This window comes from Loxodonta africana, chromosome 10, assembly GCF_030014295.1.
Source record: "Loxodonta africana isolate mLoxAfr1 chromosome 10, mLoxAfr1.hap2, whole genome shotgun sequence".
NCBI lineage: Eukaryota > Metazoa > Chordata > Mammalia > Proboscidea > Elephantidae > Loxodonta > Loxodonta africana.
Window position 1 is genome coordinate 69,171,374 of NC_087351.1, and position 144,179 is coordinate 69,315,552.

Consider the following 144,179-nt stretch of genomic DNA (forward strand, 5'->3'; position numbering starts at 1 on the left):
GTAAAAAGGTAAGAAAAGCTTTAAGAAGAAAGTGCATTCTTTCCGCATATTCAACATACCAATCAGGAGTAAAATTTAATTACGTCAACTCTATCAACCCCTTACATGATTTCCTCAGGTCTAAACCTCCAAAATGAATCCAAATCATACTAGTCAAATCTATCCTACATCACAGCCAACCATCTAGGTAAACAGTGCCAACAATTCTTACTACTCCCCTGGGCATCCAAATCATCCCCCCACTCTTTGGATCCCATTCCCGAACCACAGAATTCCAGAGAATGCCTCAACATTTTCCTCCTAATCTCTCTTTACCTACTCCATTGTGACTAAGCAGGCTGAGAGTTTTGCCCCTAAATTCACTGGATTGAAGAGATGGAAGTACATGCTAAGAGACAAGGTCTGAGATTTCAAGTAGTTTACAACTTTTCATCAGTATAGGAGACAATGACCAAGTACATACCCAAGAGCGTCACTGCAGTGAGGATCCCTGAAAGTAGAACCTGAAGATCACAGCCTCTACTGCCAACGAGCCCAGGAGAGAATGCAGGTAGCCACAGCTTCTGATGTAGCTGACTTCTCGTTCAGTTGCTCTCAAACTTCAGTGAACATCAGAATCACCTGGAGGGCTTTTAAAACGCAAATTGCTGGGCCTCACCTGCAGAGTTTCTAATTCAAAAGGTCAGGGGCGGAGCTGATAATTTGCATTTCTAACAAGCTCCCTGGTGGTGTGATGCTGCTGGTTTAGGGATCACACTTTAAGAACCACTGTTTTAGAACAAAGGAGCCCTGGTGGTACAGTGGTTAAAGCAATTTTTTGCTGACTGAAAATTTGGCAGTTAGAAACCAACAGCTGATCCTTAGGAGTACGATGTGGTGGTCCGCTTCCGTAGAGATTTACAGCCTTGGAAACCCTATAGGGTCACTACGAGTCAGAATTGACAAGACGTAGTGGGTTTGGTTTGGGTCCGTCCTAGAACAAGGCTATGGCTTTTGGAGAAAGAGTTAAAAAAAAGTCTTGAATTGTATTTGCATGTCAAATTTCGTCATACAGTATTGATGAATAACCACAAGTCCTATCAATAAAGCTCTTGCTTAGAGGGTGTCTTTGGATTGATGTTTTGGAAGACTCACGTCCCCGGGGAGCGATGAAACAAGAAAGGGGTCTCTCAAGGGCTAAGAGATTAGTAGACCCACTAATCTAGGATGATGGCCTTGACAGGAAACTCTGGTTCTATATTCTCAAAGCCGTGGGGCCAGGGCTTTGAACCAGTTTGTTCCAGTTCAAAACTCTGCTGAGAATTTGCATTTCCACCCCAGATATACCGAATCAGAGTCTACAGTTTAACAAAGTCCCCAGGTGATTCTTGTGTATAATAAATTTTGAAACCACTGCTCTACTAGTGGGTCTCAGAATTTTCCCTAATCAGCAGCATTAGCATCACCTAGGAACTTTTGAGAACTGCAAATTCTCAGCAGGGGTTCAAACTGGAATGAACCTGTTCGAAGCCCTTTACAGGACTCACTCACAGATTAACACAAGTTGACCCAAGAGCCCTATCCAGGGTCAGGTCCACAAACCCAATACCCAAAACCCCACTGCTATCAAGTCGATTCCAACTCATAGCAACCCTATAGGACAGAGTAGAGCTACCCCATAGAGTTTCCAAGGAGTGCCTGGTGAATTTGAACTGTCAACCTCTTGGTTAGTAGCCACAGCACTTAACCACTATGCCAGCAGGGTTTCCACAAACCCAATAGTCCATACAAATACCTCTGACACTAGACTCTAGGGCATGCCACCCAATAGGTGGTGCTCCCAGATGCCGGCGATGGACAATGACAGTGACTGTTGAGCTGTGGCTTTGTATGGAGGAGAGGATGATCTCAGCACATCTGTCCTGAAGTGATCCACAAACCAAGAGCAGATGCTTTAAAAATATCCCAAAATAATCCAACCCTCTTTCATGCTATACTGAAGAGCTCTAAGGGTGGGCCTGTGGGACAGCCTGAAGAAAGGAAAAAACAATTCCTTAGTATGTTAGTGTTTACAAAGCAATTTTCATGCATATTCTCATTTGCTTCTCACAATTCTGTGAGTGTAACCTTTGATGGGGAGGGAAAGAAAATGGAATCCTTAGACAAAAGGAGGTAGAAAGAATTACCTGGAGGGTTTATAGGAGGATATGGGAAGGGAAGATTAGGAAAAGGAAGGTGGTGCTGAACACAAACTACTATCTGCCGCTGTGTAAGTATTATCATCATTCCCATTTTACAGATGAGGAAATGGAAATTCAGTAAGGCTTGCCCAAGGTCAGAGAGCTGAGATTCAAACCCAGGCTGTGTAAGCTCGATGCCTGATGCCACAGTGCCTCTCAGAGGCCAGGTCCAGAGGTACAGCCACACCAGCCCTGGCAAACGGTTCTAGACAACAAACCTTAATTAAAATTCTTCATGCCATGCAAAGTAACAGGCAAACGGGGCAAAGGGCAAGCTGTTTGGCCAGCAAACGATGGAGAAGCAAACAAAAACAAGGTGAAATAGGATTAAATGTCTTTTGAAAGACATTTACATATTGATTTCACAGTAATAGGTTAAGACTCATGTTCTGAGGGCACACTCTACGTTTCTTACATAAACTATCCCGAGGAATCCTAAAGCAGACACCTTGCTCTCTACTGTCGCTGCAGACATATTTGAAGATGCATTTTTGTTACAGTTTTTATTTTAGGGTTTCCAGGAAGAATCAGCACTACAAGAACTAGAGCTGCTTTGTTAAAAGTGGTCAATTTCCAAAACCCAGTGACAATGTGAGAAAGCTTGTTGAAACAGTGTTTAAATTTCTCTTCACGTAGACACACTTTTCTCATAAGCTCATTCTCCTCCTTGCTTCTTATACCTCTTACGTCCTGGGTCAGAGCCAGCCGTAGGCAAAACTGACAAATAGAGGTTTATTTTCAATACCACCTCCCTTTACATAATCTTCGCTCCCCCATCCTCCTACAAAACCCCCCAGGTACTTCTTCCTACCTCCCTGCGAGTAAGGATGCCGTTTTTTCTTCCTCCCAATCAAAATCTTCCCTCTAGAAAGGATATGGTCAAATTTTTCACATACTAAACCTAATGGTTCCCAACATTAAAATCACCTCGTATTTATATTAATGCCTGGGCTCCACCCTACATCAATCAGAATCTTTGATGGTGGAGCTCCATTTTAAGTATAAAACTCCTCCAAGTGATTCTAGTACGCAGCGAGGATTACAAAGCACTGCATATATATTAATGGGAAGGCTTATTATGTTACCCTTTCTGAAGATATTTGTATTTTATAGCATAGCAAAGCCTTAGTAGTGGGATTTTCAGGCCATGAGATTGATGTGGGGTACAGGGGGAGTTGGAAGGAGAGAAGACCCCTGTGTTGAAATTGCTCCTTGCAGTCACAGGGACAGATTACCCAATAAGCAAGGGCTTAATTGTGCTTAGTAACCTGTAATACACAATTTCATCAAAGATATGGTGAAACCCACATGAAGTTGTTCACTACAGATTAGTGAGTCAACACAATTTAGCCTATACATGCCTTTGCTTACCTTACATAGCTTGCATACCTATAGGGTCGTTATGAGTTGGGATTGACTCCTTGGCAATGGGTTTATACCTTGTTTACTGTAAACCCATGCATACTATGCTTATTGGTTAATCTGCCGTTGCTTGTAGAGGTAGGTATTGTATCATTTTCATCTCCATTAGTGAGCTTCATGGATCCCAGTAATTAGAAGGTCCTTTAGACACGCACGTTTGGCTTAGAATTCAGACACATCTCCCTCTGACTGGTATTCATGTTGGCTGCCCTTGGCTCCTTCAGTCATCTCTATTTTCTATCCAGGTGCTCAGATTATTTTCCTTCTCAGGACTAATTCAAACATCTATGACTTCTAGCTTTCCACCAAGGGGGGTAAGGGGGCCGTGATTTATCTTACAGGATAAATGCTGTAGAGGTGGCCTCAGCGTTTTCCTGTGAAAGAGATGGGTGAAATTTGGCTGTCTCTTGACCAGCCTCGGTGGTAAGGAAATATGGTAGGATCACCAAGAAGGTAGGGCCTGATTCTCAGTTTTGTGGGCTCTGAGCCACAATTTCATTATTACACCTGAAGGTCCTCATGAGTGGCTCATACTAATCTATCTCCCAAGAGTCATAATGCCCATACTCGTTATAGGCAGCAGTGGTGGCTCAGTGGTAGAATACCTCCGTGGGAAACCTGGGTTCAATTCACGGTGGATCCTGGGCTGTGTTTGTCGTACACTAGTCGGGGGCAGACTCACCAGCAGCCAACAACTCTTTTTATTGCGATCTTTGATTGACAAATGGACTATTGCTATTGGCCAACGTATGTCTTTGGGAGTTTTCTTACTGAAAAGAGAGCTAGAACAAAGTTACATACCAAAGAAGTGCCTCAACAAAATGCTTTCTGTGATCCAGACTGGAATTCTGGAAAACCAGAGATTCCTACATTTTAACCATACTCGCTACACATTTTTCTTGCCTTTGAAATACACTTTCTGAGAGTCAGACTTTGGGAGTGACAGAAGAAACAGTCCAAGAGAATAACATTGTCAGTTACTGCCGTCGAGACTCAGTCCCCCAATGCCTGATGCAGCCTCTTCAATTGATCAGTGGTCCTCAAATTTTCTGCACATTGGAATCACCTGGGGAACTTAAATATAAAAACTCCTGATGCCTAGGCCACAGCCCCGCATCCGTAGGCCCATGGCATCAGTATATTAAACCAAATCAAACTAAGCCCATTGCCATCGAGTCGATTCCGACTCATAGCTAGCTACCTTATAGGACAGGATAGAACTGCCCCATAGTGTTTCCAAGGAGCGGCTGGTGGTTTCGAACTGCTGAATTTTGGTTAGCAGCCAAATCCTTAACCACTGTACCTTCAGGGCCCCATCAGCATATTAGGAGTGCTAAAAAAAAAAAAAGAAAAAAAAGCCACAGAAACTTGCTGTCAGTGAACTCAGGTTTTTTTTGTTTTTTTAAACTCCCCAGTTGATTCCAATGAAATGCCAAGTTTGTGAACAACTGGACTAGATGGTATGTCTAATTGATTATCATACCCACATTAGATTTTCCCCAGGAAAAATATACTCTTACCCTTTTTTTGTCTACCACTCTAGTTTATAAAATTTCAGGGCAAGAAAAGTTTATTGAATATCTACTACATGCCAAATACTCAAGGGGTCTTTGCATACTTTATCTCATTGATTCTGGTCACGGGCTGCACATCAGAGTCCACGGGGTTGAACTTTTTGAAAATACATATGTCAACCAAAGACCCTGTCTCCTCACCCCAAGTTCTCCTGAATCAGAAACTCTGAGACTGGGAGCTTGGAATCTGAAGGCTATTACAACTTCCCACGTGAGCTGATTTAAAACTAGGCCTGAGAACTGCTGAGCCATGTAGATCACATGGCACTTGTGACATCTTTTGGCAATTATAATAACACTCTCAGAGCCAGATTATGGGATGGACGAACCAGACAAATATCTATGCCACCAATATATTATTGTTGTTAGTTGCTATCAAGTCATTTCCGCCTCATGGAGACTCCATATGTGCAGAGTAGAACTGCACCACAGGGCTTTTCAGACTGTGAGCTTTTGGAAGCAGATTGCCAGGCCTGTCTTCTGAGATACCTCTGGGGGGTCCAAACTGCCATCCTTTAGGCTAGTAGTCAAGCCCTTAATTGTCTGTGCCACCCAAGGACGCCTACCAATATATGAACTAAAACCAAAACCCATTGCCGTTGGTCAATTCTGACTCACAGTGGCCCTATAGGATGTAGTAGAACTGCCCCACAGGGTTTCCAAGGAATGGCTGGTGGAATTGAACTGCTGACCTTTTTTTGGTCAGCAGCTGAATCCTTAACCACTGTGCCACCAGGGCTCCACGAATATAATAAGAATGTAAAAATACCACAAAAATGTATTGTCGGTGCCTCCTAATGTAAAGGGCAAGATGTGACATGTTCCTGTTTCTATGGAGGTGGGTGGCACCTTTCAGAAGAAAGTAAAAGGGGGAAAAAAAGAGAGAGAGAAAATAGGAGAAAGGAAAGGAAGAGAAAAAAAAAAAAAAGCCCTTGTTGGTGCTGATGTCTCCCCACTAAACAAATGTTGAACAAGTATTTAAAGAATGTGGGCCTAACGGGGCACCAAACCAGCACCCTGTCTGTGGCACTTGAATATCTCCATCCAACTCAAATATCATAATGTGAGATTTTCACTGATATTTATTTCATTTGGTTATTTTCTAATAAAAATCAGTTGCTGCCTAGACGAATCTCACAGTGGCTCCATGTGTGTAGAACTGTGCTTCATAGGGTTTTCAATGGCTTGTTTTTTGGTACTGGATCACCAGGCCTTTCTTTCGAGGCACCTCTGAGTGGACTAGAACCTCCAACCTTTCAGTTCGCAGCCAACTGTGTTAACTTTTTGCACCACCCAGGGGCGCTTTATTTCCTGGTATACCGTATGATAAAATAACAAAACCAATAACAGCTGCCGTTTATTGAGTAATTATTATGCGTCCAGTGCTAACTGCTTGCTATAACTTCTCCCATATAGGGAAAGAACATCATTCATTCAGCAAGTACTAACTACTTGCTGTAGACAAAGGCAGTATTTGGTAGTGGTAAGTACAAGGCCTTTGGAATCAGACAGCATGAGTTTGAGTCTCAGCCCTGTGAGCTACTGGTTGTATGACTTTGGACAAGTAGGTTAACCCTTCTTAGCCTGTTTCTTCTTCAGTAAAATCAGGATAATAATAACCTCACCATAAAAGGTTGTTGTGAGGAGCAAATTAAAGCACTGAAGACAATGTCTGGTAACTATTCAGTAAGTGTAATAATTGGCAGAGGCTGTTTTTATTGCTACTATGCATTTTTTTTTTTATGCATACTAACTATGTGCTAGACATGGTGCTAGGTGCTGGATACCTTTATCTCATGAGCAAATTCATCCATCCATATGTTTATTCATCTATTTAGTAAGTCAGTCAATAAATCATTTTTTAATGTTGTGCTAGGCTGTGGGGATACAAAAATGCCAACAGGAACTCACAGGTAAGGGGTAGTCAAACAGTAAACAAACAATGGAAACCAGAGGTGATGAGGGATGTATTGGAGGTGGGTATGGTATGCCCTGGCAATGAGGAGAAAGAGCAGAGACCTTGCTAGAGCAGTAGGCAAAGGTTTCACTGCACAGGACACTTTGGAGTTGCATCTCGAAGGGTAAGCTGCGGCTAAATGGAGGGGAAAGAGCATTAAAGACCGAAGGAAAACCATGTTACAGGATAGGTTTCTGGAACGATGGCCATCACTGACTGGAGAGGAAGTCCTTGGCTTTTCCCCGAATTTGGTGGTCTAAGGGTTTGGGACTTCCTTTTTGAGCCTGTAGACTTCGATCCACCTATTTATTATATGCCTCAGAAAACCCTCGTTAAGATTTGATGTTACCTACATAATTCTTGCTAATAAAGAGAGCAAAGCTGCAGCCTGGTAGTGTTTTCATTTTCGCCATCACTAAATTATTTACTGGCAAGAAACAGCAAGTCCAAAGGCAAAAAAAACTTTGGCTTAATACCGGTGGGGCTTTGCTATGGGTATTCCAACATGATTTTCATACTATTTTTCTATCAGCTGGATTCATTTTATTAGTTTTTAAATATCAAATACATGGTTTGGCAGCAAAAACAAGCTTTGAAAATGTTAACAGAAAGAAGTATTATCAGCATTCATTTATTAAGTTAGAATATATTCTAAATACAAAGGAGCCTATCACTGGGGTTTTTATAGGAACAAAGCTGTGCTTATGCAGCTACGAAACGGTAAACATTTCAGAGACTTCGAGAACTTTCTGAACACTTCTGCTTGCTCCCAGCAATCAGGATGTCTCTTGGGCAGGATATTTCAGCCCTTTAATCTGGATCCTTGCAACAAACCAAGAAGAGGGGGAAAAAAAATAGATGGATATACACAACAGTGATTACCTCTGAAAGTTGGGATCAAGGGTTACATTTATTTTCTTTTTATACTTTCTGGATTTCCCAAATTTCCTGTAATAAACATGTTTTACTTAATTTTTTTTCAAAAAAATTACATTATTAAAAACATTATACTGAGAACATAGGGCAAACACTAAAGCACTTGGGCTTCATGTATACCTGGCAGTCACTTCTCATAAGCCCATTTTGCTTTGATTTAACGCAACTGTGACAGAGACATTGTGCTGGTGTTTGTTCTGGTTCTTCAGAGAAAATTCCTCTTTATAGTTACTCATGTAAAATTTGCCTGTTAATTTTCAACCCTGTGCATTTTCTTTCCTTAGTTGTATCTTGTTCTAGAGTTCATAATTTAATTAATTGTCTTTCAATAACGAGAGCTTTTAAATCAGATTTTTGTCACAGTGATAAAACAATACTAATGCAATGACTGGGAATTGATCTATTTCTTTCATAAGCTTCACTGGAAACCTTAGAACAGGAGCAGGAGATTTGGAGGTAGGTCACCAAAATTTCTCCAAAGTACTTATAACAAACCATACAAAGCCAGTAAAGATAACATTTTCATCATTTGTAAATACCAATAGCTAATATTATATTTTAATAATCAAATCAGGATTAATATAATGTTATAGACTTTTCTCAGGAAATTAAATTATGGGGGGCAGAAAGGGAGTCATCGTGGTTTTACCCAGCAAGAAACATTTTAATTGTAAATGTGCCTTTTACAGCCTTTAAATTTCATAAAGATGAGGAGGAGGGCGGGTCCTGTATACTTACTAATCTGTAAATAGAGGACCCGGCCAGGAGTCATTTCTGAAATGCAGCATCAAATGCACAGGCTTCTACTTAGTTTTAGTTGAATAAAAGCCCTACTAGATACGCAAATAACATCAAACTTGCCGGATTAAAGAGAGGCCCCTCATACTCTAAATCATGATTGTCAATCATCACCCAGGATTAAGGGATATATTTTAAAAACCTAAAAGCAAGCGCTTCCTTTTAACTTCTGCCTACTGCGCATTTTGGATTATCGCCCAGAAATAGTATTACTTGAAACAAGACTGCCTCCCTCCTACCATCTATGAGAAGTGCATTATCACCATCTGCTGTTGTCTGTTTGGAATAAAACTCAGCAAGGCACGCGGCTTAATGTTCAGAACCCTTCAGCGGACTGTGCTTGTGTTTAGAATGCAGCTTCTATTTAAATGCAGGTGATTTTCGGTTTAGTCAGTGTTTTCTCAACATTGCTATCCTTCCCACCAGAAAGAAGCAAATTAGCCTAAGAACTAAGACGACCACAACATATTCATATTGTAAAGCGGAAACTTCCTTTAAACCCTACAGTGGCCAGTGAAGCTTTACTTGTAAACTTTCTGGGTTTATTCATGTGAATAATTTTCCTATTTTGTGTTTTCTCATTAGCATCCATATTATTTTCACTACTACCAAAAACAAAAAACAAAAAACAAAACCCATTGCTGATGAGTCAACTCCGACTCATAGTGACCCTGCAGGATGGAGTAGAACTGCCCCAGGGGGTTTCTAAGGCTGTAAATACTTATAGAAGGGAACTGCCACATCTTTCTCCCACAGAGTGGCTGGTGGGTTCAAACCGCTGACCTTTCGGTTGGCAGCCAAGCACTTCAACTACTGCGCCACCAGAGCTCCTCTTTCACTATTAGAAAATGTTATTTTAAAAGGTGTGTGTTCTTAGTGAATACCCAAAAGATGTAATCATCAAAGGGCCTTGAAATATTTTACCTACTTTACATGAAATAGGACACTACTTTTTCAGAGTTGTAACAGACCTAACAACAGACAGATTGTGTGAATTCAAATGAATGGACGTTTGTATGTGTAAATAGTATTTCTCAAAGTACACACAAGAAGCTGATAACTGGTATCTTTAGTTAAGGGTGGGGGGGGACACTGAGAGTCTAGAGTGAGGAGATTTACTTGTCTATATTAGTTTGTGCTTTTTATTTTTAACATGAAAATGTGTTTTTAAAATTTTTTTGGTTATAACTAATAATCCATTTATTTAAAATTGTGAAAAAGAAAGAAAATATATACTCATTCTTTAAATGAAAAAAAAAATCACATTCCAGGGCTAATCTTATCAAGAAATAACCTTTTAATAAGATTATTAAAACAAAGTGTTAATTTATGAAAAGTTCAGCATTCTATTAAATTGCTAACAAAACACTAAATTACAACTCAACAGGTTGCTTCGTTGAATTCATTCATCTACTGGCAAAGACATTCCAAATTTGAACTTAATTAATATTCCTTCTCCTGGTTTCCATAGTTTCTTTTTAAACACGAGTACCAGGAGAAACCGGCAGTAACTTTACCCACATTCTCAATGATAACCCCCCTCTGGCTGTCAATATGTACGAAAAGGAAAAATTTTTCCATACCTAGAACAGCCACCATTTTCACATCTTTTGTTTAAAAATATGTCGGTAACACTTCCTTTTCCTTTCTCTTATTTTGTGTATACAAATTGCCAGTGACTTGTACAATGCTCAGTTGAAAAACAAATATTGAAGAGAAATGTTGCCATTCCCAGTCCCAAACAATAGCCCCCATTCTGCCTTCCCATAACTTCATAGCCGAAGTGGTCTAAGAAACTGCGGGCTGACAATTAGGTGGCCCTGGTAGAAATCCATATCATGGCTTGAAAGTTAGCTGGATGCGGAGGATTCTTTCTGTTCCTATCCTACTTTAACACCTGAATGAAGATCGCCTTGGTCACGGTAAACCAGGGTTTCCAACCACTCTGAAACCCTGCTGAGAATTTGCATTTCCACCCCAGGTAAACAGAATCAGAAGCTAAAAAAAAGTTTAACAAAATCCCCAGGTGATTCTTATGTATAATAAATTTTGAGACCCCCCCCCCCTTCTCCCCCAACAGCTCTACTAGTACTTCTCAGAATTGGTTCCTAACCAGCAGTATTAGCATCATCTGGACTCTTGTTAGAAATGCAAATTCTTAGCAGGGGTTCCAACCAGAACAAGCCGGTTCGAAGCTCTGCTGTAAACAAAGGAATGAATTGATAAGAAAATCATCTAGGAGTAAATGATATGAGGCTTTCCTAAAATGGTTCGTTTGGCCACTCCTAATTTACTGTATTAAATTCTCTCCAAGGCTAGGTATTTCTACTAGCCAAGAGTGGATTGAATAGCAGTCTCAGACCTAATCTTGTACTTTGTCCCATCTTGGATCCATGCTTGTCTTTGCCAGGCTGATTGTCTTCTGTGAGTCACAATGTCTCTAGAAGTATGCATACCAAACACTTCTGTATCTGCCTAGTTTTAGCCTTGAATATTTATTTGTCTTCCTGCCATGATGTTGCTATTTTCTAGAGCTTGCTGTTATTTTTCATCTCGCCTCTCCATCTCTATTCATTTGCACATTCCATACTGCTGGTGGAAAATATTTCTGCCAACTACATTTGTCTGCATGATTTACTTTAAGGTTTACAGCCTTCTTGATCTGGGATAAGCTCCCTTTCCTCTGGCGTGTACAAATAAGGCCTGGATCACACATCACATCAGCCCCTGTGGTCCCTACTTGTGCTGCTCTTTGCATTGATTCCTCATTGGCCATCGGTGACCAATGTACATATGTAGACCCCACCCAAGAGTCCATGAGGTCAATGACTTACCTGGTTAGTTCTTGTTAGGTTTGCTAATTACTACCGCTATACCAATTGGTAACCACACAGCAGTCTGTTCTCATGGCCAGCCTTGGCCTTATCTTGCTCACTGCTACTCTGACTTTGGGACTCACCAGTCCTTTCGTTTTCTTCCAAAAGGTGTTATTTATCCTATTCCAGTGGTTTGAGTGAGACGGATAAACTTCCAAGCAAAGGACAGCTAGGAAGACAACATGCCAGGGAACAAATGATCATTTTGTTTCGAGTTGTATGTTTTTCTGAAACCTTCTCACTTCTCCTATGATCACAAGTCAACGGACAAACTGCTGTTCTTTTACTATGAAGATGTGGCTTTCATTGAAACTATTGCCCTCCCAGAAATGTCCTTTTCACCCTTTATGTTTTTAGGATCTTTAGACACTTGCAGAGAATAACACTTTTACAAAAATAACCACCCAAGAACTCCTAACTGGGTATAATTAATCTCAAAATGGGCCCGTAATTAGTCAGATGCAAAAGGACAAATTTATATAAGACCATTATTATAAGATCTTGAGAAATAGTTTAAACTGAGAACACATTCTTTTGTGGTTACGGGGGCGGGGGGAGGGAGGGAGGGTGGGAGGGTTATTTACTGATTAGATAGTAGATAAGAACTACTTTAGGTGAAGGGAAGGACAACACTCAATACAGGGAAGGTCAGCTCAACTGGACTGGACCAAAAGCAAAGAAGTTTCCTGAATAAACTGAATGCTTCGAAGGTCAGCAGAGCAAGGGCAGGGGTTTAGGGACTATGGCTTCAGGGGACATCTAAGTCAATTGGCAAAATAAATTCTATTAAGGAAACATTCTGCATCCCACTTTGAAGTGTGGCGTCTGGGATCTTACATGCTAACAAGCGGCCATCTAAGATGCATCAACGAGTCTCAACCCACCTGGATCAAAGGAGAATGAAGAACACCAAGGTCACAAGGTAATTATGAGCCCAAGTGACAGAAAGGGCCACGTGAACCAGAGACTACATCATCCTGAGACCAGAAGAACTAGATGGTGCCCGGCTACAACCGACGACTGCCCTGACAGGGAGCACAACAGAGAACCCCTGAGGGAGCAGGAGATCAGTGGGATGCAGACCCCAAATTCTCATAGGAAGACCAGACTTAATGGTCTACAACTAGAAGAATCCCGGCGGTCATGATCCCCAAACCTTCTGTTGGCCCAGGATAGGAACCATTCCCAAAGACAACTCATAGACATGGATTGGACTGGACAATGGGTTGGAGAGAGATGCTGATGAGGAGTGAGGTACTTGTATCAGGTGGACACCTGAGACTATGTTGGCATCTGCTGTCTACAGGGGAGATGGGAGGGTAGAGGGGGTTAGAAACTGGCAAGATGGTCACGAAAGGAGAGACTGGAAGGAGGGAGCGGGGTGACTCATTGGGGGAGAGTAAGTGGGAGTATGTAGTAAGGTGTTTGTAAGTTTATATGTAAGAGACAGACTTGATTTGTAAACTTTCACTTAAAGCACAATAAAAATTATTAAAAAAAAAAAAATGGGCCCGTATGGTCTTTATTGTCCGTCTTTGAACCTGGACCAGCCTTTGGGGGTCTGTCAAGCCATTAAGCAAACCCTGGACCAGGCTTTGGGGCTAGCCTAGCCCAACATTTAGGTAAAATTCTCACCAGCTGGCCTATAAATCCTTACCACCGACCCTGAGTAACAAAGGAAAAGCTCACTCCCTGGACTCTGCACATCGGTTCTCTGCTCATGCTGTGAAGGGCCACATTAGTCAGTGTTGAACTTGCTGCAGATTTAAGCATGAAAAGTATGTATTTTTCCAGAGAAAGGACAACTTTGAGAAACTATGCTAATCGAAATCTATAACATGACCATTAACAGTGTTTAGCACTGAAAAAAAAAGGCGGGATTATTGGGATTTTTCATTTCTCTCTCTATATATTTTTAAATCTTCTGGTTTTATGAAATGACCTGCTTTTGGTGGTTGCCAGGCAATTTGAATTTCTGAAAGTGATAATCCATTGTGTTCTGTCTGAGAAGTTCCCTTTCTTTGGGGAAAATTAACGAGGATAGGCTCTCTTGTTCCATGAAATGAATTTAAGATCAGAAATCCAAGTCCAGTTGTTATAGTCTGAGCAACTGAGTTTGCAAGAATATGGCATGGTGGCTAGGAGGACAGGTGCTACTGTCTGACCGTCCATGTTCAATGCCTTTCCCTACCTGGGTGGGTTTGCATTGGGTTTCTCCATGCTTCAACTCTTTCATCCATAAAACATTGCTAATAATATTAGTATCTACCTCAGAGAGCTTTGTGTAGATTGCATGTCCCATCATTAAAACACCATCTGGCACAGAGTAAGTGTGCCATGAGTGTTAGCTATTATCCTTAGCAGCTCTGTTTAGACTGGGTGTGGTGCGGGCTGTATTGGGCTTTTGAAGCATTTGAGAAATGTTTTCCTTATGTGTGGATTTAGATAGGACTCTCAGTGTCCCTGTGTGGTGATATCAAAATGGACTAACTTGGGCTTTGAGAAATCCACTCTACTGTGACTAACTTTCTGGTCCCACTCTCAATCATTTTAAGGCAGGAAAATGAATGGGCCTTGGAATCAGGAGTGAGGGGGTGGGACAGAAAGAGTCTCTTTGAGTCTGGATTTGGAGCATGAAAGCTCTTGGAGAGTTTTGTTGATGGGTGTTAAATTGGCCTCGACAACGGGAAGGCTGATAGAAATGCCAAAGGGTCCCTGATATTGAATTCAAGACTCATGGACCTAAAAAAAAAGTCACTGCCAATGGTAGAGTAAATCACTCTTGGAGCTATACTTTGGGTTACCTATCACCCCACGGCAAGCATGCAGGAAAGCTTCATTAAACACTATGACCATAGCTATGAGAGGAATTCAAGGTGTTGGATTGAAGTTGTTAGGAATTTTAATATTTTAAAAAATTGATCTTTTGTAACCCAAGCCAATAAAGGAAGAGTATGCTACATTATATATTTCTGGTTGCACTACATTCTATATTTCTGTGATGTCTGGGGTGTTTATAGCATGTATGCATTACTTTGGAAATGAGAAAAGGAAAAAATGTTATATATACACCCGTGTTTTTATTCCATCTATACAGAGCTTTTTTTTTTTTATATACAGAGCCTAGTAATTACTTATCTCTTGAGGTCAGGTGATATTGATTCTTCAACAAACAGCACAAGCCAGGAGTTGTTTTATATCCAGAAAGTGCTGAAAAATATGGCTCTGGATTCTATGGTATTTTTACCACCACCACTAATGGCTATGAATAAAAAACTGAAGTACAGTGATTCTGTTTTAATTACTTAAAAAAAAATTTATTAAAATCAACCTTAAATTCAAAAAAAGTGCAGAAATTATAAATGTATTTCTTAATGAATTATTACAAAGTGAACATATTCACCTAACTGTTGACGGCACTGGTGTTTTTTTTTTTGGTGCTCAGATAAAAAAAGAACACCCCAAAACAACCTTCAGCATTGAATATCCCCTTTTATGGATTGTGTTTCAAATTATTTGCCAATTTTTTTTATTGGATTGTCTGGGTGTTTTTTTATTAATGATTTGTAGAAGTTTTTTTTATATATTTTGAATACCTTTTGTCAATTATAGATAACGAAAATATTTTTTCCTACTCTGTGTCTTGCCTTTCAGTCTCTTAATTTACTCTTACCAACAAAAGTCTCCAAGAACATTCACGCCCCCAAATTCAGCTTCCCAACCTCTTGGCCCCAGAGATTCAAAGAGGCCCTTTCTGCCCCCACCTTCTTACTCCTGATTCCAAAGTCCATTCATTTTCTGCCTTAGCATGATTGGGAATGGGAACATTTATTTCCTTCCAGATGAAACCCTGTCCAACTCACAGGGTGATTTGATTTTCACAGTCTAGAAGATAGAATTCCAGAGTTCTACAACTGCAGGATGGATTTCTCAAAGCTCAGGTTAGTCCGTAAATTGATCTAAGAAGTTACTGATTTTAACGTAGTCCAATTTAAGGTTAATTCTTTTTGTTGCCCGTAAAGGTATATTTACTTACAGGAGTCATAAAGATATTAGTCTACGTTGTCTTCTAGAAGCTTATTATTTTCTCTCACATCTAGGTCTATAATTTGCCTAGAATTTTTTTGTATATTGCATATGCAAATAATGAATCTTGAACCCTTATTTGATGAAATTTAATGAAAGAAACTTTCCCATTACTCTGCAGTATGCATTTTGTCATAAATCAGTCTCCATATACGTGTAGGCCTATGTTATTTCTGGACTTCTCTGTTCTATTGGTTTATTGATCTATCATTGTGTCAATGACACACTGTCTTAATTACTGTAACTTTGTAATAAATGTTGCTATCTAGTGGTAAAAATTCAACTTTATTTTTCTTCTTCAAGAATATCTTGGCTATTATTGGACCTTTGGAGCCCTGGTGGCAGAGTGGTTAAGATCTCAAGCTGCTACCCAAAACATAGGCAATTTGCATCCACCAGCTGTCCTTGGAAACCCTATGGGGCAGTTCTACTCTGTCCTATAGGGTTGCTTTGAGTTGGAATAAACTTGACAGCAATGAGTTTGGTTTTTTTGGTTTTATTGGACCATTGTATTTCCATGTGAATTTTAGGACTGGCTTGTCAATTTCCGCAACAAACTTGTTGAGCTTTTTATTAGAATTCTTTTGAATCTATAGATAACGTCTGGAGAATTGATTTATAATATTGAGCCTTTCAATCCATAAATATGGCCTTTCATTCCCTTTAATTTCTCTCAATAATGTTTTATAATCTATGCATGCATAAAGGTCTTGCATGTCTTTCACTAGCTTTACTCTTAGGTATTTGATGTTTTTGTAATTTGTATTTTTTTAATTCCATTTCTGAATTGTTTATTGCTAGTATAGAGAAACATAGTTAATTTTTTATATATTGATTGTTATATCTAACAACTTTCCTAAATTTACTTATTATTTACGATACTAATCTGTAGATTCTTTGGACTGTCTATGTACAGAATCACCTCATCTGCAAATAATGACAGTCTTATTTCTTCCTTTCTAATCCTTATGCCTTATATTTCTTTTTCTTGCTTTACTGCATTGAATAAGATCTTCAGTACAATGTTTAACAGAAGTGGTGATAACAAGCATCTTTGCCTCATTTCTGACCTCAGGGAGAAAGATTTTAATATTTCACCATTATTAGAATATTTGCTTTTTTTTCTTTTTTTTGACGGAAACTCTGTTAAAGACATTCCTTTTGGTTCCTAATATGCTAAGATTTTTTCTATTTCCTTACTTTTTTTACTTTTATTATCTCTGCTCTTTTATTACTTCCTTCTTTCCTTCACCTGGGCTAAATTTGATGCTTTATTTCTAATTTTTTGAAATGAATATTAAATAGTTGAGTTTTCACTTTCCTTTTTTTCTAGTATATGCATTTAAAGCTATAATTTTTCTCTGTGCACAGTGTTAGCTGAATCCAACAAGTTTTGATGAGTTGTTTTTTATTACCACCCAGTTCAAATATTTGTAATTTCCATTGCTGATTCTGTAAACTTCCATGTGCACTTGAAATGAATGTGTATCCTGTGGTTATTGTATGACTTTCATTTATTTCCCTAGAAAAATGAAAATATTAAAATATCCTATTATAAAGAAATATTTCTTTACTAATGAAAGCAAAATATTAAAATTAAAATATTTAATAAATGTATTACAGAATTTTAATGAAATTTATTAAGCTATTTTTCCTAGTTATTAAAAATATTCTATATTCTGTAAATGTTCTTTTGGACATTCCATTTAAGTCTATCTAACACATCTACGCACTAGAATGCTAGAAATATGTTTTTTAACTCTGTGCTTTAAAAAACAAAAACTCAATTACACATGTATTAAATAATGTATCTTAAAATTTCAAAGTCAATCCCCTATGTTCAAAGCCATAGAAGAATAGATTTTTTTTCTTCTGCCACAATTTCTCAAATCTCTGGAAAAATGCAGATCAAAAATAGAGCTAATTTTTTTTTTTTTTAACACATCCTTAATCAAGTTCTCCTGGAATTCTTCCACACTCATTGACTTTCCCTCTAAACCTACTTTTCCTAATGTAGATACATACTGTAAGTCATCTTTGATTCTTTTCTTCTGTCCTCCACATCCAATAAAGCAATAATAATAATAGATAAGTCTTACTGGTTTTATCTGTCAAATGCTTCCTGAATCTGTCTCCTCTTCATTCCTGTGCTAGCTGGCTAATTCAGGCCTTCACAATTCAGATTAATGCAGTAGCCTGGCTTCTGCTCTCTTCCCTCTTCTAATCCATGGCACATATTCCTAACAGTTATCTTTTTAAAAAACACAGATATGTTCATGTCATTTGCCTACTTAATTTTTAATTGTTCTCTGTTGTCTTGCTGATAAAGTCTAAACTAATTGGCACAGCATTTAAGACTCTTGATAAACTAACCCTAACCGAACCACTCCACTTTTACTTGCCTTTTTGGATGGACCACACATCCTGAGCTAAACTCACACAGTCATCATTCTATTCAGTGAATATACACAGTGACTCATGCCTCCATACCATTGTACATGTGTCACTTCTGCCCGACTTCATGAAATGCTCCTTGCCTTTTAAAGCACAGTTGAAATGTAACCTCCTTTGAGAAACCCTCTTAAAGGTGGTAGAACAAAGCATTGACTCTGGTGGCCTGAGAGCATAGGTTTGAATTGACTCACTTTCTAGAGGTATAACTCTGGTCAAGTTAACTTCTCTGTAGCTCAGTTCCCTCATCTGTAAAATCAGGAATAATTACAGTAGCTATTTGCCAGTTTTAAGTAAAATAACAAATGTAGTTAGAAAGGTGACTGAGACATAGTATTCAACAAAAGGTAATTTCAAAAATTTTAATTGTCTACCCCCCACCTCCTGGCAGCCTAAAATGTAATAAGAGCTCATTCTGGCTATCATAGTACCGGGTTTTACGCTACTGTTACAGTAATTACACACCCACCCACACACACACACAAACCAAACCCGTTGCTGTCGACTTGATTCTGACTCACAGTGAGCCTATAAGATGGAGTAGAGCTGTCCCAACCCAGATCCAGCCCACATATAGACTCTTTCTCACATGAAGCCTGTATTACGTGATGTGATGGTTAAGATTGTGTGTCAACTTGGCTGGGTCATGATTTTCAGTCTTTTTCGGCAGTTATATAATGTTGTGATCACTTCCCTGTTGAAATTTGATATGTGATCACCCCCATGATGCAGTCTGCTGAGTGGTACCAGCAAGGGCAGGGCCTGTGGCAGCTCACCATCCCCTCAGCCTTCATCTCTCCACCCTCTGCTGCCTACTTCCTTCCTGCTTGCCTTGCCAAGGTTTTTGGCTTGTCCTGGTTCCTGCAGCTGCCCCTTGTTCATCCGACCTCTGGTTCTTGGGACGTGAGCTAGCAGCTTACCTGCTGATCTTGGGTTTGCCAGCCCCTGCAACTACGTGAATTGGGAGAAGCCCTGTAGTCTTGCCTACCAATATTGCGTATCGTTGACCTTCACAGCCTGTGAACAAGAGCCCTCCTTTCAGGCATGCTGATCTTGGGTTCACCAGCCCCTGCCCACGTGAATCAGGAGAAGCCCTATCTAGATCCACGGACTTGGGATGTTTTAGCATCTACAACTGCATGAGCTGCTAAACCAAAAAAAAAACCAAACCCATTGCCATCGAGTTGATTCTACTCATAGCGACCCTATAGGTCAGAGTAGAACTGTCCCATAGAGTTTCCAAGGAGCACCTGGCAGATCTGAACTGCCAATCTTTTGGTTAGCAGCTGTAGCACTTAACCACTACGCCACCAGGGTTTCCAATACTTGATATAAATATGTTTTCAAGTGCTTTACTGGTTTTGCTTCTCGAGAAAACCCAGTCTAAAACACTTGACATGTGTTTTTATTTTTTGACCTACAAAATGACACTGGTATGATCATTTTTCCTTTAAATTTTGTTAGTAAAAATATCATATTTGCATTTAGTGCTTAATGGTCACATTTCCATTCACACATTAAGTTCTCTGATGTAATCTATCATTAAATAGCAATTACTCATAGTAGCAAGGATACATTACAGAAACACATATGGTATGCATTTCAAGTTCAATTCCTTCAAAATTGAAGTTCCATTTCCTTGGCATAAACACTTTACCCTCCTCAATCAGCCTTACTAATTAACTAAGTTAGTGTAGAGTAAAAGAAAACACACCAAAAAAAAAAAAAAAAAAAAAGGAGTAGTTATTTCTGAGTGATAAAACTATGAGTAATATTTTTTAGAATTGTTTCATCTTTACATGTTTTCTAATGACTGTTCTCACTCCCTCAAGTTGGTCCTAAAGCCAAAGCCACAGTGGCCAAGTTAGGTGAGATGGGCATCTTCCTGTGGGGGGAGGAGGGAGGCCCAGTATATGGGGTGTTGGAGCTCAAGTGGGGTGAGCAGGTGGTCATACAGTGGGGTGGGGAGAGTGGCAGCAGAAAGAAGAGACTGGTTTCAGAAAGGGGTATCGATCAAATAAGTAAATATATTAAGGAAAATGGGATCCAAGTTCCCTACTGTTGGAGAAAGGATTTACAAATATACAAAGGGAGAAAACTGGAATGGAACCTTTGGTATTAGGCTGGTGGTTCAAACCCACCAGAGGCTCCGAGGGAGAAAAGAACTGCTCCCATAAAGATTACAGCCTAGGAAACTCTATGGGGCAGTTCTTCTCTGCTCTACGGTCATAATGAGTCAGAACTGACTCAATGGCACACAGAACATATACCAAACCAAAACCCACTGTGGTCGAGTTGATTCCAACTCATAGCGACCCTATAGGACTCTGCAGGATAGAGTAGAACTGCTGCATGGGATTTCCATGGTTGTAGATCTTTACAGAAGCAGACTGCCACATCTTTCTTCTGCGGAGCAGCTGTGGGTTTGAATTGCCATTGTTTTGTTAGCAGCCTAGCACTTTAACCACTGCACCACCAGGGCTCCTTATTACACACACACACGTGTGTATACTTAAAATGTGTGTATTTTATGTGTGTATACACACACACACACACACATATACATAAATCCCCCAGCACTGCTCACTGAGAGTGGGAGCAGTGACATCCAATCATAATAAACACTTCTCATGACCAAATCTTGGTCTCTAACTATCAATTTCCACTCAAAGTTGGAGGAATGGCTGATTCTAGAGTTGGGCAAGCCAAGTACAAGATAAACATGGAAAATCCTATAGTGCCAGAAAGTAAGAAAGTACAATACAGAATAATGGAGACAAGTCAAAAGGTCACAGGAGCCACTTGAAAGGGCTCCTACTGGCTAACTCTGGGACAATTCCAGGTTCAAAATAAATAACAAATTATAGTCCATTGAATAGTAAGCCATAAATTCTTGCCAATATTTATAAAAAATTGAAGATCTGATTAGACACAGAATATATACACATAGCTTCAAATTGTCTCCCTACAAAATACATAATTACAAAGGGGAAAATGGTAACTTTCCTGTGGAGAGACTTGACAGGTAGTACCTTAAGCAAGTGATCAATATGAGTATCATCAGAAGTGGGACAAAGTGAAATGGTGCTCCCCCTGATAGGATGCCATGAGAATATAGAACAGTGTCTGTAATATTCCTGACAAAGAAGCACAACCTGAATCTAATCATGAGGAAACAGATAAATCCAAATTTAGGGACATTTTACAAAATAACTGGCTTATAATCTACAAAAGTGCCATGAAAGTGAAGGAAGGACTGAGAAACTATTCCAAAGTAAAAGCAACAGGCACTATAACTTAAGGCAACACAAAATTCTGAACTGGATTCTTATAAACATTATTGGGATAATTGGTGAGACTCGAATGGGGTCTGAGGATTACACGGTGGTAATATATCAATGTTAAGATCCTGATTTTGATGGTTGTATTACTGTTACATAGGAGAATGTCCTTCTTTGTAGGAAATACAAAAGTATTGGAGGGTGATAAGTCATCATGACAGCAACAACTTACTCTCAAAGGGGAAAACATTTATTTGTACAATATTTACAACCTTTAAGTTCGAGATGGTTTAAAATTTTTTCTTTAAAAAAGCAGAATGCAGAAAACCAATTAAGTTCATATGTTTTAACTCAAAGAGTTGATAGAGGAATTAGATGAGAGAAATCATGTTAAAAAGCATAATTTTAATTATGATGAACTTAGTGCAGCTCCTATAGCCACTGTGCATATATGCATTCTTCAGAACTTTTAGTTTGGTCATTAATTCTCCCACAAATTTTTCTCACACATCTTTTAGAATCTGATTTGAATACACACACATGCACTCTATTAATCAGGATACTGACATGTTCATAGGTAGGGTTTTCTTCAGCAGAAAGAAGCTATATGAATTCTATTTTTAATAAACCCCAAACCCACTGCCGTCGAGTCGATTCCGACTCATAGCGACCTATCAAACAAAAATGTAGATAATACTATAAAAATAACTTCTCCCCCTTGTGGCAAAAATTGAAAAACACATTCTATTGGAGAATAACACAGGAAAACCTTAGAGCCAGCACTCGATAGGACTGCCTTATTTTCCGGGGTATTGCAAGTTTTCCACCTTTGACAGGGTAGTCTTACCACTTTTTTATTGCTCGGCTTAGTGAAAAATATTTGAGTTTTTCTTCTCTGACAGGTCTCCTTCTGCCTTACACAGGTTCTGGCTTTTGCAGGTTTTACTGTAATACAGAAACACTTAGTATTATTCCTTATAAAGTATTTCCACATACTTTATTTACCCCCATGTTATTCTCTAAATAGCATATTAAAAAAAACCCTGTTGCCACTGAGTTGATTACGGCCCATAGGGATCCTATAGGACAGAGTAGAACTGCCGCATAAGGTTTCCAAGGAGTGCCTGGTGGATTCAAACTGCTGACCTTTTGGTTAGCAGCCATAGCTCTTAACCACTACACCACCAGGGTTTCCCAAATAGCATACAGCATTTACAAACAATATACTCCGATGTAATTTCAGTTTTCTTTAGGTCAACATTGTCCAAATTCTATTGGACAACATTCTTTATAGCAAAAAGCCACAGATTTAATAGAATTGCCACAACAAAGAGCCAGAGTTCAAAGGAAACCAAGTTACCAACAACATAAAGGTTAAAATGATAGGCAGCATCTGGAGCAAAGAAGAATGAAGAACACCAAAGACGTAGGGAAAATATTAGCCCAAGAGGCAGAAAGGGCCACATAAACCAGAGACTCCATCAGCCGGGGCCAGAAGAACTAGATGGTGTCTGGCTACCACCATTGACTGCCCTGACAGTGAACACAACAGAAGAGTCCCTGATGGAGCAGGAGAAAAGTGCGGTGCAGAACTCAAATTCACGTAAAAGGACCACACTTTACGGTCTGACTGAGACTAGAGGAACCCCAGAAGACATGGCTCCTGGACTCTCTGTTAATCCAGAAAACCATTCCCAAAGCCAAATCTTCAAAGATTAGACCGGACTATAAAACATAATACTCGCGAAAAGTGCGCTTCTTAGTTCAAGTGGGTACACAATACCAAATGGGCACCTCCTGTCTGGACGTGAGATGAGAAGTCAGAAAGGGATAGGAGCTGGTTGAATGTACACGGGAAACTAGGGGTGGAAAGGGGGAGTATGCTGTCACATTATAGGGATTACAACTAGGGTCATATAACAATATGTGTATAAATTTTTATATGAAAAATTAACGAGCTGTAAACTTTCACCTAAAACACAATAAAAAATAAAAAATCATAGGTAGGCAAAAAGGGATATCCTCAAAGGAACCTGCTTATTTAAGATTACAGGGCATTAGGAAGCTTTCCCATCCCTGAAAATTTAATCTAAAAAATTTGAAAGTCCACCATTGGAGATTAATTTCTTGGAGTTGGTTCTGTCCAATCTTCAGGCTTAGTTTATTGAGATACACTGGAAAGGGTGAGATATTTTCTTTCATTTAAGATTGCCAATGGTGAAGTAGCTCATCTGAGGTATAAATGAAACTTTACTCATTCCGCATTCCTACCCCATTCTGAACCCTCCATATTTTTTATATAGCCTCCTAGTAAGTCACCAGTTACTGATAATTCTACCTGACCTTCCACTAATTGTAAAGTAATTTAAGTGATTTTTGAAGGTAAATTCATTTGTTTCACACTTTTAAATGAAAAGTGGCTCAGTTGGATACTGTCTCTTAAACACAGTAATATAAATATTAGTATCTTGGCTAAAATGAATTATTGACAATTTTAATATATGTTGCACAATACATATTAATATAGAAAAAGACACATTAGCAGCAGCATAATGTTGAGCATGTTCTAATCCATTCTACCTGCTCAAATGTTAGTGCAAATAATTATATATTTGTAATGCATCACTGCTATCTAGCACAAATCTATGCCTTCTGAATGAAGGTCATTTCTCTGAGGTCATTTGCTGTATGAAGTATATATTTAAATTGGCCTTGTATGGTGGGAAACCCTGGTGATGTAGTGGTTAAGAGCTACGGCTTCTAACCAAAAGGTAGGCAGCTCAAATCCACCAGGCGCTCCTTGGAAACCCTATGGAGCAGTTACTATAGGGTTGCTATGAGTCAGAATCAACTCCACAGCAGGGGGTTTGGTTTGTTTTTTTGGTACAGTGTGGCAGACTGCAGCCTTCTAAACCACTTTGTCTCTCCCCTCAAAAGTAGATATTTGATCACAAGAACTGAAGTTTATTGGTACATCCCAAATAACAGTGATAAAGTATATATGGCCTAGTTTAAAACTATAAATCTTGTTAAGCCCGGGGTTATCAGACTAGCAGCTCCAAATCACCAATTAAAATTCTTATTCTCTATTTCTCTCCCATACACACTTGAGAGTTTTTTCTCCAATAAATGTGGAAAGACAAATGTTTGATCAGTGGTAGAAATAAAAGTTAATAGTTAAGGCAAGTTCTAAAAAATTTACCATGCAAATTTTAATTATATGAAAACGACTACTGGTGTTAATACCACTGAGTACATTTTGCCCTACATTTTCACCTCGGCATTAGCCATTTAAAAACTACCAATGCACTAAATTTTTAACAGAATTTGCAAACTTATGGCATTTAAAAGTCTGTTTCTGAAGGTACAAATACTGATTTCCTCATTTCTTCCAAGGTTGTTATTTACAATGACATGGTACAAAATACCTGGACTGTTTCTATTCTGAAATTGTGAAACAGTACTATGACTGTATAAAATAATACTCATTAAAAGAGAAATTTTTGATGGACAGATTTCTCTTTGGTTCAATTAATTAAACTGATTTGGTTCAATACTCAATTAAAATTTCACGACCACTTATAAAATCTTAAAACCAAATTTAAAAAGTATGACCACACACTGGAGAAATTAAAAAAAAAAAAAATCCATTTGTAAATCAGATACAGACCTGTAGACCAACTTCATAATCTAAACTGTACAATGAGAACCAAACATTGGATGAAAATTAGATCAAGGAAAACTAATGACTATCAAACTAAAAAAAAAGAACCTACTTAATGTCTCATAAGGATACTGTACAAATCATGAGTGAATCAGAAAGATTTAGGTTTCAAGTTGAGTTTCTTACTAGCTGTAGGCCTTGAGCATGTCTCCTCAACTTTTTATGCTCAGGTTTTTCATCTGTCAAGTGGAGATAACAGTATTCAACTCCTAAGGCTGTTTTAGAATCAAATGAGGTAATATATGCAGAGGGTTTGGTACAGTACCTGGGACTTATGTCAACAAATGTAGCTATATACCCACTCCTCACTGATTGACATGGTTAGGTTCCAAACACCAGGTTGTTATGTGAAAATTTGTTATGCGAAAATGGAGGATGACTACACCATTACATAATCTCCAAATTACATAATTATGTAACTGCCAAACCACTGACACATAACCTTAACCATAACAGCCAGCGTTACTCTCGCCTCACACCTCGGCATTCATTACTGCCAGATGTACATCATTAATGCACAAAATAGTTGGATAGTAGATTTTTTACTACTGTTCTAAATGCAAAATGTCAGATAACAAGATAAGTCAATGGAAGCCCTGGTGGTGCAGTGGTTAAGTGCTACAGCTGCTAACCAAAAGGTCGGGAATTTGAATCTGCCAGGCGCTCCTTGGAAACTCTATGGGGCAGTTCTACTCTGTTCTATAGGGTCGCTATGAGTCGGAATCGACTCGATGGCAACGGGGGTTTAGGTGTAATTATCTTTATTACACATTAAAAGAAAAAATATTTTTGACTTTTTACTTAATGTAGGATTATTTTAACAATATGGATTGGCCTATACTTCCAAAGTACACAATGTATTACAGGACAGATCTTCTCAAGAAGAGAAGTACAAGAACTAAATATAGTTGAATTGGATGAAAGCACACAATATGCTTTGTAAATCAAATTCTCCATTAAATATCAGGAGAATTCAGTATGCTTCTAGGAAATAGCTCATACTTTTGAGAAATCAGTGGGCAATGTGTGGGTAATATGCATAGTATTTTCACACTAAAAAAAAACTGAGTTTTTTGAGTCACCAACAAATTATCCACTGAACGAGCCTTGCTGGCTTTCACATAAAGTTCAAGTATTCCTAGGCACTACCTTATAAACAAGACCACCACAAGGAGTTTTGTGACATTTCAGAAACCAAAATTTCTTTTCCTGGATACTTGTAAATATTGAATATCATAGGTGAGAAAAAGCATTTTAAGGAGCAGTAAACTCTCCCCTTGGAATTGATCCACTGAATGATAATTATTTCAATGTGGGCCAGAAATTAAATATTTAAAAGTGAAAGGGGAAATAAAATGGTCTAAAATATATCATAAATTAACCTATTTTAAAAGCTCTTTTTAAAACCAGGATGAACCTAGGGACTTGCAACCATGGTGGTCCTCAAAAAGAAGCCAATAATTGTCTTACAATGGTCAGACAGCCACCTATCTGAAGATTCACTCAGCTATTATTTTATAATTCTTTGTGACAGCTACTCATCTATTCTGGTTGACTATCACGTTCAATTATCATAGTTTAAAGAAGCTGGATTTTCTTCTTAGGCCTGTGCCCTGTATTTCACTTTCTGTACACATAAAACATTCACTTTATTATATATGAACATAATGTACTCAAGTTTTGGGGGAAAAAATCCAGTGTTTTAGATAATGGTTTCAATGTTCAGCACATTATTAAATATTTCATGTTAGCTCACCTGGAACTGTGGAATATTGCAAAGATTCCTCCTATTTAAATGTTGGTTAACCAAAACCAAAACCTGTCGCCGTCAAGTCGATTCCGACTCATAGCGACCTTATAGGACAAAGCAGAACTGCCCCATAGAGTTTCCAAGGAGTGCCTGGCGGATTTGAACTGCTGACCTTTAGGTTAGCAGCTGTAGCACTTAACCACTATGTCACCAAATGTTGGTTAAAGTTACTAATACATGAAGTTCCATTGTCTCTACTTAAAATTTTACCATGCACATACTAAAACACAATTTACTTAGTGATCATCTTGAGTCATAAATTTTGGGCAAAATTTTGTGATGGCTATAAATATGAAAACTACTTTAAAAATCAGAAAACAAAGAATGCATATTACCTCACAGAATACATTTTTTTTTTCTTAGATAAAAACAGTCTGTTTAGGTTAAATTTCTAATCTTGCTTACATAGTCAAGAATTTTTCTTCTAAAAAAAGAAATAAGGACCATCTTATATTTAAATAAAAATAATTTGTAGAATTCAGTATGGATATCTTTAAATACAAAAATGGAGTAAAACAAAAAAAAAACAATTAGAGGGAATTTGTTTATTGAACAATAATGTTAACACTTCTAAGTATTCACTTAAGAATTTTCTTTGTCACTGCCCTGGTCAATAGACATAATGGAAAATATTGCACAGAACTCAAATATGAAAATAATAATAAAATATCTAAGCAACAGTATATGCTTTACATTTTAAAAATGAATCCAAACAAACAAAACAATTTGAAGCGCTTCTCTGATTTGGAAGTCTTAAAATGTTATTTCATGTTTTATTTGAAAATTTTTTTTTTTTTTACAAATTGACACTGTTCGTTACAAAGAGTTCAAATGGCCAGTAAAACTACTGCCTTAAAATTGTTGGCTTTAAGTAACAGAGGTATAATTTGAATTCACACCAGAGCTTTCTAAAATGGCAATAGTATACGTACGACTTTCTCTAGCTTCTAAAACCTGTTCTGGCTCTCCCTTAGGTAAAGAATAGAAAACTAGACAGCCTAGTTCTAAAGCTACCATGATTTCCTAGAATGTTTTGACAAAAGTTGGCATATTTCATTTCCCTTGCCTGCCTTGATAACACTGGGTTAAACAGAAAATGAGGAAAATTCATTAGATAGTAAGTTAAATGGTAGCTAGCTCTGGACCTGGAAGTTTGGTAAAGTTGACGACCATTTAGAAGCAGATTTTCAGAAGAAAAACGGTTTTCCAAAATTAGGCTCAAAAGCCTACATTCGAAAAAAAAAAGGTCAAGAATGAATTGAACATTAAAGTTTATGTGTTCCTAGAAGACTCTGAACGAGAACACAATGGAAGTTGAAACAATACATATAGTTTAGAATGCATTCTTGCACAACAAGTTTATGGAGTTTACAGAATCCCAGCCTATCTAAATTTCCACTTGATGTTCAAAATTTTATAGGTGATTTATTCTATCATGATATTAAGCCAATTCAATTAACTACATCCAATAGGAATCATTTCAAAAATGCCTTGAGAAAGACAATGACAGAAACCACAGATATAAATAGCAGCTAGTTTTGCAAAGCTCATTTCCAAACAAAATGTTATCAATTCTAAGTTCCTCTTAAAATAGAAGATTACCTGCATGTTTAGCCATGCCACCTTATTAAAATTTAGCATTAAGACAGAAGTCTTAAAGGACTGCACTGTGGCTAAACATTGTCAATACTTCTCAAAGCATTTAGACTATACCTCACCTTTTAACTTCGCCTGTAATATTAAAATTATGAATAAGTGTGGCCTTTTAATTCATGTCCTCTTCATCTTAAGTGAAATATAAAATAAGGTAGTTTTATTTCTTGTTAGAGTTGGCTTAAAATCTATTTACCAAATAAGAGACAGCAAATTTTGTAAGTTTTACCCAGAAAGCAGCTGTATGCTGATCTGCTCCTAATATCTACATAAAATATTTCATCGTTTTAGTTTAGTTTATAACATTTTCCTTGGGACAGTATTATTGTCACACCCCAGAAAAAATTCAATCAACCAACTACAGAAATTATGCGAAATTGTTAACCCTTTGAAAGAGGCAAAAAATTCTTTAGGAAACCCTAAAATAGATTAATAATTAACAGCACTGAAAAGGTCATTAAAAATTGATGAATAATAAGTGCAGTTTTGCTGTACTTCACCCATTATTAATGCAAAATGGGGTGGTGACATTTCCAAACAGAATATGTTAGAGAAGAAGAACTGAAACACCGGTAACATCTCGTTTACCTTCTGACACCAACATTTTCCAGGATGAAAACAGTGACATGTAGTTTCACAGAATTTGAAAGTTTTAAGTTCAAGAATGTGACAAAAATTGAACTTAAGGGGAAAAATGAAACATGGCTAGTGGTGTCCAAATCTCAAATAAAATCTCAAGAGTGAGTATGGCTGCTGTTTTCTTCCAGAGAGGCATTATTCCATAAAATGTTGGCTGCGTCACAAAGGATCTCCTGTGCTTTCTATCAGCTGAGGCCTGCCAAAGTACAACATGTTTCCCTTGCAAATTCAATCTCAGCTGAAATGTCGAGCAAGGCGGGCAGATCTATAGTCAGCACGAAGTTGTACGAAGGAGTGAAGGATGTTCTTGTCCAGATTAGCAAGTTGTTCTCCTGAGCAGACTTGCTTTAAATTATCTGGGGCAACTACCAGAAGGTTGCAAAGTGCATGCAGAGTATCAAAAAGCTGTAATACCAGTGGAATCTGAAATGAAAGAGGATGTAGAGAAAAATAACATTGGAACAAAATAATTTCCAGCTCTCTAATTAGTCCGTAGATTCTTTTCACTTATATTCTATCAGTCAGGATTTACTAATGTAGGAGTTCGGTAGATTAGAATTTTTTGCAGTTCCTGAAGCTTTAAAACTCAAAGATTTTAGAAGTTATATAAACATAAAAATCTTTTGCAAAGATTAACAGTGTATCAATTTTCTTCAATAATAACAATCAGTTATACTTTCATACACTAGGACTACTTATGAATGAATAATACAGCATTTTAAAAAAATAATTTAAAGATTAGGGAAAAATGATGAGAGAGAGAGTAGAAAGAACGTATAATTTCACTGATGTGTAACATACATGGCATTACCCATGGAAGACAACAAGGCCATTTAGGCTGCGGAACTGAAATATGGTCTTGTCTAAAATAAAGCACGAAGCAAAAATGTGTTAATACTGAAAATGTGACTGAAATAGCACTTTTTCAAGTACAAATGTGTTAAAGCCATCTCACTACAATGTCTAAAAGAGTTATATATATATATATATATATATATTTTTACTAATTATTATAAGTCAATACAGATTTTTAATGGTCTTACTTATGTTTCTGAGCCTATCTGCAAGCTTGATGTTTGTGTGTACGTACCTTGAAGTCTTTGGCACATTTCCTGTACTCAGCTACATCACAAATTGCTAACATGCCACCCATACAACTGTAAGAATATTGTTGAAGATGCTCATAAATAAGTCGATGAAAACGTACTCCAAGTTCCATCAAAACTGTATCCACATTCTTGCCATCCATGGAATTTTTAATCTTTTCCACTTGTTTTCTTACATAAGCACAGACTTTTACACAGGCCTGTAAAATTTTTTCTATACTTATTATATAGAAATATTTACCAGTCTAACTAAAGAGAAAATATACGTAGTTTCTCATTAATCTCTAGGTATTAAAAAAAGACCTTAAGAGCACAGTAGGATACAATGAAAATATTAACCAAGATATCAACAAAGCAGGTATTCTTACTAGCAAGTTGAATCATTTTGCTTACATTAGTATACTGAATCAAAACATTGTTTTCATCCTCTGGCTTAAAATCTGTTTTCTTTTGTTCTGCAGCCAAGATATGCTTCATCTGTCCAATCATACAATTCAATGTCCTAGAGAATTAAAAACACAATGTATTTAATCCATTTATTTTATATTTCATTTTTATTTACATTACTTATACTAAGGTAATTTAATATTATTTAATTTCCTATCATCCTAAAACATTTTTGCTATTGTTTTAGATTTTAGAAAAGTAAATTCAGGTCTTGATATCAAAGAGTTCTTAGCTTTATTATCTTCATGCTCAAAAAAGAGGGTAAAGATTCACTTGTCCAATACTTTATATTTAAGACAATATTAAGGATCTCAGAGACTTGTCACTTATTTTCTTAATACCTAAGAATCTTCAATGGCAAAATTATATAGAAAGAATGCTTAGGAAAGTGTGAAGACAGAGGGCTTCTTGAACAATGGCGGATGAGAGGAACATGAATCTCACTGACTAAGGAAATGCAGAAGGATAGACAAGTGGTACTGAAGACCCAGCTGAGAAATGAGGCATGGGTTGGTAATGGCACCAATATGTATGCGATATCCTCCAACAGCAATCAGGCATCCAGCTATGAGAAAAAAAGAAACTGCACTGATGCAGAGTTTAAGGTCTATAAGGCAGTTGTGGTTGAAGAAAATAGATTTTAAGGTACTTACGAGGGAGTAATACAAGACATGGGCCAAGTCATCTAAGTACAATAATGAAGAAAATAAAGCTAGGAAAAGGGTGGTAAATTGGCAGAAGATGAAGACACCAAGGTCTTGAGGGCCTGCTAAGGTCAGAAAATTGATATATGGAGAATCAAGGAACTGGACTAATAGGAGGTTGTTGGTATAAAGTGGGATTTCAGGTTCAAGGCTTTTATTACCAATCAAAACAAGGTCCAGTGGGTCATGGGAGTGGGTAGGTAAAGTGGAGATAATCAAAAAAATGAATGGATCACTTACATGGATGTGGAAATAAGCTAAGAATTAAGGCTAAAAGAAAGGTTGTGAGCCAGGTGCCCAAATCCTTATTAAATGTAGTGGGCTGACATGATTGATAGACAACAGCAATGAGAAAGGGAATATGATGGTGTAACTAGATTCAAAGGCAAAGGAGTTTTGGCCTAGTAGTAGATTAATACTGGTCTGAATGTATCAGCAGGGATGTAGGTGAACGCTGAGTGCACCTCATGGCCCATGCTACACAGATATGGGAGAATTAGAGGTTCACACTTAAGGGAGCTCCCGAGACCACTGTGCCTTCAATGTATTAACTACTGCAAAGATTTGCAGACTATACAGATGGAAAAAATTATACAATTTATAAAGAAGAAAACTAGGAAATAGATATTTCAAATATTTTTGAAAGCTTAATGTATCCAACCTTCCTGACTCCCCAAAAATGATTTTCAGGTATTCTGAGGAGAAGCAAAGAAGAAATGGACTTAAGTTTTTAATATGAAGGATTTAAATTAGGAAAACACATACTTCTTGGCAGTGATGATTATAATGTGTTACATGTTAATTTACAGAAAATGTATAAATATAATGTATTAAATGAAGTTCTGTATATGTATAATTTAATGTGGTTCTGACTAAAAACAAAGCCAAAGACCAATTTTTAGAATTCTTGTATGCATATAATTCTTCAGCAAACTAGTTTAAATAATTCATTCTATAATATCTGTATATTTTTCCAGTTTTATTCCCTTACGATTGCTTTAAGGTAGTTCTCAACCTTGGTGCTAAAACCAATTTGGGAAGTGAGTTGCAAGTAATTTGTTACTACCAATAAAGTAAGAATTATTTACTTCTTTTGTAAATTGGGTTGAATTCCAAGGTTATCCTTGTAATAGTACTGTCACTAACTTGCGTTCAAATATGCTTTCTTGAGTACAAGAGAAAGGAGTAGAAATACAGCAAATAAAAAAGAAATACCCAAACTTTAGTAGCATGGGCTCATCTTGTACAAATACTTAATTTCTTTAAACCTTCATTCCTGTAAAATGGAAGTAGAAATTCCTACCTAATGCATGAAATTATATAGGTAAAGGCTCTTGCACTGTGCCTGGCACACAGGAAATGCTCAATAAATGGTAGTTATTATCATCATCACTAAATATTAACTCAAGGGGTGTGCTACGCATTTGGCCACTGTCTCAGAGATAGAGACCCATGCTCTATGTTATAAAAAGGTAATTAACTACAATAAACATTATAAAAATCTGCTGTGTGTAGTTTGCACCACTTAACAGAAGTTACCCTTAGAGAATTAATATAAGTATTGAATTTAAAACATCTCATATATAAACCTGAAAATTCTACATTAAAATGAAATCCTTTACGTTACATGCCAATTTTTTTAAGGCAGTTGGCGTGTGTGTGAGTGAGTGAGTGACAGAGAGTGAGTATGTGTGTGTATATCTTGTGGGGGGTGTCAAAAAGGTTTTCAATTGAAATTGGTTTAAAAGTAAATCTACACAAACTTACTTCCAGAAATAATAAACTTGGGAATATAATAAAAATAACTTTCTAATAAGGAATGAAAGCAATATATAAATGTGAAATCAACTGTTACAGCAAAACTGTGGAATTAAGTTTTTTTTCTTTTAAAAATGGTTTTAATGGTATGATAGTATTTTTACAATTAAAAAAAAAAGAAGAGTCCAAAAGAAAACATAAAACAAGCAACTTACCTATCAATGCCAGTATCCAATTTCATCTCCATTTGTTCAATTATTTCTTTTTTCTTCTGAAGGCATTCTGATAACTTAGGAGAAGAGCTATTGAATATTTAAAAGGAAGAAACCACATTACTGAAAGTCTAATAATGTACAAAAGTTTTTCACATATATATTGTACTCTTATACATTTATAAACACATATACATAAATATGGAAACCCTGGTGGTGTAGTGGTTAAGAGCTATGTCTGCTAACCAAAAGACTGGCAGTTCGAATCCACCAGGCGCTCCTTGGAAACTCTACGGGGCAGTTCTACTCTGTCCTATAGGGTCACTATGAGTCAGAATCGACTCGAAGGCAATGGGTTTGGTTTTGGTTATACATAAATATACATTATCTCAATTTTTCCCAAATCCAAGAAACATATAAGTAGTAATTATTTAGAATTCATTATGCCCAATTCAGAGCCCTGATGGTGGAGTGGTTAAGTGTTTGACTGCTAACCAAAAGGTTGGCAGTTCAAATCCACCAGCTGCTCCTTGGAAATGTATGGGGCAGTTCTACTCTGTCCTATAGGGTCGCTATGAGTCAGAATCAACTCGGAGGCAATGGGGTTTTTTTTTTTTTTTATGCCCAATTCATTACAATAGTCACATTAGGAAAAATTAACCCATTTAAAAAGAAGTAAAAGGAACACTTAGACTTGCCATTATCATTTCTGGGGAGATACTCCTTAAGAATATAAACATTTGATTTTTAAATTTTGGATTCGGTTTCCTTTGCAACTAAATATCTGGTATAATGTTGTTGTTGGAGCCCTGGTGGCACAGTAGTTAAAAGCTCAGGCTGCTAACCAAAAGGCAGGCAGTTCAAATCCACCAGCCGCTCCTTACAAACCCTATGAGACAGTTCTACTCTGTCCTATAGGGTCACTATGAGTCAGAATCGACTCAATGGCAACGAGTTTGAGTTTCTGGGTTGTTGTTAGGTGCCGTTGAGTTGATTTCAACTTACAGCAACCCCTTGTCACAGAGTAGAACTGCCCTACATGATTTACTAGTCTGTAACCTTCACAAGAGCAGACTGCCAGGTCTTTCTCCCATGGAGCCATTAGATGGGTTCGAACTGCCAACCTTTTGGTTAGCAGCCGAGTGCTTAACTGTTGCGCCACCAGGGATCCTAAATATCTGGTATAATAGGAGAAAAGTCACAAGGTACCATCAGTTGAGAAAATACTAAATCACGCAGGTTAAAATTTGGAGGCTAACAGCCACAGTTGTGTTTAGTTTATCTAAATTACAAAAAAACATCTGACAATCTATTTGCCTTCTGAACACCACCTAAATGTCAAAAACACCCAAAATGTTAAGGGATTCACAACTCTAATAACTCTGCTATGTGGCACAACAGCTCTTTAAAAATTCTCAAAGATGCCTTTCAAAGCATACTATTTTGTAAAGCATGTTCTTATATGTGCTATCTTGTTCAATGCTCCCATGTTTTAATAGTTCTTTTTTTATATACATTAATGTGAAGATATAAATCAAAGCTTACTTACTCATAAAATCAGTCTTATCAATCTCATAAAATTTTTGTCTTTTTAACTGTAACAAATGGGTACAAGTGGATGGCAACCGTAGAATCTTCTGAAGGGTGTCAAATGCATTTGGTTTCACTGAACTAGGGTCTTCCGACCCATCAGATTTAGGTTTATGACAGAGTCAGCCTTTCCAAATACACCAAAACAAATACCACAGTAGGAAGAGGAAATAGGGAGGCAAGGAAGGAGGAAAGGAACGTTTACATTTTATTTCACATTTTCTTGTCCTGTTTGAAGTTTTTATGAGCATGTTTTACTTTTATAATTAGCAAAAGGCATCTAGCGTAAGTCTTATAATAAAAACCCACTGCTGTCAAGTCGATTCCAACTCATAGTGACTACAGGACAGAGCAGAACTGCACCACAGAGTTTCCAAGGAGCACCTGGTGGATGTGAACTGCCAAGCTCTTGGTTAGCAACTGTAGCTCTTAACCACTACACCACCAAGGTTTCCAAGTCTTATAATACTCACTGAAATATCAAGGAAAATCAGAGCTTTTGACTAACCTTATTAGTGGCATGAGGTGATCATTAAATTGCTTGTCAAAAAGATGAAAAATAGTATTGGCCTGTTGTACAACATCCAAAAAATAGAGATTTGCATTCTTAGAATCTGAAGAAGGAATTCCTAAAATTGGAAGATACACACACACACACAAATATATTAGAATCATACTGAAAAATTCATTGTGGCAACAGAAAAAAGGACACTTTATACATATTAACATGGATAAAAATAATGGTTGTTTCAATAAACCAGCAATTGTATGTTTGTGGAAAGAATAAAATTAAGCTTGTTAATATCTTAATAAAAATAGATCCAAAATTATTTTTATACCCAAATTTCCATTATCTACTCAGTCTTCATATTTTGTTGATACTGTATAAACCAAATAATAAAGACCAATGCACAGACCATCTTGGCCCCTACCTTCTCCTCTGCCTTTCCTACTCTCTGGTACCAGTGATTCACAGGAACCATGAATACACTTCCACCATTTTTCCTAAAACCAGACCTCGCTATCTCTGATAAAAGTTAAAGTAACTTTCTTATTTGTGTCCCTGGTTTGAGTCTTTTCATTCTTTACTCTATATACTGCCACCACAGTAATGTGCCCAAACGTAGCCTTAAATATTTCACTCACTGCGCTCTCCACTCTTTCCTCAAAAATCCTCAGTCTCCTCATCATCCACAAAATAGACTCTGGATTTTCAGCATGTAATTAAAGCATTCCACATTCTGACCTCAAGAGTCAGCTGAGCTCTCCAGATTTCAGTTTTTTCCTTTTTGTAAAAGAGTAATAAATAAACTCTAAGGTCCTTTTTAGCTCTAGATGTTTATGTTTCTAGCTAAAATTAAAAGGCATAACAGACTAGGAAAAATATTACCAGCAAAAGAGAAAATAAAAGTATAATAACTAAGAGTTTTTTTATAGGATGGTGATTTTTTTCAAAGTTTTAAAAATGAAAAACAAAGGTTTTTCTCCCACAAAAGACACAATCACCAATTTAAAGGCTGTAACACAAACTTAAAAGAGAGAAAAATAAAACCAACACATATGTAGAAAATACTAGTCTTTTCTATTAATGAAAGAAATGACAATCAAGGCAATATTGATACATGTTTTTAACCACTAAATTATTTACATTTTTAAAGAATATTTAATGGTATGCAGAAAAACTGGTACAGTTGTACATGCCAGTAACAGGGCAAATTGATTAAAAAAATACAAAAAGAACTTTAGGAAGTTTGTATGTATCAAATTTTTAAAAATCTTTATAACACACTTTAACCTGGTATTTTATCCAAAGGAAATAATTCAAAATAGGGAAAGCACTTGAAGCTTTTATTTACCAAAAACCTGAAAGGAACCAAAGTATCTAATAATGGGAAACGGTAAACACTAGAATATACGTGTAGGACAGAACTTTATGCAATCATTAGAAATTATGACAATGGGTAGTGACTAATTAGCTGCATGGAGAATGCTTATGAACATAAGGAACCTTTCCATTCTACAAAGAAATTTCTAAGTCCTTCCAATTTGAGAATATTGCTATTAAAATGATGATGCTAAGTTCCCATACTAGCTAAATAACAATTCCTTCATACCGCAGATTCAAATTGATGTTAGTTACTTTTTGTTCATTAGCTTCTTTAATCTTCATAACATCTTTGAGGTGAGCTTTATTATCCCAGTACATGTTATGGACCATTAAGTCATCTGCAAGTGGCCAAGTGTAAAATACAAGATGTCAAGGATCTGCTGCAATTAAGTAAAGAAAACCCATTGCTGTCGAGTTGATTCTGACTCACAATGACCCTACAAAACAGAGCAGAACTGCCCCATACGATTTCCAAGGAGGCCTGGTGGGTTCAAAATGCCGACCTTTTGGTTAGCAGTCATACCTCTTAACCACTACGTCACCATGGTTTCCAAGTAAAGAAAAAAAAAAAAAAAGCAGGATACAAATGCCTATGTACATCAAGAGAGTAGCTACAAAAAAGTTGGTTTAGAGTAAACCACAGTTGAGCCAAGTGAGTGAACCTCAGGTAATTTTGCTTCGATATTGAAGCCTTACGGAATGACGTTATACAGATTCAATAAAGATCTTCTGAGTACTATGTGCTTTCTAGGTGCTAAATTGTAACAGTGAGTAAGACTTACAGTTCCTACCCACTGCCTGGAATATTCTTTCTCCTTCACTTCATTGAGATCTCTGGTTCATATGTCCTCAGAGAGACATTACTTTCTCTGACCACCTTTCTAAAAAAGACTTCTGCCCCTGAACCCCCTGTCCTACCTCCTCACTACTATTTTCTATTCCCTTACCCAACTTTATTTTTTCTCACTGTACTTCCTATTTGTTTATTGTCTATTTCTTCACAACAATACAAGCTCCATGAGTGTAGGAGTAAGCACAAAATAAGTACATATTGAATGAAAGGCAGACATTAACTTGAAAAATTTTACACTGTGATAAGTGTAGGAAAAAAAGTTAATTTAATGATGAGATAATGAGTAACTGGGCTGGAAAAGGAGGGCTGCTTTAGCTAGGGTGATCAGCAAAGGCCTCTCTGAGAAGGTAACATCTGAGGAGAAGGCTGAAAAGTCAGCTAGGAGAGGAGTGGAGGTAAAAGGGCTTAAGGGATGGGAAAACATCAAGTGCAAAGGACCTGAGTGAGAAAAAAGAATGAAGGCCAGAGTAGCTGGGGCAGTAAGGGAAAGTACAATATGAAATGAGGATGAATACGTAAGAAGAGGCCAGATCACAGAGGGCCTTGTAAACCACGGCTTTGTAAAAAAGTTTGTTCTTGTTTTGACCCTAAGAGTATTGGGAAGTCACTCAAGGGTCTTAGACAAGGGAATGATAATTAAACTGGCTGTTGGGTGGAGTCAGTAATTTGTGGAGGCAAGAACGGACACATGGAGGCCAGTCAGGAGTGGAGAAAGATGAGAGCGTATAAACTAGGGTGGTATCAATGGAGACAGAGATGAACATACATTATGTTGGGAAATAGTTACTGACAGGATGTGGTGATAGACTGGCTATCAGAGTTGATGAAATGGAAGAATTAAGAACACTCGTGATCTTGAGACTTAAGCAACTGATAGATGGTATTATTTTTTGAGATAGGAAAGAATGGGAGAGGAACAGGTTTAGGTGGAAGAGAAAGTGTTTCATTGTGGATGTGCTAAATTTGAGACATGCGCTGAACATCCAGGTAGAGAGGTCAGTGGGCAATTGGATTAATAACACTGTTGTTACTAAGGGGAAAGATGATTGTTATCCTATTAATACTAGTAAACCCAAAAGACCGAAAGCAAAATAAATTTAATATGAATCTATTCCTTTCCAGGCTTATTTTTTAATATTTTCCTTTCTAAAGCTTATATTACTTAAATCCCCCAACCAGAATTGCTCTCACCTCCACTTCTCCTCCCTTGGCATTGTATAATTCAGCATCATAATATATTCTGCCATACAGTGTAGTGACTTATATAACCTACCAGGCCCTGCTGGATGTAAACAATATGAGGGAACTGTGTCTTCTGCATACCTTTCAGCACTTGGAAAATCCTTGTATTACAGTACCTCAGAAAGCATTATTCATTGTACTGATCTGAATACGAAATACAGAGATAACTATATAAAAAATAGTATGCGTGTAGTTTAACCAAGCAAGATTTTATCAGAGTATAACACAAATGTACTTACCAGCAAGTCCTGTTTCCAAAGCATAATCAATATGCTCAATACATAAAAATTCCACAAGAATGGTAAAAACTCTAAAGGCATTCCTTGGTAAATCAGAAGGATCAGAAAGCTTTAAAACAAAAAACAATACATCATTCCTCATGTTTACCTTCTAAAAAGTCCAACTCTTTTTTTTTTTTTTTTAGCAATTTTGTGTAAGACACAGACAGTATTTTAGGTATCAAAATGACAACTCACCTTCATGCACCCTCTGAAGGTAATGCTTATTATCTGTTGTAAAAAGCTGGGAGTTGATGAAGAAGTTTATAACCCACTTTAACTCTCTACTGATTATAAACTAATTTGGTCCTGGTCTTCTTAGTAACTACCCCAACGTTTACCCCTTATCAGTCTCTTTACCCCAACCATTACCTCCCTCCTTTGTTCATTGATGCTCAGCAAATGCCTGTACCTTCTTCACAAGCCATAAGGAATAAATTCAACTTCTCACCCTCTTCCTGTTTACATTCTTACATCCGTACATAATCGATAGAACAGGTACACAGAAAATTGGTTAAGGATATAGAAGATTTGAACAACACTACCAGTCAACTGGACCTACCTGACATTTATAGAGCACTCTACCCAAAAACATCAGAATGCACATTCTTTCCAAGTACACACAGAACAGTTACCAACATGGACCATAAAAACCAAAACCAAAACCAAACCCGCTGCTGTTGAGTTGATTCTGACTCATAGAGACCCTACAGGACAGAGCAGAATTGCCCCATAGGGTTTCCATGGAGCAGTTGGTGGATCTGAACTCCTGACTTCTGGTCGGCAGTGAGCTCTTAACCACTGCGCCACCAGGGTTGGCATAATCAAGGCTAAAAAAAACAAGTCACAGTAAACTTAAAAATCAGTTCTCATCATACAAAGTATGTTCTCTGGCAATAAAATCAATTTTGAAATCAATAACAAAGATATCTGAAATTTCCCCAAATATTTAGAAACTAAATTCACGCACTTCTAAATCACTCTTGGAGCCCTGGTGGTGCAGTGGTTAAATCATTCAGCTGTTGACCAAAAGGTCAGTGGTCTGAACCCACCAGCAGCTCCGTGGGATAAAGATGTGGCAGTCTGCTTCTGTAAAAATCACAGCCTTAGAAACCTTATGGGTCAGTTCTATTCTGTCTTATAGGGTGCAAAGGAGTCAAAATTGACTGCAGGGTAATGGGATTTTTTGGGAAATCATCCTTGGACCAAAAGAAAAAAGGAAAATTAAAAAGTATTTTGAATTGAATGAAATAAAACACTACATATCAAAATTTGTGGGATGTACCTCAACTAGTACTTACCCAAGCCCATTGCCATCGAGTCGATTCCGACTCATAGCGACCCTATGGGACAGGGTAGAACTGCCCCATAGAGTTTCCAAGGAGCGCCTGGCGGATTCAAACTGCTGCTTCTTTGGTTAGCAGCCGTAGCACTCAACCACTACGCCACCAGGGTTTCCAGCTAGTACTTAGAAGTAGTACTTAGAAGGAAATTTATAGGACTAAAAATCTGTATTAGTAAAAAAGGTCTCAAATTAATGACTTCGGCTTCCACCTTAAAAAGCTAAGATATAGGCAAATGAAACCCAAGTTAATAGAAGAAAGGAAAAAATAAAGACAAGAGTGGGAATTGATTAGATACAAAATAGAAAAATAACCAAGAAAAATCAATGAAAACCAAATGCTGGTTCTTTGGGAAGATCAGTAAAATTGATTAACCTCTAGGTGGATTAATCAAGAAAAAAAGAGACAAAAATTACTGGTATTAGAAGTGAAAGAGGTGACATCATGATAGATTCTATAGCTATTAAGAGGACATTAAGAAAATATTATAAACATCTTTATAAAAATAAATTCAACAACTTATACGAAATATACAAATCCTTTAAAAGACACAAACTACCAAAGTTCACTTAAAAAGAAGTAGACAATCTGAATAGCCCTATATCCATTTAAGAAATTGGATTTTTAGTTAAAAACCCTCACAAAGAAAACTGCAGGTTTAAATGACTTTACTGGTGAATTTTACCGAATGTTTAAGGAAGAAATAATGCTAACTCTACACAAACTCCTCTGGAAAATTGAAGAGAAGGAAATACTTCCCTACTCATTCTATGAAGCTAACATTATCCTGATAGCAAAGCTAGATGGAAGATATTACAAGGAAAAAAACCATAACACAATAGCTCATGAACATAGGTGTAAAAATTCTTAACAAAATTGTAGCAAACCTAATCTAAATAAGTAGGACAATACACAATGACAAAGCAGGGTTTACCAAAGGAATGAAAGGTTAACATTTGAAAATCAACATAATTCACCATAGTAACTGAATAAAAAGAAAGCATGTGACAAAATTCAACATCTAATACTTATAAAAATACTCAAAAAACTAGGAATAAAGATTTTTTTCAACTTGATAAAGAGCATCTACGAAAAACCTAAAGCTAGCATCAAACCCTATGGAGCACAGTTCTACTGACTCATATGGCAACACCATGAGTTGGAACTGTCTCTATGGCAACTAGTTTAGCACCATGATGAAAAACTGAATGCACTACCTGGAGGTGAGGAATAATGTAGGTGGTTTTCTCACACAACTTCCACTCAACATTGCAATGGAAGTTCTAGCCAGTGCAAGAAAGAAGAGAACAAATTACAGAATAAGTAAAACGGCTTTTATTGGCAGGCGGTATGACAGTCTATACAGAAGAGCCTATGGAATCTACAAAAAAGCTACTAGAACTAATAAATGAGTTTAGTTAGTTGCAGGGCACAAGAACTAATACGTGAGTTTAGTTAGTTGCAGAGTACAAAAAATCAATTTTATGTGTATATACTTTTTTTCCATTTGCTGTTGAGTCAACTCCAACTCATGGCGACCCTATGTGTGTCAGAGTAGAACTGTGCTCCACTGAGTTTTCAATGGCTGGTTTTACAGAAGTAGTTAGCCAGGCATTTCTTCGGAGATGCTTCTGGGTGGACTCGAACTGCCAATCTTTTGGTCAGCAGCTGAGTGAGTTAAACATTTGCACTAACAATGAACTGTCAGAAACAGAAATAGAAAAAAAAAAATGCCATTTACAACAGCATTATAAATATGAAATACTCAGGGACAAACCCTCTATGTTGAAAATTACAAAACATAGCTGAGAAAAATTAAAGAAGGCCTAAATAAACGGACAAATTATGTTCATAGACTAGAAGAACAGATATTTATAAGATGTCAGTTTTCTAGGTACTCCCTCTCTCCTTATCATCCAAGGTTATAGTCTAACATATTCCAAACTGAATTGGAAATAGAATGATTACACCAAAGTTCCTATATACTAAGCTCATACATTAGACACGGCATTTAGTGCTCTGGAAGTGACTGAGAGCAGCTAAGCAGTGAGTATGGGTAAAGAGGACAAGATGTCTGGAGAATGTAACCCTGAGGCATGTGAACATTTAGAGGGTAGTAGGAAGAAGAGAGGAGTCCTGGGTGATGTAAACAGCTAAAGTGCTCAACTGCTAACCAAAGGTTGGAGGTTTGAGTCTACTCAAGGGTACCCTGGAAGAAAGGCCTGGTGACCTATTACCAAAAAGAAAAAAAAAATCAGCTATTGAATGGTATTCTTGACTAGTATTCTTTAAAATACTGTTAAGAGAATAAAAGGACAAGGCTCAGACTGAGAGAAAAGATATGCAAATCACATCTGATAAATGAATTGTAGCCAAATTTTAAAAAAGGGCAAGATTTGAACACTTCACCAAAGAATACATGGATGGCAAATAAGCACATAAAATATAATCAACATCATTAGTCATTAGGCAAATGGAAACTAAAACTGCCATGAATTGTTAGTACACACCCTATTAAAAAAACTGCCTTAAATTAAAAAGACTGACCATATGAGGTGTCGGCAATCATGTGGGGCAGCTGGAACTATCATACATTGATGGTGGGGATGTGAAATGGAACACTCACTTTAGAAAAGTTTGGCAATTTCTTAAAAGTTAAACAATAACCTACCATATGACCCAGCCATATCATCCCTAATTATTTACACATGAAAAATGAAAGCACGTGTCCATAAAAGACATGTACATAATTGTCCACGGCAACTTTATTTGTAATAGCCAAACACTAGAACCAAGTCAAATGTACATCAATAGATAAATGGACAAATTGCGGTATATCCATAAAATAAAACAGTACTCAACAATAAAAAGAAACAAACTATTAATATACATAATGACATGGATGAATCAAAGTAATCATGCTAAGTAAAAAAAGCCAGACAAAATATAAGTTCATCCATATATAATACCATTTATATAAAATTCTAGAAAATGCAAACCAAAATATGACAGAAAGTAGAGCAGTAGTTCAGTGGTTCCCCATCACCCATTTGGATGTGTCAAATCTTAACATTTTTCCACATGTGTTTCATATTTTTTTCTTTTTTGGGCGGGAGAGTACAAAATTATATTACAATGGTTAAGGTCCCTTGTGAGTTCTCTGGGTGGCTCATATGGTTAAGTGTTAGACTACCAACCCAAAGATTGGAGGTTCAAACCCACTCGGAGGTGCCTTAGAAGTAAGGTCTGGCAACCTGCTTCTGAAAGGTCACAGCCTGGAAAACCCCAGGAGTGCAGTTCTGCACTGCACACATGGGGTCGCCATGAGTCAGAATGGACTAGACAGCAACTAACAACAAAACAACAGGTCCCTTGAGTACCCCTCCCTCAGGGCAACCACTATTCTGAATTTATCATTCTCATGCTTGCTTTCACACTTTTATGTTTTCTGTGTGTGTGTACATATACACATGTACATGCACATATCCCTAAACAATATACAGTATTATTTTTTAAACTTTATATAGTAATATTATGCTGAATGTATTTCTCCCCACCTTGTTCTTTTCACTCAACATTGTATTTTTATATTTATTCATCTTAATACATGTAAATTTAGTTCATTCATTTAAACTGTTGTACAGTTTGAGTCTATGAACAATACTACTTTATCAATTCTCTTTTTGATAGACACTTAGTTTGCTTTTACTTTTTCACTATGATAAACAACGCCACTATGAACTTGAGTCACATCATGTGTACATGAGTTTCTCTAAGAAACTGCCAAATTACTCTCCAAAGTAACTATACCAATCTTCACTCCCACTGGCAATGTGTAAGAATTCCTGTTCTTCACATCCTTACCAATACTTGTATTAACAGACTTCGTAATTTTTGGCAACCTAATGAAAATGAGATGGTATTTCCTATTTTAATTTCCCTAATTATTAATGAGACTATCTTATTGGCAATTTACATTTCCTTTTATGTAAATTGCTTATGGGTCTCCTCTGTTTTCTATTTGTATTTCTATATATAAACAGTTGCAGTCAAGTCGATTCTGACTCATGGTGACCCCATGTGTGTCAGGATAGAGCTGTGCTCAATAGGGTTTTCAATGGCTAATTTTTCAGAAGGAGAACAGGAGGCCTTTCTTTCAAGGTGCCTCTGGGTAGACTAGAACCTCCAACCTATGTATACTTTACATTGATTTACTGTCCCTCAATATAAATATGTAAACCATATAAATCAATATAAATTAAAAAATTAAGACTACCTCAACTCTCAATTCTACTACTTAGGAGCTATATATCTCAGTTTCTTCATCAGTAAAATAGGAATTATGATAAGCATGCAGGGTTGTCATGATGATTAAATGAGTTTATATACTTAAGTGCTTAGAATAGAGCCTGGAACACAGTACGTACCCTAAAATTATTAGCTATTATTATTTGTTTTAAATAATCTTCTGCTAGTAATAGTGGTTACAAATAACCTTCTTATACGCTATTTATTTTGTTTAAAGTGTGTTTGTTGTAAAGAAATTCTAAAAAATCTTTCCCTGTGATGTCTTTTTTTTTTTTTTAAATTGTGCTTTAGGAAAAGTTTACAGAACAAATTAGTTTCTCATTAAACAATTAATACACATAACATTCTCCCCTTCTCAACCCTGGGTTCCACACTACCAGCTTTCTTGTCCCCACCCCTGGGCTGGTGTGCCCATTTAGTCTTGTTTTGTTTTATGCGCCTGTCTAATCTTCGGCTGAAGGGTGGACTTCAGGAGTGACTTTAGTACTGAGTTAAAAGGGTGACCAGGGACCATACTCTTGGGGTTTCTCTAGTCTCTGTCAGGCCAGTATGGTCTGTGATGTCTGTGTTCTTAAAACACATTTCTGTCCCCAGTGGTCCATTTTTTTATGAAAAAGGTCTAACCCTCCTTTTCATATCCTGATTTAGTATCTTATAGACAAAAAATTTGATATGCTCAATTTTAAAGTTATATTAAAATATGTTCTAAATAATTTTAAAATAATTCTGTTCTCCAAAACAAACATCCTACCCCCTTTTTTTTTTTTTTAAATTACAAAAAATAGTTGCTTCTAACCAGAGGGTAGATGTTATTTCTAGTTTAAGCAAGGCAAAACTTAAATACACAACTGTACACTAATAACAAATTATAATCACTCTTACCCTATGACATCTTTCAAAGGCTTGTTTGGTTTCTTGTAAAAGATTAACCACAACTTCTTGGGACAGGAAAGTTTCCCCATGAGTATCAATACTTGGCCCCAGTGGTAAGTTGGTACGCTGTCGAATTCTTTCTTTCAAATCTTGAATACTAGTGTATCATACAGACAAACGGAAAAAAAAAAAAAACTTTATTATACTTTTCAAGTACTCTCAAACTTACTAGGAGCCTTGGTGGAGCAGTGGTTAAGAGCTCAGGCTTCTAACCAAAAGGTTGACAGTTTGAACCCATCAACCACTCCTTGGAAACCCTATGGGGTAGTTCTACTCTGTCCTATAGGGTCTCTAGGAGTCGAAAGAAAAATAGCCAGGAAACCTAAGTTCCAATCCCAGTAACTAGTTCTGTGAAGTGAAACAAGCCTTGACTTCTGAAGACTTATTATCTGAAAAATAATTTATAGTAAATGATCTCTGGAGTTTCTTTCAGATCTACAATTCTGACTCTACAGCAAAAATCTCCTCGTATATCTGGTTTCCTCAGGAAGTGAGCTATTCCAAATAGGTTAATATCCCAGATAACTAAAATGGTTCTGCTTAAAAACAAAACTTTAAAATTTTAACTACCTTTAACCATTTAAACATGTTGTACATTTTTTCACTATCTTAAGATATGTTGTTGTTGTTAGGTGCCATCAAGCTGGTTCTGCCTCATAGCGACCCTACAGCACAGACTAGAACTGCTAAAAAGTGGCTGGTGGATTTGAGCTGCTAACATTTTTGGTTAGCAGTAGAGCTCTTAGCCACTATGCCACCAGGCTCCATCTTGAGATATAGTAAACAAAATTTAACCCTTTCTTAGTGACTGGGGGTTACTTTGAACATTATATGGTGTTATCTAAAAGTTTACATGTTTTTTGCTTTTAAAATACATAGCTCCAGAAGACTATGATCTACTTTTTAAAAAAAACTGACTGTTCTTTAGTTTTTCTCTTCCCTTTCTTGCCACTGCCTTCCAGATGTTACCTCTTACTCCTAATTATAGCCTTTCCCTGATCATTATTTATGACAAACTATAAACAAAAACCTGATTAGGGTATGTATGCGTGTGGATTCTGGGCTCTGAGTACATAGCTCCTCAGAAGTTATTCTGTCTCCTAAAATCAACTAGGCTCCAGGTAGCTGACATCTGGATAACTGAGGTGCCACCAAGTCTTAGAGCAAATCATTTTCTTCTAATATGTGTGTAATCGCAGGCTTTCGGGTATTAATTCAATAATTTTATGCCAATGTTGTTAAAAAGCTCATCAGGTCAGGGTACCCAAATTGTTAACTATTTGCCATATATATATTTTTTAAGCCCACACCTGCAACAACAGTAAAAAAAAATAATAAATGATGTACTTCCTAGTCAATAACCTGAAATAATTTACTCATTCTATTCTAAAAAAAGACAAACTATAAAATGTTTCATAATACTGGGATTCAGCTTAACATTTTAATCATGTTGTGACAGGTCATTTCAATATGCGGTTCAAAAGAAAGGATTTGATCAATGGTGTGAACAACCTGAGTTAAAGAGTTCTTTGACAGAATATTACAATGACAGTCAATATCTGACAAGTTTGTCCAAATATAATAGAATTCTGAATATCTTTAGTTTTAATTATTGTATTTAACAAAAACACTCACCCTCCCGTGCCAATGGATCTCTTTTGATGGTTTTTTGAATCATAATAGCGCTGCAGGATCATAGCACTTCTGCTTTTCAAATAACCAGTCTCCACCTCAATGTAGTTCTCCAAATAGGAAATGAAAATGGATTTGATAAGCTTAGACAAGAAAGTCTGTTTATCAGTACCTAAGTTAAACTCCATCAACTTGCTGGAAAGATTGGTGGTTCTTTTCAGGGAAAGGGGGGAAAAAAAGATTAATGTATATTTTAAGTATAATAATAATATTAAGGAATATGTATTTTTACAATGTGACTTTAATGACTTATGTTAAACCACCATTTCCTAAACCTTGGGAGGGTAATTAGGATGCAGAGAGCAGTTCTATAATGTTACATATAAAGTAGAATACACTATCATGAAAAAATTATGGTTTTGAGAACTGCCATAAAACTCCTAAGGATGACCTAGGAGAAGAAACTGAAGCAATAAACTAGTGTAGAAATAATAACAATGGCAGAACAGCTTCAAGTATGCTTCAATGCCACTCATCACGTGGTACCCAAGTCAGAGTACTGAGCGGTCTGATCTTTATTCACCTCTTTTGCCTTTGTCCACGTGGACTTCCCTCAAAGTTTCTATTTCTCATTGTTGAAGATAGGGTCATAAGAGTGCTGTTGTCCAGACAAACTTACTTATTACGGTTACTTTTAAAAAAACCTCCTCCCAAAATGATGACACTGAAGAATAGCGATAGGATTGGAAAAAGCAAAGCAAAAAAAAAAAACCCAAATAAAACTTCTGATACAATTATCTCTAAGAGTAGCACTGCCATTTATATAAAGGCACAAGACAAATTCTCACATCAGATTTAAGGCTGAATTGTTATGAGTATGTCATTTCCTTTCACAATTTCTAAAGTTTTAATTGCATATAAATGTAATTACACTAATTTTAAGAAAATAATGACTGGTGAACTAGCTTTAGTTTCTAATTAAAACCAGAAACAAAACTCTTGAGTCTTCATTTAAAGAAAACATGGTTTTATGCTCCATAACATAAAGCATAACGTCTAATTCCTCAATGCGCTAAGAATGCTGCTCCTGTACAATAAAAATTTTTTTTTCTAAAAAGCCAAACATTTTTAATGCTAAAAGGTATACTGCTATCTGACAAAGTGTTGTTCAAATATACCTGAATATACCCCCATTTTCTATTTTTTTAAGTAAAAAATATACCTTGTATACAGATCATATAGATTTTTGAGATACTGCTCCGCATCGAACTTTTTACATTCTTCTAACTGGTCTTTCACAAAACTCTATTAAAAAAAAAAAAATCAATATTCTGTTAATAAAGAATATTACATTCTGACTTCTCTAGATACTTTTTCCTCTAAAATTACTCCACAATCTTGAGCTGTTCTGATTTAAAATCCAATTTAAAAGGCATTGCATAGAAGAAACTCATCATAAGAAGAAAACAGGTTTTTATTTATACTGCTTCTCATATTTAACTGCAGAAGATCCCCTATCAGTCTTGATAATATGTATAAAGAATTCAAAAATACCTTTTTGTTAGAAACCAGCATATCCTGCTTCAATAAAACCGAGGCTATACCAGCAGAGTCAATTCCTTAGAGAAGCGTTTCTCAAACTGTCAGGTTGACACTAGTATCCTTTGAAACATTAATAGGCATTACTCTGGGTTTACGGGTACTCTACAATAGGGTTCCTTGGTCAGTAAACTTGTAAAATGCTGTACATTTCACTCCCACTTCCAGAGAATCACAATACACATTCGTACCTTAAGAGACTATTAAAAGTCCAGAACTGTGTTTAAAAAAACACGTATTTAATGTTGCTTAATCCGGTGGTTAACGTGGTTTAAGAAATGCTGCCTTAAAACACAGTGCTGTAGAAGTCAAGGCTGTAAATTAAATACCTTTTCTGTTTTTCTTTTCAAGTTAGTACCACGTTATTTAAAACCCTAAAGGCTACACTTGTAATTCCTGTTCAATTTCACAAATGCCCTGTTATCGGTCATGGTGAGGACTGGAAAAAAAAAAAACAACTAAAGTTACCCTACTATGATTTATTACTACTTTACTACTACTACACAGATTTCAAGCACATGTTCTGATGACATTTGGAGATTAGCACCTTTTATTTGGTGAACAATGAAACATTTTATAACATGATATTCATATTCTTTTACCCTTAACTGGATAAGTAGATTACTATTCCTAAAGTCAGTACACTAGTAAACTAAGTTTTTAAAAATGTTTAAAATACAGGAAAGAAAAAACATATTGTCCTAAGAGCTACTTAATTTGTCATTGTTTAAAATTACCTGTAGCTTGATTTCAAATACATTTTGAATGAGTTTAGCCAGTACTGTTTCTGGATTACTAAAGATATCGCCAACTTGTTTGTTTACTCGTTGACAGAGTATTGCTGCATCTTCAAATATATCATTTCTCAAGTAGGCACCCTAAACAGCAGACATTTTACATAGTGAAAATACAGTTTTTAAAATGTAAATGAGCATTAAATAAAATCTAGTAAGTGTACTGTTATGTTACCTCCTGGCACTGCTTTATATAAACATCAACACAATGGGAATAACCCTACAAAAAGGAAAGAAACACATTGTTGTCACTGTCTAGGTTCAATTTTAATAATAATCTCAATACAAAGAAGTGTTATATGTAATAAAGCTATGCCTACATCCCAGTGAATAGCCAATAGTAATAGCTGCTGAACATAAATAAAATTAACTGTAGTGGGCCAATGACCTAACATAGGTGTCTTCACTTTACATGATAAATGATCAGTTGGTTCAGTTCATATCCTTGTTGGGCTTTAGACTGAAAGATGAAAATTGAGATCCCGCTAAATTCTTCATAGTAATTTTTGCCCTACGATCACCTAGGAGTCTCCTTCAACTCCAAATTACACACATGCATAGGCACACACAAAGAACAGGTCTTAAGGAAAGTTCTGATGTATATATATTTCCTCCTTCCTTCTCTTGAAGGCAAAGCATTTGTACTCCCTTGCTAGAATCCAGACAGAACAGTGCTTAACCCTTGAATGTGATAACCTAGAAATTTACTTTTAAAATTGAATTCTTTTTAACAAAATGTACTTAACACAAAATAATTTGTAATATTAAACTCAAAGTAACGGAATCTTTTGCCTACTAACAAATTATATAAAAATAAGTAAGCAATATAAAATACACTGTGGCCTCAAAGTCTATTCGCAATATTCATTCAGATATGTTACCCAAATGAAAAGTCTAACATTTCTCTGATCTGATACAAATACAAAGAAACAGGCTGAAGGAAGTACAATTTCTTTAAGCACCTGCTTTAAAAAATACATTCCCACACAGAGATTCTTTCCCTAGTTTAAATTCCAGGATGACAGTTCCACAATCATAGAGTCAATATTCCTTTGTATTACCACCTGAGATCCACTGAATTTAATTTAAGTCTTTGACTAGTCACATTCCATCTACCTCTCTGGTTCCTATATTTCAAATATTTAAGGTCAAGTCTTCTTGCTTTTGACCTATTTTTAACACATTTGATTGAAAAAGATATATTAACAAACAAAAAGGCTGACAACACGATTTTTTATATCTAGCTACATAAACATTCATTGGTAAAATACTAATATTATTGAATATAAAATCCTTATTTAAATAATATTAAATACCTAACATTTAAGATCATTTATGGATAAAGATATAGATTCGGAGTTTTCAAAATGATGAAAATTATTGCTATGTTAACTATTAGGAGATAATCAGAAACTATAACAGACAAAACTTTATATTATCTTCACAGCCTTAAAGACTGGCCTTCACTTTTACTATTTACCTTAAAATGAAGTAAAACTGCTGCTACTTCTCTCATTCTGGAGATCTCACCTCTTCTTTGAGCACTGGTAAACTCCTGAATCAGCTGGCATTCTAAATCATGGTACTTACCTAAAAATAAAAAGGGCAAAATTGTCACGAAAGGAGAGACTGAAAGGGCTGACTCAATAGGGGAAGAGCAGGTGGGAGTACGGAGTAAGATGTATGTAAGCTTATATGTGACAGACTGATTGGATTTGTAAATGTTCACTTGAAACTTAAAAAAAGTTAATAAAAAATAAATAAATAAATAAAAAGGAAGTTGTTTGGCTACAATGAGGCAGACAAGGTATCCGAGTTGTTTATGAGTATCTAAATTATTTACAAATATAGCAACTACGGATCTAGCCTTCTTTTGAAAGAATTACAAAAACAACAAGAGATTATGAGTAGTTGCTCTAGCCACTACAATATAATGTGATATATAAATTTGTATTTTTGAAACACAAAAATATTCCAAATTGGTAAAATAGTTGAGCTCCCCCCATCATTTGACTCCCATTTACCACTATTACTTAAAGCAACAGCTGACTGGAAAATATCCTCCAGATGCCATTTCTGTAAGCAACAGAAAAAATTTTAAACCTGAAGCTGTGGAGAGGAAAGAACAACTATGGAACTTTTAATAGAGTTCAAAAGCCCCTACTATGAACAATGTTAGACTGAAGCAAATTTCTTCTTAAGGTAATATACGCAATTTGATTCAGTATATTCTCGAATCTAGCATGGTTCTGACCTTCAGACTAATCCACAGTGATAAATACCATTCCCCAAAATCCAACTATCTATGTGACCCTTATTCTTAGACCTTTGTAAAAATAGGTGCTTCTGTGAATCGTCTATGTAAGAGCCTTCCAAACAGTGACACAGGCTGCCATACAGCCTGCAAACATACTGGTCTTTCCAGAAACCTAGATTTAGCCTAAAACGTAATCCAAAGATTAGTAAAAACCAAGCTAGTCATGTAAAGAGTTCAACAGGTACTGAAATGCTCATATAATCTGAGCTTTCAAAGAAGAACCTCATATGTGTACGGATATAAAACAATCTCCAAGATAAGTTGTTAAATTAAAAAAGGTATAAAACTATTTATATAATATGCTACCAATTATTTTTAAATAAATAGGGATATATATATACATACACACTATTTTTTTCACTGAGAGAAATCAAATTCAGGAACAGGGTCAGAGAATGACATTGTTCCCATTAACTCTCTTTTTACTATTTGTTTTCTTCTTTTAACACAAGTAATCTTATTACCAACTCAAAAAATTAAATAGAACCCCACTTACTTGCGATTTTGGATTTTACTTCTGAAAATCTGAAAGATAAAAAGCCAACGATGTTAGTTGTGAAACATGTACCAATGTAATACAAGACGTTAACAAAAGGGGAAGCTGCGTACAGGATACATGGGAACTCTGTGCTATGTTTGCAACATTTCTGTAAATCTAAAACTATTTAAGATGAAAAGATTCTTCTCCAAAAAAGGACAAAAACAGAGGAATGAGTATTGACAGAAAGCATTTTAGGTGACAAAATTGAACTTGGACAATTCGTAGGGGTAGCTGGTTCTCATTTAAGAAATTCTGATGGAATGACCAATTCCCTTGTTAAAGAGGCAGATGCCATTTGAGTTCTGCATGACGTACCTAACGACCTCGCCAGTTCCAAAATTTACTTTACTGTTCCAATTCACATTCACTGGCATTTTAAATTTACTTGTTATTTGTCTGTTTTCACTCTCCCTCAGAATTTTTTAAAATAAATTCCCTAATTATTATTTAAAAGAAAAACAATCATGAAATAAGTACATGTAAGTGAATTATTTTAAAACTAGAAAAATAAAAGTGGCTGTAAAGAAGATGCAACATGCCTAGCAGGGTAACTATTTAACCTTTACAAATTCAAAAACTAAGATACAAATCTACTATACACTAGAACTTTTTCAAATCTCAAATATTTAGGGGAATGCATAGCATGGAAAACTGATGTTGAAAAACCTTATGTAATCAGTTTGAAGAAAGAGAAGAGTGGCTGGCAATAGAGATGCCAAAGGCAGAAGAAGGAGGAAATTAAAACTTAAGAGAGTTATTCAAACAAGACATATCAAAGTCATATCTGGTAGGGCAAAAAGTGCATATAATGCCATATTTATCTCTGTGGAAAAAATTAAGTCTGATTAGGATATATATTCAACTCCAATGCTTAGTAACAGGTTAAAACAAAACTGAAAGAGAAATATGTACTTGAGCGGTAGGAAAAGCTGAGTATAGATATGTGTGTTTTAGAGGGAAAGAATAGGGTACAGAAAGAGGTGGGAGATAGAGCCAACAGTGAATTCTTAGCAAAAATTTTATCTCTTCATTTTACTCTCAGCTTTTTGTACCACCATAAAGGATTAGCAGTAATGATTGCCAGTCATTATTTAGCTCTTATTATATAATCTCATACTTGTCCAGCATTGATAATTTAACTTATATTGAAATGATTCTCAAAGTCACCTACCAGAACTTCTCTTTAACTTTATTTCATTTGACTGACAAGTAAATATTTACATGGTGGAACTATTACTCCCAAGATTTCATTAGAGTCTGGCATTCTCTGGACTACAGAAAATCATGAACATATTTCCTTCTTAGTGGACAGTTTCTTTTAGTATGAAACTATGAATACCTAACTTATCAATGGCCCCTGGAGCCTTGCATCTAAAACACAGATTCTTAACCTGAAGTCCCTAGGGAGGATCTATGGATAGGCTAAAGGGTCTAAAACTCCATGGAATTATATACAAAAATTCTTAATTTTCTGAAGAAAGTTTATACCTTTCATCAGCTTCTGAAAGGTGTTCAAGACCCTAAAAAGCTTAAAAACCGTCATCTACAGATAGGAAAAAGCAGCTGAATGGTCCTGTGCTTAAACTCTCTATGTCCCCTACTATCCTGGTTCTCAAAATGCAAAAAATGAAAACATAAAATTCTCCTTCATTAAATCTCTTCTTTTTCAGTAGCTGCTGAGACTGCTTATGTACAACTAAAAACCTTATGGGATTTGGTTCCCTGGTTTGGAGGTTTAGGATCATGGTTTCATGGGATACCCCAGTTAATTGGCCTAATCATGTGTTTAGAGCATAGCGTCTGGGATCTTAAAAGCTTGCAAGCGGGCCACTTAAGGCACAGCAATTGGTCTCTATTTGCCTGCAACAACAGAGGAAGAAAGAGAATCAGGAACAGGAGGAGGACACAGAATGTGTGGTTAAATGCCTCCATGAGCAACGGTCTCATTTGCCATGAGACCAGAAGAACTAGATGGTGCCCAGCTACCTTTACTGAACATTTTGATCAAAGATTCCACAGAAGACTCCTGATCAAAAGGGGGAAAATATAGAACAGAATTTCCAATTCTCATGGACTCCAGACTTCCAGGAGCCACGAAGGTTGGATGAACCCCTGAAACTACTGCCCTGAGATTATCTTTAAAACTTAAGCCAAAAATATCCCCTGAAATCTTCTTAACACCAAACAACAGTTTAGCTTAACTAGTGAAAAAGGTCTACCTTGAGCATTATGCTCTTTTAAGAACTATCTATATGAGATCACTTTGACAAGAGCAACTTGAAAGATTAGATAGGAACCTTAGGGGGTAGTTAATTTATGTTAATGGAGGAAGAACAACTCAGAAAAGGAGGGTAAGGATGGTTACACAATTTGAAGAATGTAATCAGTGTCACTAAATGGTACATGTAGAGACTGTTGAATTGTTGTATGTTTTGCTGTGTACATTCTCAACAACAAAAAAATAAGATTATATATTTTGAAAAATCTTTTTCTTTTTTACAACAAAATCAAAATTTAAATTATTTCAAAGCATATCGCTAAATTCAGATATTAAGAATAGACCAGTATTTTTTCAATCAACTATTTTATATGTACCTTAAAAAAAAAAAATAATAATTTTTTTTTTTTTTTATACAAAGGAGGTATTCAATAAATTCTTGGTGAATTAATGGGCAAGGATAATCATACAGGGAAAAACACAATTTTATTCTATAAATTATACCATATATCCAAATTAGCTCTTGAGAAATAAACTTGCCTATCAAAAGGTAACTCCTGGGCAATTAGGTGCAACTTCTGAATGATGTCTGCTGCTTCCTTTATCTATTAAAAAAATAAATAAAAACAATAATTAAAAAAAAAAAAACCTTTACACATGCCCAAAACCATATACACACACACACACACACACACACACATACACACACATAAAAAATTAATAATGGTAGCATCCCCTATGTATCCCCACAATCTCCCCACAATTTTCTTTTGAAAATGCACAACAAATCAAACCTTGTGAACAACAGGAATACATTTGGGGTATCATCAATCACGAATCAACAAAACACTTCTCTTTCTGGTACTGAGATTCTGTGATTTTTATGATGCCATAATCACCTCCCAAATGAAACCTGTAGTTCACGTTTACTGTGAAGAAATTCAAATTACTGCTTGCTGAAACCAAATGTATAAGTCTATTTTGAGTTTATAAACCCAAAAAGGATAAACAAGATTTATGAAAATGATTTAGCTCATACTGCAGCATATATTCCATTTTAAGCTAAGTGAATAAAACAGAACAAAAAAAGAATCCTTGTTATTTAACGAACATATAAATTTATAACACTTGTTCTGAAAGCAAAGATACAGTTTAATATAAAGTCTCCTAAATGAAATACAGCACAGAAGTATAAGCACTTATTCAAGTTGTATGACTAAAAGGCTTGGGCAGATTTCTGAAAATGCAGATATTGACTGCTCTTACACCACAGTGTAGGGGAGTTATACAATGTTTACTTTTTCTTTAACTATCTATTTAGTATTGAGTTTTATTTTGGCACAGGTTAAAAGTGCTTACAGTTCAATAATTGATTTTATGATAATTCATTTTCTTTTACACTTAAAAAAAACACATACGTGAAGGAAAGGTTAAAAACATTAACGCAGATTTTCCCATCTAAGTATTCATGTGAAACCAAGCAAGTAGCTGTGAAGAACAACTGCAGAGCCTGTTGCTACTTCTTGCTCCAACTGATAGTGAATACAGCATTTCTGTCTCATTTATCTCTTCTCTCCTAGTCATCATGTCACATGTGCAGCAGGCTAGAATGACTACTGGTAACCGAGATGACAGTGACATGATGACTAGAAAAAGAACAGAGTGAAGCAAAGCAGAGAAAATAAGAGGAATAAGTTTAAACACTCTGTTAGTCTATACATTTCCTCAAAAATTATAGGTTGTTCTAAGACACTGCTGAGAGAGATAAAAAAAAAAAAGAGAAGACATAAATAAATGGAAAGATGTTCCATGCTCATGGATTGGAAGATTTAATATTTTTAAGATGTCAATACTACCCAAATCAATCTATAGATTCAATGCAATCCCAATTAAAATTCCAACAGTCTTCTTTACAGAAATAGGAAAACCAATCTTCAACTTTATAGGGAATGACAAGAGGCCCCAAAGTGCTAAAACAATGTTGAAAGAGGAGAACAAGCAGGAGGACTCACAATTCCTGATTTTAAAACATACTTTACAACTACAGTAATCAAAACAGTCTGGTACTGGTATAACAGTAGACAAAGACCAATGAAATAGAATTGCAACTCCAGAAATAAACCCATACATCTATGGTCAACTGATTTTTGACAAGGGTGCTAATTTCATTTGATGGGGAAAGAAGAGTCTCTTCAATAAATAATGCTGGAAAAATTGGATTTCCACATGCAGAAAAATGAAACAGGATCCATGCCTCACACCATATACAAAAACAAAGTCAGAATGGACTAAGGACCTAAATGTGCAAACTAAAACCATAAAATTCTTAGAAGAACAAGCAGGGGCAATGCTGTCAGGCCTAGCTTTCAGCAATGGACTATCTAGTAATAAAAGCACAAACAGCAAAAGACAAAATAAATAAATGGGACCGCATAAAAAAGAAAAACTTTTGTTCATCAAAAGACCTTACCAAAAAAGTGAGAAGACAAGTTACCGACTGGGAGAATATCTTCAGAAATCATATATCTGACAAGAATCTAATAGCCAAAATATATATAAAACTTCAACAACTTAACAACAAAAAGACAAATAACACAATCACAAAATGGGCAAAGGACTTGAACAGACATTTTACCAGACGACATTCAAATGGCTACTAAACACATGAAAACATGCTCAACATCATTAACCATCAAAGATGCAAATCAAAATCACAACAAGGTACCACTTCACTCCCACTAGGATGGATAATATTCAAGAAAAAGAAGAAAATAACAGATGTTGGCAAGGATATGGGGAAATTAAAACCCTTATCCATTGATGGTGGGAATGCAATATGGTACAGCCATTGTGGAAAACAGTTTGATGGTTCCTCAAAAAACTAAAAATAGAACTACCATAAAACCAAAAACCAAACCCAGTGCCGTCGAGTCAACTTCGACTCATAGCGACCCTATAGGACAGAGTAGAACTGCCCCATGGAGTTTCCGAGGAGCGCCTGGCGGATTCGAACTGTCAACCTCTTGGTTAGCAGCCGTAGCACTTAACCACTATGCCACCAGGGTTTCCAATAATTTCACTACTGGGTATATAACCAAAAGACTTGAAAGCTGAGACTCAAAAAGAAACATGTACACCAATGTTTACTACAGCACTGTTCACAATAGCCAAAAGATGGAAACAACCTAAATGCCCATCAACAGAAGAAGGGATGGATAAACAAAATGTGGTATATACAGACATTGGAATACTACTCAGCCAGTATGAGAAACGAAATCTTGGTATGTGCTACAGTATGGATGGAGCTTGAAGACATTTTATGCTGAGTGAAATAAGCCAATCACAAAAGGACAAATACTGTTATGACCTCACTTACGGAAAAAGACAAGAAAAAGGAAATGTACAGAAGCTAAGTTTATTAGTGGTTAGCAGGGGCTAGAGGGTTGGGTAAAAGGGAGGTTAACTGTGATGGAAAAATCGTATTGATTAAGGATAGGGTTGCAAAGCTGATTATTGTAATTGCTATCAATAAGTTGTACACCTGTAAAAAGCGGAATTAGCAAAATTTGTGTTATAGATACATTTACAACAATGACAAAAAGAAAGAGTAGGGCTGAGGCTACTTATGTACAACCAAACACCTCATGGGATTTAGTTCCTTGGTTTGGAGGTTTAGGATTATGGTTCCATGGCACATTCCAGTTAACTGGCCTAGTGACATGTTTAGTGCTTCTGTTCTATCTCCTAGTTTGTTGCATAGTGTCTGGGGTCTTAAACGCCTGTGAGCAGCCATTCAGGGCACAGCAAATGGTCTCTATTCATCAGAAGCAACAGAAGAAGAGAGTCAGGAACAGGAGAAGGATATGAAATGTGTGGCTGTCTCCATGAACAACTGCCCCCTTTGCCATGAGATCAGAAGAATTGGATGGTGCCCAGCTACTATTACTAAATATTTTAATCACAGATTCCATAGAAGAATCCCGATCGAAAGGGGATTCTAGACTTTCTAGAGCCATGGAGGGTGGATGTACTCCTGAAACTATTGCCCTGAGATCATCTTTAAACCTTAAACCAAAGATATCCCCTTGTCGTCACCTTAAAACTGAACAACAGTTTGGCTTAATTAGTAAAGTAAAGGTCTACCTTGAGCGTTATGCTCCTTTAGGAACTATCTACATGGGATCAAAGTGACAACAGCAACTTGAAATATCAGATAGGAACCTTAGAAAGTAGTGAGTTTATGTTAATGGAGGAAGAAAAACTCAGAAAAGGAGGGCAGGAATGGTTACACGGCTTGAAGAATGTAATCAAATGTCACTAAATTATACACATAGGAACTGTTGAATTGGTGTATATTTTGCTATGTATATTCTCAACAACAAAATAAGGAGAGTTTACGAGAAAAATAAAAGCAAAAAGTGTAATAAAATAAAAAGTATACAGGTGGCTAAATAACGAAGTGAATGAAATAGTAATACAAATATTTTTCTGCTTGAGGATTATTAAAATGTTTAAAGGAAAAGATAAAGAACATAATTTCATGATACAAAACATCACAAACCATACAAATTAGGTTAAAAATAAGTTATAAACAATTTAAATTTTTTTTATTTTTCTCTAGATTCTAAATGATTGTCTTGAGCTGCAACTAAATAGACAACTCAGACTGGGTAAAATATCTGTATTTTGGTTGTAAAAAAAAAAAAAAAAATGCACTGTACAATCCAAAAGGTACAAGATTTTAATTATATACAATAATTTTATATATAAAACATTCTTATTTGTGTATTACAAACATATTTTTATAATATATTGTTTATATTTAGAAAACATAGAAAATAAAAATAAACCATCCTGTAAGCTACCTTGAGACAGTTCAGTGTTCAAGCCTTGTATATATTTTTACACATAAAAATTACATAAATATACAAAGCTAGATACTGCCAGTGTTTTACAAGTTTAATTCAAGTACTATATCCTTCCTGATGTTAATCTTACCAGTTTTACTTTATACTACAAATATAATTCCTGAAACTCATTCTTTAAAACACTGTTTTTTCTTTAGGGAATTATCTACATACATATGTAAACATTTTTCAAAGATCTCTAAAAATATTAAATTCTGTAACCCTGTATTTCCAACTCATGAAAAATGTGTTGTTTAATTCTAAGCAAACTTCAATAAAAATACTTAGCTTTTAACGTTCCACTATCTCAGATATTCTGTGAAGTAAACTTAGAGTAATTCAGAAAGACTGTATTTAATATATTACCGGACTATGTCACTATGTGTATCTACTATTCATAAGAATGCCTATTTTTTCATGCATTTTGATTTCTTTTTTCCCTGAAAGTGAGCTAAATTACCTTCTTTCAAGATTTTACAGCAGTCACCACCACATACTCTTAAAAAAAACCCATTGCTATCAAGTCGATTCCAACTCATAGCAACCCTACAGGACCAAGTAAAACTGCCCCATAGCGTTTCTAAGGAACACCTGGTGGATTCGAACTGTGACCTTCTGGTTAGCAGCCATAGCTCTAAACCACTATGCCACCAGGGTTTCCATGTACGCTTAGACCAGGATTAAGTGACTAGTGCTACGAAAAGGATTAACATAAACAATTCATATTTTTCAATTCTCCATGGTCCAAAATATGCTTTAATTCTTTATTAGAGATCTTTATTTCAAGTAAATAAAAAAAAGAGAGCTCTGAATTGTCAGAAAAAGACATTTAGGTCAAATCACACCCAACTCAATGGAATGTAGCTATTCCAAAACTATAAAAATTCTGTTTATATTAAAAGCTGATTATAGAAAAGAAATATTTATAAACATATTTGCCTCAGTATTTGTAAATTGCACATAATCTCATAAACAAAAATGCTAGTCAAATCCAATCAAAACTGTGAACATCAACACTTTATCAGCAATCTACAGACAAGCGTGTTAATTTCTATTTTGTAACAATAAAACCTTTTAATTAAGTCAGTTACTCATGGTTTGAAGACTGCCTCTGGAAAGTAATAATTGTAGCTCATAATTAGGATACTGTTATTAATGCTGTGATTTACTTTGATCCCTCTGACAGTGTTTATGCTTACCTTTTCAGAATTTGTAAAAACATCAGATTTCAATTCTCCATCTAGAAACTCATTAAAGTATTTCATCAATTTCTGAGCCTCCACTGCCCGCTGTCTGGGTGTGTTTACCCCCTCCAACTGGTCTCCAAGGTGACAGACCTTGGTTGCTACGTAGCTGATGTGCTCATCTAGTTCTTGAAAATGTTGGAAGGCAACCTAGAAAAAATGTGCACAAGCATAAGGAAGAATCAGAGAATCCAGTTTTTAAGTTAATATGTACAATAACTAAACAACCAATCTCACTGCTACTCTCTAACTTTAGGTAACTAAGAATAACACAGAACTTACATAAGAAGATGCACAAAAATAATGCAAGCTCTTTAGCATATGATCTGAAAACTTTTTAACCAAGTTGCAAACTTTTACACTTTTAACTTAAAATAATCATATTTTATTATGAACATATTTGTTAATAAACAAAATAGCAAAACTACTATACATCCTGTTTAACAAAGTGCCCAGTACCACTTAGTCCTAAATAATGATTCTGAAAACAATAAACTAAGTATCAAAGGAACCGTACACTTGACAAACTCCCTTGCTCATAGATGAAAAAAAGAGTTAAAATAAAATGTCAGCAGTAAAAACAATGATTAAATATAGAGTATTTAACAAACATTTATATTAACTATTCAAAGAGCAATGCTAATACTATTTATAAAATTGCACTTCCCCAGTTTTGAAAACGGAAAAGATTGTAGCAATTATTCTACTGAGGCAAAGGTACATTTCTTTCTAGAATATTCTTCTCCTTTTCCTAAGGTACAGCGATTGCCCTGTGTTCGATGAAAATTACATGCAACAGATTCCTGAAAATTGTCAATAACAAAATCGCTGATAATTCAGTATGTACTTTTGTTCTAACCTTAAATTGAGGGGTGTGCGGGAGTGAAGTTACTATCATTTACCAAGGACTTCCTTTGTGCTACACACAGTTCTATGCATATTACATGCATTGACTTATTTAATCCTCACAACAACTGGTCTAAAAGATGAAAAAACTGAGGCACAGAAGCATTAAATTGTTTGAGATTGCACAGCAAGTAAGTGGCAGACCTGCAATTCAAACTCAGGCAGACAGGCTCCACTGCCTGTTAGTTTAACTAATACTATTATTATCAAGGGAAACTGCATTAGATGTATTTGGAAACTATCACTTTACCTACTTAAAAACATATTATCTTATTTAAATTACAACTCCATTATCAAATATTTTTTTCTCAGAGTCATATATGCTCAAGCGAACAAATCTAAATAAAAGAACTTTTAACAGAAATCAGCTTATAATGCCTTACACTAAATAACTGGCCCTTGGGATGCAGCAGAGCTAACGAATGCTCATTAACCTGCACTTAGAAAGAGCAATCGAGGTGCATCCAGGTCAGGCCCAGGCCATAAAAGTAGTTCAGAGAGACCTACATCATCCTGAGACCAGAAGAACTAGTTGGTGTCCGGCCACAATCAATGACTGCCCTGACAGGGAGCACAACAGAGAACTCCTGAGGGAGCAGGAGATCAGTGGGATGCAGACCCCAAATTCTCATAAAAAGACCATACTTAATGGTCTGACTGCGACTAGAGGAATCCCGGCGGCAATGCTCCCCAGACCTTCTGTTGGCACAGGACAGGAACCATCCCCGAAGGTAACTCATCAGACATGAAAGGGACTGGTCAGCGGAGGGGAGAGAGATGCTGATGAAGAGTGAGCTAATTAAATCAGGTGGACACTTGAGAGTGTGTTGGCAACTCTTGTCTGAAGGGGGGATGGGAGGATAGAGAGAGAGGGAAGCTGGCAAAATTGTCACGAAAGGAGAGACTGAAAGGGCTGACTCAAGAGGGGGAGAGCAAGTGGGAGTGGGGTGTAAGATGTATGTAAACTTATACGTGACAGACTGATTGGATTTGTAAACGTTCACTTGAAGCTTAATAAAAGTTAATTAAAAAAAAAAAAAAAAGTAGTTCAGAGGTTACAGATTAAGCTTGGTCAACTCAACCCCTAGGAATTCTTAGGTGGTACAAATAGTTAATGCTGCGAACTGAAGGGGTGGAGATTTGAGCCCACCCAGAGATGCCCTGAAGAAAGGTTTGGTGATCTACTGTTGAAAAATTAGCCATTGAAAACTGTATGGAGCACAGTTCTACTCTGATACACATGGGGGTCACACTGGTACACTGACACACTATTACTTAAACCCAGGGTGAGTCTTGTGCTTTGGTTTTCTCCAGAGTGGTGTAAGGTAGAGTTCTGCAACTGCTTTTCCCAGCATTACACGAGAATTCTCAGTGGGGCACATACTCCTGGCTTCTGTGAAACTTCCCAGCCAGATTTCCTCTGGTTAAAACCTAATCCGGGGGACAGTTGGTCCAGTACTATTTTATGATTAAAAAGAGAATGCAAACGCCTACCTAAATATTCAAGTTAATAAAAAGCCCCTAAAGGTACTGGTCAGCTGAAGTGTCATTCTTGAAAGTTTGGGTTCTTTGAAGGGAAGAAAGGATCACACAAGACTGAATACTACCCCATTCTGAGAAGAAAGTACTCTGATCTCAAACCAATACTCAGTAGCAAGCCAATGCCAACAGTGTCTGTTAACAGGTAACTATGAACAACTCTTTAACATTTTATCCCACAGGAAGGGGACAGAAACCACAATAGTTAGTATCATTTGACTAGACTTTTTTAAGAACTTAAACTTGGAAGGAAATATATTATGGCCCATACAAACTATGAAGGAGCCCTGGTGGTATAGTGGTTAAGCACTAGGTTACTGAACAAAAGGTCAGCATTTCAAACCCACCAGCCTCTCTGAAAGAAAGATGTGACAGTCTACTTCCATGAAGATTATAGCATTGGAAACCCTACGGGTGGTTCTATTCTGTCTTATAGGTTGCTATGTGTTGAAGTTGACTCAGTGGAAAGAGGTTTTTTTTTTTTTTAATACAAACTATGAAGTCTTTGGATAGTGCAAATGGTTAAGCACTTGACTACTGGCTAAAAGGCTGGCAATTCAAACCCATCCAGTGGCACCTTGAAAGACTATTCATTGTTTACCTAAATGTTTACCTGATTGCTTTTCTGGAGCTCCTGTACCTTCTTAGCAAATTCCTTGGCTTCCTTCTGACACTGTTGTTCTAGTTTCTCTACTTTCCTTTGAATCTTTTCATCCATTATTTGGAGTTCTTGAATATGATTTATGAATTCTTCTAATAATCTAGTAGAGGGAAGATATAACCTGTATAAACTCATCTATGATTAATCATTAGGAACTGATCAGTTTACTCACAAAGTATCAAAAAGACTTAAAAAGCTACAGATATCATGTTAAATTTCCTGTATAGCATCTTGTAAGGGATTTCTTCAGTCAATGAGATCTTCTCGTTACTTCACAACTTCATAGCTTTGTCCAGAATATACAGCTTTAAAACAAAAATGACTTTTAAAATACAGTCAGTTTTAACTATTGACTTCTCAGTGGATTATCTCTAAGGTGAATGAAAACTTCACCCAGAACCCTCATTAAGCCCCAAATACAAAACAATTTTACAGTCTATTTGAAAAAGTCAAGAAGGTAAATATACTGTTAAAACAAAATTGTGCATTCTAGGGTACAGTGACTTTCTGTTCCCCTGATTTACAACTATACTTAAAACAACATATTCAACATGTTTCTATTTTACAGGTATGACCAACTCTTTCTTATTACTAATTTGAGAAAAAATTAAATTTTTATATTCAATAAAATCCTTTCCTTATACCAATTAAAGTGCTTCTATAAAATAAAAGAAACGTAAAAGGAAAAACACAACACCAAATTTCTAACGCTCAATTTGTATTGTTGGGTCTTTTATTGTCCAATCGTAAACTAAAATTCCTTTACAAAACATTGAAAAGGAATCCCAACAGTCACCTGTACTACAAATATAAATTTGTTGTCAATTGAATCTATGAAAAATAACATGCTTTACTTCACCTTTTAGGATCAAAAGCTTCAGCTCCCCCTCTAGAGCCTCCTCCTGGGGTTCTCCATACAAGACGTTCAATATACTCATCTGCCACAAAAGGCTCCTAGTTGACAGAAAAAAAAAAAAAAATTTTTAAGTTTCATAAAAGAGAAAGTTGTCTTATATAATACATAATTATTATATTTACATAATAAAAACATAATAATATAATCACATAAATATCCCTGCTGTTGTAGGGAAGTACGAGTGTTCTACTATGTGATAATTTAATACGAAATCAATTACTAGTTAATTCATTTACGTAAAAGTTTCTTTCAATTAAATCTTGAGTAAACAAAACAAAGTACTTAATAAAATTACCATATCAGAATAATGGAAACCCTGGTGGTGTAGTGGATAAGTGCTACAGCTGTTAACCAAGAGGCTGGCAGTTCAAATCTACCAGGCGCTCCTTGGAAACTCTATGGGGCAGTTCTACTCTGTCCTACAGGGTGGCTATGAGTCGGAATTGACTCGACAGCAGCGGGTTTGGTTTTTTGGGGGGGTTTTATCAGAATAATAGCCAGGAAGATCAAAGAAGAATTGATGCCTTTGAATTATGGTGTTGGCAAAAAACACTGAATACACCATGGACTGCTAGAAAGGTGTAAAGATCTGAAGTCAGAAAACCAAAAGGGAAGAAAAACAAATCTGTCTTAGAAGAAGTACAGCCAGAGTGCTCCTCAGAAGCAAGGATGGCAAAACTTCGTCTCATGTACTTTGGATATCTTATCAGGAGGGACCAGTCCCTGGAGAAGGCCATCGTGCTTGGTAAAGCAGACAGTCAGTGAAAAAGAGGGAGAACCTCAATGACATGGACTGACACAGTGGTTGCAACAATGGGCTCAATGATTGTTAGGATGGTGAAGGACCAGGCAGTGTATCCTTCTGTTGTACTTGGGGTCGCTATGAGTCAGAAGCTACTCCATGGCACCTAGCAACAACAGCAGTTAATGACCAGTTAGAGCACTCCCACAGAAAAATGATGTAAGGTCACAAACAGACAGTATTATTAAAGAAATACAAATGGCCAAGAAAAGGTGGAAAATATGCAGCCTCATTAGTAATCAATTAAGGTCAAATTATCACTGTTTTTTTCACCTTGCAAACTGACAAAGTTTTTTGTTTGTTTGTTTTTTGTTTTTACTGCAGTGCAAGAGACAGTAAGCTGAGATTTGTACTCTCATTATTATTAGAAATGTTAACAGGTAGGATCTTTCCATTTGGTAAAATGCATCAATAGTGTTACGAATGCTCATTTACCCAGTAATTTTAAAGAAAAGTAGATATGAACACAATTTCTTGCGGAACATTCAACGAAACTTTATGTAAAATACTGAAAAATTGTTTACATAAATATTCGACAGTTTATGACTGACAAATTACATAAATTTATAAGATGAACAACTATGTATCTGTTAAAATCACGTATAAAAACATTTAATGAAAAGAGTAAAAACATTCACAATATAGTGTCAGATAAAAAAAGCATGAAATGGCATGCATAAAGATCAATGTCCTGGGAATCAGCAAGCTGCAATGGACTAGCATTGGCCATTGTGAATCGGACAATCATATGGTCTACTATGCTGGGAATGACAACTTTTTGCAAGTTCAAGTTGAAGCTGGAAAAAATTACAAGTCCAAAAGAGCCGAAGTACAACCTTGAGTATATCTCACTTGAATTTAGAAACCATCTCAAAAATAGATTTGATGCATTGAACATTAATGACCAAAGACTAGACAATGAGTTGTAGGAGGCATCAAGGACATACACAAAGAAAGCAAAACGTCATTAAAAAGACAGGAAAGAAAGAAAAGATCAAAACAGATGTCAGAAGAGACTCTGAAACTTGCTATGAACGGACAGAAGCTAAAGCAAATGGAAGAAATGATGAGGCAAAAGAGATGAACAGAAGATTTCAGAGGGCAGATTGAGACGACGAAGTAAAATATTATAACGAAATGTGCAAAGATCTGAATTTAGAAAACCAAAAGGGAAGAACATGCTCAGCATTTCTCGAGCTGAAAGAACTGAAGAAGAAATTCAAGCCTCAAGTTGCAATACTGGAAGGATTCTATGGGCAAAATATTGAACAACGCAGGAAGCATCAAAAGACAATGGAAGGAACATACAGAGTCAGTGTACCAAAAAGAATCAGTTGACGTTCAACCATTTCAGAAGGCAGCAAATGATCATGAACTAATGGTACTGAAGGAAGAAGTCCAAGCTACACTCAAGGCATTGGCAAAAAACAAGGCTCCAGGAATTGACAGAATACCAACTGAGATGTTTCAACAAACAGATGCAATGCCATAAGTTCTCACTTGTCTATGCCAAGAAATTTGAAATACACTAGCCAACAAACTGGAAGAGATCCATATTTGTACCCATTCCAAAAAAAGGTGAGCCAACAGAATGTGGAAATTATTGAACAATATCATTAGTATCACATGTCAAGTAAAATTTTACTAAAGATCATTCAAAAACAGTTGGGGCAGTACACTGACAGAGAACTGCCAGAAATTCAAGCCATATTCAGAAGAGGGTGTGGAACCAGAGACATCATTGCTGATGTCAGATGGATCCTGGCTAAAAGCAGAGAATATCACAAAGATGTTTACCTTGTTTTATTGACTATGCAAAGGCATCTTATTGTGTGAATCACAGCAAATTATGTATAACATTGCAAAGAATGAGAATTTCAGAACACCTAATTATGCTCAGAAGGAACCTGTACATGGACCAAGAAGGACTCCTTCGAACAAAACAAGGGTTTAAATCAGGAAAGGTATGTGTCAGGGTTGTATCCTTTTCCCATACTTATTTAATCTATATGCTGAGCAAATAATCTGAGAAGCTGGGCTATGTGAAGAACTGGACATCAGGATTGAAAGAAGACTCATTAACAATCTGCAATACGCAGATGACACAACCTTCCTTGCTGAAAGTGAAGAGGACTTGAAGCATTTACTGATAAAGATCAAAGACTACAGCCTTCAGTATGGATTGCACCTCGACATAAAGAAAACAAAAATACGACAGGATCGATATGCAACACCACGATAAACAGGAAAACATTGAAATTGTCAAGGATTTTTATTTTACTTGAATCCACAATCAGCACCCATGGAAGCAGCAGTCAAGAAATCAGATAACATACTGCATCGGGCAAATCCGCTGCAAAAGACTTCTTTAAAGTGTTAAAAAACAAAGATGTCTTTCTCAGGGCGCACCTGACCCAAACCATGATATATTCAATCGCTTCGTATGCATGTGAAAGCTGGACACTGACGAAGAAAGACAGAAGAATTGATGCATTTGAATTATGGTGCTGGCGAAGGATAATGAATATACCATGGACTGCCAGAAAAACAAACAAATCTGTCTTGGAAGAAGTACAGCCTGAGCACTCTTTGGAAGCAAGGATGGCTTTGTACTTTGGACATCTTATCAGGTCGGACCAGACCCTGGAGAAGGGTATTATGCTTGGTAAAGTAGAGGGTGAGTGAAAAAGAGGAAGACCCTTGAGATGGACTGACACAGTGGCTGCAACAATGGGCTCAAACATAGCAATGATTGTGAGGATGGCACAGGACTGGGAAGCATCTCGCTCTGTAGCACAGAGGGTGACTGTGAGTTAGAAGTGACTTGACGGCATCCAACAACAAATTATTTTAGGAACTAGTCAGCCCTCCCACAAGCCCATGATACTTTCATTAAATAACTTCATGTAGTTATCATGTTCCTTTTTCCTATCAGGTTTTTTTTTTTTTTTGGATGCATACTTGTGCAAATACTTAACTTTAGTTCTTATGCATTATTAATTTCATTCATTAGTTACTGCATCGTTGTAGTTTTCGGTTAAACATGCTATTAAAAAAAAAAGCTATACCCACTCCAAAACCAAACCCACAGCCGTCGAGTAGATTCCGACTCGTAGCGACCCCATAGGTTTCCAAATCTCTATGGAAGCAGATTGCCACATCTTCTCCCACAGAGCTGCTGGTGGTTTCGAATCGCTGACCTTTCGGTTAGCAGTCAAGTGCTTTAACCACTGCGCAACCAGGGCTCCTTAAACATCCTATACTGTTCATCAATTTCAATGTGTCCGTGTTATTACATGACATATGTCCAAAACTTTATAAATCAATAGATATTACTGACATGGTGAAAAATATGCAAGCATTTTTTTCATGTATACTTTCAATTCTTTCAAAATATTCTTCACTCAGCAAATATTGAGGGCTTACTACTTTGCCAGAGAGTATTCAAATGAGCAGCAAACAAAGCAGGAAAAAAATCTCTGCTCCTATAGATTTAGTGGGGAGTGTGACACACAAACAAATAACTGATAAAAGATAAGGTAGTTAAGTGCTATGAAGAAAACTAAAGAAGATACACAGTGACGGATAAGATTATTTTTAATAGGAGTGATCAGGTAAGGCCTAAATTTTGAGCAACGACCTGAGTGCAGCTAAGAAATAAGATATCAAGTGTGCAAGTATGACTACAATAGAGTAAGTGAAAGGGAGAACAATGACTGATATACTCCCCCTTATTGAACGGAGGAGAGGCCAGGCTCCCAGGAGAAGGGATCCCGCAATATGCTGGCAAATACACATAGTAATGATTCCCCCTTTCCTTCCCCCAAAGGAGCTATGGCCATTTACTTTAATAACTGTACACAAGAGAAAAAGGAATGCTCAAACATTTTTAGGACTGTTAGATACAGCGTCCTAGGTGACAATGATACTTGATAAGCCCAAAGCATCATCAACCTCCTGCCAGGATTAGGATATATGGGGGCCAAGGTCCAGATCATAGCAGTTCAATGGGTCCATTAGTTCACCTAGTGGCCATTTCCCCAGTCTACAAATACATAACTGGGATAGACATATTTGGTGGCTGATGCAACTCCCACATTGGGTCCTTTGTCCACAGGGTAGGAGCTATTATAATAGGAAAGTCCAAGTGGAGATCTCTGAAACTGCCCCCTCCCCGCCCCGCCCCCAGCCAAAGTAGTAAATAAAGTGGGATAGCAAAAATTAGTGGTACCCTTCAAGGTCTAAAGCAAGAGTTAGGAAACTTTTTCTTAAAGGGCCATATAGTAAATATTTTAGGCATATGGGCCTTATGGTCTCTAGTGCAACTATTCAACTGCCACTGTAGTAAAAAAGAAGTCATAGACAATACATAAACAAATGGGTATAGATTTGTTTCAATAAAGCTTTTAAAAACAGGCAGCTGTCCTTGGGCTGCATTTGCCGACCCTTAATCTAAAAAATACAGGAGAATATTCCCATTTAATTCACCAGTCTGGATTCTGCAGAAACCAGATGGATCCTGGAGGATGATGAAATCAAAATCAACCAAACTTTAGCCCTAGTTTCTCTGTCATGCCAGAGGTAGTATATCCCAGCCTTGGTACTTACGGCCAACGAACTATGAACTGCATAAGGGCAATGATTTGGTGTATACACTCTTTTCTATTCCTATCAACAACAAGGATTAGACACAGTTCACACTCATAAGGAACTGACAATAGTCAACATTTACAGTTTTGCTTCAGGGCTGTGAATTCACCTGCTCTCTATTATATAAAACATGATTTGAACCGCCTGGACATCCTGCAGAACATCACATTACTCCATCATACTAAATGACATGATGCTAACTGGGCTGAATGAGCAAGAAGTGACTAGCACACTAGAGGCCTTGGTAAGACCATGTGCTCCAGAGGGTGAGACACCATGTTGTACAGATAGAGGTACACACTAATTCAGTAAAAATTTTCAGGGACATCCTGAGACATCCCATCCAAAATACAGGACAAATTATCGCACCTTGCATCTCCCACCACAAAGACAGGCACACTAAGGCCTCTTCAGGTCCTGGAGGCATCATATTCCACACCTATTCTGGCACATATATCAGACAACACAACAGCAGGAAAGGGCTCTGCGAAAGGTCCAGGCTGCCATACAACCAACCCTGTAAAATGGAACGTATGCCCTGGCAGACCTTATAACATTAAATGTATCAGTACTGGGAAACAATGCCATGTGAAGTTATGCAAGCTCCAGTGGGAGAATCATGTTGCAGATCCCTGGGTTGTGAAGCAAGGCCTTTTGCCATCTGGAGCAGATAATTATACATCTTTTGAGAAATAATTTTAGGTGTGCTTCTGGACCCTGATAGAGAGGACATACCTAACCACAGGACACATACATCTAGAACTACCCATCATGAGCTGGGTTCTAACAGACCCACCAAGTCATTATGTCAAATGGACCCTGAAACTATCCATCAAAAAATGGAAGTGGTACACCCAATATCAAGCATGAACAGGACCAAAAGTCATGAGCAAGATGCATATAAAAAGGTAGCCTAAACTCCTGTGTCATCCACCACTGGTGTACTAGCATCCCTCCCTCAACTCACACCTTTGACCTTATGCGGAATCTCGTACAACTAACTGATGAAGAAGGGAAAAGTTTATGTTTGTTATGCAGGGTTGGCTGAGTATGTGTGTGCCAAGTGAAAATGGTCAGGAGTTGCAACTATAGCCTCACAAAGGAGTAGTCTTGAAATTCAATGGCAACAGAAAATATTCCCAATAGATGAAGCTTCAGGAAATGCACCTTGGCCTTCAAAGACAGAGAGGCAGCCTCAGATTAGACTATGCAATGGCAATGACAAAAGGCCTGATATCAGAGGACTGGAATAAGAAAGGCTGGAAGGTTGAGAACAAGAAAGTCTGGGGTAGAGACATACAGATTGATACATGACAGTGGGCATGAAGTGTGTAGATCTTTATGTCACATGCTACTGTCCCCCAGAAGACATCCACCATGGAAGAGGAACTAAACAACTAAGTATACAAAATGACTCTGCCAGTTGACATCAGACTGCCTCTGTTCAGCATTAGCACAATGGGCACATTAATGAAGCAGACACAATACAGAGACAGCCTACTCAGCGGCCCTACTTACAAAGGCTGATCCAGCTACTGCTAAAGCTGAATATCCAGTCTGCCAGTGACACAGATCAACTGTGAGTCCTTGGAATGTTGCTATCTTTCAAGGAGACTAACCAGGCCCATGGTGGCAAGTTGACTACACTGAGCCCTTTCCATCCTAGAAGAAACAGTAATTCATTCTTATAAAAATAGACACACACTGCAAGTTGAGTTTGGCTTTCCTCAGAAAGAGTGTTTTTTCCTCTGGCATGGGATCCTATATATTACATCAGACCAAGGGACCTGCTTTACAACAAATGAGATGAGGAGGCTGAACTACGACCATGGGATTCACTGGTTGTATCACAATTTTTTTTTTTTTTTTAATCACAAACTATACAAACCAGAAGCTGCCAGTCTGATAGAGCAATGGAACAGCCCGCTGAAGGCATAGTTGAAGGACCAGTTCAGAGATGAAACTTTACAAGATCGAGCACTATCCTCCAAGCTGCAATGTATATCCTGAATACCTTTATATGGTGCTGTGTCCCCAACAGGAAAAACACATGGGTCCAGGAACAAGAGGTGAAAGCTGGAGTAGCCCCACTTATCATGACTACCAATTTGTGCTTTCTTTCCCTGCAAATCTTGTCTCTGCAGGATTAGAAGTCTTGGTCTCCAAAGAGGAAACACTTTCGCCCAGAGACATAATAAGAGTCCCATTAACGTGAAACCACAGGTGCTGCTTCAGCTGCTTATATCCAGGGAACAAAAGGCAAGAAGAGGAGTGGCCATCTTTGCAGAGGTAATTGACCTTGATCATTAGGAAGAGGCAGGTATACTATTACGCAATGGGGCAGGGAACAAATGTTTGGCACCTAGGTGATTCTCTTGGATCTCTTGGTATTCCTTTGCCCAGTTGTGAAAGTACATAAATAACTGTAGTAACTCTGACCTAAGAAAGGTAATGTAACCAGGGATGAAGGTGCAGGTCACACACCAGTTAAGTCACCTAGAGTAGCAGAGGCACTAGCTAAAGGTAAAGGGCAGTTAGGATGAACAGCAGAGGAGGGAGAGCAATGAGTGTCCAACTGGAATCCTGGAGTAGCTACTTCTCAAATGTATATGAAGGAGTGGATCTTATTGGCACAAGGACAATCTGTGGTAGACACAATAATGTACAATTCAGATCTCTCTTCAAGGAGAGACTTGTTACCCTACCTGCTGGTAATGCTATCAACATAAAGCCTTTACCTGGCAATGCTTTCAAGGATCCCCTTAGCTGCAGAGAGCCACTCTATCCAACGTCATGCCTTTCCCAGAGTGGCCCATACCCAATTTGATTGATTAAGATCTGGGTATTGCAGTGGTTAAGAGCTGAGGCTGCTAATCAAAAGGTGGGCAGCTCAAATCTACCAGCTGCTCCTTGGAAACTCTACGGGGGCAGTTCTACTGTGTCCCATAGGATCGCTATGAGTCAGAATCAACTCGACGGTAATGGTTTTATTTTTTTTTAACCAAGGTGTTATGGTCCAAAGAGGGATAACTGACAGGTCGTTTTAGCTCTAGTGTCACTAGGCCAGCATTGTAGCTCTACTTCTCCATTTGCCCAATCTTGCTTCCTTGTCCTGTCCCTTCCCCTTCACAGCTGTTGATCCCAAAGGTAATTCCTAATACACATTTGGTGCACTAAACTCTCTCAAAGTCAGCTTCCCAGACAAAACCCAACCTGAGACATTGTATAGTCCGATCAAGAAATGATAGTGGCTCCGAGTAAAGCGGCAGTGGAGGGGGTTCTGAGAAACGGTCAGGTTTATGAAATTTGAAGGATGTACGATATGAAGGAACTGGATGAGTGACTGGGGAAACGAGCTTTCTTCTGGATATGTTATGTTAGAGAGGCCTATTAAATATACATGTGAAAACAGAGAGCGTGCCATTAAAAAAAAGCTTGTACTACAGGGATGAAACTGAAGCTGGATATAATTTTAGAGTCATGATCATATAGACAGTAATTTAAAACCTCGGGACTAGATGACATCATCTAGGAGGAAGAAGGAAATGCCAATATTGGAGATAGGAGAAGAAAAAGGAACCAAAAAAAGAGACAAAGCAGGCAAAATGAGTGAGGAAGATGAAAAATCAAGAAAGAATGGTGTTCTGGAAGCTGAGTGCAGGTTTAATCCTCAGAGGCAACCACATAATCACAAGGGTTTAAGATAAATCAGCTACTGATCCTAATGGGATGGAAGTTCCAAGATAGCAGAAACAAACCAAAACAAACCCTTTCTTTCTACTTATAAAATCACATAAATCTCTATACCTTGTGCCCTAATACCTAATGTTGCTGCAAAGGACTTTACAGAGAAAAAAAGACAGCCAAACTAATGCATCCTAAAATCTCCAAATGACCAAGTCCTCAAAAGAGGCTTGTCTTAGTTATCCAGTGCTGCTATAACAGAAATACCACAAGTGGATGCCTATAACAAAAAGAAATTTATTGTCTCACAGTCTAGTAGGCTACAAGTTCAAATTCAGGGCTTCAGCTCCAGGGGGAGGCTTTCTCTCTCTGTCAGCGCTAGAGGAAGGTCCTTCTTGTCAATCTTCTCCTGGTCGAGGAGCTTCTCAGCACAGGAACTCAGGGTCCAAAGTAAGCATTCTGCTCCTGGCACTAGTTTCTTGGTGGTATAAGGTCCCCCTGTCTTTCTGCTCTGCTTCTCTCTTTTATATCTCGAAAGAGACTGACTTAAAACACAACCTAATCTTGTAGATTGAGTCCTGCCTTATTAACATAACTGCCTCTAATCCTGTCTCATTAACATAGAGGTAGGATTTACAATACATAGGAAAATCACATCAGATGACAAAATGGTGAACAATCGCACAATACTGGGAATTATGGTCTAGCCAAATTGATACACATTTTGGAGGGACCCAATTCAATCCATAACACGGATTCTCAAAAATACTTGCAAACATCTGCCAAAAAAATCTTCTAGAATTTCATGAGCCTGGCAAATATGTATGTTCACCTTGTCTTACCGTAGTAATCGAAAGCAAAATTATCAAAACAAAAGCAAACATCTGAGAACTATGCACTGTTAAATTCAATTTTACATAATCGGTTACTGTGGTGCTGTTAAACTGACTTCACGCTCTTTATAAAGGCTACTAACTGTGAGATAAAACACGGCGTTTGTGGTCCTCCGTTAAAAAATTCAGATGCCAAGTCCTTGGACAGAAACTTAAACCTCTAATTTAATATTGTTTCTTTGAGAAAATCCAACTAAATTTTTCTATTTTCTTACAGTACATTTCCCGAGAATATATCTAATAGGATGTGTAAGAACTACCCACAAACTCAAACTAGAATACTTTTCTTCAGCCTAGGTGAAAAATAAGGTTAAGATAATTTCAAAGAGAAATATTTCTGTAGCCTGCTCTCTACCCCAAGGGTTCGAGTACTACCTAAAATGTGTATTCCTTAAATTTACAGTGTATGCCACGCTCAAATCTTTACAACATTTGTTTCTTTTTAGTTAGACACTTCCCTACCAATTCCTACACTTTTAAGTTCACTCTTTAAGGTTCTTACCTTGCACTACCAGCCCATACTGCTCTGCATCCCAAAACAAACACCCACACTCCTGTCAGCCTATTTCACACTTTTCTTCAAATTCATGTTACTCCTGCGTCTTTACCCAAGCAAGGTAACTCACCCACAAGCAATCCCTTTCTCCTCCAACAATTCAAGCACTGCTATACTATTATTAAAGGCCTGGCTCAATTCCCATTTCCTCCTTAAAGGATTCCTTCTCTACATTATCTCCACTGATTTCTCCACTCTTAAGCCCCTAAAAGATTTGAAATTTCAAATCCCAACACAGAACAGAACGAGAGATTACTAATTGTCATTTACTGTTTTGTAATGATTTTTGTAAATTTCACTTTTCTCTACACTAAAAGCGAAAGCATGGGCAGAATCTTTCACTTCTCTTGCTTTCCACCTGTGACCAAGAGAACAATGCTAAACACACAGTAGATGCATAATAAATCAAAACATTAGATAGAGAGGCCAGCCAAGTCCTCTGCAGAAGATCTTAAAAATCAAGCCCTATTCACATATCCAAAACCAAAAAGGCAGGATAACCAACCCTCACGACAGATACAAAGAGCAGGAATTACATGAAGATTCTCACAGAAACCAAATACGAGCCTGAAGAAATTCTGGCACTGGAATTAAATGAATTTTACTACATTTGGCCTCTTTTTAACCTCATATGATTTTATTTTCTTGGGAATCCTTACATGCTTCACTATGGATTAATAAATTAATTCTATTTATTGAGTATTTATTTTTTTTTGAGGAGCACTACAAAATGCTTCATTTTGTTTCAGGATAGCAAAAAAGGATCCAAAGGTAGTACGGAAAGGTAGAAGGATAAAACACATTAAACCAAAAAAAAAAAAAAAAAAAAAAAAAACCAAACCCACTGCCATTGAGCCAATTCTGACTCATAGTGACCCTACAGAAACTTTGGTGGCATAGTGGTTAAGTGCTACCACTGCTAACCAAAAGGTTGGCAGTTCGAATCCACCAGGCGCTCCTTGGAAACCATGTGGGGCAGTTCTACTCTGTCCTGTAGGGTTGCTATGAAAGCACATTAAGACCCTTAAATACAACTAAGGCAAACTTTGAAATGGTATGTTTGAAGACTACCTGCAAGACTACATGAATTTTTACTTTTTTACTTATTAAAATTTATTTTAACATACAATCTTGAAGTGGATGCCAGCTCTTTATACTCTGGGAAAAAATCAATTAATCCCATTAGCAGAACTGTTTTGAAGACTATCTAAATGTTGGTACTCTAGAATTTTTTGTTTTAGGTTCTCTTATGCAAAATCACCTTCCAGTATAGAACATATCTTACTTCTGACAGTAAAATAGTATGTAATGTCTATGTTCCAGAGAAAAGTAATAGAATGTTACACTACTTTTTACACTAGCCTTAGCAGAATCATAGGATTAGATATTAATATTTTAAAGCTAGAAAAACCTTTAAATTATCATAATAGCCCAGCCCTCTCATCTCATTTTTACATAAAAGGAAACTGAAGGCAATGAAATTTAAGTCTTATCAAGGTACTCAACCAGTATTCTAACCCAGAAATTCGTCCACTCTATCATGGTGACTTTTAAAATTGTATAAAGTAAATGAAAATCATCACTTAAAAAATGTCTAATACAATCCACAGTAGCATTTTAAGTCAAATTAAGTTTATTTACAGATTTATACATTAAATATATTTGTAGGCACTTAAAATGCCAGGATGAAATTAAGAAAGTGAATCTATGGAGCTGTTTTATTTATTTTTGTTTAATATATTCTGACTAAGCAAAGATGTATAAATTATATAGTTAACTACATTCTCATTACTATTTTTGTATTTCGATTCTAAGGAAAGAAAATAGCAACAGAAAATTAGCTTAGGTTTAAAAAATATCTTATACACATAAACTTCTAACAAACTTTTAAATTTTATACCCCTCGACTAAATAGAACTTTCATTTAACTTGTAGGGATTTTGTTTGTTTGTTTGGAGGGTGAGTTATATGACACTATGATACACTATTATGGGAAGCGGGCAAATCAATCTTTCAAATCAATCTCTTTCTCTGTCAAACACACACACACACACAAACACACCACTACACACTCTACTATCCAATTTCCTAAGTACACCCAGGACCCAATTTCCTACACTAGTTACACACACATGCACAGTTCATAAATTATCCTCAGTTTAAGGACTTGCTCATTCCAGAAGTTCACTTGCAAGTTGATTTGACTGAAGAACTCAGAACACAAAATGCTTAAGTCCATTACTCTTAAGCATTTGTTTCTACCTCTACTGCTCTATCAAGAATGGTAGATGCCTAATAGATCTTGATATAGATAAACTGCTGATCAGCCTCCATACCAGTTATCTGCATAACAACCACTCCAAAACTTGGTCACTTAAAATGACAATGATATTTTGTTCATAAATCGGCAATTTGGGCAGGGTTTGGCAAGGAAATCTAGTTTCTGTTCCATGTGGCGTCAGATGGGGCAGCTCAACTTGGGGCTGGAAGATCCACTTCCAGGATGGGAAGTTGGTGCTGACAGCTTTAGTTCAGCCAGAGCAGAGGGCTAAGGGCCCTGGTTCTCTCAATGGGCTGCCTGGGCATTCTTTTGGCATAGTTGCTGGTTTCCAAAAAGCAGCATTTCAAGAGGACCAGGCATATCGCTTTTATGGCCTAACCTTGGAAACCACATAGTATCACTTCTACCACTATGAAGTGAGACCACATAGACTCTACCTCTCTATTGGAGAAGTGTCAATATCTCATTATGGAATAGAGCTTGTTGTGGTCACCTTGGAAAATATGATTTTCTACAATCCCTTTTTATAATTCTCTCCTATTGGAATCTCCTACCTCTCTGATTATTTCTTCATAGTCTCCTTTGAAGGCTTTTTCTCCCCAATCCACTTATGACCAATAGTAAGTTTAAAATGGCTATCACTCTTCCAATAGTATTCTTCTAAGCAGTGTACATTTATCAACTCATTTAATTGTTATAATAATCTCTGAGGTAAATACTATAATTTCCCCCATTTTACCGCTGAGAAAACTGAGGCACAAAGAGATTAAGTAACTTGCCCAAGATCACATAACTAGTAGGACCAGAGCTGAGAGATGTCATCCATTCCCAGATCTAAACCACCACCCACATAAGATGGTAATTCCTAAGCTGCTGTCATTGTGATCTCTTTCTGCATTACTAATTCATATTTCCAAATGCTTTTCTGGACTTCTTCATCAAGATGTCTTGCTAAAAATTCAAATGTAAAAAATATATATATTTTAAATCTGGACATATTATTCCTTTCTCCAAAAAGGATACTTCCTATTTTCTTTGCAACAGTTAACCACCATTTTCCAAAGTTTACAAATTTGCAATCAATTTGACTCCTCAATCACCAAATTCTTTCAATTCTACCACCAAAATGTTTCCCAAATTTCCCATCTTCTCTGTCTTCAATGATTTAAGTCAGAATTTTGCCTGCCTAAATTAATCAATCAACAAACAATTCTGGAACACCTACAAAATGGCAAGAACTTTGTTAGGCTGCCCAAGTTTCCTATTTTCTCAGATAATCTCTCCACATAAAAAGCCATCCTTCACACAATCACCAAAATTATCGGCCAAAAAAATAGTCATGACACTCCCCTTAAGCATGGCCTAGAAGGCCTTCTCAAAGTTACCCCCAAACTGCTGTGATCTCAATGTCTTGTTATGACTCACCTCTCCCTATTCCTGAAGTATGTATATACATTATTTTTTCCTCAGTATTTCCTGAGCACACCTCATCTTACAAACTGGAGCCTTTGCATATGGTACATCTTTCTTTGTCTTGGAATGCCCTTCCATTGCTTGTAAGTTTTCCACTCATGTACTGTGACACAATTTATGTCATTACTCTATCGAACCTTTCCTAAATATCCCATGAAGAGCTTCTGATCTCCTACTGCACTGTATTATTTGTTAATATGTCTGTCTCTCTCAACGGATTTTTAAATCAAATCATTCGACTGCGTAGGAGGATGGCTGGCATAGGGTAAGTACCAAAACCAAACTCAACCCATTGCAGTCGACTTGATTCAGATTCATAGTGATCCTACAGGACAAGGTAAAACTGCCCCATATGGTTTCCAAGAAGCAGGTGGTGGGTTTGAACTGCTGACCTTTTGGTTAGCAGCCAAGTTCTTAACCTCTGTGCCACCAGGGCTCCATAGAGTAGGTAAGGTACTCAAATATGTGCTGAATTAACACGTTTTCTCATATAAGCGATACTGTAATTGTAATTTCTTTTTGGTTTTATAACTGGTAGCCAGGTTCCACAAACAACTAATACGTCTAAAACAGATGGCATTTTAGCACCTTGAGGGTAAAAGGGTAGTCCTTACTTGTATATCTTATGTTGCTTAACATGTACCTAGCTTACTAATTGAACTAGGAAGATCTTTCTCAACAGGGCTGTTTAAATAGCTCTAGGGTCGCTATGGAATCAACTCGATGGCACTGGGTAGGGTCACTATGAGTTGGAATCAACTTGAGGGCACTGGGTTTGGTTTGGTTTGGTTTAGTAACTTGATTTGAAAGTCAAAGAAATACATAAGTGTGCTTCTACAGGGAAAATGTGTTCTTGGCTATTCAAATTCTAATCTGGAAGTGAAACAGTTATTAACACCATAGTACCATAGTCAAATTACCTGACCCTGTTCTTTTTATAGTTTCCGGGTGGTGCAAACAGTCAAAAGCCTTGGCTGATAAGGTTGGAGTTCAAGTCCACCTAGAGGCGCCTCAAAAGAAAGGCCTGGAGATACACTTCTGAAAAATTAGCCATTAAAAACTCTATACAGCACCTTTCTACTTTGACATACATCCAATCACCGTAAGTCAGAATCGACTCAAGTTTTATATTTACAGGTTAAAAAACAAAAAACAAACTCCTAATCCTGGTATTTAGGATCTCCACAATTAGATTCCAATTTACCTTACATGCCACTATTCCTTTCATTCATGCTACCCTGGTGTAGTGGTTAAGAGCTAGCTATGGCTGCTAACCAAAAGGTTAGCAGTTCAAATTCATCAGGTGCTCCCTGGAAACTCTATGGGGGCAGTTCTACTCTGTCCTATAGGGTCGCTATGAGTCGGAATCGACTCGATAGCAATGGGTTTTTTAATACTCCAGCCAAAATTAACTCTTTCCTTGTCTCTAGGGCCCACACTTAAAATCCCTTTATGTCCGGGTGTTTACTGCCAGCTTTACTGTTAAGTCCAGCCAGTTCCACAACCTCAAATCTAACCTATATTTTGTAGATTATTCAAATCTACCTCCTAATCCTTTTCCTCTTCTAGAGGTATCTTTCCATTCTCTCAACTCCTATAGTACTTTATCTAGACCTCTTTGGCCCCATTTATAACTTTCAAGAATATATTATTATGTATCTATCTTCTCTCCCCCTATTTGATAACAAGAACAGATTTTATATGTAATTTAACTATATGTAATTTAACATTTTCCAAAGTATATTCCATGGAACTCACAAAACTGACCTAACAAAAGCAGTGAAAAATAAGACTCAGTATGGGAAATGGACTCCTCAGAATCTTTAACATACTCAAGGATATTGTAAATCTCCGGAGCGAAACAGAATACACTCACTTCCAAAACTTTTTGGCCTCTAAATCATTTTAGGTTTTTTGTTTTGTTTTTTGCAGCACATCTCAGAGAATTAATATTGCCATTAAGCACACCATTTGGAATACGCAGTCTCATTAATTTTGGCACCTTATCTTGAAGTTAATAGGTTCTCAATTCCACAACTGTTTTTAGAATGAATGGATATATGACCCTCCTTAACAAAGAACTCTCCCATGAAGGTAGCTTCCCCAGAGAGAAGAAAAGATTCTGGAAGATATGAGAAAAAATTAGCAAGGTGAGAAGGGAGTACAGCATCCTCAGTAGCCCAGTAAGAAAAGTGAAGAATATTTGCAACAGGAAAAGAATTTATTATCCCAGTCACTTTTTATATGCAGAGGTCATAAGTAATCTGAACCACGTAAGAATCCATGTTCAGAATGTGCATCCTGAGGTGATCACTTAAAAGCACTGTAGGTAGATTGTTTCACAAAGATTTGTCAACAAGGGTTGAAATTAAGAATGTATTCCGGGCAAGTTCCAGGACCTACACTATTAAAATAACTGAATTATCTATTACTCAATCATTTCTATTAACTGAAGAAATATCCTATAGTTTGGAATTCTTATATGAAGTTGTTTAAATGTCACAGGAAAAAGAATAAGATTTTTTAAAAAGTAGAATTAACACTTATAAAATATTATGGAATCAAAAACCTTATTGTTTTAACTTCCCTTTTTCAACATGGGGGGGTGACAATTCTACTTAATAGTGCAGGAAAAGCAGGATACATGAAAACACTTTATCCTTGACTACATCCTGGTCTCTGTTTCCCACAGTCCTCCAGCTGGATTAAGAAACAGAAGCAGGGGAAAAGACACTCCCTGGCTTGTCCTACAATCTAGATCCTATGCCAGCAGCAACAGGAAACAGCAGCAGTGACTGAAGGTTTTTTTTGTTTTTGTTTTTTCTCCCTGTGAGGCAAAGAGGACTTTTCACTTGAAATTAAAACATTCAAGAGCAGATCCTTTTGTGAAGCTGAACAGACAAATATATTTCTTAATCACACCTATTAAAACTTAATTATAACTACAATACAATATGCTATATTTTGATGAAGCAACAAGTCAGGAAAGAAGCAGTCATATGAGTTAAAATTTGTAGTTGCGTTTAAGGTTGTCCTAAGAACCCTCTGGCCATAGAACCAGTCTGTCTCTATCATCACTGGCCAATAAGTGAATTTACTGGCTATCACATAACTGGAGTCGCTAAATTGCCTCAAACTTTAATTTATTTTAACTACTTTACTAAAGGCAAGACCCTAGAAAACAAACTATGAGGCCCCAAAACCAATATATTTTCAATTAAGTTATGTGAACTCAAGTGGTCAAATATTTAAAGAAAAATATACACAATATGGTCTGAGATATAACTGTGAATGTCAAGTAGGACTCACGAACTCAAAGGTTAATGTCTTATGAACATCAATATGACATTTTTGTTAACATCTGGCTTGCCACACACTTTACTGAGTAAATTAAAGATCAGAACTTCATAGTTTTCTACATTTATAAAACATAACAAATAAAACAAGGAACCACTGAACCATTTAGTATCTTGGCCAGGGACACGCAGTAAAAGCTCCTAGCTAGAAGAATGTCTTCCTGCTCCTATGTCAATAAACAGATGGCACAATTTGGGGATTAGAGAAGTTAATGTACTATATCCCATAACACTTAAATCTGAGAAAATACACCTAATATTTCGGAAATCTTCCTGTAATTACAATCCTTCATTCACACATTACTATTTGACTACAACTCATTATAACAATGGTATATGATATCATCTCTCTCAACAAAAGCATTATCTATCCAAATTCTTACTGAAACCAAAAATGTACTTACAATAACAAATAAAAAATTCCATTTGTTATAAAAAGTTGTGGCATTCAAATTTTAAGCTACAAAAAAATGCTGAATTTAAGTCAGAAAAAAGATACTTTTTTTTCACATGAAGAAATTCTCTGTTGTCAACTGCTGCCTTTCTCAATTACTACACTATTTGTTACTTGGTATGAAACACAAGCACACACAGTCTTTCCTTCCTTTTTCTTCACATCTCTATTTTTTTGCACTTTTTTCAAAAAGAGATGTTTTATATCTCAGCGTTTTGTGGTCCAATTAGTTTTCCTTTATTACTTCAAACATCACAGCTTCTTACATACTTTACCGAATTAAGTTGTAAGTTTTAAATACTGAAAACGCTAAAAGAAACACATGAGAACGCCCATCGACTATCACACGTTAAGGAGTCTCTATCAGGTAGTTATATGGTTTTATAATACACTTAAATTCCTTAACACCTGTCCATAAATGTTAACTTCAAATTTCAGAATGAAGGGCTAAGTAGGCCTTTATTGTCCTAAAACATACTTCGTTTTTTCCAGATATAAGGGTAAACCGGTAGGCATGAGTACCACTTCTAACATTTTCCAACAGAATAATTACTTAACAACGAGAAGCCCGCAACAGCTCCACATCTCGGTTGGCCCCTCAGAACAGTGGGCGAGGATCCAAGTGACAAGACGTGGCTCGCCCAGCCTAGGGTTTCTGGCTCCTCTCTGCCCGTCCTGAGTCAGCAGCCCCTCGCACTACCCCTCCGGAGTAGACACCTAACGCCCGAAGCTCCGAGGCTTCCCTCGGGCCCGCGCGGAGAAAACCAAGCCTCCCCATTTCGAACCCGGGGCTTCCCTTCCTTGCCCACTTCCACAGCGCGGTTCCGAAGACACCCCTCCCCCAGTTCACGCTCCGCCCATGCTGACACCGGAGCCACCACCCCACCCCTTCGCTTTCGCACCTTTCTTCCCAGTGCTTCTCCCGGGCAGCTGGCAAACGCCTGCTCCTCTGCCCGCCCCCCTCAGTGCCCTCACCCCCGGGCCTGCCACTCCCTGAAGAGCTGCAGGGACCCACCTCGAAGAGCTCGGCCGCCGTAGCCATCCCGGCCGGCTGAGACGCTCGCCCCGCTCTGGATGCCGTCCCTTTTTCACATGCTGCGCCTCAGCGGCGCCGCGCCCAGGTCCCCGCTTGGCTCGCCAGCTCCGGCTTCAAGCCGCCGCTGGCTCCCCTACTTCCCACAGAGCCCAGGCAGGGCGGGAGAGCGGCCATGAAGCGAAGCCGCAAACGCCTGTCAGCTGCCTCCCGGCGCCGCCCGCGCCGCTCCCATTGTCACCGCCTCACACGCCGGAAGTGGAGCTACGCGCGCCTAGGAGATCGTCGGGAGGGGCCGACGAGGGAAGCGAGCTGCTAGCGAAGTGAAGAGAGGCTCGTCGCACGGACCAGCGAGGAAGCATGATCCTTGCAGGCCACCATCCCGGAAGTGGACTTTAGAAGAAGAAAGTGATAGGGTTGCTGGGGGTCAGCAAGTTTCTCTAGATTCTAGGTGCAGGTTCGCACAGAACTTTATGTGGCAAGTTTTGGCCAGGAGGGACTCAGAGGTTTAGTCATCTCACTTGCAGGAGCTAGCTTCTCTGCTGAGCCATACTTGTAAGTGGTGGGGCAGAAGGTGGCTCAGGATGAGCCTCGGGGCTTCTGGTAAGAGTCCAAACTAGAAAGCCTGCCTGTGCTCTCCTCGGTGGCGATCTTAAATATGGGCTGATACCCATCTATCCATCATGGCTCAGCGGGCAGTGTGGCTCATAAGCCACGAACCGGGAACTCCAGTTTGTGGCACCGTGAAATTCTCAAGGTAAATACAAGTCTGAAAACTCAGGGATGACGGATCGGCGAGAAAATACGGACATTATAATGTAGCATTGTTTTGTGGTGCAGTGTATCCCAGCTCCGCCACATCTTAACCTCTCTTGCATCTGTTAAATGGAGATTTTAGTAATACTACCTCGTAGTGTTGTGAAAATTAAACTAGTAGATGCCTGACACGTATTATTATATGTGTTTTCTATTATTAGTATTACTGTAGCTTATAATTAACTCTTCCAGCCTAGGATTGATAGGGAGATGGAGAAGGGAAAGGGGGAAAAAAAAACTTATTAAGCACTGACCATGTTTCAATTTCTACTTTCACTGCGTAAAATTATTCAAAGACATTTTTATCTATTCTTCAGGAATTGTTACTGAGCAGTATCAGACTGTTACTTCCATCTTGTTTCATTGCTAGAAGTTTTCATATAGTTTACTTTTAAGTTCCTAATTGTTGAAGAAAATAATAGAAATAAGTACAAAAAGTTATATTGTATTTACTTTTTCTTAGTTATGTAAGTTGATCTGGTCCCACTTTTAGAATTTGCCCCTTTTTGACAAAATAGCTCTGTGAGGAGAACTATACAGTAACTCATTGTAAAATATGGGCTCCAGTTGAGCAAAGTATTTCAGCTTTTATTCTCAGCGGACATTGACAATTCACTCTTCTCTGAGGGAAGCTCTATAGCGAGGAGGTGTAGCTCTGAACTGAGATTAAGGCTGATAAAGATGAACGTAATTTAAATATAAAGTGATTGGCAGTGTTGGTATGAAGAATTCCCTCTTTGCAACCTAAACAATTTGTTACTGAGAGTATGAGAGTTGGACTTCACGCGTTTCCTCAGGGATCACCAAAACCCAAACCTATTGCCATGAAGTCGATTGCGACTCATAGCGACCCCATGGAAGCAGACTGCCACATCGTTTCTCCCGAGGAGCAGCTGATCGATTTGAACCTCCAACCTTTGGATTAGCAGCCCAGCGCTTAAATTTATTGTTGTTGTTGAACTGAGGATGAATAATATTCTTTAGTCTTTGGTGCATCAGCCTCATTGGTCCATCCGAGGTACCCCTCGTTTTACTTATGTATACCTTTTGGTGTCTTTTTTTCCAACTCCCATTGCTCTTCCCATCATTACAAAAAAAAAAGTTATCTTCCAGTGGATTCCAATGCATGGCAACCCCCTCATAGGCAGCTCTTATGTTTGTTGCTGTCCTTCTATTTGCATGTGTTTGTGTATTCATTTTTAAATTTACATAATAGGTTAGCTGTGATTTAATTCCCTTTAAAAAACATCAGTGTTACTTTGTGTTCCTTCTGGAGCAGTACTGTTCAAAAGAGCTTTCTGCAGTGATAGAAATGGGAAATGTTCTAAATCTATGCTAATATTGTAGTCACTAGCTGCATGTGACTATTGAGTTCTTGAAAAATGACTAGTGTAATTGAGGAACTCAATTTTTAATTTTATTTAGTTCGCATTTATTTGAATTTAAATTGAAATAGCCATATGTGGCTAGTGACATTGGGCAGTGCAGATCTAGGGCATTACCTCTCCCTGCTTTGTAGTACTCCATAGTGTACACCCACTACATTCTACCTCTCCCCTTCCCCTACCGATGATCTCCAAGGTTACCTCCAGTGTTTGGCCATCAGAACACTGCTGCAGTGGCTATCCTCAGATGGGTCTGTAGAGCATACCTATATTGATTTTGACTAAATAACTGCCAAATAATTTGTTCCTCAGAATGCTCTTACCATCAGTGAGTGACAGTTCCTGTGTCTCCATTTTTTTCTGAACACTTATCTTTTTTTTTTTCTGGTGTAAAGAATATATTATTTGCATTTCATTGTGTTTCCTCTTCTGTGAATTGCCTGCTTATATCCTTTGTCCATTTTTCCTTGAGAATTGCAGTTTCTTCCTGCTTTGCAGGAGTTCATTGTGTATTCTTGATTTTAGTCCCAAGTCATTTTTAGATATTACAGATATTCTCTCTTAATCTATCATTGTCAGTTAACTTTGTTGCCCTTATTTAAAAAGAAGTCACTAATTTTTTTTTCCCTACCTCCAAAGTTTATAGCACAGAAGACAGACATTAAATCAGAAATTATAATGTACTGTTTTGGTTCTCTTTTCTTTAATTCAACTTTTTACAGGTGTACAACTTATTGACGGCAATTAAAATAATCAGCAACCATATCCTTAATCAATGTGATTTTTCCATCAGCATTAACCCCCTTTTCCCCCTCCCTCCCACCCCTAATAGCCACTAATAAACTAATAAAATATTCTCTATACATTTGCCTTTTCTTGTCTTTTATATAAGTGAGGTCATACAATATTTAGCCTTTTGTGATTGTCTTATTTCACTCAGCAAGTCTTTAAGCTCCATCCATACAGTAACATGTATCAGGACTTCATTTCTCCTACTGGCTGAGTAGTAGTCCATTGTATATATGTACTACATTTTGTTTATCCATTCATCTGTTGCTGGGAATTTAGGTTGTTTCTACCTTTTGGCTATTGAGAGTAGTGCTGCCGTGAACATTGGTGTACACGTCTCTTTTTGAGTCTCTGCTTTCAAGTCTTTTGGGTATATACCTAGGAGTGGAATTGTTGGGTCGTATGGCAGTTCTATTTCTAGTTTTTTGAGGAACCATCACACTGTTTTCCACAATGGCTGTACTATTTTGCATTCCTACCAGCAATGGATAAGGGTTCCAGTTTCCCCACATCCTCATCAGCATTTGTTATTTTCTGTTTGTTTGTTTACATTTACCCACTGCTATCGAGTTGTTTCTGACTCATAGCAACCCTATAGGACAGAGTAGAGTCGCCTGGGCCGGTGTTAGACTCAACAGATATTTACTGGTATATTAGCCAGAGATATGCCAAAGTATGCCAACCCATTGCCATTGAGTCAATTTTGACTCGTAGTGACTGTATAGGACAAAGTAGAACTGTTCATAGGGTAAGGCTGTAAGTCTTTACAGAAGCAGACTGCCACATCTTTCTCCTGCAGAGTAGCTGGTGGGTTCAAACCATCAACCCTTCAGTTAGTAGCCAAGTGCTTAACCACTTTGCCACCAGGGCCCTCTGCTACAGTATAATGACCATTAATTGAGATTCAAGAAGGCAAATTATCTTTCCTATAACTACTCTTTTTCCCCACACCAAAACTTAGTTTAGATTCTGGTTTAGAGATTTGCTGTAAGCTTAAGAATCCCTTAGGTTGATGCTGTACCCCGTAATTATAGGGCCAGTTAAGGTTTTAGTCCTGTTTGTAGAGAAAGCCTAGGATAAATCCGAAATGTCAGGGCGAGTCATCCAACAAAATATTTATTGAGCATGTACTGAGATATCATATAAGATCCCATGCATGCATTTGGTTCTGAGACTTTTACACTTAAGAAGGATTTCAACTAGAGAATAAGACTGTGGACTAGAGTTCAGCTTTCAACTATTCTTAGGCAGAGACTTCCAGGAAGAAATGGCATTCACTTGCTAAGCCACTACTGGCATGCTAGCTACTTTCCCCCTTTTCTCAATCAAGAAAAAGTATTAGAATGTAAATGAACAAGGCTCACTAATACATAGATAACTTTTAACACATTCTTATTTTTTATTTTTAAAAATTATTAGCAAGCATCAATATTTTACTAGTAATATTAGTTAAAACAATTGCTTTGGCCAGGTGTGTTCTTGACCCTTAATGACACCTGCTGAATTGTGACCACCCCATCCTTTTACAAATAAAAAAAGAGGCTCAAGGAAGTTAGATGATTTGCCCGAAATTTAATAGCTAATGTTTTTTTGAATGGATGAATTTGCTCTGGATTTTGAAGTGGAAGGAGAAGGAATAGGGAAAATACATTTTTTTAAACTAAAAAAATGTGATCTAACAGATTTATGTAAAAGAGAAAAAGCATTTTCTATTTTGCTTACAAAAATAAAAGGATGAATTTGTAACTTGTCAGCCCGGAGCATGAAACCATAAAGGATTATTCAGATCTTATTATTTTTATTGCCTGATAGTGTCTTCCAGGGCCATAGAAATAATCCATCATGGCTAAAATGCTCTTACATATTCTTACAGGGGTTGGCAAGACTTGAGGTACCTGTTATTCACTGTAGGTTGAGTAGAATAGAAGAAAATTTCTTTTAAAATTGTATCATTTCGATTAGTGAATCCAGAATTTCGGAGGGTTAAGTTGAACCACTTCTTTTTGTCCTACTATCCTAAGGTGGTGGTGGTGAGTAGTTAAGAGCTCAGGCTGCCAACCAAAGGTCAGCCGTTCAAATCCATCAGATCCTCCTTGAAACCCTACAGGGAAGCTCTATTCTGTCCTGTAGGGTTGCTTTGAGTTGGAAATGACTTGACAGCAACAGGTTTAGTTATGCTAAGATGGTATTAAAACAAAAAGGAAAAAAAAAAAAAAAACGAGTCTGGATATATATTCCTTGCCTACCAAGAGGGAATCTGAGTCAAGGAACAAGGATTTTGAATTAGAACCATGTATTACTTAAAAAATTAAATAACTAAATTGAAATAAGCATTTTTAATGAAGGATAGTGTTACCTTACCATTTGCAATAACCTACCAAGTATGAAACAAGTAGTTACTATAGTGAAATAAACAATAGTGTAGGAACTTAAAATATAATGTTTTTTGGTTTTTGGCTTTTGTGGGTGTATGTATGTATTTGTTGTTTGTTTTGTTGTTACTCTATGCCTTGTGGGTTTTGGTTTTTTGTTTTTATTCTTCCATTTTGATTTTACTAGGAAGAATCATTTATACTGTTTCTGTTTCCCTAACGCAGACGGTATCCAACTGTGGAAAAACGAGCCAGAGTCTTCAATGGAACAAGTTATATGCCTATTCCTGAAGACGGCCCCTTCCTTAGAGCACTACTGTTTGAACTTAGATTATCCGATGATGATAAGGACTTTGTGGAGCGCCGTGATAGCTGTTCACACATCAATAAGACATCTGTCTATGGACTCCCAGTAGGAGGTGGAGAACTTTGGCCAGTTGTTGCTTTTCTAAAGAATGGCATGATATATGCTTCTGTTCCACTAGTTGAACAAACTTTATCTCCTCGTCCACCATTAATTAGCATTAGTGGAATTTCACAAGGCTTTGAACTTCTTTTTGGGGTGCAGGATTTTCTTTACTTGGGTCAAAAGAATGATGCTGAGCTAAATACAAAACTGAGCCAATTGCCTGACTTACTTCTACAGACTTGTCCATTTGGTACTTTGTTAGATACCAACTTACAGAATTCATTAGATAATACTAATTTTGCTTCTGTGACTCAACCACAAAAACAGCCAGCCTGGAAGGCTGGAACATACAAAGGAAAACCACAAATTTCTATTTCTATCACTGAAAAGGTAAAATCCATGCAATATGATAAACGGGATGTAGCAGATATGTGGCAAGTCATTGGAGCTGTAACTTGCAAGGTGAGATTTTCTCTGGTAATTGTTTTATCATGCCATTTAACATATACTGACAAAAGTAAGATTTGCAAACTGCATTTTACATTGTTAAATGACATTCTTGATTTTTATCATAAGCAGCAGTCATTAGGTGTTAGACCCATGTGAAATTGTATAATGTTACTTTTTGTATTCCTTATTAGTTGGAGTACGTGGGTGCTGAAATGGTTAGCGAGCTCAGCTGGAAGTTTGTGCATTTTGTTTTAAACTCACTTCTATCATAATCGAAAATAATTAGTTATTGGTTTTATAAGAAAAAATTACTATAAATGGCTCCAAAATTGAGGTGTTTGTGGATTATGTCATTTCTAAGTCTTAAATAAGTTGAATCATTTTTTCTCATAAGTTCTGTGAAATAAAAGTAGGAAAATTCATTTCTGTTTTTGTATCTGTGGCAATAAATAAGGAATACATTACATATTCAGGAAAAAATATTAACTCATTACCATCAAGTCGATCCCAACTCATGGTGACCCCATGTGTTTCAGAGTAGACCTGTACTCCATAGGGTTTTCTATGGCTGCAATCTTAGAGAAGTAGATGATCAGGCTTTTCTTCCATGGTACCACTAGGTGGATTCAAACTGCCAACCTTCCAGTTAGAAGCCAAGTATGAACATTTGTACCACCCAGGGACCTTGTGTTATGTATAGATAAACAAAAAAAAACCTGTTGCCATTGATTCCGACTCATAGAGATCCTATAGGACAGAGTAGAAACTGTCCCATAGAGTTTCCAAGGAGCGGCTGGTGGATTTGAACTGCGACCTTTTGGTTAGCAGCCAAACGCTTAACCCCTGTACCACCAGAGCCCCTTCTGTTGTATGTAATGTAATATTTATATTATGGTGTTTAACCAGACTGAGTCTGGCACAACTAGATGGTGCCCAGCTACCACCACTGACTGCTGTGACGGCGATCATAATAGAGGGTCCCAGACAGAGCTGGAGAAAAATGTAGAACAAAATTCTAACTGACAAAAAAAGACCAGACTTACTTGCCTGACAGAGACTGGAGAAATCCTGAGAGTAGGGCTCCCGGACACCCTTTTAGCTCAGTAACGAAGTCACTCTTGAGGTTCAACCTTCAGTGAAAGATTAGACAAGGCCATAAAACAAAACGAGATTAAAGGGGCACACCAGCCCAGGGGCAAGGACTAGAAGGCAAGAGGGGACAGGAAAGCTGGTATTAGGGAACCCAAGGTGGAGAAGGGAAAGTGTTGACATGTTGTGGGGTTGATAACCAGTGTCATAAAACAATATATGTACTGTTTAATGAGAGGCTAGTTTGTTCTGTAAACCTTCATCTAAAGTACAATTTAAAAAAATGGTAAGTGAAAAAATACATATATGTATATATATACAAAACGGTATTTAAATGTCTCAGCTCACTGATAGGCTGACCCAAGTTTATTGCTTATGGGAATTTTGAATTGGTTCCTATTCTTAGTCCTGATATAGATTATCATGATGGAAAACTTTCTTCTTTAAAATACGTCTTAAAAAAAAAAGATGGGAGTGTACCTTAAACCATGTACAAACTGTTTCTTTAAAATTGTATGTAAGTAGTATGACTGTTAGCCAAATAATTTTAAGTAATTTGGGAGCTTAGTATTTCAAGGAGTTTTATTGAGAAGCCTATTATAAAAAGAAATGATGATCGTTATTTTATCTTAGTCCTAGTAGAAAACCTGGTAAACTGAAAGCCAGTGGAATGAAATTCTGCTCCTCATTTCACCACTAACTCTCTGACACGGGGTTGCTGTGGGTCAGAATCAGCTAGACGGCAATGGGTTTTGTTTTTGTTTGTTTGGCACTGATAGAGGGTGGGTTGATTACAGGAAAGTGAGTCTAGACACCTGTAGAGGGCTGTAACAAATTGTAAGTTCCTAGGCCAGCGTGGCTGCAACAGGAATGGAGAGAAATCAGTGAATTTAAAACAGCTTTTTAGGCTTTGGGAGGTAAGCAGAGGGAGGTCTAGGAATACTCTCCTGGTCTCTGGCTTGGGTGTCTGAGAGGGTGATTGAACCATTAACCAAAACACAGAAAGTAAGGAGAATAATAGCTTGAGGGAAAAATGAGTTGAGGAAAATGACTCTGATAAATTTAGAAAAGCCCACATGGGAAGTGTGTGCTTCTAAGATCTTGGTAATATCCATTTCTGTTTATATTACAGTGTGATTTGGAAGGAATCATGCCAAGTGTTACCATCAGCTTAAGTCTCCCCACCAATGGATCTCCACTTCAGGATATTCTGGTTCATCCTTGTGTGACTTCTCTTGACTCTGCCATCCTGACATCTAGTAGTATTGATGCAATGGCTGATTCTGCATTTAGTGGACCTTACAAATTTCCATTCACTCCACCTTTAGAATCATTCAACTTATGCTACTATACTTCCCAGGTATGCAACCTTGGAAAAGTTGAGACTTTGCTAATCTTTATATATACAAATACTATTAATAAGCAAATCATTCATACTTTTATTCTAAATGAGAACTTTTCATGAGTTGTTTACCAGACAATAATGAATGAATTCAGATGAAGATCAGTTCTTAGAACGGGATGTCTCTGATCTCTGGTGTCTGTAACAGCATTAAATGGTTTCCAAAGTCACTGAATTATTATTATTGTTATTTTTTTTAGTGTTCCCTGATAAGGAATCCGTGATCATAAGATAGATTCTATTATGATTTAGTCATAATTTGAACCATGAGCATAAAATACGTCTAATCCCAGGTAGCTATAGTTAAAAATACATAATTAATAGCTGTTTGTCAGTCATTGAATAAATGCTATGTTAAGTGGCAGAACCTGGATTTCAATCAAAATTTTTCAGACTCCAGGGCCCAGCCTCTCTTCTACTGTACCATTTGTCTCTGGTCCTAGTTGTGAATCAGTACTCAAGCTAGCTTAAGTAAAACTTAAGCTTAAGTAACAGGTAAACGAAATAGGCAATCACATTGTCAGCCAAGGATAAGAAATTGAGCCAGGCTGTACTGGGACTAGAACGAGAAAATCAAAATCAAAACCACTCTATACTTAACATTGACAGTGTCTGTCTGATATCTGCTTCTCAGTCTCCTCTTTCACCTGGGTTTCTTTGTTCGCACATGACCTTCCCGCTCTAGCGCCTATACTATGCAAGTAGAGTCTCTCAAATCTTACTTCAAAAGTTCCAGAAAGAATCAGATTGGCTCATCCCAACATACAGATTGTTTCCCCTTCAGTAAGGTGCTGATGACCAGTCAAGTAAGCTACTGCTGAGCTAAGGGATTATGGGTCACAGGTTACAAATGGGGCAGCAGGAACCCTGGGCAGGGCAGCAATAATCAGTATGCCTAGTGTACATTCTGTGTTGTAGATCATAGATAACTTGAAGGAAGGGAACATGGACAAGCAAAAATAGGAAAAAAAACATATTGCTCACCTTTGTAAGGCACCTTTCTCATCTCTGGGAATAGAAAGAGATAAGAATTCCTTGTAGAGACAGAACAAATAATAGATCACTGCAAGGCTTTTTTCTTAGTCACCATTGATATTTTAGATCCATTAACCTGAAAATTATGTAAAAATTTGTTTGTTTGTTTCCAGGTCCCTGTCCCACCAATTTTGGGGTTTTATCAAATGCAGGAGGAAGAAGTACAACTAAAAATAACAGTTAATTTAAAACTTCATGAAAGTGTGAAAAATAATTTTGAATTCTGTGAAGCTCATATACCTTTTTACAATAGGTAGGAGGAATAAAATGACATGACGCCTTGATTTCTACTTTCCTTAGTACATCCACACTGCCCCACAATGAATGATTCTTTTTTTTTTTACCTTATTTTAATATCTAGATAATTTTGTTATTCAAATGAATGCTGATTCTGAACCAACGCATAGTCTTAAAAATAATCTCTTTTCCTTTAATTGCCTTCATTTTCTAATTAAACTTGCTAGTAAGTTATAAACTTAAGTCATTGTAGCTTCCTCAGGGAATATTTCACTACCGATTGTATTTCTAGTCATTACTCTGTATTCTACATGCACATCGAGCCCAACTATCAACTACCTGGTGAATTAAGCCAATTATACCATAAGAGTACTTCATCGATTCTACTTTTAAATTTAATCTGCAGCATACTTCTTTCCAAAGTATACATAGATACATAGTAAGATCATAGTTTAATGTTACATGTTAACCCATATGACTGTATTAATACATTCCATATGATTTTATAGTAGTCTCTGTGCTTTATAGTGAAATGTATGTCATCACCAAAAATTGTTTCAGTGACTTCTGGTGTGTTTTGAGAAACACTCATTACTTGCTCAACTTCATTCTGCAAACTTAATTACAGATCTGCTCTGATGTTGCTCTTACATTAAGTAATAGTAGTAAGATTTGACTTCCATCTCCTAAAGCTATATGTCTGTGATCATATTTCTTTCTATTCTGTACCTTTTTTTTTTAAGAGGTCCAGTCACACATGTGGAATACAAAGTTAGTTTTGGCCAGCTCGAAGTATTTCGAGAGAAAAGCTTATTGGTCTGGACTATAGGTAAGTTAGATATTGTTTATTGATTTTTTTCATGCTTTCATCTACTTTAGAATCTGCCTATTTTAGAATAGTTGATTGATATATTTGTGTTTGCAGGCCAAAAGTTCCCAAAATCAATGGAAATTACTCTTTCTGGAACTGTAACTTTTGAGGCAAAGAACCATGAGAAGCAGCCATTTGACCAGATTTGTATTGGAGGCACAGCATATGTAAAGGTAAATGTATTTCTATGGTCATCACATCAGAAACTTTGTTTTTTTATTTTGGTGAAAATAGACTTTATTTTGTTTTCAAATTGTGTATATCTAGTTGACTTTTAATGTTCTCCAGTAATTTTTTTAATTCCTCTTTTTGTCTGGGGTAAGATATTTTTGGATTTCTGTGAGATGCTTTTTTTTTTTTTTTTTAAAGATTCAGGGCTGTATTACTCGGTGCTCATCAAAGAAAGATGATGTCCTCTGGTTTGTAACTGTTCCCTCCCATTAGACAAATGAACTGATGTAATCAATTATTATGGTTTGAGGCAGCGTCTTCAGCCTTGGTCTAACAGACATATATTAATTTCAGTTCTTCTCCATCGATAATATTTCATTAATAAACATATCAAAGCACTATTGTTACACTAAAATAGCTTCCTCTCAGAGATCCATTGCTTTGGCATTTTTCCTTTTTTTTTACATGAGTTCAAAACTGACTACTGGATTAGACAATTAGATTGATTTTTACATTATAACCTTGTTATCTTAATGTTCACATAAAATTAAATGGATTTTGAAGAGGGAATTTCATACTTCGCTATGGTTTTGATAATATATTTCCAGACACTGTTTTATCTGATTTTTATTTAATGAGAAAATCAAGACAGAACTAGCATTTCCATTTATAAAATAAAATATAAACAGAATTTAAAGACTTTCAGTGGTGTGGAAAATTCTTCACAAAATTTTTTTTTTTGGATACATGAGTTTTAATATTCTTGGAAGATTTCTGTTGAATCTCAGCTGGGCAATTTTCATTTTTATAACAAAGAAATTTTCAATTTGGGGAAAGTTGAGGATCATAAGGGAGTTTCATCTAATGTATTATACAAAAATACATACTTAATAACCAAAATTTGAGTATAAGATTAGTACTCCAAGTGACATACATGCACCATAAATTTGCCAAGGTACAATCCAGGGTGCACTATCGCAAACTTTAAAGTGCTTATGAATCATTGTGGACTTGCTATCACTTCAGTAATTCTGGAGAGATGTCTAAAATTCAGCATTGCGAACATGTTTTTATAGGCGATACTGATGCTGCTGGGTCCATGTACTATATCTAAATAGCTAGTCACTACAGTGACTTTGTAAACACTGGTGACATAGTGGTTAAGTACTATAGCTGCTAACCAAAAGGACAGCAGTTTGAACCCACCAGGTGCTCCTTGAAAACTCTGTGGGGCAGTTCTACTCTGTCCTTTAGGGTCCCTATGAGTGTGAGATGCTTTTTGTTTCATTGTAATTGTCTTCCATTCCACTTAATAACAAAGGTTTAAGGTACAACAGTTAAGTACAACCTAAATACCACAAATTAATTTGGTTCTTCCCAGCTCTTATCACAGTCAAGATTTATATACAAAAAATATAAGATGTACTCCTTGCCCTCTAGGTGTTTATCAATGATAAGCCCACTGTTATTGAGTCGATTCCGACTCATAGTGACCCTATAGGACAGAGTAGAACTGTCCCATAAGGTTTCCAAGGCTATAAATCTTTATGGAAGCAGACTGCCACATCCTTCTTCCTCAAAGCAGCTAGTGGTTCGAACCACTGACCTTTTGGTTCACAGCTGAGCGCTTTATTGTGCACCAGGGCTCTTTTAACCTATGATGCATATCAGTAATTGATCAGTGCTAATTGCTTTTGGTGTTCCAAGGAAAGAATGAGCACTTCCAGCCAAAATGGTCAAGGAAAGTTTTCTTGTAGAGAAGTTGGAGCAAAACTTTGAGGCCAAAATTGGCATGAATATGAAGCCTTGACAATTGATTAATATTCGTATAGGTAAATAAATAATTAAAGGCGTGAAGAAGGATAAACAAGGCAAGCTTAGGAACCAGTGCTAGAAACAGTAGGAACACATAAGGCAAGATAAGTAATTTAGGCATAGATTGTAGATTGTTTTGGCAGAAAATATTATGCTTTTTTTAGTAAGGCAGTGGTTCATAAATTGATACTTCATGAAGATCAGTCTGAAATGGGTGAAGGGGAGTTGAAAAACTAGAGACAACAAATTCATTTCATAGCTATATCTTATTTGATGGCAGTGGGGTTTTATCGGTGTTCCAGATGAAGTAAGTTACTGATGCTGAGCTAGTGTAGTGTTAGCAGAAAAAGAAGGGAAGGGAGAGAAAGGAAGAGACTGCTGTAAAAGCTGGGATCAAGGTAAAGCCTTTGTCACTAACTAAATGTAGAGACAAGAAATCTCTGCTAAGTCAAAGATGATGTTATTCAAAGATATATATAACTTACAGCAGATTTGAAGTTCTAAGAGGCAGGGACTCCATGTGAATCTCATTTATTGTTTTATCCCCAACACCTAGTCCACTGCCTAGCCCGTTAATATTTATTGAATGAATGAATACACTTATAAGAAAGTACTAATACAAGCAAGCAGCCAACAGACACGTGAGGAAAGCTCATGATCTCTAGCCATCAGAGAAATGCAAATCAAAACCACAATAAGATACCATCTCACCCCAGCATTACTGGCACGAATCAATAAAACAGAAAATAACAAATGTTGGAGAGGCTGTGGGGAGATTGGAACTCTTGTGCAGTGCTGGTGGGAATGCAAAATGATACAACCATTTTGGAAAACGATATGGCACTTCCTTAGAAAGCTAGAAATACCGATGATCCAGCAATCCCACTCCTGGGAATATATCCTAGAGAAATAAGAACCATCACATGAATAGATATATGTACCCCCATGTTCATTGCAGCATTGTTCACAATAGCAACAAGATGGAAACAACCATCAACAGATGAATGGATAAACAAACTGGTACATACATACAGTGGAGTATTACGCAATGATAAAGAGCAACGATGAATCTGTGAAGCATCTCATAACATGGATGAATCTGGAGGGCATTTTGCTGAGTGAAATAAGTCAATCACAAAAGAACAAATATTGTATGAGACCACCACTGTAAAAACTAATGAAAAGGTTTACATACAAAAAGAAACTATCTTTGATTGTTATGAGGGAGTGGAGGGGTGGGGATGGAAAAACAATAGACAATAGATAAGTGGTAACTTCAGTGAAGGGTAAGACAGTACACAATATTGGGGAAGCCAACACAGCCTGTACAAGGCAAGGTCATGGTAGTAGTAACTGTTTGATGAGAAACTAGTTTGTTCTGTAAACCTTCATTTAAAGTTCAATTAAAAAAAAAAAAGTGCTAACAGAGAGAAAGGTGAGAGGGAGTGGGCTTAAAATTATCTCAATTGCTAGTGATAGCAATATATCCCAATGTAAGTGTCCAGTAGGTAGCTAAAGAGGTAAAGCTTGATTCTTAAGAGTGAGCTCAACTGGATATAAGAACTTAAAAGTTTTTCACAAAGAAGAAATAGTTGTGGCAGTGGAAATGAATAAGATCAGAAAAAGATAAAATAGGAGGAAGATTCAGGTGAACCAATGAGGGAAATTTAAGGGGTGATCAGAAAGGTACCAGGCAGAATGATATCACATAAATCAAAGAAGGAAGATTGAAATCTATATAAAGGCAAGTAGGGGTGGTAGTGGAAACCTGGTGGCATAGTGGTTAAGTGCTACGGCTGCTAACCAAAGGTGGCAGTTCAAATCCACCAGGCGTTCCTCGGAATCTTTATGGGGCAGTTCTACTCTGTCCTATAGGGTCACTATGAGTTGGAATCGACTCGACGGCACTGGGTTTCTGGGTAGGGGTGGTAGTAGTGAAGTACACTGGTGATACTCATTTCTTCTCAACTATGTCCACAAGCTCTCTTTCAAGGATTATTGTTAAAATTCCTATTTCCAGAAGAAATGTGGGATGTTACCCCACTGTGTGTCCTTCAGAGGACTGGGTGGTTTTTATGTCTCAGTTATGTGGAAATCAGTTTTGCCATAACTTCCAGCGAAGCCCTTTACTTTCAGCAATAATTTCAGTTGCAATAAGGAAAAGAATTGCCAAGAAAATCTGAAAATTACATCATATGCCTGTGATTAGTTTTAGAATCAAAAGGAGAAAGTTCAGAAATGGGAGAAATGTGCAGAGAAGGAAGATGAAGGAAAAAAAAAGTAGAAACAATATCAGGATACTGAAAAACCAGGAGCATTCGGCATCGGGAAGTAGACAGCAGAGATGAAGAGAACCACAGCAAAAGGAGACTAGAACTCTGTAAAACAGACTTTTCATTGTTCACCTGACTATCAGTGTCACTCAGAATCACCCCAGCTTTATGCCTTCAGAGATGGGACGAATGGCCCACTCTATTACAACACAGTATGTTAACTGGTGTTTATAGTGATGGCCCCACATTATCAATTAAATCCAGGAACTATAGACTAAATTTTAGGAAGGTTTCATGGCTTCGGGAAGGGATAACATCTAAGTTTAGTTTAAAAAAAAAAAAGGTTAAATTTTTGTTTTCTGGAAAATTGAGTAGCTCATTCCCCCAAACCTAAATAGTGTTTCTGTTTTAGTAATCGCATTCTTGTCTTTTGCTAGAAGGTATATACGTTCCTGCCTGTTGTGAAATACATTACACCAACATAGTCCTAGGTATGGAAGAGAATGTAGAGCATACCGGCCAGTATAGGGGAAGAGCAGCAGCATTTATAGTCAGTCAGGTCTGAGTTGAAATGCTGGCTCTGCCACTTACATGCTAGGGTCTAATTGCTTCTGTCTCTAAACCTTAGTTCCCTTGATTGTTAAATGGGACTACTGTTCCTACCTTGCAGTATGGATTAGAATTCCTATTAATCAAACATTTCATATATGTTAAGCACTTCATAATGGTAGCCTTACAATGAAATGGCCCTAATGCAAAGGGAAAAACTGTGTGTGTGTGTGTGTGTGTACATAAAGGTAATTACACACACACAATATTCAGGTTTAATATCTGCAACTTTTATGAATTGTGTAAGATAAATTCCCTAAGATTATATCAAGGGGAAAAAATGTGACTGTCATTTTAACAAATGATCACCTCAATTTGGTACATTCTCTTTTTCTAGCTTCACTTTAAGATCTTAGATTACACACTCACTGGATGTTATGCGGATCAGCATTCAGTTCAAGTGTTTGCATCAGGAAAACCAAAAATAAGTACACGTAAGTTGTACAGATTCCAGCTAACATGGGGGAATTCAATGGTGTTATGCAGTTATTACCTAAGGTAAATTTAAATGTAACAGAATTTAGACATCAGAGAATAATCCTAACATGTAAAAAGTCTGGCCTAATCACACAGCTGCATAACAGTCTACGTACTTTACGTTGTCCTTTGCCTTCTCCTGTTTGTAAAATGGTCTGGATGAGCAAGGATTGGGATGGAGATGGGGTTCAGTACAAGGTTGGATTCGTTTTGTTCTGGTTATAATAAATACGCTCTTTTATTCAGAGGTGTTCACGGGGCATTGGTGTCAAACAGACAAGGGTTGAGTCTGGCTCAGATACTTTATTAGCTGTGTAACTTGGGGCAACTTAGTGAACTTCTCAAAATTTTAGTTTCCTCATCTATAAAATGGAAATAACAGTATTATCTACCTCAGCTTTGTTATGTATATGTATATGTCAACCCGACACTTAGCATGATGCTAAGTGTATAGTATGAATTCAATAAATGTTAGATATTAGAGTCCTTGTGGTGCAGTGGTTCAGAGTTTGGCTGCTAACCAAAAGGTTGGCAGTCCAAATCTACTAGACGTTCCTTGGAAAACCTTTGGGGCAGTTCTCCTCTGCCCTGTAGGGTCACTATGAGTGGCAAAGGATTTGATGCCAATGGGTTTTTTTTTTTTTTTAATTATTATTAAATTTTTTTTTTTAATATTTTAAGTAAATGTCAACAGGTATTTATTTAGCACCTTCCCTACTCTACCAAGTATTGTTGTTGTGAGCTGCCATCAAGTCGGCCCCCAACTCATGGAGAGGAGGCCTCATATGTTACAGAGCACAACTGCTTCACATTGTCATAATCTTTACAGAAGTAGTTTGCCCGGCTTTTCTTCTGCAGAGCTGCTGGGTGGGTTCGAATTGCTAACCTTTATGTTAGCAGCCAGTTACAGAAACTGCCTGTGGTGAGTTTATTGGCTGTAAAACAAAACATATATGTGAAAATATAAGGAGACAAAAAGCAATTTACAAATGAATTCAATATTATTTACATCAGATTGAATACATACATGCTAAAGTAACATAAAATAGAAAACTATCAGAATGAAGTAGAGTTAGTGAAACTTACCTTAAGCAGGAATTTTTGCCTCATACATTAGGAGAATAGAACTACTATATTTAGGTAAGTATTTCCTAAACCAAGGGTTATCAACCAAAAACCAAACCCAGTGCCATCGAGTCAATCCTGACTTACAGGGACCCTACAGGACAGTGTAGAACTGCCCATAGGGCTTCCAAGTATGTAAATCTTTATGGAAGCAGACTGCCACATCTTTCTCCGACAGAGCAGCTGGTGATTTTGAACCGCTGACCTTTCATTTAGCAGCCAAGTGCTTTAAAAATAAGGGTTCCAACCAACCAAACCAAACCCAGTGCCGTCGAGTCGATTCCGACTCATAGCGACCCTATAGGACAGAGTAGAACTGCCCCATAGAGTTTCCAAGCAGCGCCTGTCGGATTCGAACTGCCAACCCTTTGGCTAGCAGCCGTAGCACTTAACCACCATGCCAACAGGGTTTCCAAAAATAAGGGTTAGGATCCTTAAAATAGGAAGGACTCTGTACTTGAAAATTTCAGTAACAGAGCTCAGAACTACAAAATTCTAAGCAATTACTTGTGAATAGCAATAGTAAATTTTATGTAATCAATATAAGCCAATATTTTTTACCTCCCTCGGTGCCCTGTGTTTTCTCCTACATCATTTGTTTTGTTAAAGAAATGCTTATATATATATGAGTATTCATAATGCATTTATTTATGAAGGCACAATATGGTTAAGTCAGTTGAGACAGACAGACAGTTTAGATTGTATCTATGGGAAATGTGCTGTCTCTTTAGATAGTAAGGTCGAGTGGTATAAAAGGTTTGCACTTGTCTACTAACCTACAAGTTGATGGCTAGCACTCACCTCCCAGCACCACAGGAGAAAGGCCTGGCAATCTGCTTCCATAAAGATCACAGCCAACAAAACCCTGTGGAGCATTTCTACTCTGTAACATGGAGTCGCCATGAGTCGGGACTGACTCACTGGTGATGAGTATCTGTGGGAAATATGCTGTATCTTTAGAGAGTGGCTAAAATGGTTTAAGTAGTTAACTAAACATATTACAGTAATTTTCAAATAGCATAATATAGGATGGGAAGTTTAAGTAATGTACCAGCTGTTTAATATAAAATACATTGAATGAAAGAGCTCATGTTAAATGGATCATTGTGATCAGTGTTTTATTTCTTTTCCTTTTCATTTCAGAAAATGACTGCCAGTTTATCAAACCTTTATTTTGCCATTATCTTGACAATGGAATCTACATTCACAATATATAATTTAGTTTTAAAAACAGATTAATATATAATTTAGTTTTAAAAACAGATTAGTAATGCTAATAATAATGCTAATTTGAATAATAATAGCTAACATTCGTTGATTACTATGTGCCAGGCACAGTTCTGAGTGTTTTGTGTATTAACTCATTAACCCTCACAGCACCGTATATCCCATAAAAACCTGTTGCTGTCGAGTCGATTTGGACTCATATTGACCCTATAGGACAGAGTAGAACTGCCCCATAGGATTTCCAAGGAACGGCTGGTGGATATGAACTACCAATCTTTTGGTTAGCAGCCAAGCTCTTAACCAGTGCACTACCAGGGCTCCTATGTAAGTCTTGTTATTATCTCCATTTTACATGTGAGGAAACCAAATGAACAGAGAGGTTAGGTAACTTGGTTAAGGCCACATAGCTAGTGAATGATAGAACTCTAAGCAGTCTGGCTCTGGAGCCTGCCCTCTTAACCAATATCTCTGTTGCCTTTCAGTGTTACTAGGTTCTCATATTTTAAATAAATAAATAAGGTAATACATCCTATAACCTTTTCATTATGGAGTAGGGCATGAAGAAAGGTAGAAAATCGTGCATCAGGTATTTAGTGATATATATAAAAATAATTTACATGTGTCTAGCTCCAAATGAGCATTATTATCTCAATTTTTCATATCAGAAAACTGAAGTTCAAAGAGATTGCCATTTGTCCAAAGTTACAAAGCCATTAAAACATAAAGCTTAAATTCAATAGGAACTATAGTAAGAGAAGCAATCTATTGAGAAAGTTGCTAGAAACAGCTGGGTGATTATTTCTGTCTCTGACACTTTGAACGGGTAAAGAGTAGCAAGCCTAGAATCAGGACCGTGGTGAAGAGGCTACAGAAGGGGAACCAATGAAAGCATTTTAAATGTTTTTGCAGTTGATGTAATGGTCCACAAGAAACAGAATTTAGTGAAAATTTAAGCAAAAACTGGCAGGTTTGGCATAAATGAAAGATATATGCATTTCACTGTTTCATACAAGCTCAGAGATATTCAAATATTTAATCTGCCATATTTTTTAAATGGTAAAATTTATAACAATGCTTTGTTAAGTAGAATTAAAATGAATATTTCAAAGTATTCCCTTGAAATGATTCCACAATTTTAAAAAACCGTAACTTTGTGCTCTCATGTAATTTTTAAGATAAAATAGTCTTACCATGAATTTCTTTTCTTTTCTTTTTAGACCGGAAGCTAATTTCTTCTGATTATTATATCTGGAATTCTAAAGCTCCTGCTCCAATAGCATACAGATCATTATTATTGTAATTTTCTCGTGTTCAAGTTGGAGAAATTTATATAATGGTAAAATAGCGTAAATGAAATCATCACCTTTTATTTTAACGTGTATGCTTATAAACTCTTTTTCGCTGAAGTTATAAGCGTACACATAAAAAAGAAAAAGAGGAAGACCCTCAAGGAGATGGCTTAACACAGTGGCTGCAACAATGGGCTCAAACACAGCAATGATTGTGAGGATGGTACAGGACTGGGCAGTGTTTGGTTTTCTTGTGCTTAGGATCGCTGTGAGTTGGAACCAACTCCACAGCACCTAACAACAGCAACATAATGCTTATTACCAGTGTGAGTGAAAAATCATTGATGTAATTATAGAAAATACTGCAGTTTAATACTTTCAGTCTGATATTACTTAAAAGAATGTTTTAGAGACTAATGTTTCCAATTCTGTTACATTTTTATTTTACTTGAAGATGACTCAGAGCATAAAACAATAATGATTTACTTTAGGCTTCTTTTAGAAAAGTACCAGATGATACTGTCACTCATGTTCCTTCCTGCCCCTGTGGCAGACATTACTAATCAATCACAGTCCTATGTCTCCACTGAGCCTTCCTGGATAAGGGTACAGACTCATTCTCAGTGCAGAACTCTAAGCAGCCATTACCAATGAATTATAGATGCCATGCACGGTAAAAAACTATTTGCTAAGCAACTGTAAGCCCTAAGCTTCTAGTGTGTTGTTACAGAATACCAGAACCAGATTAGAAACAAATGCAAATATCTTGAAAAAACAGCTTATGGATCAAAGGAAAATCGTTTTAACTGTTAACCTCTTCTCAATCAAAACTGTGCTACTGACTAATAAAGAATCTGCATAATTCTATTGAAAGTGTCTATTTCCATTCTAGAGTCACTTTTTAAGTATTTATTAATCTCCCGCAATAACATTTTGCTTAGGATGTCAGTAAGCATATTAAGAGGGGGTGGAATACCTTTGGAAGTTGAACATAGTGTTTTGTGATCACTTAATGTCTGCAGCCAATTTTTTTAGAAGATAAATTTAGATATAATATTGCTTTTTCCTTGTTTTATTATATTAAAATTCATTAATGAATGAATTCATGTCAAAATTCAAAAACCATTCTTTGTGTAGAGAGTATCATTTATTATTTGTCTCATGTAGCATATTTTCTTTAAATTTGTCACTCTTATTTTCCTATCAGCATTCGCTTAGTTCTTCAGAAGCCATGAAGTCATGTTCCTTATCCTCTACTTATCTTTACAATTATATGTCACATTCTGTTTTCACAGCAGTTCATTGTCAAGTTCACTGGACATTAAGTGAACATTTAAAAAAAGATGAAATCGTAAGATCCTCAAAATTTAATTCATATCAGAGTTCTTTTTATAGAACAGAATTAGAAGCATTATTTTAAAAAGTATATTATATATAATTGAATTAACAATTATATTTTGGTTTCTGTTTTTTTAATGAGTCTCCTAAGGAAGACCTTAGAAAAGCTACTAACTTCTGGAAAGAAAGCTAGGATAGTTTAATGGGATATTGCACATAAATTTGAGATTTGATATATGATGTTATAATTAAAGTCAGTCCCATTCATTATAAACTCCTTTTCTGCAAAGCATTATCATAGCATAATCTTCCATGTTCAAAATTATCTCAAGTAATGGAGAAAATAGAATTTAACTGCCTGAGCAGGACTTTAACTTGCTATTCTAGCTTAATCATAGATAATCAATAGTAAAGACGTATCTTTTCAAAGAAGAAAGAAAACATTCCCCAAGTTATTTGATCTCTCTTAAATTTGAGACAAGCTTAACACTGAATATTAATGGAGCTATTTGGAAATCTTGATTCTATAAATGTTTAGCAAAGTACACTAAGATCATCAAGAGGCATTTATCCAGTGTGTAGGCAGAGACTTGATATACAACCTACTCAGCAAAACCTTCTAAATAATCATAGAAAGCAGTGATTCTTTGATTTGACATTTCTAGAAACCAGAGGAAAATCTAGGGAGTACTAGAAAAGTACTACAGGGGCTGTGGAGAACCTGATGCCATCTGTTGCCATCCCATTCTAACATAACGCTACAGAACTGAAACCAACTCGTGTTCATCCCATTGAGATCAGCTGAGCATGCTGTGATGCTTTTGATTTTGTCTAGAAACCTGTCGCTTCAGGATAATTTATGAAGACAAAGTCTGTTTCCCGTTTGGTAGGTGACCAGTTTAATGTTTTCCCTGTGTCTGGGAACTCCTTAGTGTAATTAGCGACCTTTGAACTCCACGACTAATCCTGAGCTATTTTGTATTCCTTACTCATCTTTAAGGCTGGACCTTTCTTTTCTTCAGAGTCCGCTGCCACAATTAAAGAAGAAACAGCTGCATTTCAAAGGGATTCCGATTCCAGAAGCTTAATCGTGATTGACATGTTCTTATTCTAAGCTATAAGACACTCTTAAGAGTCCTTTCTTGGGTTAAAACTTCAATCATTTTCTAAAAAATTATCTCACTATGGATTTTATTCATTTTCTTTGATAACTATTCTTTGCTTTTTTTAACTTGAAAGATGCTTTGCGTTTGCAGTGAATATGAGCAACTACGTCCAGTGAAAGACTGGATGGTGTCAGACGTATCCTAGATGCAAAATTGCTAAATTCTTTATAGTGCCAAAATATGATTATGAAATCTGATGTCTATCATATGTGTGATTATTTACCACTAAACCAGAAAAGGTAAAAAAAAAAAAAAAAAGAAGTGTTAAATTTCTGAACATGAACTCGAGAAAAGATGGTTCATGATTCTGATAAGACTCCTAGAATACTTCTTTTCATTTTTTACTAAACAATATGTTTTCACTTATTAAGCAATGTAGTAGGCAACACTTTTACAATGCTGGGCATTTTTTAGTTTTTAAGTAATTGATTTGAATGCCATGTTTGAAGTGAATAGCTTTGTCAGAAATTCTTATGGGAATTATTTGTTTAAAAATATTTTTTCTTGATTAAACATTAGTCTGTCCCATAAAATAACTTAATTTTTTCATTTGAAACATCACTTTTGATGTCACACCAGTTCAGTATTTCTAATTTTTTAAATTATTGTGATTTTATACCTTGTGCATGATTCAAGGTCTTTCAAATGCAGGCAGACATAGTAACAAGTGCAAATATTTTTATTTTGTTTTTTGTTATAAGATTTTAAAACTATAGACATTCATAGACTCCTGCAATACCCCTGAGAGGTAAGTAGGTAGGTAGAATTATTATCAAGAGCCCCTGCAGGGACTGCTGCCACAGCAGAACGGTTGTTTCTAAGACAAAGGTCAAAAAAGGGATGTTAATAAACAGTCCTCAGGTTTAAGGGACTTTTTTAGGATTACATCTTAAATTCCAACAAATCAGATTTAGGAGTTACTGAAAGTGAAATTGATCCATCCCTCATCCAAACTTTGCAATACTTTCCTGTTCTGACATCATTTAGATAGTTAGCTGTATTATCAGATTAGAAACCATTGTACCAGACTGCTGAAAGGAAAAGGAGGCAAAAAGCTAAACATGGGATGAATTCTGAACCTTTTAACCTGGCTGAAGTACGTTGGTCCCTGTTATGCAAATACCTTCAATCCTCTGCTAAGTTCAGTGGAAATAATTTTCTTGAATGACAGGTTTATTCAGCAAGGATTCAGTTGGTGATTAATCCCCCTTTGATCTAGGGTATTTCACTTAACTACCAGTTACCTCGTTCTGACAAAGTGCAACTGAGATTAGGGAGATCACTAGAACACTACTAGGGTGTGCGTTTATTCTGTATAACCTTTTAAAGCAAGGGCCAAGAATGCAATTTATTTTCAGTATTTGAAGATGTAAAGTCCTGTCTGCTAGTTAGAAAGTCAATTGAATACCAAATGAAGTTTATTTCTTATTTAATAGAACAAACACTTCTTTTTGCTTTGCCTAACAATGATTTTAGCAAACAGGCTTTGAAGAAAGAAGAAATAAAGGCTAATTATAAATATAGCTTCTAGTTTTGTTCCATGTACTAGAATGTATACTTACTGGCCCTGAGGTAACCCAAAAATTAAAACAGTGACTACAGCTTAGGTTAAGAAAATGCTTCTATCTTACTAATACTGCACGATTTCTCTCCTGCCCCATTAAAAGAAGTCATGCTATGTGATAAGGAAATCCAATTGGGGGAAAAGTGATACCCATCTAAGACTTCTGATTTCAAAGTTTTGTTAACTTTGTCCTTTCTTGAGGAAAAGGTGGTTGTTATGTTCCCATTATAATATAAATGCATTCACTTTCAGAATGAAGTGGGTTCCCCCCAGTAAAGGTACTATTACCAAAATACTTGAAAGTAATTATTTCAAAGTATCAAAATAACCATTTTTCAGATTATTCTTTCCTATTTTTCTCATTAATTTGGGTAACTTCCATAATTTTAAGCTTTGATATATCCTGTGGACTATTATATTTTTTTGAAAAAAAAAAAGGTTAAAATGTGTTCATTGCTAGGTTTCTCATAGAATTTGCTTTTTAAAACTATTATCAATATCATTGTCAGTATTTATCATAGGATTTCAAATTAGAAGATTTGTTCATCAAGTATATTTCAAGACCTTTTAAAAAAGAAATGATTTATAACAAAACTTATTTTTAAAGCTTATGTTTTTATTAGTTTTCTGTGATCATAGACAATACTCTTAAATGCTTTATAATCGTTAATAAGTTTAATCGCAGTTTTCAATAGGAAGTTAATTTTCTTATACTATTTTTTTACTCAGACTTTTTGTGATCTAATTTATAAGTTGAAATAACGGCTCAAAGAAGTATATATCTAATTTATGTCATGCTGGTGCCAAACCAGCCTTTCTAGTTTCAGTTATTAAACCAAACAATTCATAAATATCTTTTGATAGGAAGTTACTTAACCACAGCAAAATTGAGGGTCAGAAAAAATACAAGACCAGACAGGTATTAGAGGGCAGGATCCCAAATTATGTTGCTAACAAACTAGTGTCTTTAAATAATTACTCCATGCAGTAAATATTTAGTTAATAAAATACTGCAATATATTTTAGAATGTACCACAAGAATATGTTTATATAAAATATGTATGCTTATATGTGTGCTTATGTAAGTAACACGGTAGTGTGTCTGACTTGGTGAGTTTCCCCTAAAACATTTCAGTATTGTATCAGGAAGAAGAGTATTTTAAAATTCAATATTCAAATACTGTCCTTCCAAAAACAGTGTTAATTAACAATTTATAATTGTAATGAAGAAATTCATTAAAGTGAAAGTTGCCAGAGAATTCATGAGCTTAGTCTTACAGAATGGTTAAAACTCTTATAATCTGAAGTATTGTCAACTGTCTTCTAATTTTATGGGTATGATAACGTTATTGTCCATATGTAACCTGGAACAGAACAATGCCATATTCGTATCACAAACTGACTGCCTTGTAAGCAGGTTACTTTGAGGTCCAGGTTTATTTCTTAGTCCTGGCTAGTCTGTGTGATTGATTGCAGTGTGGTGTTATTGTATGATGCATAAGCATTTACAAATTGATGGATACCCCAGGATGTAAACCACCTGCTGAATTGCTTTTCCAGTAGGACATGTGAAAATTTGTACATCTAGTAATTCATTAAACATCTGAAGTCAAACTGTATGTTTCTTTAAATGGCTTCCTTTAAATTATATTTGCTGTGAAAATGTGTTTAGTGCACTTCTAATAATAAAAATGAAAAATAGAAAATTGCTGTCCCTCTTAAAATTTTTATTTTTCCTTCAAGAGACTTGAGTGCCCTCTGCAGGTTATAAGGAGAATAATAAATTATTTTTAAACTGATTTTTCCTCCTTTTAAAAGTACAACTCTTACTTACATCCATTCTCAAAAAAGTGAGATCCATATTATTTATATTTTTATCTCTATTACTTTGCCAGTGATTGAAGGAGACAGTTTTTATGTGTTTTGTCTTTGTTTTTTGCTGCTGGTTTTACAGTTGTGTTTAGTGTGAAAATTTGATACCATTAAACTTTCCAGATCACTTAGCGGTGGCTCTTTTAAATGTTGGGACTATAGAACACACATTCTCTCACAAAACAGATATTGGGAAAACACTTAGCTATTCTGAAGTTTATTGAGGATGTGGAAAATAACTTATTTCCTATTACATTTTTAGAATATTATACATTTGGAATAAGTCTTTTTCAACATACATCATGTAAAATTACACAGGAGTTCTATTTCTTGATCTTGTTGAGTGATAATTGTGTTTAAATTTTAAAAAACAGACTTTTTAGAATTTATTTTTTTAAAGAACTTATGATTGAACAAATAACCCTTCGGTTTTATTGTTGCATAGGCCTGCTAGCTAGAAAGAGCATTTCTATTTGAAGACCACGGGGCAAAGCCATGCTCACCATAATGTGAGAATATTTGAGTCATTGACTTTAATGTCCCCATACTTTCTCAATGGATGTAGCAGACTTGTTCCTAAAGGAGACAGGAGTTCACTTTGTAGATGAAACTGTAGAGGTGGAGTGCTGGTGGCACTTCTGATTCAATTAACTTGGTGAAGCTGCCTGGGAAACTATGAGGAGAACAAGAGGAATGACTGGATCAAATTAATAGAAATAGATCTTTTTGCAAGCAACGTAATGACCCTGATCATTAACCTTGAAAAGTAAATTAGAACAAGCACATTGCTGTTGGAAAATTCTTTCCGCACTCTGCGGTTGCTACTCCGCTAGTCATGGCTCAGCCAGAGGCAAGGAAAAAATGCACTCAGTTTTGCATTAACAAAGGAAACATTATTAAAGTGAATGTTTACATTGTATTTATTGAAGTGTTCAAAGAATATTTGTTGCATCTTCAAGCAACCTGCTGTTCTCCAGACCATTACAGTGCAGGCAGGAGTGATAATAAAAATGAATCACTTGTACATTTTAGAAAAATAAATGAAATTTAATAGTGTTTTTCAACTGTTTTTACATCAAAATAAGTATCAGGCTTAGTTATACCTTTTAAAAATACTTTAGTCTCTAGGAAATATACTCCATTAAAATTTTTTTTTATTTGAACATACCTTCCAATTACTTCCAAATGTTTTGTTTAACTTTCTTCCTGGAAACTACAGCATGTAAAGAATAAGATGAATAAAAATATTAAAACAATTGTGAAATTACTGAAGTGGGTGTGAAATTGAATATATAATATATGCTTTGGGAATGATAATTGTGATAAATAACCTTTAGCTACAGTTATCTTGAACTACCTCCTAAAGACTAAACTGAGAGTCAATAGGACAAAATTGAATAGGCATGCCAACTGGACCATTTAGAAGTTCACTAAATCCTTATCGTGTGCACTGGTAAAATGGGGGTGAAATCAATAATTAAAAAACAGAATTTTAGCTTTTACTTGTCTCAAATAAGAAATTTAAATCACTTTTGTATTTTAGATGTAATGTTGTTAGTTGCCATGGAGTCAATTCTGACTCGTAGCAACCCCATGTGTACAGAATAGACCTGCTCCATAGAGTTTTCAAGGCAGTGACCTTTCAGAAGCAGATTGCCAGGCCTGTCTTCTGAGGCACCTCTGGGTGGGTTTGAACCTCCAACCTTTCAGCTAATAGTCAAACACTTAACCATTTTTGCCACCCAGGGACTCTTTAGAAGTAGTAGAAGCATGGTATTTAACAGGGATTAAAGTACCATATTTTCCTTGGTCTCTTAGCAGGAATTGTCAAATACAAATGCAATATTCTGTAATTTTACACAGATTGACTAACTTTTGAAGAACTATTTTCATCACCGGGGCAATTTTTCAGTCCTCTTGCACATTCAGCCTAAAAATCTTATCATAGTTATCCAAATTAGCCCATGCTACTGGAAACCCTGACGGTGTAGTGGTTAAGTGCTACAGCTGCTAACCAAAGGGTCAGCAGTTCAAATCCACCAGGCGCTCCTCAGAAACTCTATGGGACAGTTCTACTCTGTCCTGTAGGGTCACTATGAGTTGGAATTGACTTGACAGCACTGGGTTTGGTTTACAGGCAGTGGCCAGTGGGTAGGGTCACTGGAAACCCTGGTGGCGTAGTGGTTAAGTGCTAGGGCTGCTAACCAAAAGGTCAGCAGTTCAAGTCCGCCAGGCTCTCTTTGGAAACTCTATGGGGCAGTTCTACTTTGTCCTATAGGGTTGCTATGAGTCAGAATTGACTCAACGGCAGTGGGTTTGGTTTGGGTTTTTTTATAGGGTCATTATAAGTAAGAATCTGGTCGACGGCAATGGGTTTGGTTTTTGGTTTTATAGGCTCTTAAAATCCTCTTAGCCGGATGTTTTATTATTTGCCATTTCAATAACACATACATTTACAGAGCATCTTGTATTATTTTCAAGTCCAGAATCAAAATAATTGTTTAAAAGTTATGAATTATTGTATCATAAGTTTATATTTTAAATGAATATTTAACCTTTATTTCATAAAGGTATTTCAATCTTTGTCCATAAGCCATGAAACTTGAATCCATTGTAAAGCGATGCCAAGCCCCTAACTCTGCTTTTGGTAAGAAAATGACCAGCAGAGGTGGCTCATAATGTTTATTGCTTGTTAACAAATAGTGACAAGAAGAGTTTTTAACGAATGTGAGTATCAGTGATCTCATGCCCATAATACATATTTCCCTCATATTAAGATAGTATATGCCATTTTATTTAATATTGAAGGCCTAAACAAATTGAACATAATGTTTGGCTTGGAATTAAAAACTACTGAGCAATCTAGTTGAAATGGAGGCCTTAATTTGGCCAGTAAATATTCATAATTGGTGAGATGAGAAGGCCGAGGGGGACAGGAGCTCATTGAATGGGCACGGGAAATCTGGGGTGGAAAGGAGGAGTGTGCCGTCACACATAGGGAGAGTAACTAGGGTCACATAACAATTCATGTATAAATTTTTGTATGAGAAACTAACGAACTGTAAACTTTGACTTAAAGCACAATAAAAAAATCATAATTATGTTAAGCTTTTATTGTGTTCCTATTACATGCCACTCCGGTGCTTTAAAAAAATATATATATATATATTGCCACGGAGTCTATTCGGATTCATAGCAACCCTGTGACACAAAGAAAAGGCAGTCCCTGATTCTCAATGATACATTATAACTCCTGCAACATATTAACATTGTAGTAGGGAAGACAACCAGTACTTCTACAAGGTGAATACAGAAATTGTCCAAAGTTTGGGGAAGGGCTTCACCAAGGAGGTAATGGAGTTAACCAGGGAAGGAACTGGCATCCCAGGGGCAACATCCGATCTCTTTAGGCCTGTGTCTTTAGCAAACAGAATCCCAGAAACCTGGTCTAATATATCAGAAAGAGAAAAAGAAGATTATAGTATGTATATGCAGCCAAGGGAATACCTTTAGCTTGCAAATGTTTGGGGTTTAGATATTTAAGATAAATATAAATTTCTAAAAAAGTAATTACTATATTTAATTTCCAGTCTTATATACATAATACTAAATACATGAATACAAAAATACTCCTGCATGTTACAGAAACAGAGCCAAGAGTATAAATAAGCCCCAGTTTTGAGCCAGACTTGTGTTCCAAAACCAACTGACACATGCTGTCTATATGACCTTGAGGAAGTGGTTTCTCCCTTCAAGTTGTATGTACCTGTAATATGCGGGGCTGGTGTAAGTGAAGTTACTGAATGATTAAGCAGTAGCTGTCAGTCTCTTCTCTCACCTCGCTTTTTCTTTTCTTTTTTTTTTTGTGGTCTCCTCTGCTTTTCATCGAGATTCACCTCTGCATTATCAATGAAGAAAATGTAATGATGTATAAATAGAATTATAAGGAAAATAAATGTTATATAATCATTGATATGCTAATGTATTTATATTTAGTCAATTGATAAGCTAAATTTTTCTTTAGAATGGTTCACATCTATTAGGACTTCTACCTTGTAACACATTCTTAGCCTGTTTCAGTTGAATAGACATATGTATACGTGTGTGTATGTAAGTAAAACAAAAAAATGCAAGATCCAGAGCACTGCCCTCACGTTGATTTATACGTTGCATATCTTTCCCCCACCTCCCGCCCCCGTATTTTGAACTTCTTGACTGTAATTCATCTGCATCTTTGTATTCCCTTTGCCACCTGAAACACGAAAGGAGCTTAGTGTTGATTCAGTGAAGTAGTAAAATGTTAAAGGTATAATAAAGCAAATTGTCCTCCCAGCTAAAACAAATCAATGATGTTTGATTATAGTTTTGCATGTGTGTATAAAAAAGCCATTGGGCAAACAGTGATTCAATCCACATTCGGCACAAGTAAATTCTGCCCTGTGATTGCCACCTCTAGCACTATTGGGAGAATTTGTCGCTATTTATGAAACTGGTCTTCAGACAGGCTATGCAGAGCCTTGGCTCAGCCTGTTAGACTGGCAGCAGCTGAAGCCTGCAGTTGCTGCCCATCATAGGACACATTCTTTGCAAGTTACGCTTCAGTAAACCTTAAAGCATTCGGCACGCCCATCTTAGAAACTCCCTTCTGGAATTCCCTCTACCACAGCTTTGTAGGCTCCCCACTATTTACCAGAGTCAAGCCTGATTTTGTTGTGCTATAATATGACCTGATATGATATGACTGTCTGCACCCCACAAAACCACAGCTTCCAGTGATCCCCCAAATACTGATGAAATGGAGTTGCAGGTATCCAAGAATTCCAAGTGATTATTTTGAACATTTCCATGAAGCATAAAGGCAGAGTGGTATAGAGAAAATAATAGTCTTTGAAGTCATACAGGCCTGATTTCAAATCCCAACTCTGCCATTTACAAGCTGGGTGGCCCTGGGTAAGTTTCTTAAGCTTCATAGCTTTCGGTTTCCTCCCAGCTTCGTGAGGTTATTGTGAGCATTAAATGATACCAAGTTCTAAGTGCACAGGTATTCAATCAATGTTCATTCCCTTCTATATGAAAGAATTTACAACGGCCTTTTCATGGAACGGTTTCTACCTGTAATGAGACTGCTAGGCCTTCAAATTATCAACATTATATAAACTGTCCATTTGGCCTTGGTTTTGAATGTTCAGCTATACATTGTAGAAACACCTACTCAGTTGCTTGAATGGATCATTGGAGTTAATAAAATGGCTATAGAATCGAGTAGGTGTAAGTGTTTTATAGAAGTTTACTAAACTTTCACAATTTGTCATTCATCGGAAAACATTTACTCAAAATTCACATAAGGTTGGAAAAAATAGTCATATTCTGTCAAAAAGTATTAAGCAAAAATGAAATTCATCTACAGGAACACTGGACAAATAAATACAATAATCCCCAAACTATTAATAGACCTCAATTTGCATCTGGAGGTCTTTTGCATACATTGTCCAAGATACGGTCTGTGCCATTCATAACTAATTGCTATGTGTGGCAGTCATTTCTTCATAAAACGAACTACAGATTTAGCCTGAGTTGGATGTCTGGAAAAGAAATGAGTGAATACATTCAGAATATTCTAACACGTATTTATTATATAATATACTGTGGAAGACCCTAGAAAAAAGGTAAAGACAAGACTAAGTACCTGCTTTCCCAGAATTTACAACCTGAAAGATACAGAAATGCTTTAAGTACCAGCTGTTATTTCTTGGATTTTCTTGAAATTTTTTTTCCTAAAAATAGATTTAAATTTAATTGACAACTAAAATTTTTTATATGTAAGATTGCTTGAGTTATTGTTAAGTTAATGAAACATTGGAGCTGTCAAATTTAGCTTCTTGAAAATCTGATGTTTCAGAATATGGGCACTTAAATCTTAGTAATGCTAAGGAGAGCTGAAAATAATTTGTTCTTACAGAAAAGGGACATTTTTATTTTGTTTTATCCTACCAGCACTTCTGCCCAAGTTAGCTGTATTGAGCAAAGTACTCTAAGCTGCAGCTACACATTTCTGATGACAGTGGGCGTATTCCTTCATCTTTCCTAAGGGCTGAGTCTCTGTCACAATGCCAAGCATCCCTGATGTCTAAAAGTGGAAGCGTGAATGACAGGGTAACATTGAGGTCTGGATGTGACCCTCAGGAAACCTCTGCTGAAGACCACTCCCCTACAGCCAAGGAGCTTCCCAATTTCCAGGTCCTCAGCTCAGGGCGCCCAGGATGCACAGTTGGTGGTGCCTGAGATCATCTTACATGCTGCCTAATTCCCACCTTTTAATAGAGATTCCTCTTTGTTTTCTAATTCTGGCAAGCACACTGGTTTTACATTTATAATAGTGATACAAAGTTCCTCTTTAAATAAATTTAAATTAATGAATACACATAAAGAAAAATATTGCGTAAATAATAATTCAGGTGGTATATGGCTAATGCAAAGGTTGGAACTCAAATGACTGCACTACAGCAATCTTGGGCCTCTGTGAAAATCAGAGATTGATGCTTCGGGAATCTGAAACAGAGGTAAGTCTTCTTCATTGTGCTACTTAAGATACAGTCTCTGAGAAGTCCTTGGAGGGGTTAGCAAGCAGCGCGGTCAGTGGCGAATACACTCTCACTCTGGCTTAAGCAGTTTAAATGCCAGCTCTGGTTAAGGATGTGTCAGTTGGGCATCTTGGGCCCAGTGTCCTCATTTGTAAAATGGGACTCTCACCATGTAAGATTGGTGTATGAATTAAATGTCAAAATATAAAGTGAAGGGTGCAGATCATGCCCCTTATTCCCCCTTGGCTCCCCCCTGAAGAACAGTATCAGCTATTTTAATTTTTAAAAATAAATTAGAACTGGAAGTAGGCCACAATTATTTACATTCTAATTTTTTTTTTTTTTGTATTGTGATAGAAAGGTAAGGGAAAATCAAATATTAAACCCCCATATACACTGCGTCACAGTAAGTTTATGTCAAGAGCAAAACCAGGCTTATATTTTCGCAGAGTTAAGCTAACTAGCCCTACTTCTTCTCCCTTCGCTCACTCGAAGAATTCACTCACACACATACGTATCCTCCTCGTAGCAGATCATTTTCCTCTCTGCTTTGGTAACTGGGAAGCTGAGAGCTGAAATTTTGACTTTTAAAATTGTGCAGAGCCTTTTCATGTACATTTCTGGTTATTTGTACTGTCTTCATTTTACTATTCTAGCATTATTTTCCCTTTGCCTATATAGCCTATACCCTGTTCTGTTGAGGAGCCTTGGTGGCACAATCGTTAAGAGTTCAGGCTGCTAACTAAAAGGTTGGCAGTTCGAATCTACCAGCTGCTCCTTGGAAACCCTGTGGGGCAGCTCTTATCTGTCCTACAGAGTCACTATGAGTCGTAATCGATTCAACAACAATGGGATTTATTCCGTCCTACTGATCTTTATTAATTTTGTACTATTACATACTTTATCATTAGCTTCCTCAAAGCATTTCTGGAATAGGTTGAGAATAATTAAATATGCAAAACAATGTCACTAATCCAGCACTGAGTAATGTTCTGGACAAATTTTCAGAGAAAAAGACTGAAGAAAATTTAATGTGATCCTGAAGCTAATTACATCGGACAGTGCCCTGGTGACTTCTAACTTTAAACATTTCATTCTTGTCCAAATACAGCTACCTTTGTTATGCTGCCAATGATTGCTTTGCATCAAAAGCCATTCGAATCCATTGACTATAAAGAAATGAGGCTCACATCATAAATCTACCAGTTCAAATGCATACTGTCTTGCAAATTAGTCACCTTTAGAGACAATTTTAGTGATACTATCATAGCTTAAAAAATATTTGGAGATGTTCTCTTTGGACATGCCTTCAAATCTAATTTAGAAGACACAAAAGAAAATGAACCTTACAACTGCCTCCTGTTTTTAAATGAAAACTATTTGATTTAGCTTAATCAATCACTTTAGATTCATGGGGCTCAACTTTAAGAACTCAAATATTTGGGAGGCTGTGCCACATGATTTGAAGGCCGTTCACAAAGAAAAAGGAATTCCCAGAAAGACCTGGCACAACGGCAGAATCACTGGAATAAGAATGTCGTTAACCAGAGAGACTACTCTGAAGCTCAGCTGCAAGTTCGGGTGTGTTTCCTTTTGAACGAATCTCAATAAGAGGCACACCCCATACAACGGAGTCTTACATGTTCCTAGGAAGCCAAAATGTTTTAAATACCAGGGTCTATTTGGTTTTTGTTCGTATAATGCATAAAGATAAATTTTAAAAATAAAAATAATAATTTAAGGGCCTTTTATAGCAAAGATCTATTTTGACAGGAAAATTACAGCAATTGTACCTATAGTGTATAGTCTAGGACTAGGACTGCTTAAAATGAAGGGAAAATAAGAGAGTATTTGTACACGTGTTTTCTTATTTACATTTGGGTATTCTATCGAGAGAAACTAAAAATTATGTTTCAAAGGTCATTCTCATTCTTATGACAATCTGGTGATTATTTGTATTTAATGTTAAATATTTCCTGACATTTTTACTTCAATTATTTTTAGCTATTCACCCACAAATGCAGTAAAGCTGACATAATTAAACCCCCTTTTAATTCACGAAAGACATGTATTTACCTATTTGTTACAAGGCTTTTTATGCTAGCATGCTGTTACTGTGACAAGAGTACTCTGAACACACAGTAGGTAAAACAATATTGTATACTGCACAGCAACCCTAATAACTGAATGTTAATTTAACCAGTAAAGACAAAGTAACTACAATAATAAGAATTCTTATCTTTTAATGGAATTAAAAATGGAACTCAAATTAGTCTTATGTAGCTCATTGACTCAGTAGTCACTGAAAAATCAGCCAGTCAAGATGCAAAGCATATTTGCAAAGCTGCAACTAGTTATTATAGATTATAGCAGAAGATCTCAGTGTAGGTATTAGTGATATAACTAGAGTATTTGACACCCAGAGTGGATTATATTTTAACACCTATCACCTCCGTATGATAAAATTATTTTCAGTAATAATCATGAAAGGAAATAACAATGATGGCCAGAAAAGAAAAGCAGATAGTGAAAATTGTATTTTATTTATTGAATATATACATATGTCAATAAATAATCACTGTAAAATCATAATAATCATGCCAGTAAAAAATAAAATATTTATTATAAGAAAATACTTTTAAATTACATTAATGTATTTTTTAAAAGAGGAAAATTTAAGCCTATGTATCTGTCTATCACAGTGATGCATAATAGCATCATAGTAGCTGGTAAGTACATTTTAATAAAGCCAAAACACCTGCAAAAGGTACAATTTGGACAATTAAATCATATCACTTATATAACATTCCATTTGCTTGAGTTATTCTTTAGTTCAAAACAAATGATTATCAAAGAGAAAAAATTTAAGTTTACTAGAAGATGCAATGTTTGACATAAAATGTGTACTTCCCAAATAACATTAGACTCAGCACTGTCTCACTGTTGTAAATATTAAACAGAATTGAAGTAACTCAAGTTCTGTTTATCCATCTTTAAAACTGCTGTGTGCTAAGTTGTTAATTTCAAATATACTCTTTAAACACAGGAACATGTAGTACCACAAGGGTAGGAGATAGAAATTGTCCTCAAAGCAAGCTTCGACAATTCTGAATTGTTACTTACTCTTGAACAGAGCGAGCACAGCTGAATCCATGTGGGCGTAGGGGAAGCCTAATTGTAAAACCAGAAATTCTCCAAATTAACTTACAAGTAGGATACAATGTTTTTAAAGGCTAAGTAATCAAAATATGAAAATCTGAAACTTACATATATTTTATTTCGACTCAACAAAACCACAGCAATTGTTTAAAATGTAGACCAAAAAAAGATAGTAATGAAGAGGAGTATTTTATCACTAACATTGTTTAGAATTGCTGGCACATGGTGATAATAAAAGGCCAACCAACTTTTGGTCAGTTAAAAACCAAAACCAAACCCATTGCTGTCGAGTCGATTCCGACTCATAGCGGCCCTGTAGGACAGAGCAGAACTGCCTCATAGAGTTTCCAAGGGGTGCCTGGTGGATCTGAACGGCCAGCTTTTTGGTTAGCAGCCGTAGCTCTCAACCACTACACTACCAGGGTTTCCTTTGGTCAGTTATTGCGTTAAAATTCTCTGCAGACAATGCATCCCTTTACTGCCTGCACCAGAAGTGGACCATCCTGTCTTAAACACATCACTGCATACCCTCATCTCACCTCTGCTCATAAAACATGCTTAGTTTTTGTTTTGTGCCAGATAATCCAACCGCAGAAAACCTTCAGAGATGTGCCACACCAATCCCAAAGTTCACTCTACATGTTCCTCAATATTCATTTAGTGAAGGGGAGCCAAACAATTTAATTCTTGAGGGCTACCTATTAGTAAAATTAACTCTTACCAAATGCCTGTGTTTTAACCATGTGCTCCCTAATACCTTTATACAACAGGATTAGTTCTGCATCATATCCCACCATAACATTATAAAGACTTTTTTGCCTATTTAACTGGAGAGGAAACTCAGAGCTGGCCTTAGTGTGCAGTTGACTCTCAGCATTTTTGCTTTCTCTTCGAGTATATTCCTAACCTCCACTCTGCTCCTTTTCCTAATCCTTTAATTTTAGTATGCCTGTGCTCCTAGGTTTCTGGGATCACTTGAAAGTCTTTGTGTCCCTACTTAAGTTTAGGAACCTTATGTGTTCCCATATTCAGAGGATTTGGTTTTTCAAATAGGATTGGGAGAGTGAGTAAAGCTTAGCACAAAGCTAATAGTGTAAATTCTGGCATTGGAAGTATTCCATATTTTTGATTATAGGATCTGGATACTATCTCTTATATCATACCATATGGACTACTGCCTACTCATTGTACTCACTTGGTCTACCCTTGTAAAATGACTCAGGCAAAATCATTACATCAGGGTTGAAAACGGGAAATTAGGGCTCATGAATGTATGATATTTTCTATCTTGATGAGAATAGGTTTTTAAATCTTTTTACAAAGTCACAGGACTTTTCTATCTTAAAGCTAAAACGAACCCCCACAGGTTCAGGTATTGCGGGTAGCCATGCAATCCTGGGTGCCTCATTGTCAGTTTCCTCATCTGAAAAATGCAGGGGTGGGCCAAGAGAAATTACCACTCTTTCAGCTTCACATTTTATGCTTCTATTGTATATATGTAAAGCAAATCTTATCATCTGTAGCCAGTAATTTTGGGAAAGAGAGGGAGAGCTATCAATAATAGGAAAAAAGGGATGGTGGTGACAATGAGGACAAAGTCCATGGTTAGGAAAGGAAGTTGTGGAGTTACAAAAATTTTTTTCCTCCTACAATTGTCTTGGTTGGATCACAATTTTAAAATTTTAGATAAATTCCACTTACATAACCAAAACCAAAAACCTGTTGCCATTGAGTCGATTCCGACTCATAGTGACCCTATAGGACGGAGTAGAACTGCTCCATAGAGTTTCCAAGGACCGCCTGGTGGATTCGAATTGCTGACCTTTTGGTTAGCAGCCATAGCTCTTAACCATTACACCACCAGGGTTTTCACCACGTATATATACATCCTTTAATTCAGTAAATTATTTATTAAGTATCTACTATGTGCCAGTCATTATTCTAGGTGCTGGGAGTTCAGCAATAAATAAAAGAAATGAAATCCCTTGTCCTTGTGGAGCTTATGCTATAGTCAGGGGAGACAGAAAATACATAAATAAGTAAAATATATGGTAAACCAGGTAGTGATTAATTCTTTGGATTTAAAAAAAAAGAGGGGAAGGAAGCCAGATGAAGGGCGCTAGAGGTAGAAGTTAGGTACAATTTTTACAACATAATGGTCACAGAAATGGGGAGGGGGTGAATCAGGAGAAGAAAAATAAGTACTGTGAATAGTCACATTCATACCATTCAGGAAAGAGAATTGACCCAGTCCTCGCTTTTCACAAGACAGTGGGTGTCATAAGGACAGGTGAAGGTATAATTGACAATAGAAGAAGAAAAACTCAATACAGACTAAAAAATTTTAAACAATGGCTGTAATGTCCCAAAACACCTAAAGCCTAATTGCTGTTACCTTCTGAAATGTCATTAAAATTCACAGACACCAAAGATAATATTTGAATCATTGTATGCTAGGCAACACTGTTTCTCAGTAAGTTATAGCCTATTTTGTGCCAAGCCCTGGAGGTATGAATTCCAGGGAAGGGTGCGGAGAGGAGACTCGGGCCCATGGGGTGGTTGACACTTGAAACAGCCCTGACTCAGAGTTTCTGAGGCTGACTGGTGCCTGGAAGGACTGGAGCATTACTAGCTGTAGGTTTGTTTAAAATCAGTTGCAAGGAAGAGGGGTTGGCCTTAACAACTGCTCTGTCATGTCCAGAGAGTCAAGTGTTGGACAGGAAAGTAGCCACTTTTTAACAAGCGACTCCATGTGGCACTAAGAAGCAACAGCAGCAGCAGATTTGTGTCCGACATCAGTTTCTGCTTGATTGGGTGGAGAAGTTGGACTAAACAAAAGCTATCTGTACTTTGGATACTGGGGTAAGAAGGAAAGCCCATTATTTGTGCATATTTATCCATAATTTTTAGATCAGTTCAGATTACATGTCTAAATTACATAAATATCCTTTACGTCCCCTTGAATTGAGATGAAACCTTCATCAAGAAAAGTATGAATCTTGGTCTCCAGAAGGAAATTTTCATTAGCATTCAAATATTATGTCGTACAAATGCATACTGTTCTAGGCTGATTCTGAATGCAAATGATAAAAACTAACATGTAATAAGCACTTAATATTTATTATTCTGGAGCCCTGCTGGTGCAGGGGTTAAAAGCTCAGGCTGCTAACCAAAAGTCGGCAGTTCAAATATACCAACCACTCCTTGGAAACTCTATGGGACAGCTCCGCTCTCTCCTATAGGGTTGCTATGACTCGGATTCGACTCAACGACAACGGGTTATTTATTATTCTGTATGTAATTTCTCTCTTAATCATCCAGTAATTCAGGAAGGTGTGTTCTATTAGCACCTCCATTTTGAAAAGGAGGAAAATTTGGGTTTGGTGAGATTAAGTGGTAGAGCTAGAATTGAAGAACAGGGCAGCTGGCCATCTTCTCCCTCCAATACAATGCCTTCCAAAAGACTAATTGGATTCTTCGGCATTTGCAATGAAAGGTCCCCCGACTATCCTTTTTTTTGTCCTCTTGTGATCTTCTTAGTGCAGATGAAACTGAAGCTAAATTACTCACATTAGTCCAGTGCACCTTTCCGCTAATGATGGTGTGAACATTTCTCTGTGGATTGTTCATCTTTTTCAATCTTCCCTTTTGCAAACCGGGGCACTGAGTTGATGTGTACTATTCAGCAAGCCTGCCAATTGTGCTTTGCAGTCATCTGTAAAATAAACTTTTCATCCTGACTCCATCCATTTCCACAAGCAAATGACTCAAGTTTCATAGGCAAGAGACAAGGAAAAATCTACTTGTGATTTTTTGAAATGTCTCTGGGTTCAGGGAATGTACATTATAGGGGTTAATTGCCAGAAAGTTTAATTGTTACCCTGCAAGTCAAGCTGCCCTCATGTGCTAGGGCACACGGTAGGTGCTAATAGTGAGAAAATTTGACTGTAACTCTGCCGTGCTCTCTTCATTAAGCTAATGGAACATTTTCCTCTCATTTTCTCCCTAGGGTAGCTGTAGGAGTACAACCTTATAATTGTTGCTCTTACTGTAATTGGAGGTAGTTGGAGTATAAATAATCTTATTGTCTTTCCTATGTGGTAGTAGTTTATTTATGGCCTATTGGTAATTTCTAGCCAGCAGCTAAAAACTCAGTGAGTATTACATTAGCATTCCCTCCTAGGAGAGTGACTACAAAACAAAGACTATTATTAACCACAAAGAACACAAACTAGTGATGGCCCATCATACCAAATATAAAGTTCATTACTGCAAGGATTGACTCCTCTGGGTATTATGGGTGTTTCTTCCCGCCTCTACTAGAATTCATGGAGACTTGACCTTTCTTTAGATGTATGAACTCGGCTTCAGGAACCATTTTGAAAGATTCCTTCAAAGTGGCTGGGGTCATGTTTGGCCACTGAAGTGCTTGTAGTGCAATGGACCAGGAGAAAAGCATCAAAGTCAGCAGTCACCACCCTGATTTGAGACCACTGGACTGTGCTGAGTGCAGTTCTGGGCCAGTAGGCCCTCCTAAAAAAAGAGATACCGGGATGACCTTGGGTCTAGTTAACCCAAACAAAAATGGAGAGATCTGCTGAGGAACAAACATCCATCTTACCAAATCTTGACCTCCTGCAACATACCTTGGTAAAATAACCCTTCTACAGTCCTTTATAAGATGTAACATTCTTTAGGACATGGTCCAATAAGAGTCCTTCTTGGGACTTCGCTACCAGAGAAGGAAAGATGTTTTTTCTTCCTTTTTGGCTCTCCAAAAATTCTCCACAATCATGTGTTCCATTTGGACTTCATTAAAGAATAACTGAAGAGAACTTGCATGTTGACTATTTTGCTGCTTCAAATAATTCTATTCAAGGGCTGCCCTTTATTTTTGAACAGAAAAAATCTCTTCTAAGTACATAGAGCTCGGAAATGTAAGATATTAGGCTGTCATCTACGAGAATGTATCCTTTAGGAGACGTGTATTTCCTCTCAACAGGATATCAAACATCTAAAAAGCTAATGCTGGATGGGGCTCATGGTCAAATATCTGAATCATTGGAATTTACGAACTGAAAATTGGTATTAGTCAAATACCTATGATGTGGCAAACACAGTGCTAGGAAACTTCACAAGTATTATTTCATTTTGTACTCCTGTGGTAATACAAATAATGGCTCCCCATAAAATGCGTATGTGCTAATCCCAGAAACCTGTGAATATGTTACTTTACATGGCAAAAAGGACCCTGCAGATGTGATTAAGTTAGGGATCCTGAGCTGGGAAGATTATCCTGGAGTATCTAGGTAGGCCAAATTTAATTAAAAAGGTCCTTATAAGAGAGAGACGGGAGGATCAGAGTCAGAAAAGATATGACCACAGAAGCAAAAGTTGGAGTGATGCAGCCAGGAGCCAAGGAATGTGAGCAGCCTCTAGAAGCTGGAAAACACAAGGAAATAGATTCTCCTCTAGAGCCTTCAGAAGGAATGCAGCCCTGCTGACACCTTGATTTTAGCCATAAGAATTCTCAGTTCCATGGCTGTAAGATCATTAATTCGCGTCATTTTAAGACACTAAAGTTGTGGCGATTTATTACAGCAGCAATACGAAACTAATACAACTTCCAACAATTTTGCAAACCAAAAGTTATCATCTCCATTTCACAGATAAGGAAACTGATCTTTCAAAAGGTTTAAGTAGCTTGACTCACCCTGCTTTCTCTCACAATAAGGTGTCACTATTTTTTGTTGTCGTACTTTAATTCTCTCTTAAACCAGATGGGTTCTCCCAAGGCTCTGGGAAAAGCTGCAAGTTGCATGAGTTACCTATCTTGATAACTGGACATCCATCCTTTTGTCTTCAGTCATCATGTTAGATGAATTTTTAATGAATTTAGCTGAGCTTTTTTTTTTTTCCTAAAAGCTTGGCAGGTTGTGAAGATTAATTTAAACCAAAATAAAATAAAATAACCAGTTGCCATCAAGTCAGCTCTGACTCACGGTGACCGCATGTATATCAGAACAGAACTGAGCTTCACAGGGTTTTCAATGGCTGATTTTTTTGGAAGTAGAACACAAGGCCTTTCTTTCAAGGTGCCTCTGGGTGAGTTCCAATTGCCAAACTTTTTGTTAGCAGCTGAGCACTTAACTGTTTGCACCAGCCAGGGACCCAAAGATTAATTTAGCATTTCTGAAATCAGAGTTTCTGTATTGCTCCTTCTTTCATAAACATTTTCTTTTGTCTCATCCTTTAACTTCAGGCTCTAAAACATATTCACATTAGGAGAGAATGAACCGCCTACGAAGGGAAGCAGCTTGATGTATTTGCAAGTTTGTAATAACAGCTTTAATCAAGATGGGGCCTTAAAGAAATATATGCCATATTCTTCTTTTTCCTTTTGACTTCGGAGAACAGAATTTTATTTTCTAACAGTTCTAGAGATCAAAAGTCTAAAGCATAGTCTTGGCCATGTTGATTCTTCTTGGGGCCTCTTTCCTAGTTTCTGGAAACTGTTGATAATTCTTGGCATTCTTTTGCTGCTTATAGATGCATCTGCCTTCATCGTCACATGTCATCTCCCCTGTGTGTCAGTATCTATTCTGCTCTTTTAATAAGACACTACTCAGAAGAGACTAGGTTTAGGACCAACTCTACTCTGGTATTACCTCTGTAACATAACAGAAGAAAACCCCTATTTCCACACAGGTTCATGTTTACAAGTATAGGGGTTAGGACTTCAACATAACTTTTTTGTAGAATACAATTGAATCTATACACTAAATTTACAATTTCATTTCTATGTATACTTTTTTTTTCTTTAATCTCTAACTTACCAAAACTGGGTTCACGTATTTATATTTAGCCCATACCTATGGTGGCACAAGTGGTTTGTGAAAGGCTACAAACCTAATGGTTGAACCTACCCAGTGGCTCCTCAGAGGAAAGGGCTGGCGAACTGCACCTATAAAGATTATAGCCAAGAAAACCCTATGGAGCAGTCGTACTCTGTAACACATGGGGTCTTCATGAGTCGGGCCAACTTGATGGCAGCTAACAATAACAACATGTATAGGCCCTGGTAATCAGATGGATGTTGAAATATGTCATATTCTTGATTCAACTCCACAGCCATGTCAATGAAGTTCATGTTTTAAATAGTTAATAACCATTTTCCATGTCCTTAGCACTTTGACATTCACTGAGTTCTATATCAGATCTAGATACAAAGATCTGAGCCACAGGGATTAAGAAGGCTTTGTTCTAGTTTCAAAAACATTTGTCTCTATAGTAGATATATATTCATTGCCCATCACTCCTGACTGCATCCCTGGGTGGTGCAAACAGTCAAGTGCTTGGCAGTTCAAATCCACACAGAACTGCCTCAAAAGAAAGGCCTCGCTCTCTACTTTCAAAAGATCACAGCCATTGAAAAAACTGTGGGTTGCCATGAGTCAGAATCAACTCTATGGCAACTGGTTTGGTTTTCTTTTTTTTCTGTGTGGTGCAGATGAGAGTATCCTCACCATTCCCATGTGGCCTAGGTCTGTCCAACCAGAATACTCTACCTCCTGACCTCGGTGATTGGTTTAGGAATTCAGAATGGGCATGTGATCCAAGATAGTCCAATCAGAGTCCTTCTTGGGACTTCACTGCCAAAAAGGAAAGATGTTTTTTCTTCCTCTTTGGCAAGCTGTAAGGGTAATGTAAGCATGTGACTCATATGTCCTTTTTTTTTTTCCAGCTGTTTACAGGTGTACAATTTATTACATTAACCGACTGTGCAACCCTACTGCATCTTGTGGCCATTTTTCCAGAACCTTGGGAGGCAGCCATCTGCTGCAAGAAAGAACACAGCCAACACCCAAGAAAACTAGAGCTAAGAGTTCGGCAGAGACAGAGGGCAAAAGTGAGAAAGTCCTGATTTATCCAACCATGTCTTATCCAGCTAGCTCTACTCCTGACCTCTTCAAGTACATAAGCCAATAAAACACTCCTTTCAAACTTTAGTTAGTTTGAGATGGATTTGTGATTAAAACAGAATATATTTTCTTTTATTGTACTTTAGGTGAAGGGCTATACAGAGCAAATTAGTTTCTCATTAAACAATTAATACACATATTGTTTTGTGGCATTGGTTGCCAACCCCGTTATGTGTCAACACTCTCCCCTTCTCAACCTTGGGTTCTCCATTTCCATTCATCTAGCTTTCCTGTCCCCTTCTGTCTTCTCATCCTTGCCCCCAGGGATGCTGTACCTATTTAGTCTCATATACATGGTTGAGATATGTGTATTAATGTTTGTTTTATGGGCCTATCTAATCTTTGTTTGAAGGGTGAAATATAGGAGTGACTTCAGTATTGAGTTAAAAGGGTATCCAGGGTGTCTCGGGATTTCTCCAGCCTCCATTAGACCAGTAAGTCTGGTCTTTTTTTGTGAGTTTGAATTTTGTTCTACATTTTTTGCCAGCTCTCTCCAGGACCCTCTGTTATGATCTCTGTCAGAGCGGTCAGCGGTGGTAGCCAGGTACCATCTAGTTGTGCTGGACTCAGCCTGGTGGAGGCTGTGGTAGTTGTGGTCCATTAGTCCTTTGGACTAACTTTTCCCTTGTGCCTTTGGTTTTCTTCATTCTACCTTGTTCCAGACTGGGTGGAGCAAGTAGATGTATCTTAGATGGCTGCTTACAAGCTTTCAAGACCCCAGACACTACTCACCAAATTAGGATATAGAACATTTTCCTTATAAACTATGTTATGCCAGTTAAGCTAGGTGTACTCCAAGACCATGGTCCCCAGCCCTCAGCCTAGTAACTCGACCCCTATGCGTATTTGGATGTGTCTATGAAGTCTTTTTTTTTTTTTTATGAAGTCTCTATGACTTTGCCTTGGCCAAGTTGTCTGGCTTCCCCAGTATTGTGTACTGTCTTACCCTTCACCAAAGTTACCACTTATCTATTGTCTAGTTAGTGTGTTTTTCCCTCCTCACCCTTCCCTTCCCTCGTAACCATCAAAGACTGTTTCTTTCTGTGTGTAAACCTTTTCATGATTTTTGATAATAGTCTCATGCAGAATTTGTGCTTTTGTGATTGACTTATTTCACTCAGCATAATGCCCTCTAGATTCATCCATGTTGTGAGCTGTTTCACAGATTCATCATTGTTCTTTATGGTTACATAGTATTCCATTGTGTGTATGTACCATAGTTTGTTTATCCATTCATCTGTTGATGGGTACTTAGATTGTTTCCATATTTTTGCTACTGTGAATAATGCTACAATGAACCTGGGTATGCATATATCTATTTGTGTGACAGCTCCTATTTCACCAGGATATATTCCTAGGAGTAGGATTGCTGGATCATATAGTATTTCTATTTATAGCTTTTTAAGGAAGTCACATATCATTTTCTGAAATGGTTGTGCCATTTCACATTCCCAGTGACAGTGCATACGAGTTCTAATCTCCCTGCAACCTCTCCAACATTTGTTACTTTCTGTTTTTTTGATTCATGCCACTAGTGTCAGGGTGAGATGTTATCTCATTGTAGCTTTGATTTGCATTTCTCTAATAGCTAGTAATCAGGAGCATTTCCTCCTGTGTCTGTTAGCCGCCTGAATGTCTTCTTTGGTGAAGTGTCCAAAGAGAACACATTTTTTAATTTAGTTTTTCAAAAAGGTGATAAATTTACATCGTTCAAAAGAAGAAGATATATAGTGAAGTCCTCCTTTCCCAATTGCTCCTGTCTGCTCAGTTTCTTTGCCACCCCATAAGTTAATGGCTATTCTTAATTTTGTTTGCATACTTTCGTCATGCATATACAAATATAAATATATTTCTTTATTTTCTCCTTAACACACAAAGCAGCATATAAGACATGCTGTTCTACACCTTGCTTTTTTCACCAATGTATCTTGTTGATCTTTCCCTATCAACGAATAAGGAGCTTCTTCAGTCCTTTATACAGCTTTATAGTAGTATCAAAGGATTTAATCTAATCAGAAAGACCTTGGAAAAGCAAGTTGGTTTTGAGGACCTTCGTCAACTCTATATGAGAAAATAGCGTAGCTCCTAGAAATACTAATATGGGATGGAGGTTCCCATACACAGCCCAGTGCAATCTCTCTACAGTGACATTCATAGTCTTCAAGCTTTTCATGCTACACATAGAACTTCCAGCAAGCTTTTAAGTGCCCCACTCTTAAGTCTTATCAGGCGGGTAAGAATCCTTACACATCTGAGGAAAACCTCTAACATAAAAGACAAAGTCTGAAACAAAACAAGAAAAAAAGTCAGTTGCAACTTGGAGGAATCAAAGCCTATAGTTGCTGTTGTTGTTTACTGCCATGAAGTCAGCCCCCAACTCATGGCAATGCCATGTGTTACAGAATAGAACTGCTCCATAGGGTTTTCTTGGCTATAATCTTTATGAAAGCAGTTCTCCTGGCCTTTCTTCTTCATAGTATCACTGCGTAGGTTCGAACTACCAACCTTTATATTAGCAGCCAATAACAAACCACTTGTACCACACAGCTTCTGAAAGATTACAGAGGGAGATGAAAACTTAACAAAATAAAAATAAATAAAAAGCTATCATTAAAATCTTCAGAGGAATAAGAAGGTATTGCATCCGTGAAACAAGAAGGAGATGCTATTGAAAAGAAATATTTATAAGGGAACCTGGGAAAATCCAACCGCCAACAATATACTCAGTGGAGAAAGACTAAGAGTCTTCCCCTTGAGAACGGGAACAAGACGAGGATGCCTGTTATCACTACTTCTATTCATTATCATACTGGAAGTCCTAGCTGGAGCAACAAGGTGATAAAAAGAAATAAAATTTATCCAAATTTTAAAGAAAGAAATAAAGCTATCTTTATTTGCAGATGACATGATTCTACATACAGAAAATCCCAAACAATCCACAAGAAAGCTACTAGAATTGAAGAATTCATTGAAGTTGCAGGGTAAAAGATCAGCACACAAAAATCAGTTGGGTTTCTATATGCCAACAAGGAGAAATCTGAAAAGGAAATCAAGAAAACAATACCATTTACAATGTTGTGTTGTTTTTGTTAGGTGCTGTCAAGTTGGTTCCAACTCATAGCGACTTTATGGACAACAGAATGAAGCACTGCCTGGTTTTGCACCATCCTCACAACCATTGTTATACTTGAATCCATTGTTGCAGCCACTGTGTTGATCCATCTCGTTGAGGGTCTTTCTCTTTTTCGCTGACCCTCAACTTTACCAAGCATGATATCCTACTCCAGGGACTGGTCTTTCTTCATAACACATCCAAAGTATGTGAGACATAGTCTCACCATCCTTGCTTCTAAGGAGCATTCTGGTTGTACTTCTTCCGAGGCAGATTTGTTCATTCTTTTAGCAGTCCATGGTATATTCAATATTCTTTGCCAAAACCACAATTCCAAGGTGTCAATTCTTCTTCAGTCTTCCTTATTTATTGTCCAGCTTTTGTACGCATATGAGCCATAGCTTGGGTCAGGTGCACCTTAGTCCTCAAGATGACATCTTTGCTTTTCAACACTTTAAAGAGGTCTTTTGCATCTGATTTGCCCAATGCAACACGCCTTTTGATTTCTTGACTGCTGCTTCCATGGGTATTGATTGTGGATCCAAGTAAAATGAAATCTTTTATCCACTTATCATGATGTTGTTTATGGGTCCAGTTGTGAGGATTTTTGTTCTCTTTATGTTGAAGTACAATCCATACCCAAGGCTGTTGTCTTTGATCTTCGTCAGTAAGTGCTTCAAGTCCTCTTCACTTCCAGCAAGCAAGGTTGTGTCAACAGTATAACAGGTTGTTAATGAGTCTTCCTCCAATCTTGATGCCCCATTCTTCTTCACTTAAAACAGCACCTAAAAAACCAAAATACCTAGGAATAAATCTAACAAGGGATGGAAAGGACTTTTAAAACAAAAACTATAAAACTCTGCTGCAAAAGACTAAAATAAACAAAAAAAAAAACCCAAACCCGTTGCCGTCGAGTCGATTCCGACTCATGGCAACCCTATAGGACAGAGTAGAACTGCCCCATAAGGTTTCCAAGGATTGCCTGGTGCACTCAAACTGCCGACCTTTTGGTTAGCAGCCATAGCTCTTAACCACTATGCTACCAGGGTTTCCAGAGTCTAAAATAGACCTAGATAAATGGAAAGACATTGTATGCTTATGAATTAGAAGACCTAATATTGTGAAAATGTCAATACTACCAAAAACAATCTATAAATTCAATGCAAACCCAATCAAAATTCCAACAGCATTCTTTACAGAAGTGGAAAAACTAACCCTCAACTTTAAATGGAAAGGAAAGAGACCCCAAATAGCCAAACCAATTTTGAAGAACAAGAGGCCTCATTCTTCCAAATTTCAAAATATACTATACAGCTACAGTAATCAAAACAGCCTGGTGCTGGCTTAGTAATAAACATATAAACCAGTGGAATAGAACTGAGAGCCCAGAAATAAATCCATATATCCATGGACAACTGAAAATATGAGTGGTCGTAAGAAAATCAGAGAATAAATCCAGTAGATCAAACATATATGCCCAGAATAATAAGTAAAAATAGTCTTAAAAATACGAAATTTCAGAACACTGGGGACAAAAAGCACATCTACAAAATTTCCAAAGGGAGAAAACAGATTAGATATAAATAATTAAGATTCAGAATTTGATCAGACTTCTCAAGAGAACACAAGAAGCTAGAAGAGAGTAGTGCCTACCAAATTTTGAGGGGACATAATTTCCATCCTAGAATTCTACACCCAGTCAAAATGCCATTTCAGTGAGAGGGTTAAATAAAGACATTTTCAGAGATTCAGGGTCTCAAAACTTTATTTCTTATGCACCCTTTTTATGAAACTACTAGAGGAGGGCTTCCATCAAAAAAGGGTAAAAGCCAATTAAGAAAAACTTGGAATCCAAAACACTGAGGATCCCACATATTTGAGAGGCAAAGAGAGTCTCCAAGACAACAGGGATCAAAGATGACAGTACAGGTTATATTAGAATCATAACTTCAGCCTGTGCTTTATCCATCCATCAGGCACACCCATTATGTTAACCATTCGCTTAATACAATACACGGACTTACTTTGAACCCAATTTACATTATGATCACTAATACCTGGAAAGGTGATGGAAAGGTTTGGATGTGAGTGTGGGAGAGGAACATTTTCTCAAATTACTTAGGCTTTTCAGAGAGAAGATTAGTCCTTGTGTGTCATTATCTTATTTCCCCACTCACAGCTTCTCCAAAACCTATCAAGATCTATGTAACAGAAATGAAATCTTACAAATCTTTTCTTTTTTCTTCATAAATGCATTATTTTAGAATAGTTTCAGATTTACAGAAAAGTCACAAAATCAGTACTGGAAGTTCCCTTATTCCCCTCACCCAGTTTCCTTTATTGATAACATTTTTTTTTTTTTTTTAACTATGGTTCATTTGTCACAAGTAGAGAACTAGCATTGGTAGATTAGTACTAAGTAAACTCCACAGTTTATTTAAATTTCACTAGTTCTTCAGTGTTGCAGGATCCCATCCAGGATATGACGTTAGATTTATGCAAGTCTCCTTAGACTCCTTTGGCCTGTGACAATTTCTCAGATTCTCCTTTTTTTTGATGACTTTGGCAATTTTGAAGAATGCTGGTCAGGTATTTTGTAAAATGTACCAGACTAAGACAGACAAGGAAGAAGGACCTGACAGTCTACTTCTGAAAAGAATTAGACACTGAAAACCTTATGAATAGCAGGAGAACATTGTCTGATATAGCGCTAGAAGATAAGGCCTCCAGGTTGGAAGGCACTCAAAAGATGACTGGGCAAGAGCTGCCTCCTCAAAGTAGAGGCAACCTTAATGACGTGGATGGAGTCAAGATTTCAGGACCTTCATTTGCTGATGTGGCACGACTCAAAATGAGAAGAAACAGCTGCAAACATCCATTAATAATCAGAACTTGGAATGTATGAAGTATGAATATAGGAAAATTAGAAATCATCAAAAATGAAATGGAGGCATACCTGGATATCCATTTGCAAAAGAATGAAACAGGACCCATACCTCACACCATGCACAAAAACTAACTCCAAGTGGATCAAAGACCTAAACATAAAGACTAAAACGATAAAAATCATGGAAGAAAAAATAGGATCTACCCTAGGAGCCCTAATACAGGGCATAAACAGAATACAAAACATTGCCAAAAATGATGAAGAGAAACCAGATAACTGGGAGCTCCTAAAAATCAAACACCTATGCTCATCTAAAGACTTCACCAAAAGAGTAAAAAGACCACCTACAGACTGGGAAAGAATATTCAGCTATGACATCTCAGACCAGCGCCTGATCTCTAAAATCTACATGATTCTGTCAAAACTCAACCACAAAAAGACAAACAACCCAATCAAGAAGTGGGCAAAGGATATGAACACACATTTCACTAAGGAAGATATTCAGGCAGCCAACAGATACATGAGAAAATGCTCACGATCATTAGCCATTAGAGAAATGCAAATTAAAACTACGATGAGATTCCATCTGACACCACCTAGACTGGCATTAATTCAAAAAACACAAAATAATAAATGTTGGAGAGGCTGCGGAGAGACTGGAACTCTCATACACTGCTGGTGGGGTTGTAAAATGGTACAACCACTTTGGAAATCCATCTGGCGTTATCTTAAACAGTTAGAAATAGAACTACCATACAACCCAGAAATCCCACTCCTCGGAATATACCCTAAAAATACAAGACCCTTCACACAAACAGATATATGCACACCCATGTTTATTGCAGCTCTGTTTACAATAGCAAAAAGCTGGAAGCAACCAAGATGTCCATCAACGGACGAATGGGTAAATAAATTGTGGTATATTCACACAATGGAATACTACGCATCGATAAAGAACAGTGACGAATCTCTGAAACACTTCATAACATGGAGGAATCTGGAAGGCATTATGCTGAGCGAAATGAGTCAGTTGCAAAAGGACAAATATTGTATAAGACCACTATTATAAGATCTTGAGAAATAGAAAAAACGGAAAAGAACACATACTTTTGTGGTTACAAAGGGGGGAGGGAGGGAGGGAGGGAGGGAGAGGGCTTTTTATTGATCAATCTGTAGATGGGAACTGCTTTGGGTGAAGGGAAAGACAACACTCAAAACATGGAAGGTCAGCCTAATTGGACAGGATTAAAAGTAAAGAGGTTTCCGAGATAAAATGAAAGCTTCAAAGGATAGCGAAGTAGGGGCCGGGGTCTGGGGAACTTGGTTTGAGAGGACTTCTAAATCAATGGGCAAAACAATTCTATTATGAAAACACTCTGCATCCCACTTTGAATTGTGGCACCTGGGGTCCTAAATGCCAACAAGCAGCCATCTAAAATACATTAATTGGTCTCAACCCACCGGGAGCAAAGGCAAAGGAAGAACACCAAGGTCACACGACAACTAAGAACCCAAGAGACAGAAAGGGCCACTTGAACCAGAGACCTACAATATCCTGAGACCAGAAGAACTAGTTGGTGCCCGGCCACAATCGATGTCTGCCCTGTCAGGGAACACAACAGACAACTCCTGAGGGAGCAGGAGACCAATGGGATGCAGACCCCAAATTCTCATTAAAAGACCACACCTAATGGTATGATTGCGACTAGAGGAATCCCAGAGACAATGCTCCCCAGAACTTCTGATGGCACAGGACAGGAACCATCCCCGAAGACAAATCATCAGGCATGAAAAGGACTGGTCAGTGGGGGGGAGAGAGATACTGATGAAGAGTGAGCTAATTAAATCAGGCGGACACAGGAGAGTGTGTTGGCAACTCTTGACTGGAGGGGGGATGGGAAGATAGAGAGAGAGGGAAGAAGGTAAAATTGGCACGAAACGAGAGACTGTAAGGGCTGACTCAATAGGGGGAGAGCAAGTGGGAGAAGGGAGTAAGATGTATGTAAACCTACATGTGACAGACTGATTGGAATGGTAAATGTTCACTTGAAGCTTAATAAAAATTAAAAAAAATAATAATAATAAAAAAAAAATAAAAAATGAAATGGAACACATAAACATCCATATCCTTGGCATTAGTGAGCTGAAATGGACTGGTATTGGCCATTCTGAATGGGACAATCATATAGTTTACTATGCTGGGAATGACAACTTGAAGAGGAATGGTGTTGCATTCACTGTCAAAAAGAATGTTTCAAGATCTATCCTGAAGTACAATGTTGTCAGTGATAGGATAATATCCATACGCCTACAAGGAAGACCAGTTAACATGACTATTATTCAAATATACGCACCAACCACTAGGGCCAAAGATGAAGAAATAGAAGATTTTTATCAGCTGCTGCAGTATGAAATTGATCGAACATGCAATCAAGATGCATTGATAATTACTGGTGATTAGAATGTGAAAGTTGGAAACAAAGAAGGATCAGTAGTTGGAAAATATGGCCTTGGTGATAGAAACAAAGACAGAGATTGAATAATAGAATTTTGCAAGACCAACGACTTCTTCATTGCATACCTTCTTTCACCAACATAAACGGTGACTATACACATGGATCTCGCCAGATGGAACACACAGACATCAAATTGACTACATCTGTGGAAAGAGACGATGGAAAAGCTCAATATCATCAGTCAGAACAAGGCCGGGGGCCGATTGTGGAACAGACCATCAATTGCTCATACGCAAGTTCAAGCTGTAACTGAAGAAAATCAGAGCAAGTCCACAAGAGCCAAAATATGACCTTGAGTATATCCCACCAGAATTTAGAGACCATCTGAAGAACAGATTTGATGCATTGAACACTAGCGACCGAAGACCAGATGAGTTGTGGAATGACATCAAGGACATCATCCAAGAAGAACACAAGAGATCATTGAAAAGACGGGAAAGAAAGAAAAGACCAAGATGGATGTCAGGAGACTCTGAAACGTCCTCTCGAATGTCGAGCAGCTAAAGCAAAAGGAAGAATTGATGAAGTAAAAGAACTGAACAGAAGATTTCAAAGGGTGGCTCGAGAAGACAAAGTATTATAATTACACGTGCAAAGAGCTGGAGATGGAAAACCAAAAGGGCAGAAGAAGCTTGGCATTTCTCAAGCTCAAAGAACTGAAGAAAAAATTCAAGCCTCGAGTTGCAATAGTGAAGGATTCTATGGGGAAAATATTAAATGACACAGGAAGCATCAAAAGAAGATGGAAGGAATACACAGAATCATTGTACCAAAAAGAATTAGTCAATGTTCAACCATTTCAAGAGGTGGCATATGATCAGGAACCGATGGTACTGAAGGAGGAAGTCCAAGCTGCTCTGAAGGCATTGGCGAAAAACAAGGCTCCAGGAATTGATGGAATATCAATGGAGATGTTTCAACAAACAGATGCAGCACTGGAGGTGCTCACTCATTTATGCCAAGAAATATGGAAGACAGCTTCCTGGCCAACTGACTGGAAGAGATCCATATTTATGCCTATTCCCAAGAAAGGTGATCCAACCCAATGTTGGAACAATATCATTAATATCACACGCAAGCAAAATTTTGCTGAAGATCATTCAAAAACGGCTGTAGCAGTATATCGACAAGGAACTGCCAGAAATTCAGGCCAGTTTCAGAAGAGGACGTAGAACCAGGGATATCATTGCTGATGTCAGATGGATCCTGGCTGAAAGCAGAGAATACCAGAAGGATGTTTATCTGTGTTTTATGGACTATGCAAAGGCATTTGACTGTGTGGATCATAACAAATTATGGATAACACTGCGAAGAATGGGAATTCCAGAACACTTAATTGTGCTCCTGAGGAACCTTACATAGATCAAGAGGCAGTTGATTGGACAGAATGAGGGGATACTAATCGGTTTAAAGTTAGGAAAGGTGCGCATCAGGGTTGTATTCTTTCACCATAGCTATTTAATCTGTATGCTGAGCAAATAATACGAGAAGCTGGACTATATGAAGAAGAACAGGGCATCAGGATTGGAGGAAGACTCGTAAACAGCCTGCGTTATGAAGATGACACAACCTTGCTTGCTGAAAGTGAAGAGGACTTGAAGCACTTACTAATGAAGATCAAAGACCACAGCCTTCAGTATGGATTACACCTCAACATAAAGAAAACAAAAATCTTCACAACTGGACCAGTGAGCAACAGCATGATTAACGGAGAAAAAGACTGAAGTTGTCAAGGATTTCATTTTATTTGGATTCACAATCAACAGCCATGGAAGCAGCAGTCAAGAAATCAAAGGATGCACTGCATTGGGCAAATCTGCTGCAAAGGACCTCTTCAAAGTGTTGAAGAGCAAAGATGTCACCCTGAAGACTAAGGTGCGCCTGACCCAAGCCATGGTATTTTCAATCACATCATATGCACGTGAAAGCTGGACAATGAATAAGGAAGACCGAAGAAGAACTGACGCCTTTAAATTGTGGTCTTGGCGAAGAATATCGAATATACCATGGACTGCCAAAAGAATGAAAAAAATCTGTCTTAGAAGAAGTACAGCCAGAATGCTCCTTAGAGGGAAGGATGGCGAAACTGCGTCTTACATACTTTGGACATGTTGTCAGGAGGGATCAGTTCCTGGAGGAGGACATCATGCTTGGCAGTGTACAGGGTCAGTGGAAAAGAGGAAGACCCTCAATGAGGTGGTTTGACACAGTGGCTGCAATAATGAGCTCAAGCATAACAACGATTGTAAGGATGGCTCAGGACCGGGCAGTGTTTCGTTCTGTTGTGCACAGAGTCACTATGAGTCAGAACTGACTCGATGGCACCTAACAAGAACAACAACAACAACAACATCAGTTTGGGTTTGCCTGATGTTTCTATCATACTTAGACTGAAGTTATGGGTTTTGGGAAGGAAGACCACAGAGGTGAAGGGCCATTCTCATCATATCATATCAAGGGTACACGCTAGCAATATGACTTTATCACTGGTGATGTTAACCTTGATCACCTGGTCCAGGTAATGTTTGCTAGAGTTTTCCACTATAAAGTTACTTTTTCCCCCTTTTCCATACTCTACTCTTTGGAAGCAAGTCACTAAGAGCAGCCCACGCTTAAGTGGTGGTGGTGGGGGATCTATATAAATTACTTGGAATTCTTTCATATGGAAGATTTGACTCCTCTCACCTATTTACGCAATCATTTATTGATCAGTATGAACTCATGGATATTTATTTTATACTTTGTGTTATAACCCAATACTACCTGTGATGGTTAAAGTTATGTGTCAACTTGGCTAGGCCATGATTCTCCGTGGTTTGGCAGATGTTACGTAATCATCCTCCATTTTGTGATCTGATACGAACAGCCAATCAGTTGAAAGGGGAGTTTCCTTGGGGGTGTGGTCTGCATCCAATATATATGGATGTTCTGGCAAAGCTCACTCTCTCAATATTGCATCTGTCTGTCTAGTCATCCTCTGACCTCTGGTTCTTCGGACGTGAGCCAGCAGCCTGCCACCTGATCCACAGATGTTAGATTCGTCAGCCCATGCCACCACGTGAATCAGGAGAAGCCTCCAGCCTGCTGCCTGACCCATGGATTTGGGACTTGCCAGCCTCCACCACTGAGTGGGCCATTTCCTTGAAATAAATCTTTCTCTCTATGTATACATATTTATATATATGCTTCACTGGTTCTGCTCCTCTAGAAAACCCAGCCTAAAACACTACCTTATTAATTTTGTTGCTCGAATTGTTCCTGCTTTGGCCATTGGCAGCTTTTTCAGGTTGGTTTCTATGTTCATTTAAAATGCCCCATTCTTTTGTTTATAAGCTCTTCCTTACCTTCTGGCACTATAAGATGTTCCAGGCTCATCTTGTGTATTTCCTGCCCCAGCCCTAGAATCAATCACTTCTCTAAAGAGTCCTAGTTCCATTTATTAGACAATGTCACGTACTCCTTCTTTATTGCTATGATTATTTTTAAGGGCTCCACCCTCCACCCATTTTTAGAGTTATTTGCAACATCTAGGATAGAGAAAGGATATTGATAACTTTCCTTATAATGAATGTATAATTTATTTTAACATCTTAGTCTAGTTTCCTGCAAGAAAGACCATTTCAGTTTTCCCCCATCCTAGAAAAACAGTACTAGAAGATGGAGTTTTTAATCTTAACCATAACCCTCAGAAATATTTAACTAGTATTTTACAATCCATCAGAAGAATGCTATAGATATTCTAAGAATTAGATTTGATAATATTAAGCATCTTAAGAGCGGGAGCACCACAAAGATATAGGGCAATTAATATTTCTAGTATTTGCATTTTTATTAGAGATATCCAACAGATTTTATAAATCCAACACTCTGAGTCATTCCGTAGGTGCATAGCTAGTCTCACTTTTTTAGACTTAAGTGGGAAAGAAAAAGATGTTTTCATTCTACACATAAAATGAATAACCAACACTAGAACTAAAAATTACATCAGAAAGGAGCAGCTGAGATTAATTAATCTGAACTCTATAGTATGTAAATTTGAATTCCAGGTTTATTAGAAATTTTTTTTTTCAAAAAAGCTGCATTTATATACTTATGGACACAAGGCTCAACTCAACTGTCTGTGTCAAATGACATAATCTGATTATTAGACTTAAACCCAAGACTTACATGGGATTTAAACATTTTAATGGGAGGGAAAAAGAAAATATTCCTTTGTTTAAATTAAGTTTTGCAATTCAAAGGATTTGTTTATTAGGGTCTCCGAGTTCTACCTTTCATCATAAAAGAGTCTTGAACGTGGTATCTTTGTTTCAAAGCCTTTTGGTTTCAAATCTAACTTTTACTTCAAAATTAACTGAAAAGAAATTAGTACACCAGAACCATACCTAATCCCCTAGGAGTCAGCATTGCATCAAGTTTATTAAAATTAAAAAATTCCTTTTTTTTTCTCCTCCCCTAGTAAGCATCTGGTAATAAAAGGCAAATCAGCCAGGCTGGAACACAGACAGTGTTTTTCCTTCACTAGTTCATTTGGAAAGTGCCTTTGCTAATTAAGAAAAATTCAATGAATTTTACTTGTATTAAAACAAAATAAAGGTGATTGCTTCATGGCAACAATGCACTCATTTGAGAAAGTCATTACATTTATGTATTGTGTTTTCATGTAAATACTTTTGCCAAAATGTATTAGCAAGGAATATAATATTATGGTTCATGGTTCATGTAGTATCTGAAAAGAATAATTGTATAACTAATCGGTGAAAACAAAGTAGATGTTCCTCTTGGGTTTGTACAATGAAAATAGAATTAAAATTATTCAGGCTCAAAAATGCAAATATAAACCATCTCTACCAGGAGAAAAATAATATTTTAAAGGTAAGACTTATATATAAGTCCAGTGTTTCAATTTCTCCTAAAGTCTTAGTTTCATTCCAGAACCTATCTCAAAAAAATTCACTGCATGCATTTTAATAAAGTAATCAAAGATTTCATTGTGTTTAAGACAATAAAATTTATCATGCATTCTTCTGAACAAGCTCACTGATATTCAAAACACATTCTCTGGGAAATTAATGCTAATCAGTGCAGTGGCAGCAAACATAATAACACTTTAATGTATTAAACAGTAACATGAGATTAAATTCACAGTAAACTCAAGAGCAAATAACCAATATAAATTTAAACCGATTAAATCCTGGGAAAGGGCAAAGGTTAGAAATGATCTGAAGCGATAACCAAATTCCACTGAGGACAGAAGCCCTTGTATTAGACAATAGCAACCCCTGCAGGAAGCTCGATGCTGCCTGGACAGGCATTCTTGGAAGCTGCAGGGAAGGATGGGCAAGACAGAAAGGAGCCTATGAGCGTGCTTAGTCTCCATCGGGCGAGTCACCATGGAACGCAAGTGCATCATCAGTCCCAGAATCGTTTCTATTGTAATCACAAACCTCAGGTCCATCAGCTAGGATTTTTACTACAACTGTAACTTAGGAAGAATTTGAGTCAGAAAGGCCTTATTAGTAAACATTACAAGAATTTTATTTTTTTAAAGCAAAAAGAAAGTTTACTTGGTATATATTCAAAGAGGCAAAAATGGGAAATGGACAACCATGCTGCCATGGTCATGTCTGCTCAAGTCCAAGGAAATATTACAGAACAGACAAAAGTGGGAAGATGGACAAGGATGCTGCCACAGCCATGTCTGCCTGAGTCCTGGGTTCTTTTTTTAAGAAAGCTAAAATTCTGTGATAAAATCTGAGATGAAAAAGAAATCTGTGGTCATGCAATGATTTAATCAGTTACGCTTCCTTGGAATTTCCCCGCAGTGCTCAAAAATGTTTCTGTATTTACAGAGGATATTTTTCTGAGTGTGCTTTGATATGACACCTCCAGAAGCATGTATCCATTGTCATCGAGTCGATTCTGACTCATAGTGACCCTACAGGACAGAGTAGAACTGCCCCATAGAGTTTCTAAGGAGTGCCTGATGGATTCGAACTGCTGACCTTTCAATTAGCAGCCATAGCACTTAACCACTAAGCCACCAGAAGCATGTATGGTGGATACATTTATACTTTCTTATATAAATACATATGTGCATGTATACCCACACACCATATATACACATTGTTAGGGAATGAATTGTGTCCCCACAAAATATGTGTTGGAATCCTAACCCTCATACCTGTAGATGTAATCCAGTTTGAAAATAGAGTTTTCTGTGTTATGTTAAATGTGGCCATACCAGTGTAGGGTGTGTCCTAAACCTTATCCTTTCCGAGTTATAAAAAGTGCAGATTAGACATAGAAGCAGGCACATACTGGGGAAGACATATGCCATGTGAAGATAACCAAGAACCAAGGAATGCCCGGGGCTACCAACCAAGAAGGAATTGACATGGCCAAGATCCTGAATTGGACTTTTAGCCTTCAGAGCTGTGAGAAAATACATTTCTGTTCTTGTGGTATTTGTGTTAAAGTGTCACTAAGTAACTAAGGCACACATGGCATGCAACCTATGGCTCAAAGGGGAACCTAGAGAAGCCTCAGTAAGATGGAAAATCTTCACCATCAGCTTGTTCCCAAGTATTCGGATTTATGGCTTTTTTCTGTATTATTCTTTGGGTCACTAAACATTCTTTCAATCACTTATGAGAAAAAATATGAAAACTTCTGAGAGATTATAAAAGGCAATTTGAAAAAGTACTCCACCAAACCCAGTGTTGTAAAATATTCTCTTTTAAAAATTAACGGGACACTAAGTTGCTGTTAAGGGTGACAGAAAAATTTGGAAATGAACAGTGGTAATGGTTGTACAACATGATGAATGTAATTAATGTCACTGAATTGTACATGGAAAAAATGCTGGGAAGGCAAATGTTTTGTTATATATATTTTTACCACCATTGAAAAAATAATGCAAAATGCCTAATGGTTTTTTGAATTCAGCAATTCAAGTAAATCACATGTCTAAATTGGATTGTCATATAACTAAAGGAAACCTCAGTGAAGTTGACTTGCTAAATGTGTGTAAATGCCACAAGCAGTAAGTACAGCCATGAGGGCAATACACTGAAAAAACTCAAGAGTGACCATTTAAAAGATGGGAGCAGATACATAAAGAGAATGGGAGAGAGAGAGAAATAGAAGCAGGCATTAAAACCAGGTTTGGTCTGAAAAGAAGTCTAAATTACTACGAAGAAACGATAATGGAAATAACTCTCGGCTTTGCATTTTACTTTCTGAAAACCTACCTCACTACCTCTACCACCAAATGTTTTAGTTTCATGGCTTACGTGTGAACGGTTTTCATAAAAACCCACCTGGGAGGTGCATTACTAAGCCAAGCAAATCTTGTTTTGGAGGCTATATAGGTTCATTCTCCCAGTGGGGGTGAGAGAAGCTGAATTTCTCTTCCTTTCTCAGAATTTCTGAGGTGCGTGGAGGAGCCCAAGAGCATCCAAAGTGAAAGGCATTCTGTTTATGCTCCTGTCTGAAATACAGAGTAAGATCATTTCAGAAAGAAGTTAAGCATCTTCTGGGAGTTGCCTGCAGGTAGAATAAGTGTTTATTTCTTCAGGCTAAAACCAAGCAATGCATTCCTCAAAGAAACAAGAT

At 37.1% G+C, this 144,179-nt stretch overlaps 2 protein-coding genes across 8 annotated transcripts; one reads left to right on the forward strand and one right to left on the reverse strand.

Annotated features, from left to right (window-relative positions):
- Positions 1-20,698: 20,698 nt before the first annotated feature.
- On the reverse strand, positions 20,699-84,697 carry EXOC5 (exocyst complex component 5). 5 transcript variants are annotated; one of them, XR_010323157.1, is made up of 19 exons: positions 84,527-84,697; positions 65,306-65,400; positions 64,399-64,546; positions 61,296-61,490; positions 55,730-55,794; positions 52,927-52,955; positions 51,594-51,703; positions 50,289-50,333; positions 50,057-50,197; positions 48,943-49,025; positions 47,724-47,933; positions 46,038-46,185; positions 39,466-39,574; positions 35,752-35,872; positions 33,657-33,743; positions 30,926-31,034; positions 30,517-30,732; positions 29,376-29,849; positions 20,699-22,545 (listed from the first exon to the last, which is right to left on the reverse strand). XR_010323157.1 is itself a non-coding variant. In XM_010588657.3 (18 exons), the coding sequence occupies exons 1-18, from the start codon at positions 84,551-84,553 to the stop codon at positions 29,661-29,663; spliced, it is 2,127 nt and encodes a 708-aa protein (XP_010586959.1). In that variant the 5' UTR covers positions 84,554-84,697; the 3' UTR covers positions 27,894-29,660. The 5 variants fall into 5 exon arrangements, 4 of the variants coding, with proteins under 4 accessions (XP_010586959.1, XP_023401966.1, XP_023401965.1 ...); XM_010588657.3 differs by lacking the exon at positions 20,699-22,545 and having other exon boundaries at positions 27,894-29,849; XM_023546198.2 differs by lacking the exons at positions 20,699-22,545; positions 84,527-84,697 and adding an exon at positions 84,065-84,301 and having other exon boundaries at positions 27,894-29,849.
- A 112-nt stretch (positions 84,698-84,809) lies between these two features.
- AP5M1 (adaptor related protein complex 5 subunit mu 1) lies at positions 84,810-105,252 on the forward strand. 3 transcript variants are annotated; one of them, XM_064292533.1, is made up of 9 exons: positions 84,810-85,301; positions 86,158-86,378; positions 90,132-90,777; positions 92,987-93,214; positions 94,405-94,544; positions 95,272-95,357; positions 95,454-95,572; positions 100,605-100,701; positions 104,314-105,252. In XM_064292533.1, exons 3-9 carry the CDS (start codon positions 90,184-90,186, stop codon positions 104,394-104,396), a joined length of 1,347 nt encoding a protein of 448 aa, XP_064148603.1. In that variant the 5' UTR covers positions 84,810-85,301; positions 86,158-86,378; positions 90,132-90,183; the 3' UTR covers positions 104,397-105,252. The 3 variants fall into 3 exon arrangements, with proteins under 3 accessions (XP_064148603.1, XP_003408716.2, XP_023401968.2); XM_003408668.4 differs by lacking the exon at positions 86,158-86,378; XM_023546200.2 differs by lacking the exons at positions 86,158-86,378; positions 100,605-100,701.
- Positions 105,253-144,179: the final 38,927 nt, after the last annotated feature.

Bases quoted from the DNA above. Each gene is read 5' to 3' on its own strand.
- EXOC5 (XM_010588657.3), bottom strand. From the start codon at position 84,553: ATGGCTACGGCGGCCGAGCTCTTCGAG. The intron at 65,401-84,526 runs GTGGGTCCCTGC...TCTGTCAACTAG, and splicing joins CGGCGGCCGAGCTCTTCGAG to GAGCCTTTTGTGGCAGATGA. The intron at 35,873-39,465 runs GTAAGTACATTT...TTCCAATTTTAG, and splicing joins TTTGGAAACAGGACTTGCTG to GAATTCCTTCTTCAGATTCT.
- AP5M1 (XM_003408668.4), top strand. From the start codon at position 85,228: ATGGCTCAGCGGGCAGTGTGGCTCATAAGCCACGAACCGGGAACTCCA. The intron at 90,778-92,986 runs GTGAGATTTTCT...TTTATATTACAG, and splicing joins TTGGAGCTGTAACTTGCAAG to TGTGATTTGGAAGGAATCAT. The intron at 95,358-95,453 runs GTAAGTTAGATA...TTGTGTTTGCAG, and splicing joins CTTATTGGTCTGGACTATAG to GCCAAAAGTTCCCAAAATCA.